Source organism: Galleria mellonella, unplaced genomic scaffold (assembly GCF_026898425.1).
Source record: "Galleria mellonella isolate WM207_F2 unplaced genomic scaffold, CSIRO_AGI_GalMel_v1 utg63, whole genome shotgun sequence".
Taxonomy (NCBI): Eukaryota; Metazoa; Arthropoda; class Insecta; order Lepidoptera; family Pyralidae; genus Galleria; species Galleria mellonella.
This window is the reverse complement of record NW_026442130.1, coordinates 14,346,275-14,466,125: the sequence shown is the minus strand read 5'-3', so window position 1 is coordinate 14,466,125 and position 119,851 is coordinate 14,346,275. Positions and strand designations below refer to the sequence as shown.

The 119,851-nt window shown below is 37.0% G+C and overlaps 7 protein-coding genes across 7 annotated transcripts; 2 read left to right on the top strand and 5 right to left on the bottom strand.

Annotated features, from left to right (window-relative positions):
* Positions 1–6,136: 6,136 nt before the first annotated feature.
* Positions 6,137–36,645, bottom strand: LOC113519552 (nose resistant to fluoxetine protein 6-like). The gene is made up of 12 exons (XM_052899746.1): positions 36,487–36,645; positions 35,842–35,978; positions 33,808–34,156; positions 33,161–33,269; positions 32,604–32,691; positions 30,234–30,400; positions 29,693–29,878; positions 28,170–28,340; positions 24,462–24,606; positions 8,125–8,302; positions 7,364–7,506; positions 6,137–6,680 (listed from the first exon to the last, which is right to left on the bottom strand). Exons 1-12 carry the CDS (start codon positions 36,548–36,550, stop codon positions 6,432–6,434), a joined length of 1,986 nt encoding a protein of 661 aa, XP_052755706.1. The 5' UTR covers positions 36,551–36,645; the 3' UTR covers positions 6,137–6,431.
* Positions 36,646–40,105: 3,460 nt separating this feature from the next.
* LOC113519551 (nose resistant to fluoxetine protein 6-like) lies at positions 40,106–56,901 on the bottom strand. The gene is made up of 13 exons (XM_031909872.2): positions 56,709–56,901; positions 54,548–54,687; positions 53,142–53,466; positions 51,630–51,741; positions 50,091–50,175; positions 49,313–49,479; positions 47,300–47,378; positions 46,590–46,693; positions 45,448–45,621; positions 44,996–45,146; positions 42,727–42,913; positions 41,292–41,434; positions 40,106–40,710 (listed from the first exon to the last, which is right to left on the bottom strand). Exons 1-13 carry the CDS (start codon positions 56,776–56,778, stop codon positions 40,570–40,572), a joined length of 1,878 nt encoding a protein of 625 aa, XP_031765732.2. The 5' UTR covers positions 56,779–56,901; the 3' UTR covers positions 40,106–40,569.
* Positions 56,902–57,718: 817 nt separating this feature from the next.
* Positions 57,719–77,333, bottom strand: LOC113513093 (nose resistant to fluoxetine protein 6-like). The gene is made up of 12 exons (XM_026897072.3): positions 77,177–77,333; positions 70,988–71,127; positions 70,018–70,357; positions 68,442–68,556; positions 67,839–67,926; positions 66,510–66,676; positions 65,147–65,332; positions 64,125–64,298; positions 60,471–60,621; positions 59,939–60,125; positions 59,044–59,186; positions 57,719–57,980 (listed from the first exon to the last, which is right to left on the bottom strand). Exons 1-12 carry the CDS (start codon positions 77,244–77,246, stop codon positions 57,759–57,761), a joined length of 1,983 nt encoding a protein of 660 aa, XP_026752873.3. The 5' UTR covers positions 77,247–77,333; the 3' UTR covers positions 57,719–57,758.
* An 810-nt stretch (positions 77,334–78,143) lies between these two features.
* On the bottom strand, positions 78,144–100,168 carry LOC113515759 (nose resistant to fluoxetine protein 6-like). Its single transcript, XM_026900037.3, has 12 exons — positions 99,774–100,168; positions 95,480–95,619; positions 86,159–86,486; positions 85,418–85,532; positions 85,240–85,327; positions 83,163–83,329; positions 81,853–82,038; positions 81,393–81,566; positions 80,376–80,526; positions 79,099–79,285; positions 78,732–78,874; positions 78,144–78,315 (listed from the first exon to the last, which is right to left on the bottom strand). The coding sequence occupies exons 1-12, from the start codon at positions 99,841–99,843 to the stop codon at positions 78,163–78,165; spliced, it is 1,902 nt and encodes a 633-aa protein (XP_026755838.2). The 5' UTR covers positions 99,844–100,168; the 3' UTR covers positions 78,144–78,162.
* On the top strand, positions 89,608–90,990 carry LOC128201790 (fructose-bisphosphate aldolase-like). The gene is given in 2 exon segments (XM_052899745.1): positions 89,608–90,402; positions 90,405–90,990. Coding segments are annotated over 2 exon segments (1,101 nt in total). The 5' UTR covers positions 89,608–89,676; the 3' UTR covers positions 90,780–90,990.
* Positions 100,169–101,598: 1,430 nt separating the features above from the next.
* LOC113515788 (uncharacterized) lies at positions 101,599–105,608 on the bottom strand. Its single transcript, XM_026900075.3, has 3 exons — positions 104,757–105,608; positions 103,828–104,058; positions 101,599–103,578 (listed from the first exon to the last, which is right to left on the bottom strand). Exons 1-3 carry the CDS (start codon positions 105,591–105,593, stop codon positions 103,390–103,392), a joined length of 1,257 nt encoding a protein of 418 aa, XP_026755876.3. The 5' UTR covers positions 105,594–105,608; the 3' UTR covers positions 101,599–103,389.
* Positions 105,609–112,054: 6,446 nt separating this feature from the next.
* Positions 112,055–113,111, top strand: LOC113515779 (D-erythronate dehydrogenase-like). The gene has a single exon (XM_026900063.3). The coding sequence runs from the start codon at positions 112,100–112,102 to the stop codon at positions 113,057–113,059; it is 960 nt and encodes a 319-aa protein (XP_026755864.1). The 5' UTR covers positions 112,055–112,099; the 3' UTR covers positions 113,060–113,111.
* The last annotated feature ends 6,740 nt before the right edge of the window (positions 113,112–119,851 follow it).

Here is a 119,851-nt window from a genome sequence, read left to right as displayed (position 1 = left end):
ACATATCGTTTGATTTATACACAGTTTTGTACATCGAATGTGTAACATTATTTACACATTCGATTTGTTAGTATTTTTTGTTTAAAAATTGTTACTAACAACATATCGAATATTGATTTTCTGCTCAATTCTCAAATCTTTCCTCTAGAAAAGGTGCAAACAATCTCTTTCCTTAGACTAACGTCGGTTATCGCTCATATGAGATGGAAGGAGACGGCGCATGTCGCCATCTCATTCTATCTCATGAACTTGTATTAATAGATTCGTTTGTATTTTTGGCTTGTTTCCTCCATTACGTTTGTCCCTTAAAAATCTTATATTATGCCTAATTAGGCGTATGCATATTTTAATATGTATTAAAACGATGTATAATATAAATTTAATTCATTATATTTATAGTAATTGCTTTATTTCGATATTATTATTATTATTACATGTTATTTCGATTAATTGTATATTTTAGATTTGTCGTTTATTCGTCGTTAACTATAGTGTAACAATGTATAAATATTTGTTTTTTTTTATAATATAAACGATTCCAATGTCTGTCCGAGTACAATTGTTGTGCATTTCTTGTGTTTGTTTTGTTTTTGTTATTATATACAGTGTGTGCTGAATGTGGAAATATATATATATATATATATATATATATATATATATATATATATATATATATATGACTGTATTCATACAAATATACAGTTGATATTTAAAATTTATTTAATACTCGACGTAGTAATCTATTTTCTCTTCAATAGTTAATAGTTTGCTTTTTTTTTGGTACGGAGTGAGTCTTGTAAAAATAATTATCAAAATCGGCTTCACACTTGGCGAAGATATCGCTTAACGTACATATACAAAAATACAATCGAGAACCTCCTTTTTTGATGTTGGTTGAACATTATATTTAAACGAATAAAATATAAATAAAATTGGAAAATATTTTATTTATATTAGCAACAAGAGGCGTTTGTATGAATGTAGCCGTACACATGTAAAACTATTAAATTATTTAGAGTCGCAACATACTCAATCACCCATACATGTCACACACTATTGTGTAAAAATGTATAAAAAAACTTAAATATGCAAGTATATTGTTGGGAGTCTGGACGGTAGCTAGCGCGGCGCATTTTATAGTCTGTAGTGCCTTCCTGTTTGTCATCGCCTCTTTCTTGTATTAGCGTATGATAAGGCGATTGGAAAAAGACGCAGTTATATAGCTTCAAATCCACTGCTCATGATCTATCTTTTTGAATGTTCTGCAAACAAGTGACTGTTCTGCAAACCAATGTACCCAAATATAGTATAATAAGAAATTAATGTGAACTATTGCATATGGTTTAACGTAAATTGTACGCGAAACGTAGATTCCTTTCGGTAAATAAAATGTTCAATAAAATATGACAAAAAAAAAAAAAAATTGAATAAAATTCATAATTTTCTACCACTTTGGTAGTATTTAGTTGCGTAGTGTGGCAACACCACTTGCTTACGTACGCACGGGCCCTACGCGCCGCCTCCGGTACAATAATTACATTAGCACACTCTTGTCGAGATATTTAAAAAAAGAACTAAGTATTTATTAAACATGCAAGTGCCTCTGTGGCATAAATTTTTTTTTATGAATATCTCCACAAGTAGTTAGTTTATAGGTAATAATTATGTAATTATAAACTAAAACATGTAACTATAATTTAAATACCAGTGTGTTTATGGGTATATCCTAAAAGTTGTTATCTCTTTCCTAGGCGCTGTTGTTTGTGGCTCGACGTGCCGCGCGGACACCTTTACGATTGTTCGGTTTTTATTTCGACCGCTCGTTCTTGATATTTGAGAATATATTTTGCTTAAATAGAATTATGTAGTAAGGTACTTATACGACTTAATATATAAACGTAGCTATAACGAATCTAAAATGTTTAATATTATTTAAAACGTTTATTGTGTTGTTGGAATTTATAGATATGTCTATTTTCGCTAAGTGTTCTCAGTCAATTGATATTCACGTATTTATCGATAGTTTCTTATTAGATAGATATTCTTATATCCGATAGAGTCCGCGCGGTGCGTTCGACCAGTGTCTGTTATCAAGTATACAATATAATGTACTTTCAGTGATAGCGGAATAAAATAAACTTTAACTCTTGACGTTGACGTGTATATGTATATTTAAAGCTAATACCTAAATAACGGAATGAGCAAATTTGATATAATACAGGTAAGCTAAGTCGGTAGTGACGGTGCGCGGGATTGTATTGGTTCACTGGTTAGTCGTAATTTGAGCGTTTCGAAGCTTTAAATATGCTAAAATATAGCTGTTAGTATGAAAATTTCCATACGTTATCATAATCGCTCATAACAATCGGTTAACTAATAAGTAGGAGCCGTCAAGAGCTGTTTCGTTCAGTATTACTCGAGACCGCGCGCCTTAGCTTGTAGTATAGTGGAATTATCATTAATCGCTTAAGTGGAAGGGGTCTTAGGGGTACGTAGGGGTGACCAGGTATAGGCGTTTCGGTTATTGGACCATAGTCCACAAAACAATATGGTTCTATGTTTGTAGCACGAATGTAAGGGAAGTATGTTATGGTAATAGGCAATCCCAAAAGAAATATCACTCAACGTAGCAATTTATCACATCTGTTGAAAGTATATCCATTGTTGTTGTAACCATAGATTTAAAGGCATACATGTTTTGCAGTGTCGCTCATTATGGTCGTATGTTATGATTAGCCGATTTTATTCACCGCTTTTTTCATATGTGCAACGAAATATTTTAGTGATTACATTTCAAGTGTCAAGATTGTTCACGCCGTGTTTGTGTCCGTTCACGGTCCGGGCCTATTGTACATGATTGTGCTATGCTATTATTAGTATGGAGTCGTAACTTATGAAATTTGTTAAAATGTAATAATAAGTAGTGAAGGATTAGCACTAGGAGGTTTAAGTTCCCCTAATAATAATGAGCACGATCATTGTGTAATAGACTAACCCCTTATAGCTTGTTTTAGTTGTTGAATCGTTTTGTCTCTTTTTTTTACGCTAAATTTCCAATTTGAAAGAAAGCGACAAAACAGCACAATAGTTAAAATAGGTTTGTAGGTTTTTATGAATAAGGGGGTAATGGTTTTCAAATGTACCATTATGTTTTAATAGAATTTTAACAAAATTATAAAATTTTGGCACAATTACAAATCAAAAATATCATTAGTTCCTTTGTTATTTGTATATAATTTTTTTTTAATTATACTGGTTCAGTAAGTATATTATACGAAGCTGAATTCTTGTGAGTTTCTACTTATAAATTTGTCTCAAAGTATCTCAGTGATGCTGAGATACACAGCAAATATGTAGTTAAAGTTTTGAAATCGGCCCTAAATTTACTGTGTAGAGTAAAAGTAAAATAATTTGGCACAACTGTTATTTATAGTTTAGCAAATGAATTATTATCTGTTTATATATGGTGGCGCTGTCATTGAGGCATGGGAGTGTGGTATTGTAGTCTGGATAAATATATTAGTAGCTAGAGAAATTCGACCCATTCAATTTAATTTTTGGAAAATTGCAGAATGCTGTTCGGTTCCACTTATAATTAATCGTTTGAATAAATTAACAAAAAAAAAAAAAAAAACGAGCAAAATATTATATTTGCTCTCAAACATTTGAAGATATAGAATGGCAACTTATCGACGTCTATAAGATATTAGCCGGTACAACATAGACGCTAAACAATATCGAAGTACAATATATACATCATATCGCATGCGTTCCGTTTTGCGCAGGTGCACGGGACGCAAGGATAGTTCCCGTATACAATAACTAGATATCATTATAATCAAAGTTCTTGTGATCTAGTGACGTGTATAGATATCTCTATTTATACATAACGGTTTTTGGGGACTTTTTCCACATTAGAACATTCTTTTTTTTTTCCACACTTTTTTTTTATGACATTTTTTTTTTTTATAATGGCAACTATGTACCTAATCTGTGGTATTAATGTATATTAAAGTTTTATAGATTTTTTTTTATCTACTTCTTCGAGTGTAGTGATTTGTGAAAAAGGCCCTTCGAACTCATAAATTATGCATATTGACGCGATTCTTAAATGTTAGCTTAAAACGTTATTCACATATCGCAAGTTTGATTGTCGCGTTTTCGCTTCTGTAAAGTTTACGTTTTTGTAAGCTGACTTAACGACTGCATTTTTTACAGATAGTTACATTTATACTTATATATTTTTAAGCGTAAGTTACACAGATGACGGAGCGGGAACGTTCTAGGTCGGAGGTGTTGCATAGGCGGGGCGAAGTGCAGTGTTAGCGAGGCGGAATGTACTTGGATCGGTTAGAATTCCTTATCGGTTAACAAGCCGGAGCAACAACGAAACGGCAGAGTTAATTTAGACTGTATAATAATTTTACGCTTATTAATATAAGTACACTAGCGACATTCGTGAGTGTACTAAATTTAAGTGATAGGTAACGTTGTGATTATCATCATAAGTTTTTCTTTCGTTCGGGCTAATATTACAATACCTCGCAGCTGCACACTGGTCTTGTCACGACAGACAAACCCTGTGTTAGATTTGACCAGTCGTCAGCCCGCCAAAAGCGCTGTTTAATATTTCATACTAATTCAGACAAGTCCCCCGGCCTTGAACGCTCCCGATCTGTATTCTGTGTAGGTTACGTTTCAAATCGTTATATACCTATATAATTACGCGAATACATACTGTTTAATGCACTTCGTTCTAGTTAAAAAAGTTAGACAAATTCTACTAGGTACTTATATGGTAAAAATTAAATTAAATGTTTATATAAATAAAACAAGTTGTGTATGTTTGTAATAATACCTATAGCGTGTACGACCAAATAATTTTATTATTGAATGTGGGTACTCCGAGATTAATGTTAATTTGTAACCGGCTATACCAATTACGACCTAATTTATATATATGTAAACAATTTCTTTCGATGGCTGTGTTTTGTTGCGACTTTTCTTTTTGTACAGTCCCAGTAGTTTTCTATTTTGTGCACTAGTCACACTGGCTATTTTTCGGGCGGCAAAATGGCTAGAAGCCAAAATGGTCTTGGGCTCACTTTATCTTTGAAGCATGTCTTGCGTCCTGCTAGATCAGTAAAAATTATTTTAAGGGTTCTACTCACCTATCGAATAAAAAATAATAATATTTTTAACGCATCCACAGACTATTAAAATTTGAACTAAGAAGAAACTTGATTAATTATATAAACTTAATAAGTCAATACTTTAATAAACGTATGTAGGTATAGTTTTTAATGTAAAGCGTTATATTACAAAACAACTTGTTTTTTTTTTGTTTAAGTCTATTAGTAGGGATTCAAATACAAGTAAATTATTGAGTTCAGTGCCCATGAAACTTGGAGGGGTGAGTGGGACTGCTAGGTATTAAGACAATTAAAAGCGAGATTTTGAGGGTTCAGTGTGTCCGAGATCGTCGAAAACTAGCCAGAAATGTGCATATGTGACTGTATTTATGTATATATTTTTTTTTGTTATGCTAAGAGGGAGCCAGTCGGGTACCATCGTTCGTGCATTCGTCATTACCTGCTGACATGTATTCATTGTAATGAAACTATGATATTATATTAATATGAAAACAAATTCCTGAGATAATAAAAGGGAAAATATTATAAAGCTGTATTTTATTTGCGCCTGAATATTTAGAAGCACCTAGATCCTGATCTGTCTCTGAACTTTATAATGGTTTCCATTGATTGATTTTTTAAAACTTGAAATTATCGAAGCTGATATTTTTTGACAAATCCCTAATTTCAGTTCGTCTTCATTGGTTCATGTTTTTGCTTCTATAAAAAATCATTCTAATGGATGATAATGAAATGGTAACCCCGCCTGCGTTAACGGTATACGCTGGCGAGGCACCAGTAAAGAATGATAGATGAGAATGAAAATACAGGTCAGTTAGCCCGTCGTGATGAATACACCTGGAAACTAGCATAACGCTTTCCAAGAGGGGGAGGGGGGGGGGGCATGTAAAAGTTGACCTGACTTACTAGTAATCCCTCCCCCCTCCAAGAATATAAGTCTGCGATGGTAGATATTGAACGAATGATAAAATGATAAAAAATACTGCAATATTAATTCTAGATTTAATATAAAATAATGAGCATGAGAGGCGATTGTTAAGTAAGTATATCATATAGAGTGATTCAAAATTTCATACTATAATACATAATAGATACATTATTTATACATTTTAGATGTCTCCAATTGGATTGTAGTTTATATTCCACGTCAAATATTTACTTTTGCATAGTTATGTGTATTGGTTATACATATTTACAGTTATCCACGAGGTACATTCATATTTCCCACTTCTCTCCTTTTCTCCCCAGCACCAATGTTACCATACAATTGGTGTATTCTTATTTCTTTTTATTTTCCTCTTGCGTGGTCTTAGCATCATTTCCTATTGGTTGTTTTTCGTTTTCCTCACCTTTTTTCTTGTACACTTGTGTTATGTACGATTTCCCGTGTTCAGGTATGCATTTGTCATCCCGCTTGGCGGGGGTCAGGACGAGTTTCAATATAGGATCCATTGGCGCCTCCACCATCAAATAGAATGGGATAGAAATTAAATAAGCCACTGTCAGTACGCCAAATTGCATTAACATCTGTAAATAATTGCTAAAATTAATTTGTGACATATTGGCCACGATTAAGTTCGCATGAATCAAGACGAATGCGTGTATATATATAATAATATATAAGTATATATCATGAGTAGGGATATGTATTTACATTATTACATGTATCACATCTCTATATTTCAGAAATAATATAATTTCATCGTGCCACCAAATTGTTTATAATTACTCCTCTCCATCCAAATGTTGCCTGGACGAGATCGCTCTTAGCGATAAGGTCGCCCATTGTTTTCTCATTGTGATTATTTCTTGTAATTATTTATGTTTATAATATGTTTACTGTTGTAATCCTTTAGAGGAATCAATAAAGAGTATCTATCTATGAATGTATGAATACCAGATTTCATTCAAATTCATTCAGCTATGGCTCATTCGTGTTTCTACCGTGAAGCAGTTATGTTTGCAAGGCTGTGTTTCGGTTTGAAGGGTGGATATGGCAGTGAATTTACAGGGTACAGAGGAATAACATCTGAGTCCTCAGGAATAGCAACGCATGGGAGGTATCATGGGCAAAACAGTATACTCTGTTATGTCCATGGTACTGCTCATGTCTATAGGCGACGGTTACCACTTTCTATCAGGTGGGCCGTTAGCTTGTTTGCCATTTTAAGTTGCATAAAAAAAATGTAAGCAATGTTGCTTCTACTTACCGCAGAAAAGTAGTTTAATTCCACCAGAACTGATTTTGAGCCAATTATGTAGTGTACAACGTTCATATGTAGCAAATAAACAGAGTACGTGAGCCGCCCGGACACCGCCCACCCGTCCCACTCGAACATGCTCGTGAGGAAGTCTGTGAATAGATAGATTGGCGTTAATTTACTGGGTACACAGGAATAACATCTGAGTCCTCAGGAATGGCAACGCATGGGGGGTATCATGAGCGAAACAGTATACTCTGTTATGTCCAAGCTTAAGTCAAGGCAAACCAGCTGACGACCCACCTGATGGAAAGTGGTAACTGTCGCTTATAGACATGAGCACTACCATGGACATAACAGAGTATACTGTTTCGCCCATGATACCCCCATGCGTTGTCATTCCTGAGGACTCAGGTGTTATTCTTCTATACTCTGTAAATTCACGCTATATCCCACCCTTCAAACCGAAACACAGCCATTTCCAGGTTTTCAGGGGGAATCACGTGGAGGTCGACCGGATAGGGTGTATTGCTAGTAATGGGGCTATTTGACCCCATTACTAACAATCCCTTTCCCCTCCGGACATACCCTTTTGGTTATTGGTTTTTTGTATTAATTATGTGTTCAAAACAATTATAATAAAAAATAAATCAAAAGATCACATTTCTGAAGTCGGTTGCAAAGTGTATTTGTTCGTTGTAAAATTGGTAGTTCATAGGAGAAAGAGCAGTGTACAACGAAAAATTGAAATAACTATATTGGGTACTCACTATCCAATTTCATGGTGAACCCTAATATAAGGTAGACAGCCGCGCCGCCGATGACAATGCGGTGGGTACCCTGGTACACCATCCTCACCAGGAGTGTAGGTGAGCTGTAGAAAACGCTTCCGAGTAAGGCCAACCCGATAATCATCGGGATGCAAGCCCAGTATATATACTTGTAGATCTATAACAATACAGGAGATACATGATAATATACGTATATATGTTGCAGGCAGAACTCTTAACCAGTTACAAGTACTATTGACTAGCAAAATCAGTCAAAACTACTTTTTTTTTATGGGTGAAAATGGTATTGTAACCCCGCCTGCGCTAACGGGATACGCTGGCGGAGCACCAGTGAAGGGTGATAGATGAGAATGAAAACAGGCCAGTTAGCCCATCATGATAATTTCCAGGGAGAACCGCGAGGAGGTCGACCTGGTTGGGTATATTGCTAGCAATGGGATTCTCAGTCTCCATTACTAACAATCTCTTTCCCCCCCCGTCAAAAGTACTTTTGACTGAACAGGTTGGTCAAAAGTGGTTTTGACTTGAAATTATTGGTTATTAGTACTTTTGACTGCAAATTTGCGGTTAGATTAAGTTAAGTACATTTAACTGTAATTTTAGTCAAAAGTATTATTTATATATTTATAAAAGACACACCAACAATATGCTCACAATAATTAAGTAGACAATATACAATGTTATTAGTAAGTAAAAGAGAAAAACTACTATTAAATAATGCTTAAATCTAAGTTTAGTGCGTGCGTGCGTGCGTGCGTGCGTGCGTGCGTGCGTGCGTGCGTGCGTGCACAGTCAGGATCAGGGTTTCATGAAATTCTCAGTTTCCTCATAATTTAATGAAAGTAAATAATTTTTTACAAGTCTATTAGCCTGTGATGAAGTATTATTCTTTATTTGGCAACATTTAAGTATTTTATTGTATATGTAAGAATGAAGAAAACGTGGTAAGCGACTTGCAAATGTGGTTTTAATACAAGGAACACGAATTCTATAAATTCTTTTTGTTAATACTTTTGGGTGGTCAAGATGACAAAGTGAATTTTTATGACACGATTTAAAAACTTGTAGAATGTATAGCTGACGAACAGTTAGCACATCACATTAGAAATCTCTAAAATTATCAGTGTTTCTCTACAATATTATGCATGTATTATACATATAAACCTGCCTCTTTAATCAGTCGATCTATTAAAAACCCGCTTCAAAATCCGTTGCGTAGTTTTAACGATTTAAGCATACATAGGGATGGACAGACAGCGACAGCGACTTTGTTTTATACTGTCTGGGGGACACGATGGCGAAAAAAAAACGGCCGCGCGGAAAATTTTTTAATAGATGGCGATACTAGTCGCGATTTACTATTAATGCTTCCGTAAGTTTCAGAAAACAAACAAAATCATTTATAAAATATGTATACTTTTATTTTGTGGGCATAAGAACTCCGTTGCGCCTTAGGGTACCAGGGCGTAACTCCGCTTCCCCCCCCCTCCCTACTAGGGCCGGGGTGCAGCCTTGAGGGAGGCACACCCCACTAAGTTCCCTAGGAGGTATGCGCACGTACCCGTGTGCCTCCTGAGACGGTAGGATGGGAAGGGCATTCCCCATCCTAAACACGAGAGGTGGCCTGCCCTACAACATCTACAGGGCGGGCCGTCGCGTCGGGCTCCGGTCGTCTTCAACTCGGGAACCCGGGGACCCGACATATGCGCCTCGAGGTACGTCGTGAGGTTTTAGTGGGTAAAAATCCCACACACCCCCCCTGCCTTCCCTCCGGCAGTTGGGAAGGTCTTTGGAAGATTTCCTCACGTTAAAAAAAAAAAAAAAAAAAAAAAAAAAAAAAAAAAAAAAAAAAAAAGGGTACCAGGGCGTACTGAAGCCTTTATCCCTCTACAATGGACCTCTGGGAGGATGGATCGTTTTTGTACTATACTCGTGGGAACAACATGAACAAAAAAGAAACTACAAAGAAAACTACGTACGTTCTCTAAAGAATGCGAAATTGAAACGACAAGAGATGATTTCTAATGAAAGCGAGCGTCCATAAGCGGCAACGCTTAGGAAAAATACGTTTAGCAATAGCAATAGCAATAAACATAGAGAAAACGAATCGTTAGAACAATGCACAAATAGGCAAGATATCGCTAGAATACATACATACACAAAAGAGAAGATAAAATGAATTACAAGAAGAACAATTACACGCGTGAAATCTCTAATTAACAATACTGAAAAGTTAAAGAAAAGATATCATTTTTTAAAAACAAGCTTTTATTACCTATCTGTTAATAAAATGAACGGAATGTTAATTTTCACATAAAAATAAAAACCGACTACAGTCATGTTTCAACTTGTTCGTCCAGCCGACTATAGTTGTTGAATATAGACATAAATAGGTTTTTTATAAATCTAGTCATCACATATTAAGTTCATGTCCAAAAGCCTAAAGTTGCGATGTTTTGTATTTTAGATCAATTTAATTTTAGTTGCTAAATAATGTTTAAAAGCATTGTCTTATGATGTAGTCTAATTTGTTCTCACTCTGCAATAATTATATCATTCAATAACGTATTGTGTTGTGTGTTCATCTATTCGCATTTGTTTCAGCTTTCTATAACTGGATTACACATTGAAAAATTATTAATACCCCAACATAAGTGATGATGAGCGGCAAGATAATACTCTGTTGAAAAGCAAGAAAATACTTCACTGAAGCGGGCTATAGAGCATTTCTTCGAAAAGACGAAGAAAAAAAAAGAATTCAGTTCTCAATTCGTCGGTTGGTCAATCGTAGCAGAGTTGAACGTCTTACAAGACGTTCCACTCTGAATCTGATCGATAGACCGATAGTCAGAGTGTCTGTGTGTCTGAGTGTCTAGTGTCTGAGTGTCTAGTGTCCGAGTGTCTAGTGTCTGGGTGTCTGAGTGTCTAGTGTCTGAGTGTCTAGTGTCCGAGTGTCTAGTGTCCGAGTGTCTAGTGTCTGGGTGTCTGAGTGTCTAGTGTCCGAGTGTCTAGTGTCCGAGTGTCTAGTGTCCGAGTGTCTAGTGTCCGAGTGTCTAGTGTCTGGGTGTCTGAGTGTCTAGTGTCTGAGTGTCTAGTGTCCGAGTGTCTAGTGTCCGAGTGTCTAGTGTCTGGGTGTCTGAGTGTCTAGTGTCCGAGTGTCTAGTGTCCGAGTGTCTAGTGTCCGAGTGTCTAGTGTCCGAGTGTCTAGTGTCGGAGTGTCTAGTGTCCGAGTGTCTAGTGTCCGAGTGTCTAGTGTCCGAGTGTCTAGTGTCTGGGTGTCTAGTGTCTGTGTGTCTGAGTGTCTAGTGTCTGAGTGTCTAGTGTCCGAGTGTCTAGTGTCTGGGTGTCTGAGTGTCTAGTGTCTGAGTGTCTAGTGTCCGAGTGTCTAGTGTCTGGGTGTCTGAGTGTCTAGTGTCTGAGTGTCTAGTGTCTGAGTGTCTAGTGTCCGAGTGTCTAGTGTCCGAGTGTCTAGTGTCCGAGTGTCTAGTGTCTGGGTGTCTGAGTGTCTAGTGTCCGAGTGTCTAGTGTCCGAGTGTCTAGTGTCGGAGTGTCTAGTGTCTGAGTGTCTAGTGTCCGAGTGTGTAGTGTCCGAGTGTCTAGTGTCCGAGTGTCTAGTGTCCGAGTGTCTAGTGTCTACTGTGTGAGTGTCTAGTGTCCGAGTGTCTAGTGTCTGGGTGTCTGAGTGTCCGAGTGTCTAGTGTCGGAGTGTCTAGTGTCCGAGTGTCTAGTGTCCGAGTGTCTAGTGTCTGGGTGTCTAAGTGTCTAGTGTCTGAGTGTCTAGTGTCTGAGTGTCTAGTGTCCGAGTGTCAAGTGTCCGAGTGTCTAGTGTCTGTGTGTCTGAGTGTCTAGTGTCCGAGTGTCTAGTGTCGGAGAGTCTAGTGTCGGAGTGTCTAGTGTCTGAGTGTCTAGTGTCAGAGTGTCTAGTGTCAGAGTGTCTAGTGTCCGAGTGTCTAGTGTCGGAGTGTCTAGTGTCTGAGTGTCTAGTGTCAGAGTGTCTAGTGTCCGAGTGTCTAGTGTCCGAGTGTCTAGTGTCGGAGTGTTTTGTGTCGGAGTGTCTTGTGTCGGAGTGTCTAGTGTCCGAGTGTCTAGTGTCGGAGAGTCTAGTGTCGGAGTGTCTAGTGTCTGAGTGTCTGGTGTCTGAGTGTCTAGTGTCCGAGTGTCTAGTGTCGGAGTGTCTAGTGTCCGAGTGTCTAGTGTCGGAGTGTCTAGTGTCCGAGTGTCTAGTGTCGGAGAGTCTAGTGTCGGAGTGTCTAGTGTCTGAGTGTCTAGTGTCCGAGTGTCTAGTGTCTGTGTGTCTGAGTGTCTAGTGTCTGAGTGTCTAGTGTCTGAGTGTCTAGTGTCCGAGTGTCTAGTGTCTGAGTGTCGAGTGTCCGAGTCTAGTGTCCGAGTGTCTAGTGTCTGGGTGTCTGAGTGTCTGAGTGTCTAGTGTCTGAGTGCCTAGTGTCTGGGTGTCTGAGTGTGTAGTGTCTGAGTGTCTAGTGTCTGGGTGTCTGAGTGTCTAGTGTCTAGTGTCTGAGTGTCTGAGTCTCTAGTGTCTACTGTGTGAGTGTCTGATTGTCTAGTGTCTGAGTGTCTAGTGTCCGAGTGTCTAGTGTCGGAGTGTCTAGTGTCCGAGTGTCTAGTGTCCGAGTGTCTAGTGTCGGAGTGTCTAGTGTCTGAGTGTCTAGTGTCCGAGTGTCTAGTGTCAGAGTGTCTAGTGTCCGAGTGTCTAGTGTCCGAGTGTCTAGTGTCGGAGTGTTTTGTGTCGGAGTGTCTTGTGTCGGAGTGTCTAGTGTCCGAGTGTCTAGTGTCGGAGAGTCTAGTGTCGGAGTGTCTAGTGTCTGAGTGTCTGGTGTCTGAGTGTCTAGTGTCCGAGTGTCTAGTGTCGGAGTGTCTAGTGTCCGAGTGTCTAGTGTCGGAGTGTCTAGTGTCCGAGTGTCTAGTGTCGGAGAGTCTAGTGTCGGAGTGTCTAGTGTCTGAGTGTCTAGTGTCCGAGTGTCTAGTGTCTGTGTGTCTGAGTGTCTAGTCTCTGAGTGTCTAGTGTCTGAGTGTCTAGTGTCTGAGTGTCTAGTGTCCGAGTGTCTAGTGTCGGAGTGTCTAGTGTCCGAGTGTCTAGTGTCCGAGTGTCTAGTGTCTGGGTGTCTGAGTGTCTGAGTGTCTAGTGTCTGAGTGCCTAGTGTCTGGGTGTCTGAGTGTGTAGTGTCTGAGTGTCTAGTGTCTGAGTGTCTAGTGTCTGGGTGTCTGAGTGTCTAGTGTCTAGTGTCTGAGTGTCTGAGTCTCTAGTGTCTACTGTGTGAGTGTCTGATTGTCTAGTGTCTGAGTGTCTAGTGTCCGAGTGTCTAGTGTCGGAGTGTCTAGTGTCGGAGTGTCTAGTGTCCGAGTGTCTAGTGTCGGAGTGTCTAGTGTCTGAGTGTCTAGTGTCCGAGTGTCTAGTATCCGAGTGTCTAGTGTCTGAGAGTCTAGTGTCTGAGTGTCTAGTGCCTGAGTGTCTAGTGTCCGAGTGTCCAGTGTCGGAGTGTCTAGTGTCTGGGTGTCTGAGTGTCTAGTGTCTGAGTGTCTAGTGTCTGAGTGTCTAGTGTCTGAGTGTCTAGTGTCCGAGTGTCTAGTGTCCGAGTGTCTAGTGTCTGAGTGTCTAGTGTCTGAGTGTCTAGTGTCTGAGTGTCTAGTGTCTGAGTGTCTAGTGTCCGAGTGTCCAGTGTCTGGGTGTCTGATGTCTAGTGTCTGAGTGTCTAGTGTCTGAGTGTCTAGTGTCTGAGTGTCTAGTGTCTGAGTGTCTAGTGTCCGAGTGTCCAGTGTCGGAGTGTCTAGTGTCTGGGTGTCTGAGTGTCTAGTGTCTGAGTGTCTAGTGTCCGAGTGTCTAGTGTCCGAGTGTCTAGTGTCCGAGTGTCTAGTGTCCGAGTGTCTAGTGTCCGAGTGTCTAGTGTCTGGGTGTCTAAGAATCTAGTGTCAGAGTGTCTAGTGTCCGAGTGTCTAGTGTCTGTGTGTCTGAGTGTCTAGTGTCCGAGTGTCTAGTGTCTGGGTGTCTAAGTGTCTAGTGTCTGAGTGTCTAGTGTCAGAGTGTCTAGTCTCCGAGTGTCTAGTGTCCGAGTGTCTAGTGTCGGAGTATTTTGTGTCGGAGTGTCTAGTCTCGGAGTGTCTAGTGTCCGAGTGTCTAGTGTCGGAGTGTCTAGTGTCTGAGTGTCTAGTGTCCGAGTGTCTAGTGTCTGTGAGTCTGAGTGTCTAGTGTCTGTGTGTCTGAGTGTCTAGTGTGTGAGTGTCTAGTATCCGAGTGTCTAGTGTCCGAGTGTCTAGTGTCCGAGTGTCTAGTGTCTGGGTGTCTAAGTGTCAGAGTGTCTAGTGTCTGAGTGTCTAGTGTCCGAGTGTCTAGTGTCTGAGTGTCTAGTGTCAGAGTGTCTAGTGTCTGAGTGTCTAGTGCCCGAGTGTCTAGTGTCTGTGTGTCTGAGTGTCTAGTGTCTGAGTGTGTGAGTGTCTAGTGTCAGAGTGTCTAGTGTCCGAGTGTCTAGTGTTTGGGTGTCTGAGTGTCTAGTGTCTGAGTGTCAGACAGTGAGACACTCAGATACCCAGACACTAGACACTCCGACACTGGACACTCGGACACTAGACACTCGGACACTAGACACTCAGACACTAGACACTCAGACACACAGACACTAGACACTCGGACACTAGACACTCGGACACTAGAGACACAGACACTAGACACTAGACACTCAGACACCCAGACACTAGACACTCGGACACTAGACACTCAGACACACAGACACTAGACACTCGGACACTAGACACTCTGACACTAGACACTCACAAAGTAGACACTAGACACTCAGATACTAGACACTCAGACACTAGACACTCAGACACTAGACACTCAGACACCCAGACACTAGACACTCGGACACTAGACACTCAGACACCCAGACACTAGACACTCGGACACTAGACACTCGGACACTAGACACTCAGACACTAGACACTCAGACACTAGACACTCAGACACCCAGACACTAGACACTCGGACACTAGACACTCTGACACTAGAAACTCACACAGTAGACACTAGACACTCAGACACTAGACATTCCGACACTAGACACTCAGACACTAGAAACTCAGACACTAGACACTCAGACACCCAGACACTAGACACTCGGACACTAGACACTCGAACACTAGACACTCAGACACTAGACACTCAGACACCCAGACACTAGACACTCGGACACTAGACACTCAGACACTAGACACTCAGACACACAGACACTAGACACTCGGACACTAGACACTCGGACACTAGACACTCAGACACTAGACACTCACACAGTAGACACTAGACACTCAGACACTAGACATTCCGACACTAGACACTCAGACACTAGACACTCAGACACCCAGACACTAGACACTCGGACACTAGACACTCTGACACTAGACACTCACAAAGTAGACACTCAGACACTAGACACTCAGACACTAGACACTCAGACACCCAGACACTAGACACTCGGACACTAGACACTCAGACACCCAGACACTAGACGCTCGGACACTAGACACTCGGACACTAGACACTCCGACACAAGACACTCCGACACAAAACACTCCGACACTAGACACTCGGACACTAGACACTCAGACACTAGACACTCAGACACCCAGACACTAGACACTCGGACACTAGACACTCGAACACTAGACACTCGGACACTAGACACTCAGACACACAGACACTAGACACTCGGACACTAGACACTCTGACACTAGACACTCACACAGTAGACACTAGACACTCAGACACTAGACATTCCGACACTAGACACTCAGACACTAGACACTCAGACACTAGACACTCAGACACCCAGACACTAGACACTCGGACACTAGACACTCGAACACTAGACACTCAGACACTAGACACTCAGACACCCAGACACTAGACACTCGGACACTAGACACTCGGACACTAGACACTCAGACACTAGACACTCAGACACACAGACACTAGACACTCGGGCACTAGACACTCGGACACTAGACACTCAGACACTAGACACTCAGACACCCAGACACTAGACACTCGGACACTAGACACTCGGACACTAGACACTCTGACACTAGACACTCACACAGTAGACACTAGACACTCAGATACTAGACACTAGACACTCGGACACTAGACACTAGACACTCGGACACTAGACACTCTGACACTAGACACTCACACAGTAGACACTAGACACTCAGACACTAGACACTCGGACACTAGACACTCTGACACTAGACACTCACACAGTAGACACTAGACACTCAGATACTAGACACTCAGACACTAGACACTCAGACACTAGACACTCAGACACCCAGATACTAGACACTCGGACACTAGACACTCAGACACCCAGACACTAGACACTCGGACACTAGACACTCGGACACTAGACACTCGGACACTAGACACTCCGACACAAGACACTCCGACACAAAACACTCCGACACTAGACACTCGGACAGTAGACACTCAGACACTAGACACTCAGACACCCAGACACTAGACACTCGGACACTAGACACTCGAACACTAGACACTCAGACACTAGACACTCAGACACCCAGACACTAGACACTCGGACACTAGACACTCGGACACTAGACACTCAGACACTAGACACTTAGACACACAGACACTAGACACTCGGACACTAGACACTCGGACACTAGACACTCAGACACTAGACACTCAGACACTAGACACTCAGACACTCAGATACCCAGACACTAGACACTCGGACACTAGACACTCAGACACACAGACACTAGACACTCAGACACTAGACACTCGGACACTAGACACTCAGACACTAGACACTCAGACACTAGACACTCAGACACCCAGACACTAGACACTCGGACACTAGACACTCAGACACTCAGACACTAGACACTCGGACACTAGACACTCGGACACTAGACACTAGACACTCAGACACTAGACACTCAGACACCCAGACACTAGACACTCGGACACTAGACACTCGGACATTAGACACTCCGACACAAGACACTCAGACACTAGACACTCAGACACCCAGACACTAGACACTCGGACACTAGACACTCGAACACTAGACACTCTGACACTAGACACTCAGACACTAGACACTCGGACACTAGACACTCAGACACTAGACACTCTGACACTTAGACACCCAGACACTAGACACTCGGACACTAGACACTCGGACACTAGATACTCTGACACTAGACACTCTGACACTAGACTCTCCGACACAAGACACTCGGACACTAGATACTCCGACACTAGACACTCGGACACTAGACACTCAGACACTAGACACTCCGACACAAGACACTCCGAAACAAAACACTCCGACACTAGACACTCGGACACTAGACACTCGGACACTAGACACTCAGACACTAGACACTCAGACACCCAGACACTAGACACTCGGACACTAGATACTCAGACACTAGACACTCAGACACTAGACACTCAGACACCCAGACACTAGACACTCGGACACTAGACACTCGGACACTAGACACTCAGACACACAGACACTAGACACTCGGACACTAGACACTCAGACACTAGACACTCAGACACACAGACACTAGACACTCGGACACTAGACACTCGGACACTAGACACTCAGACACTAGACACTCAGACACCCAGACACTAGACACTCGGACACTAGACACTCAGACACCCAGACACTAGACACTCGGACACTAGACACTCAGACACTCAGACACTAGACACTCGGACACTAGACACTCGGACACTAGACACTAGACACTCAGACACTAGACACTCAGACACCCAGACACTAGACACTCGGACACTAGACACTCGGACATTAGACACTCCGACACAAGACACTCAGACACTAGACACTCAGACACCCAGACACTAGACACTCAGACACCCAGACACTAGACACTCGGACACTAGACACTCGAACACTAGACACTCTGACACTAGACACTCAGACACTAGACACTCGGACACTAGACACTCAGACACTAGACACTCTGACACTTAGACACCCAGACACTAGACACTCGGACACTAGACACTCGGACACTAGATACTCTGACACTAGACACTCGGACACTAGACACTCTGACACTAGACACTCAGACACTAGACACTCAGACACTAGACACTCAGACACTAGACACTCAGACACTAGGCACTCAGACACTAGACACTCAGACACCCAGACACTAGACACTCAGACACACAGACACTAGACACTCGGACACTAGACACTCAGACACTAGACACTCACAAAGTAGACACTCAGACACTAGACACTCAGACACTAGACACTCAGACACCCAGACACTAGACACTCGGACACTAGACACTCACACAGTAGACACTAGACACTCGGACACTAGATACTCTGACACTAGACACTCGGACACTAGACACTCTGACACTAGACACTCAGACACTAGACACTCAGACACTAGACACTCAGACACTAGACACTCAGACACTAGGCACTCAGACACTAGACACTCAGACACCCAGACACTAGACACTCAGACACACAGACACTAGACACTCGGACACTAGACACTCAGACACTAGACACTCACAAAGTAGACACTCAGACACTAGACACTCAGACACTAGACACTCAGACACCCAGACACTAGACACTCGGACACTAGACACTCACACAGTAGACACTAGTATTCCGACACTAGACACTCAGACACTATACACTCAGACACCCAGACACTAGACACTCGGACACTAGACACTCGGATACTAGACACTCAGACACTAGACTCTCAGACACTAGACACTCAGACACTAGACACTCAGACACTAGACACTAGACACCCAGACACTAGACACTCGGACACTAGACACTCGGACACTAGACACTCAGACACTAGACACTCAGACACTAGACACTCAGACACCCAGACACTAAACACTCGGACACTAGACACTCAGACACTAGACACTCAGACACTCAGACACTCAGACACCCAGACACTAGACACTCGGACACTAGACACTCGGACACTAGACACTCGGACACTAGACACTCAGACACTAGACACTCAGACACCCAGACACTAGACACTCGGACACTAGACACTCGGACACTAGACACTCAGACACTAGACACTCAGACACACAGACACTAGACACTCGGACACTAGACACTCAGACACTAGACACTCAGACAATCAGACACCCAGACACTAGACACTGGGACACTAGTGTTCGAGTGTCTAGACACTCGGACACTAGACACTCGGACACTAGACACTCAGACACTAGACACTCGGACACTCAGACACCCAGACACCCAGACACTAGACACTCGGACACTAGACACTCGGACACTAGACACTCGGACACTAGACACTCTGACACTAGACACTCAGACACTAGACACTCAGACACTAGACACTCAGACACTAGACACTCAGACACTAGACACTCAGACACTAGGCACTCAGACACTAGACACTCAGACACCCAGACACTAGACACTCAGACACACAGACACTAGACACTCGGACACTAGACACTCAGACACTAGACACTCAGACACTAGACACTTAGACACTAGACACTCAGACACCCAGACACTAGACACTCGGACACTAGACACTCACACAGTAGACACTAGATACTCAGACACTAGACATTCCGACACTAGACACTCAGACACTATACACTCAGACACCCAGACACTAGACACTCGGACACTAGACACTCGGATACTAGACACTCAGACACTAGACTCTCAGACACTAGACACTCAGACACTAGACACTCAGACACTAGACACTAGACACCCAGACACTAGACACTCGGACACTAGACACTCAGACACTAGACACTCAGACACTAGACACTCAGACACCCAGACACTAGACACTCGGACACTAGACACTCGGACACTAGACACTCAGACACTAGACACTCAGACACTAGACACTCAGACACCCAGACACTAGACACTCGGACACTAGACACTCAGACACTAGACACTCAGACACCCAGACACTAGACACTCAGACACTAGACACTCAGACACTCAGACACCCAGACACTAGACACTCGGACACTAGACATTCGGACACTAGACACTCGGACACTAGACACTCAGACACTAGACACTCAGACACCCAGACACTAGACACTCGGACACTAGACACTCGGACACTAGACACTCAGACACTAGACACTCAGACACACAGACACTAGACACTCGGACACTAGACACTCGGACACTAGACACTCAGACACTCAGACACCCAGACACTAGACACTCGGACACTAGACATTCGGACACTAGACACTCGGACACTAGACACTCAGACACTAGACACTCAGACACCCAGACACTAGACACTCGGACACTAGACACTCGGACACTAGACACTCAGACACTAGACACTCAGACACACAGACACACAGACACTAGACACTCGGACACTAGACACTCAGACACTAGACACTCAGACACACAGACACTCTGACTATCGGTCTATCGATCAGATTCAGAGTGGAACGTCTTGTAAGACGTTCAACTCTGCTACGATTGACCAACCGACGAATTGAGAACTGAATTCTTTTTTTTCTTCGGCTTTTCGAAGAAATGCTCAATAGCCCGCTTCAGTGAAGTATTTTCTTGCTTTTCAACAGAGTAGTAGTAACTTGCCGCTCGTCATCACTTATGTTGGGGTAATAATAATTTTTCAATGTGTAATCCAGTTATAGAAAGCTGAAACAAATGCGAATAGATGAACACACAACACAATACGTTATTGAATGATATAATTATTGCAGAGTGAGAACAAATTAGACTACATCATAGGACAATGCTTTTAAACATTATTTAGCAACTAAAATTAAATTGATCTAAAATACAAAACATCGCAACTTTAGGCTTTTGGACATGAACTTAATATGTGATGACTAGATTTATAAAAAACCTATTTATGTCTATATTCAACAACTCACCTCCATTATTCTTCAGTGTTAACGTAACACACGTATTCTAATTCTTGTGATACATTTAAAATGGTGAAACGTCTTCTATAGAGTCGGCTGGACGAACAAGTTGAAACATGAATGTAGTCGGTTTTTATTTTTATGTGAAAATTAACATTTCTTATTAACATATCCCTTTTTTGGACTGATATTAGTCATTACAAATTCCAACGATTCTGGTAGAAAAAAATCTCTGTAACGTCGCGTTCTTATTTATAAATATTGGATGCCATTTTTTTGTGTTTTAGAGATAAAGTGGTTTTAAGAACACCGTCTGCAAACATCTGCAAGATGCAAACGAGTCTTATGAAGTACCCACACATAGTGACAGTAGGTTAAGGTTCGGCTGGGATGGCCAAAGGCCACCCCCAAGCCGTAACATGATGCACATATAAAAGTTAAAGATTAACTTAACCAACTAGGAACGAGTCTTGTCAAATGAGGTTTTATTGAGAGGCCGCCACCGAGTAAGCCAGAATCCGCGCAAACTAACTACTTTTGTGTAGAGATTGACGTAACAGGATATATTGCTAGCAATGGAGGCGCTAGTCCTCATTACCAATAATTCCTACCCCTATAGCTAACTCTATTAAGTTTAGAATCAACTGTAGGTGCATAGCGATCGTGCACAGGTGCTAATAGAATTACATTAATTTTTGGGGCAGGTTAATTTGTTTGAAAGCTGATTTTTATTTCATTTTATTTTATTTTATTGGCACATAAAACAGATCATAACCATAAAAAACTTAAGTAATAATAACATTTGCGATTCGGCTAGGTTATAATCCAATTACATTATGTGCACAGCTCGAGTAATTCAATAAAAGCAAACACATAATATAAAAAGAAATACTTAAAATGTTATATAAATATATAAAAGATAAAACTATATATAATAAAAAACATATTTCCAATCGTATTCTACAAAATAGAAAACAAGTTCTTCCTAAATATCAAATATTTTGTACCGAATATGTCGATGGATTTGTGGTCGAGCAGTAAGTCGTTATAAAGACGACGCATCCTTACCACAGGATTGTAATATGAAGTGTTATTTTTGTAGACTTGCAATGTAAACAATTTATGAGTAGGATTACGTGCTTTATACCTCGTATTAAAATTTAAATTAAGCAGTAGAGATGGAGAATCTATGACGTTATGAATAATTTTGTACAGATATAGTATGTCACTACGCTGACGACGCCTCTCTAAAGATGTAACATGAAAGTGTTCAAACTTTGTTTTCATAAGAGCTCAATTTGCGAAGCAAGCCCATTCGAAACGCGAGTATATTAAGGCATTTTCGCTGAACAGTCTCAATGCGATCACAATGTACTTTATAAAATGGAGACCAGATAACCGAGCCATACTCTAGAATGCTTCTCACCAGTGATTGTTACAGAGAAAGAAAACTGCTAGGATTTTTAAAGTTTTTAGTTAATCTAGTAATAAATCCCAGTAGTTGGTTGCTTCTGTTTATAATACATTCATAGTGTGGTTTAAAAGAAAGTTGGTCGTCAAAAATAATACCCAGATCATTAGCGATATTTCTGCGTTCTAGTATTTGTCCATTAATAGTGTAATTATAAATTAATTTCTGTGATCTGCGAGTGAAAGACAACACAAAACATTTACGTACATTTAGATTCATTAAATTATTAATGCACCACTTAGAACTACTTATTTATATTAAGTTTATGTATGGTTTTAGTTAATATGATTATTGCAAATTTGCCCAAAAAATATTTGCAGTTAAGATATTTTTGTGCATCGACCACTTTAATAAAAGTATACAAGGAATGAGATCGTGATACTATACCAGAAACTTAATAAAACTCCTGATATTTCAAACCATCAGGTATTTATTATTAACATTTATTAATACAATTGGGACTGTGATAAAAATGGGAAAATTTAATAATTAAGGTGTAAAGTTTTAGTGTTAAAAATATATAATTATGTACGATATGGAATTATTTTGTCGTAGACGAAGAAGCTTAATTATCATTAAAGGTTACACTGACCTTAGAAAGTGTTATATTCCTTTTTAAAGTTATTTTTTTTAACTTTTCAGTTCATTTTATTAACAAATAGGTAATAAAAGCTTGTTTTTTAAAAGAAGGGTATTTTCTCTTTAACTTTTCAGTATTGTTACTAACATTTATTTTTCATACCCCTCAATGATAAGGATGATCCCTAATTTTTTATTATTTTTTGACATATTTTTTTATTTTTATTATATTATGATTTAGCATTGAAAAATACATACAACTTCAAATTGTAAATAAGTACTTATCTATATACATAATAAAAAAAACCTAACACATTCGGAGAGTTACGTAAAGTAAATCGTATACGATTCATGTAAAGCGAGCTATTTAAACTCCTACGCAGTCTCGTGCAATACTTACCTACTGCAATATATATGTATAAACGCAAGACGAGACCGCCGAAATGATTCAAATAGATAGGTAATTATTATTTATATGTATAGGTAGAACATTCCACAACATTAGCAAACGCCACAGAGATTTACGCCATCTATAAGTTGCTTACGCAATTAGTAGTCATTAGTAAATTAATTTATTAGCTTAAGCTGGCGAGCGGCTAAGAAAGTAGCGGCATCTAGCGCACATATGAACAACTAAAAATTAAGCCGAAGAATAAACCGACTTTTCACTTGTTTATTCACGATGATGTATCTATCTGTACTAGTATAGTATTATACTCGTATTATCTGTGACTATGTTGTGTTGGGTACTAGTGTTTTTTTTTTTACAACACAGGGGGCAAATGAGGATGCGGCTCACCTGATGGCAAGTGACTACCGCCACCCATGATCAACCACAACACTAACAGGCGTTGCAGTTGTGCTGTCGGCCTTTTAAAAAGGAATATGCTCTTTTCTTGAAGGTTAAGATATCGTATCAGTTCGGAAATACTGCTGCTGGAAGTCGATTCCAAAGAGTGGTTGTCCATGAACTTCCTTAACTATTTATGGTCAGACGAGCAAATGTGGTTTTCAAAATTTTGAAGAAAAATAGACGCTTGCAGATGTCACTTGGAATGCTCACTTTATTATATCAACTGAACTGAACAACTGAACATAGGTTTCCCCTTATTAGGCTGTTTTGCCAGTAGTTGCCACGCTTGGCAGGCGGACTGGCAACTGCAGTTAGGCTTTGGTGTTTTTAAGAGGGACGCTGCTGCCCGTCCTTCGACAATTAAGTTCTCTTAGGCGTCTCTTACAACACTATTGCCAGGAATATAGAATACTCACTTTGCTGCCCGCAAATGTGGTGCCTTTCTTCCGATACTCGTAGAGCCTGTAGCCGGCGTACATTCCGAAGACGTAGCAGATGATATTGTTGTGGCCAATCACGTACACCAGCCGGAAGTCGTCCGTGTTTATTGTACGTGCAAATCTAAAATAAAATGCAGTCGAGTCACGAGAGCGTAGGAACTTTGTTTTTAGTGAGATCATGAGCGATGGTGACGACATTTCATAGGTAAAGGAATTGCTAGTAATGGGGTCTAATAGCTCCATTGCGGGGGGAGAAGTACTGTTAGTAATGGGAACGTTAATCCCTGTTGCTAGCAATATATCCTATCAGGTCGACCTCCACGCACGCCTCCACATCCTGGAAACCATCGTGATTAATTATTGTCAAATTCGACACGATGGGCCAACTGAGCTGACTTCATCCTCACCTATCATCCCTCACTGGTGGTGTACAGATAGCGCGGGCGGGGTTACCATTTCATTATCATCTATTAAAAAAAATAGCAATGTCAAAAAGATTGGAAAGAATATTTTAACGAAATTTCAAAAGAAAAAGGCATTTGGTACAAAACTATTCAGGCTGAACCTCCACATATTCCTTGGTTTTGTGGAATTAAAATCAATAGGTACAATATTAAATTAGCTGTTCGTATACGATCTGGTCATTATCCATCAAAAAAATTTGCACATATGATGGGGAAGTCCTTGTCACCCCATGGTCAAACTTGTAACACCATCGATGATGTGCATCATATTCTATTAGAGTGTCGTATTAACACGAAGGAAAGAGAAGAATTCATGCGCCACTTTAACTTAAATAAATTGAATGTTGGTCTTATTCAAACTATGTTAGCTGAACTTAAACCAGAAATTTTTGAACATCTGTGTAAATTATTGAAGCCCATTAATTCTTCTCTTTCCACGTCTAGGGAAGGTAGATAAAGTTTTGTTGGAGAAATCAGTTCAGGGTACAATAGGACTGATATACCTGAAGAAGGTAAAAGCCCTTAAAATATTAAAAAAAAAAAAAAAGCCCCATTGCTAGGAATATACCCTATTAAGTCGACCTCCACCTAATTCCCTCTGGAAACCACCGTGGTTAATTCTTGTTGAATGCGTCACACCTTATATACGAGGTTTGTCCGGAAAGTACGTATAAAAGTTTTTTAAAAATTTTATTTTACAATTATTCAGGTAAATCAATTTTATCCCCTTCAAAGTACTCCCCCTGTGACATAATGCACTTGTGCCAACGCCGTTTCCACTGTGAGAAGGCTCCTTGAAAGTCCTCTGGTTGTAGGTTTCTCAGCTGCCCCGTCGTAGCTTTTTTTATCTCATTTATGTCCCCCAAATGCCGCCCCCGAAGTACCAATTTGGTTTTTGGGAACAAGAAGAAGTCACACGGGGCCAAATCCGGCGAATAGGGGGGGTGTTCGGTCACCGTAATGGAATTTTTACTCAAAAACTCACGGAACGATCTTGGCGCAAATTTTTTTCATTTGAAGTTCGTTTCTTAGAATTTCGTGGACCACGGTTTTGCCCAAATTAAGCTCTTCAGCCACCTGTCTGACCGTTAAACGACGGTCCCCATTAACACAAGTTCGAATTCTTTCCACGTTTTCGTCGGAATGTGAAGTGGAAGGACGTCCTGAACGTGGGTCATCTTGAACGCTTTCTCGGCCCTCTCTGAATCTTTTTAGCCACTTGTGGACGGTTGGTTCCTTCACAGCATCATCCCCATAAACTGTTCTGAGATCGGCAAAAATTTCACGGCCATTCTTGCCGAGTTTCGAGAGAAACTTGATTACGACGCGCTGCTCTTCAACGGAAGCGGGCTCCATGCCGACGGGGTTTCGTTAAGAGGTAACTTCACAGATGGCGTGACAAGCCAGTTCGCACCGCACGGCGGTCAGACCAGAACTGAAGCATTGTTAGGGACATAAGGAAGGGGTCCTGCGCTTACCTGGCCTCCCCACTCCTCTTTCTCGCATTCCAGAACACTTTTATACGAACTTTCCGGACAGACCTCGTATTTTTTATTCAATCACTTTATAAAACGTTTTTATGCAACTTAGAATGGTGAACAGGCTGCCGGCCCACCTGGTGGAAAGTGGTAACCGTCGCCTATAGACATGAATAGTACTATGGACATAAAAGAGTATACTGTTTCGTCCATGATACCCCCATGCGTTGAATATACAATATACATTTAAAAACATTACAATATACTAAATGTACTTAATATGGATTCCATACAAAAGTAAACTGAAAAATAGTAACTAAAAAACGTCCAGAACAAAAGAAGCTATCGCTGAAATACAGAAGAAAAAGTAAGTAGTACGTAAGTAGTAAGTAAGTACCCAGACTGCTAAATATATATTCATAAATATTTATATTATTATGTAGTTAGTGACAGGCTGAGATTTTTACTTTGTTGAATAAGTGACCTCTACGAAACTAGTCAATGTTATACAAAATAACAATTGAAACAACGTGACGTAACTAGTATGTACGCAAGTATAATTATATATGTAAAATTTCACTATCGCATTAAATTTACTTCATTACAATGATATTTATAGTAATAGGAAAGGAGAACAGCTCAAAAAACCTGTACTGGACGCAGACTTAAAGAAAAAAGTAAAAAAAAAGAAAAGAGAAAAAAAACTGCTTTTAAAGTCTTAGATATAAAACTAATAAAGGTAAAAAAAATTGTCGCTTTGAAAGATAGCAAAAGAAAATATTAAAAAAAGAAAAAACATTACATAATTAATATTTAAAATTGAAAAGGCCGGCCGCACACCTGCCATGTCTCTGGTGTTGCGAGTGATCATGGGTAACGGTAGTCACTTACCATCAGATGAATTGCATACTCATTTGCCCACTGAGATATAAAAAAAGCAATGCTCTATTAGGGAAAACCTCATGCAGTTTCTCTTGGAACCTACAAAATTTTTAATCAATTCTCGACAATAGGTCAAGTGACCCGATTCCATTCTCCATTAGAACTCACAGAATCGCATGGAAGTCTACCTGATAGCGTATATTGCTTTCAAACGACGTCAACATCTCTATTAGAAATAATCTCTTCCCCCTAGTAAAGAGATGTCAGTTTTTTTGATGGATGATATTGAAATAGTAACCTCATTTGCGCTATCGGAATACACTGGCGGGGCACCAGTGAGAGCTGATAATTGAGGATGAAAGCAGGTCAGTTAACTTTTTTTTATATATATTTTTTTTATACAACTTAGAATGGCAAACAAGCTGACGGCTCATCTGATGGAAAGTGGAAACCGTCGCCTATAGACATGAGCAGTACCATGGACATAACAGAGTATACTGTTTCGCCCATGATACTCTCCATGCGTTGCCATTTCTGAGGACTCAGGTGTTATTCCTCTGTACCCTGTAAATTCACGCCATATCCCACCCTTCATACCGAAACACAGCCATGCAAACACAACTGCTTCACGGTTGAAACACGAATGGGACAGAGGTACCCAAGCAATCGACTTTTGTAGAAAGTCTCCCTCTGGTATCGGTCCACCTATCGTGAAGAACTTCACGAGAATTAACCACGATGGTTTCCAGGGGGATTCGCGTGCAGGTCGACTTGATAGGGTACATTGCTAGCAATGGAGCTGTTAGACTCCATTACTAACAATCCCTTTCCCCCCAAGAGATGTCAGTTATGGTACTTACTCAGGCGTGAACACCATAAATGCATGCGTGTCATAGTACCAGACGTGCAGTGCTGGCAACACGATGCCGAGGATTGTTAGCGCAGCCAGCACTAGATTCCGCTTTCGGCCCTTGGTCATTATGTGTACTGCTAATCCAATGTAGAACATTTGAGTATCAGCTGCCGAATACCTAAAAGGTAATAATTTTATGGGTGATAATGGAATGGTAATCCCACCCGCGCTATCGGTATACACCGGCGGGGCACCGATGAAGAATGATAGGTGAGGATGAAGCAGGTCAGTTAGCCTATCATGACGAATTCAACAAGAATTGTTCACGATGGTTTTTGAAGCAACAATTGAAGCCGTTTTCCTTGTGGAGTACAACCTTTAATTTTTATAATTAAGGGGACTCGTTTAGTGAAGGACTAGCCCCCTTATTAATAAAGATTTATTTAATATAAAATTGACTTTTTTTGTCTTAATTATATTACAATTACTAAGTTGACAGCGAGTCGAGGCTCAGTGACATAACTATACTTACATCGATTTATTTATTTATTTATTCATTAAAAACAATTACAACATTATAACAGCAAAAGTCAAATCAATGTTATAAACCTAGTGTGCTAACATACAACGTTATAATAAATGTATTTAACCCGGACTCTAGATATTTGTGAGCCGCTTCCAATATCTTTGGCTGGCTACTACTAAATATATCAATGATGTTTATAATATTATTTAATAACCGTACTGCGTGACGACTATCAAAACGTTTATTACATCTAGACAGAAAAAACCTCAAAACAATGATAGGGACAATAACGGGTCATTGTCCATTAAACAAACATCTATACACAATAGGAGCCACAGACAGCGCTCTATGTCGAGGCTGTTTCAACGCCGAAGAAACGGCTGCTCACGTAATCCTGGAATGTGAGGCTGTGGCCCATCAACGTTTAGAAATCGAAGGAACGGTGAGGTCGCTCCGTGAGGCCTGTGAAGAACCCAGGAAGCTTCTGCGCTTCTGGACGGAGCTAGGTTGGCTGCACTAGCCACGACTCATGCGCACAATGGCCTAAGTGAGAGGCTAAGCGCGGAAAATGGAGTCCTTTTCACATCACATCACATCAACCGTACTGCGTGAGTTAAGGCAGCGTGCTGAAGTAGGAGTGAGTTCAAATTTGTCCGACAATGTCACGAAATTTGGCATACTAAACATATTATTTAGGATGTAAAAGGAAATATTACATATGAAAGACTTAGTTATATATTCTTTATTGCATTTGTAAGTTACATCTAATATAATGCATTTATAAATGTTGTGAACAAGGGTGGACTTGTCTCTGACAGAGATCTCTTCCAGTCGACCCAATACAGCGAGGATGTATGTCGTTAGCGGGCAGCTAATGTTATTAAAAGTGTATTTATTGTCTATTAATGGTTTAACTCCACAACTAATCATAAAATTTGGAATACAAATACTATTTGGGATGGAGAAAGAGAAAGTAGCTGATAAGACAATTTTTTCAACATTACCAAGTGTGCACGGCACATAATACGTTGCTGGCGACATAGTTGTTGATGTAGAGCAGATGCGTCCACCAGTACTGGCGGCACTGCTCCGTGACGGACACCACCTGCTTGGTCCACAGCGGGCCGGAGCCCAGGTGCCGGAGCCAGGTGGCCGTGAACGCGAGCATCACTGCGAACGCTGGTGTCAGTCTGGAATAGTACAAAGGTAGTGCCTAAGTAGGCGCAGGTATATTTAAGGGACAGGCCGGATGGGACGCGCCCTAGAATTATTTGATGGTTACCTTAGGACGCGAGTGGAGGTTTCTGTTATACCCAAAAGTATATCAGAGAGTACTTATGTGACTTTTTTAGTGTGGCACCCTCTGGACAATAATTTTAATACACCATTTTAAATATGTTTAATGAAAAAAGGGATCTCCAATTTGAATTATTGTTCAAAGATGGATATAGAGGTGTTAAATTCAATGAATATTATTTATCATTCCAAATTATATAATATATAATTTGTTAATACCAGTAGTAGGTGTATAAAAGTGATCAGTACCTCCAAAATCTGTGGAGACCTATCAGAGGCACCATCTTCCAAGTGATCGGTCGTGTCTCTGAACCTGCTTCCATATTGTAAGCCAGCAGTAACCCCGACATCACGAAGAACATTTGCACCGAGTGCATACCATGCCATAGGATTCTAAAATGTGGAGTCGAGAATGACTGCAAGGAAATACACAATTAGAGAAGACAGACATAGAAAAATGTTTTTAGCAGCAGTTTTTAATACACAAAGTTATTTAAAAAATACGATTGTGCTGCTAAAAAATGATTTAAAAAGTTAAAAAAAAAAATAGCGAATAGAGTTGATTTCGAGGCGCAATTTGTCTTAGATTGTATAGATAGAGCGTCTCCATACAAATGCTTCGAGAAAAGCGGGATAACATTTTCATACAATTTTGCGTGATAAATAACTATAAGTGATTACTTTATAACTTATATATTTATTTTGTCTTATAAATTCTGCACTTTTTTTAATGCCTAAAAACTCATTTCATTTATTAAATAACGAAATATGGATACCTCAAGATACATTGTGTGCGTAAGTATATAGAACATTAATAAAAAAAAAATGTCGGCTAATTTGACAAAAAGATGACAGGTTTTTAAAGCTCGATGCTCTATCTACATAATCTAAATTCTTAAGATAATGTTTTTATTTGATAGTTAAATAAAATAACTGGTTTATGCTCTAAATTGGTATGGTATGAACTAAATTATATATCCTTAGACTATTTCGAAAATGAAAAAAGTGTTGTCCTCCTCTCTCGTACTCGCTGTGCCCAACAGGGTCCATAATTGAAAAAGTTATATACTAATTATATTATGGAATGCAATAAGAAATAAATAAATAAATTAAATTTATAATAGTTTTGGCTTAAATCTATTAAACATTTGATTGTTATTGGGCCTTATTTGGGACTCTCGGTACATTGTCAAATAATACTATAGCTACGGTGAAATTATGAGTGATAGATGCGAGGCCTAGCGTTGGCAGTGTGGCCCCGGTATAGAAAAAGCTACCACTTCCTTTCCTGTGGGTGTCGTAAGAGGCGACTAAAGGAACTTAATAGTAGAGAGTTGGGCATAGCGTCCCTCTTAAAATATCTCTAAAAGCCTTACTATAATTGCCAACCAGCCTGCCAAAAATGGCAAAACTCCCTTTTCGGGAAGGCTTAGAATGGCTATAGAATAATGACTTTAGCATAAAATTTTCGCTGCGATAACAAACTAGTGATCGATGTAGTGATATCATGACATGGTTCCATAGAATCGACCTCAATGTCCTTCGGGATGATGTAAGGATTCCAAAGAGTCCTCATACAGTCTAATCTGTTCATTTAAACGTTGCAGTGGATTAAAGTAACTTACACATATACATTAACTCTGAAATCACACTTCTTTTTAGGATAGTCATGTGTGTGTGTGTGCGTGCGTGTGTGCGTGTGTGTGTGTGTGTGCGTGTGTGTGTGTGTGTATGTATTTTTTTAACATTTATGTCCTTAAAAACTTTGCCAAGAGCTAAGAGACGAATAACAAATTATGAATACATCGTCATCGTGTCAAACGTGTGACAATCGTCTCGTTTTAACATATTTACAGATTTCCCATAAATTAACGTGGAAACATACTCACGAAAGTCAAGGTCATCTCAATGAAATCATTACAAGTATGTTTAACTACAGAGAATAATATACATATTAATATTAAATAAAAAGAAATGTTTAGAAATAAGTGAGAGAAAAAATTTGCCATGTAGTTCCGGCCTAGATTGGGTCTCACTTTCATAAGGGGCGACTAAGGGAATTTATTAGTTGAGGGATAAGCAACAGCGTCCCTCTTAAAATATCTTCTCATTAAGCCTAACTGCGTTTGTCAACTCGTCTACCAAGCGTAGCAACTGCTGCCTACAACTACTTCGTTAAAGGGAGGCCTATGTTCAGCAGATGATAATTAGGAATAAAGTAAAAATATTTTCCTATTAAAGTTAACGAAGCAGTACGAATGCAGTATACCACAAATATATATACGATTTAAAATGCAAATTGGTGTGCGTATGCGTGTGCGTGTGCGTGTGCGTGTGCGTATGCGTGTGCGTGTGCGTGTGCGTGTGCGCGTGCGCGATCTCGTGAGCGTGCGCGTACGCGTGTGCGTGTGGGCGTGTGTGTGTGGGCGTGCGCGTGTGCGTGAGGGCGTGTGCGTGTGCGTGCGTGCGTGCGTGCGTGCGTGTGTGTGTGTGTGTGTGTGTGTGTGTGTGTGTGTGCGTATGCGTGTGTGCATGTGTGTTTAAAATGTAAAAATGTCCACCTGTGCGAAGCCGGGACGGGCTGCTAGTTAATAATAAGCTAATGAATCCACAACTCACCCGTTCGTGATCATGTGTGTTGTAAAGGGATCCCAATGTGAAAATGCACATAACATGAGCCAATATAACCAAAAACGATGTTATAGTTCTGAAAAATAAAAATAAATAACATCTGAGTCCTCAGGAATGGCAACGTACGGGGGGTATCATGGGCGAAACAGTATACTCTGTTATGTCCATGGTACTGCTTATGTCTATAGGCGACGGTTACCACTTTCTATCAGGTGGACTGTCAGCTTGTTTGCCATTCTAAGTTGTATAAAAAAAAATCTATGAAGTCAATTGGTGCTCTTTTTGTCTATAGGCGACGGCTATCACTTCCTATCAAATGAATTGGTCACTTGTAAACGATTTTAAATTTCATAAAAAAGAGGAAGAGGAAGACCGAGAATTAACTACATGGGACAGATAAAGGAAACACTAGGCGTCATGTCGTATAGGGAGATAAAGGATATGGCCTGGGATAGAGCTGGCTGGAGGAAGATGCATGAATTAGTTGCACCGACAAGAGGAAACTCTTAAATGAAAAGAGAAAAAAGAGCCAAAGTAAAACGTACCTCATTGCATTGATTCCTTTAAAAATGCTAACTTTGGGATCTTTGCTCGGCGGTGACCTCAAATAGTTCCAGTTGCGTATTATTGAAAAGCAGAGAAATACCCTTGTACCTGTAATCATTATGTTCTAAATCAAACCTTGTATATGTTCTTAATAATAAAATGTATATATAAAAAACATTTTGACTTGAAGTTTAATACACAAAGCGTCTTTTGTCAGTGTTTATCGGTACTGTGACCTCATCATCTTTTGATTTGCGTGACTTGGCTATGCGTGATATCCTTACAGCTTTAATTTTCTTATTTTTTCAAGTTCCGTACTTTTAAAGGAAAAAAACGGAAAAAAGGATCACTTTATTGTCTGTCCGTCCGTTCATCCGTCCCTCCGTCTGTCTGTCAAGGCCCTTTTTCTTAAGAACGCGTGAAGTTGAAATTAATATCATATGCTTAGGTCTACAAAACAAAATTTTTTATACTTTTGTACGGAACCCTCGTTGCGCGATTTCGAATCGCACTTGACCGGATTTTTTATATTAGCGTAATTAAACAGACGGAAACAATATTATTCCCTATCGACGTCATCATCAGAACTTGATTTTTAGGTTTCTATCATCAATCTAATGTACCTAAGGTTTACAATCATACACACCTTTGCTCAAATTCGTCTTCGCCTCATCATCAAGCACGCTGTCGTAGATAGTAGCGGCTACGTTGACCAGTACAATGGTGATGAATAAGCCCAAAGCAAGCCAGTCTACCAAATCGATCTGCCTCTGGTCAGATTTCCTATCACAATTGTACACCAAAGACACCCTCGCCTGCAGTCCATACTCGTTCCAGATGCTTGCGTTTCTACAAGCTTCTATGACAGACTTCACATCCTCAGCGTCATCTAAGTTTTTATCACCGATGTATTCCTTGCAAGTTCTGGTGACACATATTCCTTCTTCTAAGTACGAATGGTTGTAATGTCTGATATGGGTAGATTCTGAATACTCCTGGGGAAATAAATGTCATCATTATTTTTCATATAAGCCACTACTGAATATAGGCCTCCCCTTATTAGGGTGTTTTGGCAGTAGTTGCCACGTTTGGCAGGCGGGTTGGCAACCTAACGGCTAAGCAATAAATACATAGTGGGACTCCATAAGAAATTCATTAATTTATCATAAAAATCTAGTCGTATTTGTGCGTTGTAATTTTCTATGAAACCTAGCAAAGATTTCGGAATAAAAATGTCATTTTTTAAATGTTTAACATAAGCGTATTTAAATAAAGTGTTGGCTTGGTATTTAAATAGGTATGTTTTATAGTTTTTTTTAAATAGACAAAGATGGAATGACGCACGCGCTGATTCTGACGGTATACAATAGAGGGGTCAGTAGAGGATGAAATGACGAAATTATGCCAGGTTGATGGGTACATCGTGGCGATTTAACCGCAATGGTTTCCAGGGGACCTGGAGGTTTTACCAGAGGGAGACTTTGTACAAAAGTCGTTTGCTTGGGTACCTCTGTCCCATTCGTGTTTCAACCTTGAAGCAGTTGTGTTTGCATGGCTGTGTTTCGGTTTGAAGGGTGGGATATGGCAGTGAATTTACAGGGTACAGAGGAATAACACCTGGAATGGCAACGCATGGGGAGTATCATGGGCGAAACAGTATACTCTGTTATGTCCACGGTACTGCGCATGTCTATAGGCGACGGTTACCACTTTCCATCAGGTGGGCCGTCAGCTTGTTTGCCATTCTAAGTAGTATAAAAAAAAGGTTCATCTGGCAGGGCATATTGCTAGCAATGGGTTCCAGTATTCCCATTACGGGCAATCCCTTCTCCTCATTTTAGTGGTGAAGCCTGTTCTTCTAGTGGTAAAAGATTCAAACCGGCAAAATAGGTATAAATATTTGTATTCGTTTAGTATGGATGGGGGAGAAGTATTAGAGGATATTCGGTAGTTCTCTGACTTTTTAAATTAGTACTACCCCTCCCTTTTTGCTGTGATAAGACTTGTTGAGACGTATTAAGACCATCTCGACCTCTAACGTGAGACTTACTCTAGAGATTTTAAATTACTAAATTTATTTTTATTTCTCTACCTCGTCCACGTGACCGGGATATGTTTATTGACCGGGATAAAGTCTATATCCTTGTTCATCCCATACAGCACGTGAGTACAAAATTTCACAGTATTTGGTTAAGCTGTTACGGTGCTATAACGTAACAAACAAACAAACTCACTTTCACATTATTAATATTAGTAAGGATAATGATAAACTTCATTTCACCAAATACTTACCTATGTCTTTTATGCACCATACTCGTATTTATTTTCTGTGAAACAAGAGGCGATTAAAATGTTCACGTCATGAACGATTTTACTGAGATGATGGTAAGACGATGATTTGGTAATATTTTTTTAAACCAATTCCTCCCCCTCATTTTAAGTCTAATGAATAAGAGTGGCGACCTCGTACGGGCAAACGCAGTATAGAACGACCCCCCCCTAGATGGAGTGACTACTTCAAATGCGTTGCCAGTGGATGTAAGTGGCTCAGGATCGTTCCTTATGGCGGTGTATGGGGGAGGCCTATGTCCAGCAGTGGACGCATAATGGCTCGGCCATGCTGATGATGATGTAAAAAAATTATGAATGTTCCATATAGAATTATGGATATAGTACATACTTTGATAAATTTCATTAGCGTATTTTCCGGTTCCGCGAACAGGTCCATCTTTATTTGGCAGTACACTCCATTCTGTACCATACACTTCTGGTACTCGTCGAGTCTGAAGAGAGGCGGCATTCTGTCATATTCCTCGTCTGAAGATCAGATATAAAGATGGTAAATTACAATAAAGGAGACATTAGAGACGTAGAAAAAAAGTGGGCCAAACTTAAGTAGAATTGGGCGGGTCATATAGCTGTATGAGTCCTGATAGGTGGGCAAAAATCTCCACTCCATTTTTTTTCTACAACTTAGAATGGAAAACAAGCTGACGGCCCACCTGATGGAAAGTGGTAACCGTCGCCTATACACATGAGCAGTACCATGGACATAACAGAGTATACTGTTTCGCCCATGATACCCCCCATGCGTTGCCATTCCTGAGGACTCAGGTGTTATTCCTCTGTACCCAGTGAATTCACGCCATATCCCACCCTTCAAAACGAAACACGGCCATGCGAACACAACTGCTTCACGGTTGAAACACGAATGGGACAGAGGTGCCCAAGCAATCGACATTTGTACAGAGTCTCCCTCTGGTTAAAATTAATAAAGATAAATAAATTTCACAAGATACGTTCAAATAGTTATTTCAAAACCTACCGGTTATTTCAAAACTAAAACATGTTTTATTTAAAAACACCAATATGATTGCAAGCCAAATCATTTTGTGAATCGATTGCAACAGTACGGTACCACAGTCACACGCCGCGCACAAACTAATATGTTTAAAAAAACATACGAAAATATATTTATTAAAATATGTATAACTCTGTATTGTATTCATATTTAGTAATAATGTAGACGCCTAAGCCCGCAGCTCTGTTTGTATGGGTGTTAATTGTAATGATTGGCTATATCATTGTCAATTAACGTCATTAAGTATTAATTTTTAACCGACTACAGAAGGGGGGAAAGGGATTGTTAGTAATGGAGACTGAGAATCCCATTGCTAGCAATATACCCAATTAGGTCGGCTTCCTTGCGGTCCCCCCTGGAAACTATCATGGTTAATTCCTGATGAATTCATCATGATGGGCTAACTGGCCTGTTTTCATTCTCATCTATCACCCTTCACTGGTGCTCCGCCGGTGTATACCGATAGTGCAGGCGGGGTTACCATACCATTTTCACACTTAAAAAAAACCGACCACAAAAGGGGGGAGAAGGGATTATTAGTAATGGGGATTAGTAGCCCTATTGCTAGCAATATACTATATCAGATCGACCTCCTCGTGGTTCCCCCTGGAAAACATCGTGATTGATTTATTATTAGATTTATCACAGTGGACTAACTGACCTGCTTTCATCTTTACCTATCTTCTCCCACTGGTGCCCCGTCAGTGTATACCGATAGTGTAGGCGGGGTTACCATTCCATTATCATGCATTAAAAAAATCAACTTCAAAATGAGGAGGTTCTTAATTCCATTGTATGTTTTTATATATTTGTTAAAAACTGCGTTTGCCAATCAGCCTGCTAAGCGTGGCATCTATTGGCAAAACTTCCCTTATGGGGAAGGCTTATGTCCAGCAGTGGACAGTTAATGGCTGAAATAATAATAAAAAAAAATGTTTTGTGACTTGTGATATTGAAAATAGAATCAAAGAATATATTTCAAAAGAAAGAAATTGCTGTTTAGCGATAAGACCGCCTACCGTTGCATATTTATCTCACATTTGTATAATTTTGTTAATATTATTCATTTTGTTTGTGCACATATTGTTAATCTTTATAACTAGTATAACTTGTAATTTATAAACTCAATAAACGAATATTATTATTATTTCAAACTAAGAAAAACACAGTACCTAACATGTACCAACATGGTGTGTAAACATTGGTATTTGGTTGTACGCAATTTACAAAAAATAAAAATGAATATTCGTGTACAGTTGTGAGGAATCTACATTTTACAGTTAACAAAACTAACATGTGAATGTTGGGTCTGGGACAAAGTTTTTTTTTTTAAATAGATATTATTTATCTCAGAAAATATTCCCAAGGAGAAATTACGTCAGCACAGGCGGCCGGTCGTTAAACTAGACAAATTATTAGAACTATTGAGGACAGAAGGAGAAAAATGTTGGGACACTTGATACGACACGACGAACTTATGAACATTACAATAGAAGGTAAGATAGAAGGAAGGAGGGGGAGAGGGAGACCGAGACATAGTTACATCAGGCAGATCAAGGAAGGAGTTCGTGTCGTGTCGTATCAAGAGGTGAAGAGACTCGCTGAAAATCGTAGTGAGTGGCAAGAGCTCCACCGACAAGAGCACAGCTCTTAAATAGGATAGACAGATAGGATATAAAAATATTTTACACCGAAACTAAAATTTATATAATTGTGTAAGGGTAAGATGATTATTATAGCTTAGATATTTAGCTTAGAAATCAACTGGAAATAATTCAATATTCTGAACTCAAATGGATTACAAATTTTGAACTAAATGACAGTACATATAAGCTTCTTTTTTATGCAACTTAGCAACGCAATGGCAACGCATGCGTTGCCACTCCATGCCACCCTTCAACTGCTTCACGGTAGAAACACGAATGAGATAGAGGTGCCCAAGCAACTTTTGTACAAAGTCTACCTCTGGTGAATTATATATATATATATATAGAAATAACTTTTGATATGGCTGACATATAAAGTTGCATGTAAACATATATCTTTATATGTCAGCCGAGCACTTAATATACCACTATGACTAAATCACATTTCTGAATTACACGATACATGCTTGCATGCCTAGTGTGTGATTCGTAGAGTTAGTCATCGATGTAAAAATGTTTTGGCAAATAAATATTATTTTCATTATAAATAATTTAAAAGAAATATAATTATCATATTTCTTTAATAATATATAATAAGTTCGATGTCTTGATAATAGGAATAAAAATAAAGATTTACATGTCAATAAATATTTTTATTACTTAAAACCTGTTGTTCTACATAATACTTATAAATGAAAAAAAAAAATAACGATAATTAAATATTATTATATAATTAATATAATATTACAGTTTTCGTAAAAAAAACGCATTAAATAATAGGTAATTAATCGTATACTTTAAAAAAAAAATATAGCCCAAAGTATAAGCAAGCTGAAGTGGCAACGGACTGGCAACATAGTTCGAAGAACTGATAACCGATTGGGAAGAAATGTTCTTGAGTGACGACTCCGTACGGGCTAACACAGTGTAGGACGACTCCTCACTAGATGGAGTGACGATCTTAAATGCATTGCAGGGATACAGGTGGCTAAGTACCGTTCTTTGGGGGGAAAAGGATTATTAGCAATGGAGTTTGACAGCCCCATTGCTAGCAATGCACCTTATTAGGTCGACCTCCACGTGGTTCCCCCTGGAAACCATCGTGAATATTTCTTGTTGAATTCGTTACGATAGGCTAATTGACTTGCTTCATCCTCACCTATCATCCTTCACTGGTGCCCCGCCGGTGTATACCGATAGTGCGGGTGGGGTTACCATTCCATTATCATCCATTTAAAAAAAGTATCGTTCTTTATGACAGTCTATGATTGAGGCCTATGTTCAGCAGTGGACAGATGATGACTGAAATGGTGGTGATGATAATATTATGTATAAAAATATGCTTTGTGTACGTATAAATAATATCACAAATTAATTAAATGAAATCTCACAACGTTTCATTTATATAATTAATAATTACTTATTAATTAGTGACTTAATAAAATCTAAAGAGGTATTACCACTATATTTTTTTTTTTCAACTTAGAATGGCAAACAAGTTTTTTTTTATACAACTTAGAATGGCGAACAAGCTGACGGCCCACCTGATGGAAAGTGGTAACCGTCGCCTATAGACAAGAGTACCATGGACATAACAGACTATACTGCTTCGCCCATGATACCCTCCATGCGTTGCCATTCCTGAGGACTCCGATGTTATTCCCTGTACCCTGTAAATTCACGCCATATCCCACCCTTCAAACCGAAACAGCACTGCAAACACAACTGCTTCATGGTAGAAACACGAATGGGACAGAGGTACCTAAGCAATCGACTTTTGTACAAAGTCTCCCTTTGGTGTGGGCTGACGGCCCACCTGATGGACAGTGGTAACCGTCGCCTATAGACATGAGCAGTTTCAATATCCATATTGTTAGAAACACTCAAATTTATAGGTAAAAAAAAAATCACTGCACTTGTACACATAAGGTTAGCTCAACAATACACTACAATTATTCCTGAATTTAAAAAGTAATTACTTTTGCCAAAATTTTATATTTGATCCTTCATATCGGTATTGAGGACAGAAGGGAAAAAACGTTGGGACACTTAATACGACACGACGAACTTATGAACATTATAATAGAAGGTAAGATAGAAGGAACGAGGAGAAGAGAGAGACCGAGGCATAGTTACATCAGGCAGATCAAGGTAGGAGTTGGTGTCGTGTCGTATCAAGAGGTGAAGGGGCTCGCTGGAAATCGTAGTGAGTGGCAAGAGCTCCACCGACAAGAGCGCAGCTCTTTAATAGAATAGATAGATAGATAGATCGGTATTTCAATATTATCGGTAAATAACGCTTATTTAGAATAGAAAGATATTTATTTGATTCAGTTGCGCTGCTTGACGCTCTTGCACGATTATAAATTTTTATGAATTTTGTTATAAATTTCTTTTTTTTTCAGGCCGCTTTTGCAGCAACCTTGTTCTTATTCGAAGAGGTATAATGGTTGATGACACGTGTTATCGGTCGTTCCACCAACAGCCAGAATGGTACTGCTGCGATTAACGTAATACACTGGATCATAAATGAATTGTTTATCTGGAAATAAAAATAAGCGTATTTTTTAAATAAATTTTTTTTTTATAACACTAAGGTGGCAAACAAGCTTACGGCCCACCTGATGGTAAGCGGTTACCGTAGCCTATGAACGCCTGTAATACCAGAGGTATTACGCGCGCGTTGACGACCCTGAAGAAACCTCTTTACCCTCCTTTTGAAGAACCCTATGCTGTAGTCTCTTGGGAGAACCTCGGCAGGGAGGTCATTTTAAAACCTGAGTGTACTACATACATTATTACACATTATTATAGTTTTAATAGCACCTACATACCTGAGTGTTTATTGCCGACATTTCGACGTGGACTGCATCACGTCGTGCTTACGACATAATTCAATTCACGTCGAAACGTCGGAAATAAAGAAGTAGGTATGCAGGTACCGATAGTGTATTTAAAATATATATAAAAAATGTGAAGGTTTCAAATTCCAAATCCTACCCTTCAAACCGAAACAGCCATGAAAACACAACTGTTTCACGGTAGAAACACGAATGAGACAAGAGGTACCCAAGCAATCGACTTTTGTACAAAGTGTCCCTCTGGTGTGCTCAAGATACCAACCATTTGTGAGAAGCTGACGTATGTGAGTTCGGTCTTCAGTCCCCCGAGCCACCTGATGGGTAGCATGTGGATCAGGTAGGCGCAGTACGACAATCGCGCCACCGGATTCCAGCCGGACCATTCGAACATACCTCGGTATATATCTGCAAAAAGTCGAATTGAAAAATTACTTAGGAGATTGTAAAAAAGTTGGTTATTTGGATAACTCTGGCCTATTTGTGTAGCCGTCAAGAAGTTATGTTTGCATGGCTGTGTTTTGGTTTGAAGCGATAGTGACAATACAAGGTACGAAGGCATAATACCTTAGTCCGGGGGGAAAGGGATTGTTAGTGATGGAGACTGAGAATCCCTCTGCTAGCAATATACCTAACTAAGTCGACCTACTCGCGGTTTCCCCTGGAAACTATCATGGTTAATTCCTGATGAATTCATCATGATGGGCTAACTGGCCTATTTTCATTCTCATCTATCACCCTTCACTGGTGCTCCGTCAGCGTATCCCGTTAGCGCAAGCGGGGTTACCATACCATTTTCACTAATAAAAAAAAAAAAAACCTTAGTCCTCGGGAATGGCAATGCAGGAATGACATGAGGTGTTACGGGGTAACTGTGATGTACATGACATTCATGTTCAGTGTAACTATAATCAGGAGTAACTATATTTATTATTCATGTATATATAGTTACTTCACACCGAAAAAACTTATTTTTTAATGGATGATAATGGAATGGTAGCCCCGCCTGCGTTAACGGTATACTCGGACGGGACACCAGTGTGGGATGGTAGGTGAGAATGAAAAGGCAGGTCAGTTAGTTCATCATGATGAATACACCTTGAATTCATCATGATAGTTTCCAGGAGAGAGGCCACGTGGAGATCGACCGAAATCGATTTAACGCAAATGAACATAACTTTGAATAAAATACTGTTAAACAATGGCTAAATATAAAAATTAAAATTAAAATGAGTGCACTTTAATTACAAAAAAGTCACTGTGTGGTCCGGCATAGAATAGGCTATCCCTTTCTTTCCCGGGAGTGTTTTTTTTTAATGGATGATAATGGAATGGTAGCCCCACCCGTGCTATCGGTATACACCGGCGGGGCACCAGTGAAGGATGATAGGTGAGGATGAAATAGGTCAGTTAGCCCATCGTGACGAATTCAACAAGAATTGTTCACGATGGTTTCCAGGAGGAACCACGTGGAGGTCGACCTAATAAGGCATATTGCTAGCAATGGGGCTGTCAAAATCCATTGCTAACAATCCCTTTCCCCCCTCCCGGGAGTGTTGTAAGACGTAACTAAGGGAGGGAAGATGGGCAACAGTGTGATAGAGAATTAGTGTCTTGTATTGTATACTCCATTCTTCTGACAGAGAAAGAGAGAGAGAGAGGGAGAGAGAGAGAGAAAGTAAAAGTAAATAAGAAATTACTCTCTAATTTGAATATCATTCCAATGAGTAGTAAAACCACGGCTATACTAAACAGCGGCTTCATCACGGCAGCGTATGCTGTCCTCACGAGGATTGACGCCGTTGGCCTGTCCTGGTAGAACAGAGTAGCCAGCAGGATGATGACGATGTCCAGAGGTATTAACATCCAATAAATAATGCGGTATTTCTGGAATCAAGAATTAAAGAATAGTAATAATGAGTGCTGTGTGGTCCCTGCATAGAATGGGCCACCTCTTCTTTTCCCATGGGTGTCGTAAGAGCCGACTATGGGAGGGCGAGAGATGGGCAACAGCGTCCTTCTTAAAACATCTCTAAAGCCTAATTGTGGTTGCCAACTAGCCTGTAAAGCGTGGCAACTATTGGCAGAACTCCCCAAGCATGGGGTTCTTCAAAAGGGGGTAAAAAGGTTTCTTCAGGGTCGGCAAAGCGCGCGTAATACCTCTGGTATTGCAGGCGTTCATAGGCTACGGTAACCGCTTACCATCAGGTGGGCCGTATGCTTGTTTGCCACCTCAGTGGTATAAAAAAAACCCCAAGCCTTTTACTTTCCACTGTTGAACAAAAGCCGGGAAGGCTGTTAAAGTCAGTTTTTTATGGTTTGCGATACAGTATTTAAGGCATCCTGTCCTCGCTGTAGGATACGGGTGACGGAATACCTATAGAAGATTAACATGGTGTATTCACTATTAATTTAGGCGCAATATTTGAGGAGCATAAGAAAGGTAAATGAACGGCCGGATACTGCAACAAATGAGTATGTATTCGGTCTCTGAACCGGCGATCTTTGCCGTCTACCGATCCTCAATTCTAGGGACGACTGATCGCCGGTCATAAGAGATGACGCAGGGCTATGAAGGTACATCAATTATGTAGTTGCATTACATTGTGTAAAAATGATTGAAAGAGACTTGTAGATAGCGGCAGAAGAGTACAGCGGTTAGGGAATGCGAAGAAGGAGGAGAATGTTCGACTACCGGGCACGCGACCGCCCCGGGCATTGTTGCGGCCGCGCGTTATTCATTAAATTAATATCTCATTACATTGAATGAATAATAATGAATGTTTTTTTTTTTTAAATCGGTTGGAAAGTATATATTTCGGTTTTTTGATGATAATTAAGAGTTTTTCCAGTTTACGTCAAATATTTTTCGACAATATGTATATTATTTGAAATACATGTACTTTGTTCCGTTGTCTTTATTAAAAGAAATTGTTTAGACAGATTAAGGTGAATGCCCCTAATTTCAGTCTGCGCTAAAGATCAGACGTCTTGAACTAAAATACGAATATCAATTTTTTTATATCACTGAGGTGGCAAACAAGCATACGGCTCATTTGATGGTAAGCAGTTGCCGTGGCCTATGAACGCCAACAATACCAGGGGCATTACGCGCGTTGCAGGCCTTGAAGATAACTCTTTATCCCTTTTTTGAAGAATTTTATGCTGTCGTCTCTTGGAAAAACCTCGACAGGCAGCTCACTTCATAATCTGAGCGTTCGTTGGAGGGAACATCGAAAAATTTTGTTACCTTTTGGAAAGGGAGGAAGGAATTTAAAATTTTATTTATTGAGTTATATCACTCATGCATTGCCGTTCTTGAGGACTATGCTGTGATACCTTCGAATCCTGTAATTTTACTGCCATATTCCACCCTTCAAACTGGAACACATGTATTCACAGCTGCTTGTGGACAGAAACGCTTGTGGGACAGAGGTAATCTATAATATAAACGACTTTTGTCTATAATGTCTCTCTATGGCAACTTGGTTTTCATGAGGTTTTCAACACGGTTCTGGCAGGATCTCGTGGAGGTCCACTTGACAGAATATATTGCTAGTAATGGGTTCTCTAAATTTAATATTTTACATTTTCTCTTTCTTCCCTACAAAAAGAGCAAGTAAGTTGAGATGTATTTTCACTTTGCATGAATAGAATGGATGGCTGACTTTACGTATAAAAAAAGACAGCATTAGATGCAAAATGGCTGTACTTAGGGGCAATGGGTGATGTTTCAGAAAAATAAAAATAAAAACTTCTAAATTGCTATTGTTTTGGGAATTCATAATATTATAATTTGAAAACAAGAGGAATTATTACAATTAACATTAATAATAAATAAACAATTAATAAATTAATTTACTTTATTTAATTTATAAACGAACTTAAATATAGTAAATGCTGTAAGAGGCTGAACTTAGGGAAGTTTACCCTATATCAAACAAATATTTTTTTATAAAATTAGGTTACCTTGTATTTGTTTATGTCAAATCCATGCCTCTGCCAATAGTATATGTAATACCCTGTCAACATGCCCATCGCGAAGCTTGCCATATTCGTGTGCCCTCGTTTATACACGTTGTTGAAAGTTGGGTCCGATTTGAAGACAGTCGTTAGCACCCTGCAAAGGATAATATTTTTTTTCATGGGTGATAATGGAATGGTAATCCAGCCTGCGCTATCGGTATACGCTGGTGAGCTACAATAGATGACGATGAAAGCAGGTCAGTTAGCCCATTGTAAAGAATTCCAGCAGAATTAACCACGATAGTTTCCTGGGGGAACCGCTTGGAGGGCGACCTGATAGGGTGTATTGCTAGCAATCGGACTGCTAGCTAATCTATTACTGACAATCCCTTTCCACCCGATGAAAATAATTAGTTCCTATAAAAAATTTGCGTGAAATATTTAGTCTTACTCACTCGGGGGACACTAGGAGGGTTCCGTTCAAGTCTTGTAAGTAAGTGTGGAGAGGCGGAAGCATAAGTCCCATAAAGAGCATCATGTACATTGCCAACTTCTTATTTCTATCGCTTTTGATCATAATGAAGACTATCATTCCTAGGATGTGTAGCTGCATATCAGCCGCTAAATACCTGCAGAGCAAATTAAATAATGATAAGCAATCGGTATTGTTTACAAAGTTGGTGTTTTAGGTGGTGAAGAGTCGGAAGATGTAATGGAGGCGCGGACCTGCTATGGACAACGGGAATTAGTAGATTTTTGGTCTTTGTTTATGTCTTTTTTTTATGCAACTTAGAATGGCAAACAAGCTGACGGCCCACCTGATGGAAAGTGGTAACCGTCGTCTATAGACATGAGCAGTACCATGGATATAACAGAGTATACTGTTTCGCCTATGATACCCTCCATGCGTTGCTATTCCTGAGGACTCAGGTGTTATTCCTCTGTACCCAGTAAATTCACGCCATATCCCACCCTTCAAACCGAAACACAGCCATGCAAACACAACTGCTTCACGGTTGAAACACGAATGGGACAGAGGTGCCCAAGCAATCGACTTTTTTTACAAAGTCTCCCTCTCTCTCTCGTCTCTGAAGACGTTAGTTGTGATCACTTTTAACTAGGAATATAATCAGTGTTTTACTACAGTATAAAGAAAGAAAGAAAGAAAGAAAACATTCATTGCCAACAACAAAAAGAGTTACTACAATTATCAATAGAAAAAATAACTTTAAATTTGTTATTGCAACGTGGCCGCCACTCAGCATGTGCTGCAGCAATTTAATTGCTACAGCGCTGATATCCTGTGATAGCCATGCGTGACGTCAAGAAAGTTATAAAAAGTTTAGCTTTTGGTTTAATATAGTTTTATTGGTAATCATTTTCTAGAGTTTTCTTCATTATTACATCAGCTGTTAACCATAAGAGGGTTTTGTTAATAATTGTCATGCTTGGCAGGCGGGATGGCAATCTCAGTTAGTCTTTAGTTAAGTTTTAAGACGAGAGACCTTAAATTTCCCTTAATCGCCTCTTATCAAAGTTCTAGAGTTTTAGTAACGTAGATGCTTAGGAAAGAAGCTACTGCGGAGTCGTTCCATACCATGTTTGCGGCATACACTCGGAGTGGTCGATGTAATTGTTGATCATCAGGATGTGGTACCACCAATCTTGCTGGCAGGCATTCACTTCTGTTTCAACTACTTTCTGGAAAATAAGAAGAAACACCCCAAATGTACCACGCTGAAGAGATAATGGAAGAAATCCTTTAGTTAGTAGTTTAATTACCAGATCTTTATTTTATGGAAATTTAATCGTTTTTATTATACTGTTAAAGCATTAACAATATGCCATGAATATTATTCACTCCTGCGTATAATGAAGCGGTTTCAGCGGTAAAACCAATGGACGACTGCTAAGTTATTAATAGATAATCACACACAACATCAACCAGTCACAAGAGTCGCTCATCACGACGTCGCGATAACGCCAATCATAACGCAGGAGAAATTTATATGACCTTTCAGGTTTTCAAAATTGTAACTTACTCGCAAAACAAAACTTCAACGCATTACATCAAATTTATATTACATCAACGCTTCAAATTATTATCTATTTTTATTTAACCTAGTTAAATCGCTTCAAATACTAGGTGTATTTATTCATCATCATCATCATCATATCATCCGTTCATCATCAAAACGCAAACGCACATCATTAACAATACTGCCTATATCCAGAATTTCTTTATACAAGAGTACATATGTGTAAACATTTAAAATAATATTTAGAGCACCTTCATTCATTGCTTACCTTCCATAGTGGTCCAGAGCCCACGTACCTCAGCCAGGTCGCCGTAAAAGCTAAAACGATTGCGTATGGTGGTGTAATCCTGTATAAAACAAAAGACTTTATTTAATCAACTAGGCGAATTTACAAGGTACAGAGGAATAACACCTGAGTCCGGGGGAAAGGGATTGTTAGTAATGGAGACTGAGAAATCCATTACTAGCAATATACCCAACCAGGTCGACCTCCTCGCGGTTCCCCCTGGAAACTATCTTGGTTAATTCCTGTTGAATTCATCATGATGGGCTAACTAACCTGTTTTCATTCTCATCTATCACCGTTCACTGGTGCTCCATCAGCGTATCTCGTTAGCGCAAGCGGGGTTACCACACCATTTTCACCCATCAAAAAAAACACCTAAGTCCTCAGGAATGGCAACGCATGGGGAGTATCATGGGCGAAACAGTATACTCTGTCATGTCCATGGTACTGCTCATGTCTATAGGCAACGGTTACCACTTTCCATCAGGTGGACCGTCAGCTTGTTTGCCATTCTAAGTTGCATAAAAAAGGCAATCTTTACAGTTTCCGAATATGCTTACCTAGGAAAGTATTAGTACTAGAATAAACATTGTAAGAAAGATAAAAAAATATAAAAAATATTTGATAAACGAATATGAAGCAGTACAAAGTGATATATGTAATAATTTATTTATTTATTACATCTACTCGGTGAGCCTTACAGTAAAGGAATATTACATAAAAATATTAAACAAAAAATAATACACAAAAAAAAATAAACAAAAATACTCAATTGAAACAAAAAACGTCTGAACACATATATTCTGTGGTCACTCGACGAAACTCCAGCAAGTTGGAGGCAAATACATCCAATTGCGGATACTGGCTTAAAATATCATTGAGCAGTTTCAATGCAAGATATATATATATATATATATATATATATATATATATATATATATATATATATATATATATATATATATATATATATATAATGAAATAAAACCATACTTTAACCAGTTGACCTTGAATATTCCATTGGCATCTGACGAAACTCCAGCATGTTGGAGGCAAACACGTCTAGTTGTGAATACTGGCTCATAACAACATTGAATGGGGGTAAATCGATTGTTAGTAATGCGGACTTAGTACTAGTTCCATTGCCAGCAATATATTCTGTCAGGTCCACCTACACGAGGTGTCCTCTAGAAACTATCGTGCTGAGTTCCAGGTGTATTCATCATGATGGGCTAACTGACCTGCTTTTCCATTCTCATCTATCACTGGTGCCTCGCCAGCGTATACCATTAGCACAGGTGAGGCTGCCATTCTATTATCATCCATTAAAAAAGTCATTAAGCAGTCACAATGGAAGAACTCTGAACTCTCTCAGGTTTTTTTTTGATGGGTGAAATGGTATGGTAACCCCGCCTGCACTAACGGGATACGCTGGCGGAGCATCAGTGAAGGGTGATAGATGAGAATGAAAACAGGCATCAGGAATTAACCATGATAGTTTCCAGGGGGAACAGTGAGGAGGTCGACCTGATTGTGTATATTGCTAGCAATGGGATTCTCTGTCTCCATTACTAACAATCCCTTCTCCCCCTACTCTCTCAGGTTAATTCTATTACATATTCCCATTGCTGTTAGGATTACATTGGATTACTGCAAATCAGTTATAGTTAAGATTTTTGTCAAGGGTATAATCAATGAAAAGTGGTAACTGTTACCTACATTCATGAATAGCACCATGGACATAACAGAGTATATTGTGGTGTCTATGGATGCTCTCATGCAGTCATTTCTGAGATATAAGGCATCTTGTTCATGATGGCAGGGTACAGACACTGTAATTTCACTAACGTATGACTCTATGTCGTAATGAAAATGCTTGATGCCAGAAACATGAATAAGACAGCAGTAGGCGTCCATATAGACTATCTTGCTCTGATAAAGGTGAGATATAAAATCAAGAAAAAATATTAAAAGAGTATATACTTAAATTCTTACCGCAGCCACCTCAGTATCACGCCTCTTGGTAAGCACATCCAGGTGAGCTCGTTGTGTTCGGAGTAGCTGAGCAAGTTGTACACGAGCAGGAGGCCGGATATGGCGAAGAAGATCTGGATGATCAGGCCGCCGTTGAAGAATATGTGGTAGCCAAGGTTGTCGTACATCTATTGTGAAAAGTTTAGTTGGAACAATGATGTGTGGACATGGAGGAAGCTGAGTTTCTATGAAAATTTTTAACATATTTGTTACTAGCGGCTTGTCCCGGCTTCGCACGGGTGGACGTTTTTACCTTTTAAAAAGCAGCCATTAAGGCTGCACACGCGACGAAAGCTTAAAAATGGAGTAACTTTTCCCGTTTTCTCAACATTTCCTTTCACTGCTCTTCTCCTATTGATCGTAGCGTGATGAAAATTATACTATAACCTGGCCAGGAGTATGAAGAATAATTGTACCAAGTTTTGTTAAAATCCGTCGAGTAGTTTTTGTTTCTATTACAAACATATAGACAGTCAGACAAAAATTTTACTGATTGCATTTTTGGCATCAGTATCGATCACTAATCACCGCCTGATAGGTATTTTGGAAATATATTCCATGTACAGAATTGACCTCTCTACAGATTTATTATAAGTATAGATAGATTAGGCCAGTATATTGATGTTGTAACTAAAATATATACATATTGTTATATAATAATTCATCCCTATTGCGTACCATGCCGCAGGTAAAAGCTAGTTAAACAAAAATAATGACAGCAATTTAAAAAGTGTCTTACCTGTTCATAGTGGTGGACGTTTTCGAGGGATACAACCGTTGGCAGGATCACATGTGCCATGATCACGAACATCATGAATATTGATCTGCAGACAAAGTGTGCGGTGATTATATTTGTTAACGACGTTTACAATCAGTGGACAGTTGGTCGTTTTGACATAGAACGTTCTGGTCTTGACCGGAATCGATATTTGAATATTTTAACTTTTTTTTTTATACAACTTAGAATAGCAAACAAGCTGACGGCCCATCTGATGGAAAGTGGTAACCGTCGCCTATAGACATGAGCAGTACCATGGACAGAACAGAGTATACTGTTTTTTTTTTTTTTTTTTTTTTTTTTTATACCACTTAGAATGGCAAACAAGCTGACGGCCCACCTGATGGAAAGTGGTAACCGTCGCCTATAGACATGAGCAGTACCATGGACATAACAGAGTATACTGTTTCGCCCATGATACCCCCCATGCGTTGCCATTCCTGAGGACTCAGGTGTTATTCCTCTGTACCCAGTAAATTCACGACATATCCCACCCTTCAAACCGAAACACAGCCATGCAAACACAACTGCTTCACGGTAGAAACACGAATGGGACAGAGGTACCCAAGCAATCGACTTTTGTACAAAGTCTCCCTCTGGTAAAGTACTCCGGTTAACTTGTGATACATCAGTTGGACAATGCTTGACTGTAGATAACCGGTTAAGAATCTCTTGTAATGAGAGTAACCTCACCTGTGCTATTGGTATACATTAGCGGGGCACCAGTGATATGTGGTGATGAGAGCAGATTAATAGCTCATTGTGAGGAATTACGTTAGAATTAATCATGATGGCTTCTAGGGGAAACTATCACAATTATCACGTTATGATATTTGTGATAGTCATTTTTTTTATTATTTTTATTACTTTTATTGTAAACTTAACTTTTATTTGAAAAATAGCTCGTTATGCCCGATCTTTTCAGTGGAAATTGCATTCCGAACTGTGCGGTAGATTAATAAAAAAATTAATATTAAAAAATACTTGTAATTCAGTTTACTTGAATTAAAAATATTTTTATTTATTTAATAGCTGACTCGGCAAACGTTGTTTTACCATATACGTACATTATTTCTAGAACTATACATGAAAATATATCGTACTACAATTATTATATTCGATTGTCATCTTGCAACCATATTGCGGCATATAAAAATTGCGATTAAACGACAGGGGTTGATCGTAAAAGCGTGAAAATTTTAATTTGTATGTAATTTTTCAATGCTAAATCATAATAAAATAAATTGTCAAACAAATAAAAAAAAATTTAGGGGTGGGTCACCCTTATCGTTGAGGGGTATGAAAAATAGATGTCGGCTGATTCTTAGACCTACCAGATATGCACACAAAATTTCATAAAAATCCGTAAAGCCGTTTCGGAGGAGTTTGGTAACAAACACCGTGACACGAAAATATATTAGATTTATTTGAGGAGCAGGCGATTGGTGTGTTTATGTGCTACTTATTATTTATTATTATTTATATTATTTCAATAATTACCTCCAACCGTTTAAGCCTCTCAATCTAGCCGCGAACTGGTTCTTGTAAGAAGTTGGAGTCACTAGTTGTTTCCAGTTGTCAGGCACGGAGAAGGATAGAAGAAATTTGTTCTCTGTGAACATTGAAATATTTTTTTTTTATACAACTTAGAATGGCAAACAAGCTGACGGTCCACCTGATGGAAAGTGGTAACCGTCGCCTATAGACATGAGCAGTACCATGAACATAACAAGGTACACTGTTTCGCCCATGATACCCCCATGCGTTGCCATTCCTGAGGACTTAGGTGTTATTTCTCTGTACCGAGTAAATTCACGCCATATCCTATCCTTCAAACCGAAACACAGCCCTGCAAACACAACTGCTTTACAGTTGAAACACGAATGGGACAGAGGTACCCAAGCAAACGACTTATAAATTCATAGCAATTTTTACATAAGAGGCAAATTGATGCTAAGTGTTGGTAAGATATAGTAACAGTTATGCTAAATAATCATCATGATGATAAGTAAATAGCGTAAACAGGGTATGAATTTTTATTGCATACTAGTTTTTTACCCGCGGCTTCGTCTGCGTGACCGGGATATGCTCACTGACCGGAATAAGAAGTAACTCTGTTCCTGTTCCCCATCCCATATCGTCATAGTCGTAGAATACTGACGGTACTGACAAAGATTACATATATAGATCCGTCAGTATTCTACGACTGTGACGATGTAGTGTATACCAAATTTCATAATGACTCGTTAAGCCGTTAAGTCGCTATAAATTGTTGTTAAATTAATTGTTCTAATTATTGATAAGGGTTTTTGATGGGTGAAAATGGTACGGTAACCCCGCCTGCGCTAACGTGATACGCTGGCGGGGCACCAGTGAAGGGTGATAGATGAGAATGAAAACAGGCCAGTCAGCCCATCATGATGAATTCATCAGGAATTAACCATGATAGTTTCCAGGGGGAACAGCGAGGAGGTCGACCTGGTTTGGGTATATTGCTAGCAATGGTATTCTCAGTCTCCACTACTAACAATCCCTTTTCCTCCTTACTGTTAAGGGTACAAACAAAAAGGTAACAAATAAATAAAAATAAGCGACGCTTAAAAAAAAAGTGTATATTATAATTTTATCTATGGTATAACATATATGTAATGTAATCTGTGCCACAAGATCGCTGCGTTACGTTGGAAAGTGTTTCGACCGGTTCTGAGAGTTTTCATTTTTACTTGTCTAATCTTGACCTCCATTCTCCTAATTAACATTAGATTATTTGATTAAATAATCGACTGCAAGAAACAGAAACCCTTACGAGGTCAAAGTAGTAGAGTAATATTTAATTTCAAATAAGTTATTGTATTTTTTTTTATGCAAATTAGAATGGTAAACAAGCAGACGGCCCACTTGATGAGGTATCTATATATCCAGGTATATATATATATATATATATAAAATATGAAATTATTATTAAATTAAATAAATAAATAAGTAAAATAAAAATGTAGAATCCAACAGTACCTGGAATCTTTTTAGAAACATATAGAGCACCATACAGGGTTCCAGTAGCATTGAGTACGATTAACGATGTAATAACAAATGCTACAAGTAACTCTCCATTGCTGATCACCACGCTCTCTCCTTGTCTGTCGCATAGAATAACGTCGGAGTCGGATATTTTGCTTTTTAATCTGTACTCCGACCACAGAGTATCGTTGAAGCATCTCTCGACACTTGCAGTGAGGTCTGCGTCGTCAGAATAAAATGTGTTGCAGGTGTCTGTTACACAGACGTAATAGCGGAGTCTGGTGTGGTTGAAGTGCTTTGCAGTATGCGCTGAATATTCCTGAAAAGAATAATAAAATATTACTTTTTATTGTTTACTATACATAAACATAATGACAGGAACAATTAATTTTAAATGTAATGTAATCACCAGAGGGAGACTTTGTACAAAAGTCGTTTGCTTTGGCACTTCTGTCCTATTTGGGTTTCTATCGTTATGTTTCGGTTTGAAGAGTGGGATATGGCAGTGAATTTACAGGGTATAGAGGATAACACATGAGTCCTCAGAAATGGCAACGCATGGGGGTTATCATGGGCGAAACAGTATACTCGTACTTTGTTATGTCCATGGTACTGCTCATGTCTATAAGAGACGGTTACCGATTTCCAGCAGGTGGGCCCTGTTTGTTGCCATTCTAAGTTGCATAAAAAAATACAAAGGTGAGCTTATCTTTAATAAGAGATTTTTTCCAGCAAACATTTTTATGTCAAATTAATTGATATTTAAAAATAACATACGAGTATTTATAAAATAAGTATATACAAAGAATAATTCAAACTACATATTAATTACACAAAATACATAAATCCTTCCATATAAATATTGGAATAAATGATACATTAAAAAATACAAACATACACACACACATACATATATATATATATATATATATATATATATATATATATATATATATATATATATATATATATACCACCACCACTCCATTATCATCCATTAAAAAAAAACCCCACCCGCGCTGTCGGTATACACCGGCGGGGCACCAGTGAATGATGACAGACGAGGATGAAGCAGGTCAGTTAGCCTATCGTGACGAATTCCACTAGAATTAACCACTATGGTTTCCAGGGGGAACCACGTGGAGGTCGACCTAATAGGGCATATTGCATATAGCAATGGAGCTGTCAAACTCCATTGGTAACAAATTCTTTCCTCCCGAAATAATGATTATGTACCTAGTTATCAAAAGAGCATGAGCAACCACGAGGTTTACTACACTACTAATTTTAACTTTTCATTTTTGGGGGAAAGGGATTCTTAGTAATGGGGTCTAATTGGCCCATTACCATTACCGTTGCCATTCCATTAAAAAAAACCTTTCTTCTAATATAAAAAATACCTGAATCATAGTCAGCAATTCGCTGGGCTCGTCAGATACCAGCGTCATGTCCACTGAGCAGTACAATCCACTTGGATGTTGAAGACATGAGTTGTATGGATCCATGCGGAAAATTGGAGGCATACGTTTGTATTCTTCCTCTGTAACATACATATTTTTTTATACCAAGAATTTTTTATACAACTTAGAATGGCAAACAAGCTGACGGCCCACCTGATGGAAAGTGGTAACCCTCGCCTATAGACATGACCAGTACCATGGACATAACAGAGTATAATGTTTTGCCATTTCTGAGGACTCAGGTGTTATTTCTCTGTACCCAGTAAATTCACTGCTATATCCCACCCTTCAAACCGAAACACAGCTACGCAAACACAACTGCTTTACGGTTGTAACATGAATGGGACAGAGGTACCTAAGCAAACGACTTTTGCATAAAGTCTCCTTCTAGTAAGGGGAGCTGAAGAATGGGCAATTTCTGTCTATTTTTATAAAAGAGGTTGTTAACTCTCTTTATGGCCATTTATTGTTGCTATATACGTATATCAGAATTAAATAATAGCGAATATAATGAACACACAATGTATTTTATCATATGGGGGGAAAGGGATTGTTAGCAATGGAGTTTGACAGCCCCATTGCTAGCAATGCACCTTATTAGGTCGACCTCCACGTGGTTCCCCCTGGAAACCATCGTGAACAATTTATGTTGAATTCGTCACGATGGGCTAACTGACCTGCTTCATCCTCACCTATCATCCCTCACTGGTGCCCCGATATATGTGTGTACCGATAGCGCGGGTAGGGTTACCCTTCCATTATCATTCATTAAAAAAAAAAAATATTTTATCTATATTTCTTTATTTTTAACTTTTTTTCAATAGAATTTCGCGGCACACTTTTGGCCACAACAGAATATCAGTGTTTTACTCTTTTTAGGGCAAAGCAGTAAACTGAGTTGTGACCATTTTGTGTTACAGTGGCACACGCATGAAGGGAATTTTTTTTTTACAAATTTTATGCATTTTTTTTCTATTTTTTGTACATATATCTTTTTTTTTTATCTTTTTTCACTATGCATTTATGTCTATTGTTTATGTGCTGTAAGTAATGTAAATAAATTATCTATCTATTTACATATCTATCTATATCATGCTATGGTGGTAATAGACAACTTGTTTACGTGCTTTGTTCAGACATTGACCGTCGAGTTTAGGTGAAGGTTTCACAATAAACATACACAGTTACATAAAATGATAGCATGTCGGCGTCTAAACGAAATATGAAGTTAGGAGCCTTGGAAGTGTAGTATTGCGACAAAGTTGTGGTTTTTTATATTAGCTCGTTACCATCGGACGGGCTGTATGCTGATTTGCTATCTTTGTGGTACAAAAAACAGTTCGACATGCATAATAAATGTCTGCAGAAGCAAAATCAGGTATCATGAATAATGGTGAATTAGGTTCACCAAACTAATAGGTGATCAAGTCATTATCACTGCTTGACTTCGTTATGTTGGCTTGTTTTATTCTTCTCATGTACTAAAATAATTAGTTTTCCGAAACAATGAACTAATTTTCTGTGTGACATCATCATCATCATCATCATATCAGCGTTTAACTGTCCACTGCTGAACATAAGCCTCCCCCTTGGGGGAAGGAGTGGTTTGCCAGTAGTTGTTACGCTTGGCAGGCGGGTTGGCAACTGCAGTTAGGCTTTGGTGATGTTTTAGAAGGGATATTAAGGTACTATTTTTAGCTTCTTACGACACTTCATTCAAAAGTTCGATAACCGATGGGAAAGAAAGATTCTTGAGTGACGACCCCGTACAGGAAAACGCTTTTAGCGATAAGTTCGCCCATTGTTTTCTCATTGTGATTATTTCTTTTAATTCTTTATATTTATAATAAGTTTACTATTGTAATCTTTTGGAGGAAACAATAAAGAGTATCTAAAAATTGTGCTGTGATATCAAATTTGAAGTTCAGAGATTGATTTTGAAAAAAACGACATTTCTAAATTGACCCCAATGTAATTATCTGAAGGTGGAACAATTTTTAAAACCAATTAATATATTTTTATTTGTGTTTATTCTATATGCACAGAAAAATTCACCTCTTTAGATTAATAATTATAAAGTATTTTTTATATAGGTACTTACCATTTAGCCTGTAAATAACACCGGAAGTCCCATGGAAAACACATAAAAACAATAGTACAAGTACGCCCATTTTGTGTTGTTATATTTAAAATTACAAATAAAATAATACTGAAGCACATTTAATTAAATTATTTAATTAAATCCATATCTTACTGCTCATTATTATAAAATAATAATTAGAATTCTAATTAAATTATTATATTATTTAAATGAAAAGTGTAAATGTTTCCACGCGTATTTCTTAGAAGGTCAGTTTTCTTTTATATTAAATTAAAACGCGTTTGACCACCGCGGGTCATTTTCACTTATGACACGGCTCAACTAATAAAGCACTATTTTATATGATACGATTTAGTAGGCATAAGTTAATGTTGAACGATAAAGACATTAAACAACTCATACGTCTATATTTGCAAAAACGTGGTAGACAGAACTTGATGATTCATAGTATGTCTTACTTTAGATTTGCAGTAGAGACATAAAAAAATTACAATTTCAAAGTTGTAAACAAGTCTATTTAAATAAAGATGATTTGAACTTGATATGATGTCTACTAAGAATATATTATAACAGAGAGAGACTGCACAAAAGTCGTTTGCTTGTTGTATCTCTGTCTGTTTCGCCCATGATACCCCCCATGCGTTGTCATTCCTGAGGACTCAGGTGTTATTCCTCTGTACCCTGTAAATTCGCGCCATATCCCACCCTTCAAACCGAAACACAGCCATGCAAAAACAACTGTTTCACGGTAGCAACACGAATGGGACAGAGGTACTCAAGCAATCGACTTTTGTACAAAGTCTCCCTCTGGTAAAATAGTCTCTATTTTAAATTACTCTGCATGTATAGGTTAATAACCTAGTCATTTGTTTTGTTTAAGGGCCGTCAGTTTTGTCTGTAGAATGTCTTAGTGGCCAGTGAGAAAACTGGTCATAGAGGCCACATCAGAAGCGTTTCTATAGAGATTACAGCATGGGATTGTTTAAAAAGAGCGTATAGACAGAAATGAAACATGTTTTTTGTATAAATAAAACTCTATTTTCCAGTATTTTAAGCTTGACCGTTCTGTTCTTGAGACGGTGGTGTTAGTACTGGTGATGACGATGGCGGTGATGACAAGGTCAGTGATGTCTGGGCGGGTGATGACCGAGGCCGTGGACGTTGCGGTTCTAGTAGGGCCTTCGTGACAGCATTCAGTGGCGCCTCCACCGTGATCCAAAGTAATGCAGCGGTCACAAACGAAACAAATACTGTCGCGAACAATAAAGTGGCCTGGAATTAGAAACAAAAACTTATAAAAAAATGAATAAAATGTTTCTGATGTCTGAGTTTTTGATTAATCTTTAGGAGATGAAAACTGAATGGCAGGCTCATCTGCTCTGTTGGTATATGCTGACAGGGTACCAGTGAGAGATGACGAACCCCACTTGGTTGAAGTAAAGTCAAGTTGGCCCATCGTGATTAATTCACTAAAACCCATTAATGAAAGAATACTCGTAATGTGTTTGAATTATATAAAAACACATGTTTGATTTGGTAATGCTTTAATTTGCTGACCCGCCTGCAAGGGGGGGAAGGGATTGTTAGTAATGGAGCTGAGAATCTCATTGCTAGCAATATACCCAACCAGGTCGAGCTCCTCGCGGTTCCCCCTGGAAACTATCATGGTTAATTCCTGATGAATTCATCATGATGGGCTAACTGGCCTGTTTTCATTCTCATCTATCACCCTTCAATGGTGCTCCGCCTTGGGGGGAAAGGAATTGTTAGTAATGGAGATTGAGAATCCCATTGCTAGCAATATACCCAACCAGGTCGACCTCCTCGCGGTTCCTCCTGGAAACTATCATGGTTAATTCCTAATGAATTCATCATGATGGGCTAACTGGCCTGTTTTCATTTTCATCGATCACCCTTCACCGGTGCTCCGCCAGCGTATCCCGTTAGCGCAGGCGGGGTTACCATACCATTTTCACCCATAAAAAAAAAATGGTGCTCCGCCAGCGTATCCCGTTAGCGCAGGCGGGGTTACCATACCATTTTCACCCATAAAAAAAAAAATGGTGCTCCGCCAGCGTATCCCGTTAGCGTGGGCGGGTTTTTTTTTTTTTGCTGGGTGAAAATGGTATGGTAACCCTGCGCAGCATAACTCTGTCAGTTGTAAACTGATTTGGAAAATACTTTTGATACTGAACGAATATACTTATAGATTGATCTCATAGAAGTTTTATCAAAATTGGTACAGTAGTTTAGTTTTTAAGTCAAAATAAATGGAATTGCTAGAATTGAAATCGTCTCTTTTTGTGGAATCCAATTTTGGTATATGTATACTCACGATGTTGAATCCGGACATGTAATAAGGCGTGGTCTGGAATCCAAGGTACGCTCTCTGGAATAACGTGTGAACGAAGAAAGAAATATAGGATACCCTGCCGCACCATGTGAAGCCGCGCCACTCCACGATGCCGCGGTACACAGCTGGTGGAAATAAATGGCTATGATTGGTATGTTTTTTCATAAAAAATATTTATTATCTGGTCGAGGGATGGGCAAAGAGCGTCCCTCTTAAGACATCACCAAAGCCTTATTATTCTAGTTGCCAATTCGTCTGTCAAGCATGGCAAAAATGTTTAGCAGTAGCCATGGCTTGATACGATTATTTATTATTTATTTTACAGATTTTTTTTTCATATACGGGCTACCTAGTCACTGTAGTGCGTCACACATGTTTGCACGAGAGCGTACGGATGATTTTTACGCAATACGGCGCAAACGAATTGTTTCGCTGTTGGGTAGGGTGCGTGTTAGCTTGAAAAGTGTCCTGAAGACAATTGCTGATAAAATGGACTATCCCCATGTCCCATCCTAAAATATTGGGTGGGACAGGTTGTCAATGCAAGAGCGTCATGACCGCTCATTTACTAACATAGGTTAAGTCAATTTATAACTAACAAAATGGGCCTTATGTTGTCTAATTAAATAAATATAATTTTATACATTTTGCCTGCCCATACAAAATTTATTACAGTAAAAAATGCAATAACCTTCGGATAGAAGACATAGAGAAAAAGACAAAGGGTAGGTCGCGCACTATTATTTAGATACTAATGTATACAAACACACACACACACACACACACACACACACACACACACACACACATCTTTTATAAGAATAGCGCGATTAAAAAAAACAAACTTTTGTTTTATAATATTAGATTCGACATTTACATTCAACTTTAAGTATGCAGCCAATAATGAAGGAAGCCATGAATATTTGGAAGATGAACTTGTAGAAGGTGGCGTACAGCACTCGAACAGCGGTCGACGGCTGGCTGCCGTCCACGTAAAAGATCGCCCCGGACAGTATCACCATCACGCACAGTGGGAAAGTCATCCAGATGTACCAGCGGAAACTCTGGGGAGGATTTTTTAATAACTTAATATCATGTTAGGTTAGGCTCACAACTCAGGTTACATGTTTATTTCTATAACTAATAACGCAACATTTAAAATATTTGTAGTCTAGTGTTATTTAATTCATTATAATTGTTACTTCAGTTTCTCGCACTGTACAACTATGTTAAAGTGAATGCTGTGAATACCTATAATAGGCGTGTGCATTAATATTGTATTGTATTTAATGTTTGTTATACCTATATGTTATAATGTAATAACTTCCATTTTTGTCATTGTATTATTTAAATTTGTATATTATAAACTAAAAATCAAATCTGTCCTCTTTATAATACATAGTATATACCTTATAGCTTTTTATGTTTTTCTTTTCGGTTTGCAAGTAGTATGTGAAGAAGCCTGCAGCCAGGCCGAGGGTGTACGTGGACATGTTGGTGTGACCACGTGTATATATTAACCGGAAGGTATCGTCGTGCGAGTACATAGTACGGTATGCTCTGGAAAAGTAGAAGATATAAATGAATGAATGATAACTTTATTTGCTTGAATATATATAAGCCATTACTATAATAAATGTGTTTAAAAAGAAGCTCTAATAATGCAATCCGTCTTTTTTGAGCGGCGGCCATATTGAATTTAGCGTAAAAACGCGGGTAAAAGCTATTGATTACTAGCTTTTACCCGCGATTTCGGCCGCGTGACCGAGATATGTTTACTGACTGGGGTAAAAAGTAGCCTATATCTTTCTCTATCCCATATAGCATGTGTTAACCAAATTTTATACTGACTAGTTAAGCCGTTAAGGAATGTAAGAAACAAACAAACAAGCCCACTTTTACATTTATAATATTAGTAATCCTTACTAACAATTTTAATAGGGTTGAAAAAGAAATAGCTAGTCCGCCATCTTGTGACGGCGGCCATTTTGAAAACCTTCAACAATTATATAGATAGGATGTCTCCATACAAATACTTCGAGAAAAGCGAGTCAACTTATTATACATTTTGCATGATAAATATTTATGAGTGACTCCTTTATATCTTCTATATTTATATTGTCAAATGATTTCTGCATCTTTTTAATGCGTAAATACTCATTTTATTTATTAAATAACACGTAAAGATTTATTCATTTATTCATTTATTCATTTATTTATTGCCATTACATGTTGTAACAAAATTGGTCTTAATTTACTAAAAGTATAGAATCAAACATGAACCCTGAAAGGGCACAGCAACCACATTAATAAATCTTATATAAACTACATAATTAAATTTTTACATTATATATATGTATCGTCGATTAGTATAAAAAATAAAAAATCATCATTAAATTAAAACAAACAGGCACAAACACAACTAACTTTTTTCCTTGAAAAATTCCTGTAGCGCATAATAACTCTTTGCGATTAAATATTTTTTTAGAGCTATTTTAAACTTTTTAGAATCATCCTCACCTTTTAAGTTAATTGGTATTTTATTGTAAATTTTTATTGACATTGCGTAAGGGCCAGAATGGAATAACTGTAGCTTCGAGAATGGTCTTGCTAATCTACATTGCGGTCGCAATGCCTGAGGGCGGGTATATTGTGGAAATAGGTGCATATTACATTTAACAAAATGACACGCTTCTAATATGTACATTGACGGTAAAGTTAAAATTTTATATTTAATAAAGTATGGTTTGCAAGTTTCCCTGTTATCTATGTTAGCAATTATTCTGAGACATCGTTTTTGCAATTTAAAAAGATCAATCACGTTTGTACTATTACCCCACATCAATATGCCGTACTGGAGCAAAGAGTGGGCATATGCATAATAGGCGCACATGGCTGTCTTGGTATCAGAAGATATCTTTAGTTGGTGTAGTGCATAAGTGAATCTAGACAGCTTGGTAGCCACACTCTGCACATGCGCTTTCCAATTAATATTCGAATCTACATTTACACCTAATAGTGAATATTTCTCTACGCAATCTATTTTAATATTATTGAAAGAGTAGTTAATTTGCAGCGGGTTCTTTTGGAATGGACTGAAAACCATTAATTTAGTTTTATTAAAATTTACTTTTAAATTATGTGAGTGTAACCAGCTCACTATTTTTAACATCCTACCATCCAGTGTACTTTGTAGGTTTAGGTTATTTTTACAGAAAACAACAACAGAAACGTCATCTGCAAACAATGTGCAGGGGCTGTCCATCACTTCAGGCAAATCATTTATGAATATTAAAAATAATATACATCCGAGGACGCTTCCTTGAGGTATTGAATTTATTAATTTTGAATGTTGAGATCTTACTGTTTTTATTTTTCCAGTTTGATTATTTACATGGTCTATTTGTACATATTGGGATCGATTTGTGAGATAAGAGGTAAACCATTTATAAGCGGGACCTCTTACTCCTATGTTGTATAATTTTTTCAATAACGTTTTGTATTGGACGCAGTCATAAGCCTTACTCATATCGAGCAAAATGCCTACGGCATATTCTTTGTTGTTTATGATATTAATTATTTCGTTAATATACTTGAAGACTGCTAATGAAGTTGACCGATTTTTCCTAAAACCATACTGATGCTCGCTGAAGATATTGTATTTTTCGCAAAATGAATATAGACGGTCACACATTGCAGTTTCAAATATTTTTGAAAACGTTGGTAACAAAGAAATGGGACGATAATTATTTATATCTAATTTTTCACCTTTTTTATAAATTGGTTTGATTAGGGAGATTTTCAGAGGGTCTGGGACTATACCTTCTGTAAATGACTGGTTAATAAGTAAGGTTAAAATAGGCGTCAATTCTTCAGCACATTTTTTAATTAAGACAGGTGGAAACTCATCGTAGCCATAGCTACGATTATTTTTTAGTTTTTTTATAATAGTTTGAATTTCTTTTAAGTCCACCGGTTTGAGATACATAGAGTTTTCGATGGTGCTACTCATACATTTATTTAATTGTAATGGCTGACTTTGGTTTACATTATCATTTCCAATAGAAGCAAAAAACTGATTAAATGAGTTTGCTATTTTTGTGGGATTGTCTGTGATATTATTTTCAATTTTTAATTTTATATTTTTTTTAATATTTCGAATACTTTTATTTGTATTTTCCTTAACTATAGACCACATTGTTTTAATTTTATTTTCAGATTTCTTTATTCTTTGAATATTTTGAAACTTTTTTGATAATTTAACTGATTTTTTCAAAATTTTTTCATATTGTTTGTAATTTTGATTTAAAATAGGACTATCAATTTTACAAATAAATTTTTTTAACAAACGTTTATTTTTACATGATGTTTTTATTCCTTTCGTTAACCAAGATTTATTTTTCTTATTTTTAATTGCTATTGTAATTTTAGGTATACATTTATTTAATATTTCCTGTAATGTTTCTATAAATATACTATAATTTTGATGTATATTTTTATTTATATCGATTATTTTGTTCCATTTAACATTACTTAGTTCAAATTTAAATTTTTGTATATTTTTTTCATTGAATATCCTTTTATCTAAGTACCAACATTTTTTTATTTTATTTTTATCTGTCGGTATAGTCATTAATATACCTTTATGATCTGAGAAACCATATTCATGAATTTTTAACTGGAAATTACTTTTATGGAAATTTGCAAACATTTGATACATTTTATACATAAGTATGTAGAACACTGATAAAAAACGGATCTGCTAATTTGTCAATTAGCTGACAAAAAGTTGACCCGTTTTTGAGGCTCGATGCTCTATCTATATAATCTAAGTACCTACATTATGTATAGTCAATAGAACTAAAGGAGTTTCTAAAATATTAGCTAAATGCAACGCATGCATTGGCGTCACGTTGTATTCTGCGATGTTACATACATAGGTGTTGTTCATGATTATTGGCGAAGTTCCCCACTTCATCAGGCGGGCCACCAGCTTGTTTGCCATTATAAGTTGCTTAAAAGAAGCCAAAAATTAATGTAAAGAGTTAATATGTATGTCTTACTCGGGTGTTTGCAGTACCACAGCGTTCAAGTCTTGATAATATGTATGCGCGGCCACTACTGCGAATGAGGCCACCATCAGCATGAATAGTGCTATTTTCCTAGACCTTGGAGTCCTCGCCATCACACAGAACAGCAGGCCCACGCAGAACATCTGTGTGTCCGATGCCAGGTACCTGATGGCAAGTTTAATTTTTATTTATTTAGGCTTTGTTTTGTGTGAGATCATAACTATATTGGAAAGTATATTTTTAATGATTCATTCGTGTTTCTACCGTGAAGCAGTTATGTTTGCATGGCTGTGTTTCGGTTTGAAGGGGGGGTATAGCAGTGAATTTACAGGGTACAGAGGAATAACACCTGAGTCCTCAGGAAATGCAACGCATGGGAGATATCATGGACGGAACAGTAATCTCTTATGTCCATGGTACTGTCACTGTGTACTCATGTCTATAGGCGACTGTTACCACTTTCCATCAGGTGGACTGTTAACTTGTTTGCCATTCTAAGTTGCATAAAAAAATGAAAGAAAGTTATTCTAGTCTATAACTCTGCTACTATCATTATTACATCAAACATCACTGTTTCCTGTAGTAACAGAGTCAAAATACAATGTATCATTGTTCCTTTTCATCCTCAGGATGTTGAATAACTTGATGCCTCCAGGGTTGCCAGATGTGAATCTTAATTTTTATCTGAAGTCCAATATTTCATTATATTAAGAGTTTCCTCTTGTCGGTGCAACTATTTCATGCATCTTCTTCCAGCCAGTTTTATGCCAGGCCATATCTTTACCTCCCTATACGACATGACACCTAGTGTTTCCTTTATCTGTCCCATGTAGTTATTCCTCGGTCTTCCTCTTCCACTTTTGCCCTCTATTTTCCTTTCTACTTTGCTCTTTAAAAAATCGTCATGTCGTATAAGATGGCCCAGCATTTTGCCTCTTCTAATGTATGGAAATTTTTTTTTTCTAATTTAGTTAGCTGTAATTTTTTTTAAAGTTATCAAGGCGGTTACTCACCAGGTCTGTGGAGAGCACAGTGCGTCATCGTACACGTAGTTGTTGAAGTAGAACATATGCGCCCACCAGTACTTCCTGCAGGCCATTGACTCGCTGGTCACCATCAGCTGCCACAGTGGGCCTTCGCCCAGGTATCGCATAAACGTGGCAACTGTTCCCAGCATCAGGGCGTAGATTGGAGTCAGTCTGTTCATAATAACAAATTATATTACTTTAAATGTTTTTTTTAATGGATGAAAATGGATTGCTTACCCTGCCTGAGTTATTACGTTGGTCGAGTAGGTACCAGTATGAAGGGTGATACTTGGACTATCCTAATAAATTCATCAGCACTGGGACTAGCTGTATCCCGCGGCTTCACATGTGTGAATCAGTAAGTATTCTATGTAGTAAGTTAGCATATATATTCCGTGTAACAAATTACATTTAATTCGATTTAGTTTTTGCGTGATAAAGCAACAAACATCCATCGATACATTCTTACTAGGCATAAGTAATATTACCTATCCGATATCTATAAATTGGGTCCCGTCTGGACATTAAAGGCGGTAAAAAGGTTATCACCTATTTTAATATCGCCCATATCGGTCGGATATCTATTTTCTAAAGTTAATAATCTGTTATCCAATATTATGTTTTGGATAACAGACTTTTAACATATTCGTTATTGGACCGATATATACATAAGTAACTAGAATATATAGATATTCACTTAGCATTTATAATAGAAATGGGATTAGGTCCTCCTAATTTTTATGTATATCTCTGATCTCTTATAAAAATTGTACAAAAAGATGATACCTATGAGCATAGAAAAGAAAAAAAAATATTTTTACTGAAATAAATTTAAATTTAGAGCACACTAGAAGGAAAAATAGAGAGCAAAAGTGGGTGGGGAAGACCGAGAAAGAACTACATGGGACAGATAAAGGAAACACTAGGTGTTATGTCCACTATCATTGTAAAAACCACGACCACTCTGTCAAGAGTGTACGACTGAAGAGAGAGAGAGATGTCATGTCGTATAGGGAGGTCAAAGATATGGCCTGGGATAGAGCTGGCTGGAAGAGAATGCATGAATTAGTTGCACCGACAAGACGAAACTTTTGAATAAAAAGGAAAGAACACTGTACTGTACTTATACAATTGTATCGTTGTTGTTAATTGTCTTGCTTATTTCCTATATTGTATAATGCAAATAAAGTATACTCATTCATTTAAAGAAGTTTAACTTTAAGCATTTTTGAATAGTTACTTTTTATGAATCTACTGTCCATTTAAAATGTAATTTCAGTTAATGAAAACGGTCAAGACACTCAGCTGTTGTTTTTTTTTTTCAAAAACCATGTACCAGGTTTCTTACCTGAGATATCTTAGTAACACTCCTTTCGGGAAATGCATCCACGTAATAGTATGTTTCTCGCTATAGATTTGAAGGTTGTACGACAGTAGGAATGCGGACATCACGAAGAAGGATTGCGTCACTAATGTTCCATTGAATAGTATCTGCTTTAGGGGGTCTTCGTACGACTGTAAAAATATTGTAAACTTTTAGGATACTTGAAATGACAAATAAGCTGACGGCCTGCCTGATGGACAGTAATAACCGTCGCATCATCATTTCATCGTTGTCATTATTTTATTAATTCATTTATAGCCTGTTTTTTATACCACAAAGGTGACACAAAGCATACAGCCCGTCTGATGGTAAACGGTCACTACAGCCTGTGGACGCCTGCAACACTAGGGTCGTCACGTACACGTTACAGAAAAGCCGCTTCAACTTCTAATGAAAAGTGTTCAAAACATATGTATCAGTTTTTATTAATTATTATGTATATTAGTTCCAATTGGTTAGTTGATAATTTCATTCCAAACATAATATAGCTAAGAATAATAAAGATTAATAGTTTAAAATTGAAAGAACCTCGATAAAATCTGTCCTAATATAATTCTCAACTGATTGAGAGTTACACCATAGATATATGAGTAGATACAAGATTACTTATAAAATAAAATATATTATAGTAATACTAAAAGGCCTCTGTTAACCTCTGTATGCATATATATGGTGATACGAATCCTGTTTCCTAAAGGACAGGCTCATTCTAGTGTCAGAATCTAGGATAAATTCTGTGCTTATACAAGCATACTTTGTTAACCATTCTTTGCATAATGGTGGAAATTTCCATCTTAACATTGAACGCCCAAAAATTATATAAAAGAACAATTTCACTTTAAGTTGATCGTGTCCGGATACCTTTTTAATGCCCATTGCAGAAAAAAAAACCATAGCTATCAAATTTATTTTTTTAACCATTTTTCCTTTAATTTTGAACATGAATTATATCATCTTGATTTATTTCACCAATAAAAAAATCATGCAAAGAAGGGTTAAATAAATGTATCTTTATCTCTTATCAGCAATATGCACTATGCCAATTTTATATCCCTTTTCTTTTATATTAATATCCGCCCACTATGTACTTTTTATTATAACACATTGTGATTTGTTAGTCTTTGTCGGGTGCCCACGATACAGGCTCGCCTAGTGTGAAGCCCGCTGTATCTTGTGTTTGTAACTTTGTGTTTTTTGTCAAATAATAAATTTCTATTGCTATTTCTTATCTTTATTGATTCCTTAGTCTTATATTTTCTTATTCTAGGGGTGAATATCATGAATTTATCTTACCTTTTCGACAAAAAGCGGATTGGCTATGTAACAATGTGACATTGCTAGACTCGCATGTGAAAAGAATACGCAGACCATAGTCAATGCCCTAGAAACAAAGCATAGACAAGACAAATTAGAGATGTTACAATAAAGTCACTCGTGCTTTGGTACCTCTGTCCTGAATAACACCTGAGTCCTCAGGAATGGCAACGCATGGGGGGGTATCATGGGCTAAACAGTATACTCTGTTATGTCCATGGTACTGCTCATGTCTATAGGCGACGGTTACCACTTTCTATCAGGTGGGCCGTCAGCTTGTTTGCCATTCTAAGTTGTATAAAAAAAAAAACACTATCAGCTTTTAACTGTCCACTGCTGAACATAAGCCTCCCTCTTGGGGGGTTTTGCCAGTAGTTGCCACGCTTGACAAGCGGATTGACAACCGCAGTCAGGCTTTAGAGATGTTTTAAGAGGGACGCTGCTGCCCATCCCTCGGTCTCCCTTGGTCGACTCTTACGACGCCCACGGGAAAGGAAGCTCATTCTATGCCGGGACCACACGGCCATGTCTGTGTTCTTTACATGTACATATTTATCTCGAATGAGTGTGGCTGCGACTCACCTTAGTGCGTTAAACAGTTTGAGCCTATCAATGCGCGGATCCGTTCCTCTTTCGTTCGGAGCAATCAATTTGTTCCAATTTCGACGCACGGAAAATGCTAATAGATATGGATTCCCTGAAATAATATAGTTTTAATTTTTTATATTTATTTGTTTATTTATTTACTATTAACCTTTCTTTGCATAATGGTGGAAATTTCCATCATAACATTGAATGCCTAAAAATTATATAAAAGACCAAGTGCACTTTAAGTTGACCGTGTCTGGATACCTTTTTAATGTCTATTGTTGGAAAAAAAATACATAGGTGTCAAATTTATTTTTTTTACTATTTTTCCTTTAATTTTGAACATGAATTATATCACCGTGATTTATTAAACCAGTAAAAAAATCATGCAAAGAAGGGTTAATTTTATTACTTAATAAATATTATATGTATTAATATTATACACTTATAAAGTACAAAAGACGGTCTTATCGCTAAAGCGATCGAAGAAAAGAAAAGAAAAAAGGGCTATTGGACGCAATAAGTGTAACTAATAAAAAAAAGAAAGAAAAACGTTCATGTTAAAGCATATGCAAACAATCATATGCACACCTTAATTTAGGTACTTATAATTTTTTTTATATATATAATTGTATATATTACTTAAATAAATATATAAAATACATTACATACATTCAGACTTACTTACCATTTTAAGTTGCATAAAATAATATTTTTGTTTTATTTTAATTTCTAATGTAAGTAGTTTATTAATTTATTTTAACATTTATTATATAAGTAGATAGGTATTATATGTATTTATAGCGTATGTATTTATGTAATATTTTATTATATATTTTAATATTTTATTTAACTGTATATTTATTTATGTATTAACAATTATAGCACTTCCCGCTAACGAAATGCTTTCTTACTGTGCTGGGTTGACTGGAAGAGATCTATGTCAGAGATAAGTCCACCCTTGCTCACGACATTTATAAATGCATTATATTATATATAACTTACAAGTAAATTAATTATAAATATGATTAATATATATATATATATATATATATAAATCATATTTATAATTAATTTACACACAATAACAAGATAAATAGGTATTATATGTAGTATATTATTTTATACTAGCGGCCCGTCTCGGCGTCGCACGGGTGGACATTTTTACATTTTAAAAAGTGGCCATTAAGGCTGCACACGCGACGACAGCTTAAAAATGGAGTAACTTCTCCCGTTTTCCCTTCACTGCTCTGCTCCTATTGATCATAGCGTGATGAAAAGGATACTATAACCTGTCCAGGAGTATGAAGAATAATTGTATCCAATTTCGTTAAAATCCGTCAAGTAGTTTTTGTTTCTATAACGAACATCCAGGCAGACAGACAAAAATTTTACTGATTGCATTTTTGTCATCAGTATCGATCACTAATCACCTCCTGATAGTTATTTTGGAACTATTTCATGTACAGAATTGACCTCTCTACAGATTTATTATAAGTATAGATAGATTAATATTGTTATCTATTTTAAATATATAATATAATAAAATGTATTTGAAAGTGTATATTACCTTTGCCTTCATTATTGTTATTTTTAAGCCTAGAATCGTAATAACTGCCGATTACGTTCAACAATATTAAAATCAAATATGCCGTCGCCGTTATTGCGTCGGTGTAGTCTAATTTCTTCTTTTCACCAGCTTTTTCACAATACTGTATATTATTCAGTCTCGCTTGAATTTCATAATCATTCCATACACTATCATTAAGGCACGCTGTAAGCGTCGATTCTAGGTCCAATGTATTGTTTGTTGCATGTTTCTTTAAAAATTTCTTACACCTTCTCATGACACAAACCCCGCGATGTATTTGTGTGTGATTAAAATGTTTGAGAGTGTGCTCTGAATATTCCTGTAATTAAATTAACTTGAATAAAGGGAAAAATCTAGAATTTTCATGGTATAGTGAATACTAGATTATATAGTTATAGATAGAGCATCGAGCCTCAAAAATGGGTTACCTTTTTGTCAACTAATTGTCAAGTTAGTTGACTCGTTTTTTTTTATCAGTATTGTATATATTTACGCATAAAATGTATCTTGACGTATTATTTAATAAAGAAAATTAGTTAAAAAGATGCAAAAATTATAAGACAAAAATTATTAACCAGAGGGAGACTTTGTACAAAAGTCGATTGCTTGGATACCTCTGTCCCATTCGTGTTTCTACCGTGAAGCAGTTGTGTTTGCATGGCTGTGTTTCGGTATGAAGAGTGGGATATGGCGTGAATTTACAGGGTACAGAGGAATAACACCTTAACTTTAACAAAAACAATTTAATAAAATAAAATAAATATTTTCAGACTATTATTGCTGCTGCAAACACAGCTGCTTCACGGTAGAAACATGAATGGGACAGCGATATCCAAGCAATCGACTTTTGTACAAAGTCTTCCTAGGGAGAAACGATAATTTTATAACGAAAATAAAAAAATAGTATGTTTTTTCTGTCATCAGAAGAAGCTAGTATACAAGAAGTGACCTGCAGAATCCTCATGAGTTCGGACGGTTCATCGGAGAAGAGGTCGTAGTCGCCCACGCAGTACACGGCGTCTGGCTCCAGCATGCATGTCTCGAAGTCGTCCAGGTCGTACAGTGCGGGGAATGTGGCATATTCGCTCTCTATAGAAGAATAATAAAAAAAAATCAACATACATAATTAATAATAATAAATACCATATTGAGCCATAGCTCGAAGAACCGACAACCGATGGGGAAGAAAGGTTCTTGAGTGGCGACCACGTATGCGTGAACGCAGTGTAGGACGACCCTCCACTAAGTGATAGATAAAGCAGGTCAGTTAGCCCATCGTGATAAATTCACTAATGAATCAATCACGATGTTTACCAGGGGGAACCGCGAGGAGGTCGACCTGATAGGGTATATTGCTAGCAATAGTGTTTCTAATCCTCATTACTAAGAATTAGGGGTGCCATAAGTATTATACGAGGTCTGTCCGGAAAGTTCGTATAAAAGTGTTCTGGAATGCGAGAAAGAGGAGTGGGGAGGCCAGGTAAGCGCAGGACCCCTTCCTTATGTCCCTAACAATGCTTCAGTTCTGGTCTGACCGCCGTGCGGTGCGAACTGGCTTGTCACGCCATCTGTGAAGTTACCTCTTAACGAAACCCCGTCGGCATGGAGCCCGCTTCCGTTGAAGAGCAGCGCGTCGTAATCAAGTTTCTCTCGAAACTCGGCAAGAATGGCCGTGAAATTTTTGCCGATCTCAGAACAGTTTATGGGGATGATGCTGTGAAGGAACCAACCGTCCACAAGTGGCTAAAAAGATTCAGAGAGGGCCGAGAAAGCGTTCAAGATGACCCACGTTCGGGACGTCCTTCCACTTCACATTCCGACGAAAACGTGGAAAGAATTCGAACTTGTGTTAATGGGGACCGTCGTTTAACGGTCAGACAGGTGGCTGAAGAGCTTAATTTGGGCAAAACCGTGGTCCACGAAATTCTAAGAAACGAACTTCAAATGAAAAAAATTTGCGCCAAGATCGTTCCCAAGCTTTTGTCCCCGGATCAAAAATCACGAAGAGTTGCTTGCTGTGAGGACTGGTTGGAAGCCGAAGAGAATGGTGACTTTTTGAACCGAGTCATCACTGGAGATGAGTCTTGGTTCTACGAATTTGATGTCGAATTAAAATCCCAAAGCAAAGAGTGGAAGACATCCGGGGAACCACGAATAAAAAAATCAAGAAAATCCCGCTCAAATGTCAAGACAATGTTGATTGTTTTTTTCGATGTTCGGGGGATTGTCCATCAAGAATTCGTCCCTCCAGGCCAGACAGTTGATGGAAAATTCTACGTCGATGTGCTCAGACGCCTCAAAGCTCGTGTGGCACGAGTTCGTCCAGAATTGGCGCGAGAGGGGCGTTGGATTCTTCACCACGACAATGCCCCTGCCCACACCTCTCTTGTTGTCCGTGAGTTTTTGAGTAAAAATTCCATTACGGTGACCGAACACCCCCTATTCGCCGGATTTGGCCCCGTGTGACTTCTTCTTGTTCCCAAAAACCAAATTGGTACTTCGGGGGCGGCATTTGGGGGACATAAATGAGATAAAAAAAGCTACGACGGGGCAGCTGAGAAACCTACAACCAGAGGACTTTCAAGGAGCCTTCTCACAGTGGAAACGGCGTTGGCACAAGTGCATTATGTCACAGGGGGAGTACTTTGAAGGGGATAAAATTGATTTACCTGAATAATTGTAAAATAAAATTTTTAAAAAACTTTTATACGTACTTTCCGGACAAACCTCGTAGTGTATTCTGTGATATTCATACTGTTCGTCATGTCTATAGGCGACGGTTACCACTTTCCATCAGGTCGGCCGTAAGCTTGTTTGCCATTCTATTCATATCATAGATAAAACAATAGAGGGTCACCGCTAGAAGATAAATCGATTAGAGTGGTTATTATAAATTTTTGAAAATTTGTGTTGTTTACGTGACGTAACTACCAACTAAATGAACTTGTTTTGTCTTCTTCAACAGATTACAATAGTAAACTTATTATAAATATAAACAATTACAAGAAGTAATCACAATGAGAAAACAATGGGCGACCTTATCGCTAAAAGCGATCTCTTCCAGGCAACCTTTGGATGGAGAGGAGTAATTATAAACAGTTTGATCGGAGGCAAGATTAAATTCTATTATTTTTAAATATGGAAATGTGATGCATGTAAAAATTTATATATATATATATATATATATATATATATATATATATATATATATATATATATATATATATATATATCTATCTATCCATCCCTCGATCATTAAGTTTCCTTAGTTGCCTTGCCTTACGACATCTACAGGAAAAGGAAATAAAGGAATACAAGAGAATTTCCTTTTTTTGAAGGCGGTTGAAAATGATTTTATAAAATCTATTCAGAATTGGCAAAGACACTACATAACATAATTGAAAATATCGTGTTCTCGGGTTTTTTGGAGTCGTTTAAAAAACAGTAATCTCCTTGTAACGTTCGACTTGTTATTTTGCGCACTACTTGCGTAAGCATGATGACAACTGTCGTATGACAGCGACGACCTAGGTTCAAGGTAAGACTGTAAAAAAATGACGTTTAAAGAGTTTAAAGGTTTAATTTAACTGCGTGAAAGGACGCCTAGTTCATTTCATTAGAACTTGTTAGTCTAATGTAAGTACAAAATGTAGTATATACCTGAAATGTTACCCTAGTTTTTTTTTAATGCTGCGTTATCGGTGTACGCTGGCGGGGCACCAGTGAGGGATGATAGGTGACAATTAAAGCAGGTCAGTTAGCCCATCGTGACGAATTCCACTAGAATTAACCATGATGGTTTTTCAGGGGAAATCGCGTGGAGGTCGACCTGATAGGGTGTATTGCTGGCAATGGGTCAGTTAGACCCCATTACTAACAATCTCTTTTCCCCCATGTTACCCTAGTAATGGGGGGGGGGGGGATCTCTCACTAGAGCCCCATCAGTGAATATCGGTAGCGCAAGCTGGACTACCATTCCACTATCACGCATTAAAAAAAATCCGTTAATATTTTTATCCAATAAATTACTTCACACATCACACAACGCCATCTAGATCCAAACTAACCAGAGCTTATACAATGGGCACAAGTTTGTTAATACACACAACTATTGGAATAGCAAACAAGCTAACGGCCCACCTGATGGAAAATGGTAACCGTTGACTATAGACATGAGCAGTACCATGGACATAACAGAGTATACTGTTTCGCCCATGATACCCCCTATGCGTTGCCATTCCTGAGGACTCAGATGTTATTCCTCCGTACCCTGTAAACTCACGCCGTATCCCACATTTCAAACCGAAACACAGACATACAAACACAACTGCTTCACGGTTGAAACACGAATGGGACAGAGGGAGCCAAGCAATCGACCTTTGTACAAAGTCTCCCTCTGGTAATATAATATGTTAACAGTCTGTTAACCAGTATTAATTTCTGGATAACATACATTTAACATATTCGTTATTGGACCAGTATATACATATTGCAACTAAAATATACAGATATTGGTATATATTAACCACTCTTAGTTAGAGAAACATTATATATAGGAACATAATAACGTAATACAGGTGAGGTGTAAAACAAAAGATAACATGAATATACAAAACTGTCAGATATTCTTGTTGAAGGGTTAATAACGTTTGGCGTGAATTTACTGGGTACAGAGGAATAACATCTGAGTCCTCAGGAATGGCAACGCATGGGGGGTATCATGGGCGAAACAGTATACTCTGTTATGTCCATGGTACTGCTCATGTCTATAGGCGACAGTTACCACTTTCCATCAGGTGGGCCGTCAGCTTGTTTGCCATTCTAAGTTGTATAAAAAAAAAATAATAATAATTTTCGATTAAAAAGGGGTATGGGTATGAATAAATACCATAACTGCATGTGCCCATGCAGTTATGGTATTTATTCAAATCTATAATTATGGAGTAAAGTAACTGGTCATGTCTATAGGCGACCGTTACCGCTTTCCATTAGTTGGGTCGTCAGCTTGTTTGTCATTCTAAGTTGTATAAAAAAAGTAAGCTAGCGCCCTGCAGGTTGAGCTGCAACATATAGCGTCTTTACTACTTTGCTAAGCAAATTTTTAGAAGACTTTTTAAAGCAAATTAGAGTAGCAATCAAATTGTCCCTCTACTTAATAGAAAATGATGGAAGTATAAACAGGATCGTACCATAAAGTCCACTTTTGCATAATTTTGGTATAGAATCTTAAAAAGAATCTGACTAAATAAAGCACATCTGAAATTGCTAAGTTTTTTTCTTCTTTGGTGGATGAAAATGGAATGGTAACCCGCCTGCGCTAACGGGATACGCTGGCGGAGCACCAGTGAAGGGTGACAGATGAGAATGAAAACAGGCCAGTTAGCCCATCATGATGAATTCATCAGGAACTAACCATGATAGTTTCCAGGGGGAACCACGAGGAGATCGACCTGGTTGGGTATATTGCTAGCAATGGGATTTTATGGATGGGATTTAGTGTCCATTACTAACAATCCCTTTCCCCCCTAATTGCTGGGTTTAGTAACATTAAATTTCGCACAGGGATTTCTTATAGCACGTATGCAAACATTATAGTAAAAAGGGGCTCTCTACAAGTTTCACGAGAATGATAATGAATAAGTTTGGAGCGGACGAAGTTGTTAAAATAGCTAGATAGTATAGCATAAAATCTTTTGGTATAAACACTACTTGTTTTTAGAAAGAGCCACTCAAAGTAGGGCCGAATTAACGATGTCGGAGCCCCTAACCAATGTACGTCTCGCTCTAAAATAACGAAAAAAACATGTATTTTATTTTATTTAAATTAAAATGCGTTACGAAGTATACTAAAATATGGCGATAAAATATAAAAAAAGGCAATAATATTATCATTGATCGTTTGTCAGATACAAATCTTTAAATGTAATTTACATTTAAAGAAACGGTTTACCTGAACAATACATTTACTGAACAATACACCTGTATGTTATGTTTTTAATTAAATTTTGTTCAATTCTATTATTGGCGCGAAATAATTAAAATAAATAAACAAATAAGAAAAGAAGAGAAAAAAGAAACGTATTATAAAAATTTTTGGCGGTGCGCGGGCGCCTTATTCCAGAAGGGGCCCTTAGGCCATCACATACATTGTCTTATGTTCAAACCAGCCCTGAGGAGATGAATAACATATGAGAGGCTATTATAAACTTTACACTGTATTTTGTAACGTCAGTGGCACTGTTTTGTTCGACAGTTACCGAAGGAAATATTAGTAATGGGCACTTTGCTTTGCAATATACCCTATGAAGTAGATTTCCACGCAATCCTTCCTGAAAAACATGTGGTCAATTTCTGATTATTTCGTCATGATGGACCAATTAACTTGATTTCATCTTCATTTATAATCACTCAACGGTATCACCTTATCGTATGTTGATAGCGCATCATTATCATCATCACATCGTTATCTGTCCACTGTTGAACACAGACCTCCCCCATAATGAGGGGTTTGCCAGTAGTTGCCACTATTGGCAGGCGGGTTGGCAACAGCAGTTAGGCTTTGATGTTTTAAGAGAGATACCCATTCCTCGATTATTAAATCATTTAACTAAATTTCTGTAGTAGGTAGTATATTCATTTATTTTAACATCTATTGTATAAATAGGTAGGTATATTTATTTATAGTATATGTATTTATGTAATATTTTATTATGTATTTTAATATTTTATTTAACTGTATATTTGTTTATGTACTCTAAATATTAATAGTTGTAGCACTTAAGCTACCCGCTAACAACATGCTTTCTCACTGTATTGGGTTGACTGGAATAGATCTCTTTTGGAGATAAGTCCACCCTTGCTCACAATATTTATAAATGCATTAACAATGTAATTTACAAGTGCAGTAAATATATATAAATTCCTTTAGTCGTCTCTTACGACAGCTACGGGAATGCAATTGATAGCCCATTCTACGCCGGGACCACAAACGTTATTCCATTTCAAATCCATAAAAACACAACCATACAACTTCGAATGAACTATGAACTTGTTTGCCATTTTTAGCGACATAAAAAGGTAAGACTTTTTTATTATAATCAAGAGAATTCGAAGTAGTTTTGTCCACTACTCTACTCACCGTTTACACTATATATCACAGCTGAACAAGTCTTTAGGAAGAATAAAAAAAATATGACAAATGACACCATAACTACCACTAGCTTATGCTGGAGACGCGAGAGCAATGAGAAGGATGCTGCTTATAAACCTGACATGTTAAAACATAATAGATTCTTATGTAAAAAATTAATATTCATGTAAATTTTTTGAATGCGCATTCAATTGTGTTTCACCTTCAAACTCGTTTATTCTTATTGTTTATAATATTATTGGCAAAAAATAGATAATTTTTCATTTTTATGTAAGTTTATCGGTCACCTATCCTTTTCAGTCTTTATAACATGGGGCAAACGAGCATGCGGCTCACCTGATGGTAAGGGACTACCGCCGTCCAAGATCACCCACAACACCAGCGGCATTGCAGGTGTGCTGACGGACTTTTAAAAAGGAATATGTTTTTTTTCTTGAAGGTTATGTTGTCGTATCGGTTCGGAAATACTGCTGTTAGAAGTCGATTCCAAAAAGTGATTGTGCATGGAAGAAAGTTCCTTGAAAAATGCACGGTGGAGGACTGCCAGACATTCAGGTGGTTGGGATGGAACTGTAATTCTTGGCTATGAGGTTTACGAAGGCCTCTTCCCATAAGAGGTTGAGATTACACCTGTAGGTGAACATATGGTTTGTTATAGGATTTTGTTTCCCATATAACTGTATGTTTAGTGTGTGGTCCCGGCATAGAATGGGCCACCACTTTCAATCCCGTAGGTGTGGTAAGAGGCGACTAAGGGAACTTTGTCGAGGTATGGACAGCAGCGTCCCTCTTTAAACTTCACCAAAGTCTGCGGTTGCCAACCCGCCTGCCAAGCATGGCAACTACTGGCAAACACCCCATAGGAGAGGCTTATGTTCAGCAGTGGACAGTTAAAGGCTGTTATGATGATGATATGCAGAAACTTTTAATTTGTAAAAAAGAAAACAAAATTGGGTATGAAGTAACAAATTTATTTACAATCGTTCATTCTGTAGTGAGGGTGGTGGTCTCGATGGCTGTGGTTGTAGAAGAGTTTTAGTGACGCCAGAGACGGGGGCTTCTATTAGTATCCACAATATCGCCGCCGAAATAAATGAACCAGCGGTTGACGCTAGCAGCAGCATTGACTGGAATAGAATACGATCAGGAATGATATTTAATAATATTAAATGAACAGAATTGAAATTTACTAAATTTAACCGATATAAATTCAATTTAGTTAAATTAAATGAAATTGTACACTGCTGTATCCGCTGACATTGATGCTCCTTTCCACTTTGGGTTTGCTGGAAGAAAAATCTATCAGAGTTAAGCTCGCCTTTGTACTTTTGTTTACCTCTGTCATATTTTTATAACTAATGTGTACAATAAAGTATTAAATATAAATAAATATAAATATAATTGAAATTTCATTAATAGATTAAAAATTAAATTTAGTCAAATTAAATGAACAGAATTGAATTTTACTAAATTAAATGAACAAGAATTAAATTATAATTGTAAATAATGAAGTAACGTCAATCTGTCGACCCATTATACTCACAATGTTATATTCGGACATATAATAGGGAGTAGTCTGGAGTCCAAGGTACGCTCTCTGGATCAACGTGTGCGTGAAGAATGTAATGTATGACACCCTCCCACACCACGTGAAACCGCGCCATTCCACGATGCCGCGGTATACCGCTGCACAGGGCACAATAAGCAGTTTAAATAATCAATTGAATAATCAATCAATCAAATAATCAGGCATTCAATCAATCAACAAGTTAACCAATCAGGCAACCAATTAATCTCCTAGATATTCGACTATCTGGCCATGCAGTTTGTTGAATATCCGGTATCAGGCCAAATGATTATCAGTTTCATCTCTACTAAAGACATTAAACATATAACATTAAAGTACTTACTCTCAAATTTAAAGATGCATCCAATGATGAAAGCAACTACGAGAATTTGGAAGATTGGCTTGTAGATAGTTGCGTACAGCAACTTAACAGTTGTGGGTAGTGTGATGCCGTCTATATAGAATATTCCTCCTGATAATATAACTGCTACGCCCATTGGGAACAATAACCAGAACGCCCAGCGGTAGTTCTGTAAAATAATAATATCATAGTAAGGGACGATCAATGGTCCAACGCTTTTGGCTTTGTGTATTCAATATATCCTGTCAGATGGGCTTCTACGTGGTCCTCCCTTCGGAAACCATCATCATCATCGCCTTCCTACTCGTATCCCAATTTATTTGGGATTGGCGTAATATGTTTTTATCCATATTACAAAAAGATTTGGCTTATAGTTTTACGATCGAACGCTTGCCTGACGTCAACTCTTTTTGGGAATGGATTTATTGATGAATTCTGTCACCTACGATATAGAGGAAAGGATTGATGAAAAAAAAAAGGAAACATTGGAAATGCGTAAAGGAAGTTGGTAAATAAGAGGAATAAGGGACTTATGTGGGAAAGGAAAGGGAGAGATACTGCAGTTGCGGAAAGGACTGGGACTTTGTAGTGGCTCAGGAGGCCGGGTTCACATACCCGTATACTTTTATTCTAGAATCGGACAGATTTCTAGAGACGGACATCCCTGACGTTGTCCTCCTTGGAAACCATCGTAGATAATTCACAGTGAATTCGCCACGATGAGCCAACTTACCTGTGTTCATCTTCACCAATCATCAGTTACTTATACTGCTAATGCAGGCGGAGTTACCATTCCATTTTCACACCTCAATTTGGATTTATTTTTTGTTTTATAATACTTAGAATGACAATTACATTTTTTATGACAATTTGGACTCGGCATAGAATGAGCTACTCCCTCCATTCCCGTGGGTGTTGTAAAAGGCGATTAGGGAAAATTAGTCTAGGGATGGCCAGCAGCGTCCATTATTTAAATCATTACCAAAGTCTGACTGTACTTGTAAACCTGTCTGCTAAGTATGGCAATTATTGGTAAATCCTCTCTTATGGGGGAGGCCCATGTTCAGTAGAGGATAGTTAATGGCTGATAAAATATCAATAATAAAATAATAATTAAGCTTTGGTGGATGTCAATCGCAAACGCCATATTCGATCCCCCAAACTGAAATACAAACATGCAAACTGTTTTACGACAGAAACACAGGTGGTTTTGAAGCACACGACTTTTCAAGTCTCCTTGGTTATCTAAATAATATTACCTTATAATTTTTCAAGTCCTTCTTTTCAGTTTGTAAATAATATGTGAGGAATCCTCCAGCGAGGCCGAGAGTGTACGTGGACAGGTTGGTGTGGCCGCGGGAGTACAGCAGCCTGAAGGTGTCGTCGTACGCATATACGGTGCGGAAAGATCTGGAAAATATTTTCAAATAGGTATTGTTACTACTCGTACTTGGTGTAAGGTATCAAAAGTTTAAAGTAGCTTTCTATATAAAGATTTTCGATGTAGTTTACTGGACTACGGCTTTACGTGTGCAGTATAAAGCAAGTAGCAATCACGTTTGAATGATTCAAACATGGATTTTCAATTCAAAGGTTTGAATCTTGAGATCTCTTTGGGGAAATTTAGAATTAATATCTAGTTAGAATGCAAATTTTCTAATCACTATTTTCATAATTTTGGGATTGCGAAAAATGTACCTTTATATTTTTTATAATTTTGTTTGGAAAACAAACTGAAAGCCCATCTGATGGAAAGTGATAACCATCATCTATAGATATGACCAGCACCGTAGATGTCACAAAATACACTATGTACTGTCATGGTATCACTCACACGTTACCAAAATTGAGGACACATTATGTCTTCGTATTCTGCAATTTTACTGCCATAACCTGCTCTTCAAAATTGAAACACAACCATGACAGAGCAGTTACTTCATAACAAAAAATAGGAGTATTGCATTGTATTTTGTTAATTAGTTTATTTTAAATCTATTCCATCTATTTTATTCCCAGAATGTATTCCCAGAATGGGCCATCCTTTTCGTTCCCCGTGAGTTTCGTAAGACGCGACTAATGGTCGAAGACTGACTGAGAAGCAATGTCCTTCTTTAAACATCGCCAAAGCCTAATTGCGGTTGCCAACCCGCCTACCGAGCCTGGTAATTATTGGCAAAACCCTCGTTATGGGGACCCCTATGTTCAGCAGTGGACGGTTTATGGTCGATATAATGATATCTATTTATGTTTAAAGTGTAAGTGGCTTTATTACTTACTCAGGTTTTTGCAACACTACAGGATCCAAGTTCTGGAAGTAAGTATGCGCAGCGACCACCACGAGTGAGTACACGAAGAGGACTGTTAACATTATCTTACTGGACCGAGGGGTTCTGATCATTACGCACAATAGCAGACACAGGCAGAACATCTGGGTGTCTGAAGCCAGGTACCTGATAATATATTATTCCTCTTTAACGATTTTTAAAAATAGCATAGTAGAAGGAAAAGTAGTGGGTAAAAGAGGAAGTGAAAGACCATGGAATAACTACATGGGACAGATAAAGGAAACACTAGGTGTCATGTTGTATAAGGAGGGAGTATAGTCAAAGATATGGCCTGGGATAGAGCTAGCTAGAAGAATATGCATGAATTAGTTGCACCGACAAGAGGAAACGATTCAATGAAAAGAGAAAACTGTCAATTAAGTTTTATGGAAATACGCAATATAACTCTTACCAACTCTGTGGTGTACACCATGCATCATCATATATATAGTTGTTGATATACAGGACATGCGCCCACCAGTACTGCCGGCAGGCTGCCGACTCACTGGTCACCACTAACGGCCATAGTGGGCCATCGCCCATGTGGCGCATCAATGTTGCAATGGTTCCCATCATCAGGGCGTATATGGGCGTCAATCTGAAGATTAATATATTTTTAATAAGTGGTTTATAACCACTATATTTTATACATAATAGTATAAGGAGGTAATAGTTAGCTATGTAATTCGTCGGAAAAAAAGAAGCCCTTGCAGTTTATGAATGTCTACAATACCAAAAGCTTTAGATATGCGTTACCCAATTTCGTGACATGAAGATAAAAAAGGAATGTCTTTTTTTATACAACTTAGAATGGTAAACAAGCTGACGGCCCACCTGATAGAAAGTGGTAACCGTCGCCGATAGACATGAGCAGTGCAATGGACATAACAGAGTATACTGTTTCGCCCATGATACCCCCCATGCGTTGCCATTCCTGAGGACTCAGGTGTTATTCCTCTGTACCCAGTAAATTCACGCTGTCATACTGGGTTACTACTTGGGTCAATATATTATTGGCTGCTGTGATTGTAATATTTAAAGGATCTATATCTTTGGAAAATCAGAATTGAAAATCCATAAAGGCTTCTTGATGCATGCTGCAGAAGTGTATTTTCAACTTTTTTTTTAATTTTCTATTTTTTTTTATTACACAGGGGCAAATGAGCATGCGGCTCACTTGATGGTAAGTGATTACCGCCGCTCATGATCACTCGCAACACCAGAGGCATGACAAGTGTACTGTCGGCCTTTTAATAAAGAATATGCTCTTTTCTTGAAGGTTACGATGTCGTATCGGTACGGAAATACTGCTGCAGGAAGTTGATTCCAAAGAGTGGTTGTGAGTGGAAGAAAGTGTCTTAAAAAACGCACGGTGGAAGATCACCACTCATCCAGATGGCTGGAATGAAACTTAATTTGTGGCAGGTTATACTGTGTTATTTGTTACCTCATAATTCAGTCATTTATAAATCAATTTCCAAAATTCTTTTTTATCTTAAAGGACATACTTTTAAATTAATCCCATAGAAATTTTATCAAAACCGGACCAATAGTTTAGCTTTTTAAATTAAAATAACTGTTTTTGTCACTATTGAAGTCGATGCTTTTTGTGGAAGAAAATCTTAAATTCTTAGCGTAATTCTTATTCCTCTTTTGTTTTCCCTGAATAAATGTTTTTCTTTCTTTCTTTCCAATTGGTGTGTTAAATATAAGACGTCTTACCTGAGCCACCTCAGCAACACGCCTCTAGGAAATTGCTTCCATGTGACAACATGTTTCTCGCTGTACAGTTGCAAGTTGTAGGCCAGCAGGAACGCGGACATCACGAAGAACGAGTGCGTCACCAAACTTCCATTGTACAGCAATTGCTTCAAAGGATCATCATATGCCTGTAATTGTATAATAATTTTACAATCATTAATGTGACAGCAAATTTTTTCGCTTCCAATTTTTTCGGTTATTTTTCGTCATCATTCCGAGATACTGTGTTAAATTAAATAAGCACATGTTTACAGAAGCAAAGGAACAAGTACAAAGAAGCGCAAGATACCCTCAAAAACTAGTGACTAATACAAGACAATTCCTAAAACAAGCCGTTTATTAAGAAATTCCTATAAAAATTATGTCTATTCCTATAAAAATCTTTAGTAATATTTCTATGGATATTTATTTATTTATAGTATTACCAATATAAGATACAGCTAAACATTTCAATACAATACACTGGTAGATTAGATCTAACTGTTCTTACATTTATAGGCAACCACAGCATGCCTTGTGTTTGATAAACATTAAAATAGAATTAAATTATTAAATGGTTACTTAGCAAAAGCTTTTACTCTGTTGACAAATTTTTCAAAAAAGAAAAGATAAGTATCTAATATAGTTGTCGATGCATAAATTAATCAGTTCCTATCAAAATGGGACATTTGCATGCTATTCTGTAATGGCTAAATGGGCACGAAGCTTTATGTAATATAAAGCCACCGATACCTACCCTATTTAATGCAAATAAATTTATTATTATTATTATTATACATTTTTTTTTTGTTGGATGAAAATGGTATGGTAACCTCGCCTGCGCTAACGGGATATGCTGGCGGAGCACCAGTGAAGGGTGATCGATAAGAATGAAAACAGGCCAGTTAGCCCATCATGATGAATTCATCATGAAGAATCAATAAATTTTTTGTTTTTTGTTTTTTATTTAATTCTTTATTGTACACACCAGTTATAAGTATATGACATAGATAATCAAATGTAAAAAGGCGAGCTTAACTCTAATAGAGTTCTCTCCCAGCAAACCCAAAGTGTAAAAGGAGCATCAATGTCAACGGGTAGAGCGGTGTACAATATTGTGACAATTTTTAAGGAAACTACGTAGACAAAATTAAATAAAAAATAAAATAAATTTATTATATAACGTATGTATTTGAGTCTTGTATATCTCGCCAAGTTAATTTGCATATGTTGATCATAATGAACGATAGTAGGTTACAAATACAAAATACTTATTTCTTTCTACACTAACTACAAATTTGGTTGATTCTTGTTTTGTTTTATTCCTATTAAATTTTCTTACACGTAGATTAGGAATAATACCTGCGGAAATATTTTGTTGAAAAGCAAAAAAGTATAATGATCATTATCATTCTCATATCAGCCGTTAACTGACCATTGCTGGATATAGGACTCCCCCATAAACTCTTAGTAGCAAATAGCATTACACGCTCTTATATATTAATGACCCATGACTTCATTCTTGTGATCAGCGGGTCTAGCATGAAATGAAATTCCAAAATTTCGGACTCAATTTCGTGTTTTTGTTTATAACAAAATCGGACCAATAAATGGTGTTTAACATTTCGTTCGTCATACATCCCATCATAAAAGTAAAAAAGAACAACATTTTAACATTTTTAATATTTCCAAACGGTATGTATTATGTAATTTTAACATCAAATTTCGGTTTCGTTTGGCTCCGAAATTTTGGAAAACATTTCATGGTAGGCTCTCAGGATATGTTAATTGACTAAAGAAGGGGTGCGTCTTTTCCCGTGCCAGCAGCAGCGTTCCAACAGTTTCCAGCAGCGTCCATCTTAAAACATCTCCTAACTGCGGTTGCCAATCCTCCTGCATGACAATTACTGACAAACCCCCCAGGAGGAATCTTATATTCAGCAGTGGACAGTTAAAGGCTAGGCATGATACGATTTCACGTTTATAGCATTAGTAAGGATTACAAATACAAATTACAGGACAATATCTACAGGTTAGCCATTTGGAAAAACAATCTTACCTTTTCAACAAACATAGGGTTGGAGATGTAAGAATATGACATAATTAGTGTTGAATGTGAAAAGAAGATGCAAATCATCGTGAGTGTTCTAGAAACAGAAATAAAACAGGTCAGTTTACAAGTTATGCACGAGTATCATCACATAAATCATTGTCGACGTTATCAAATAGTACTAAACCTTAATCCATTGAAGAGTTTCAGTCGATCAAGCCTTGGGTCTACTCCTCTGGCGCTTGACGCTATTAATTTGTTCCAATTTTTACGTACAGAAAATGCTAATAAGTATGGATTTCCTGAAAATATATCAAAATACGAGAAGGAATTACTTCACAGTTATATTCATTCGATTGGGGAATGATCTGCCATTTGAAATAAGGGAATCGCTAAGTATAGGCATCTTTAAGCGTTGATTCAGGTTGCATCACTTATCACAATGCTGACGCATTTCAACAAACGCAGTGTAGGACGATCCCTCACTAGATGGAGTGACGACCTGAAATGCATTGCAGGGAGTCAGTGGATGCAGGTTGTTCAGGGCGGTTTTTATGGCAGTCTATGGGGTAGGCTTATGTCCAGCAGTGGACGGATAATGGCTGTAAAATCTCCCTTTTGGAGTCTTATGGTCTGCAGTGGATAGTACGGCTGACATCATCATTTATGTCGTTGTGTTTGTTTGTCATTCTAAGTTGCATAAAGAAATCTAATTTGATTTTTCTCTGGCCTATATTAATAAGCAGTCTTCATACAAGCGCAAAATATCTGGTGTTATTTTATACATACATATACAAGTTGCAAAACAATCCTTTTTTCTTTAGTAATCAGATAAAAAAAACAGTTGAATTGAGAGAAAGTGTGCGAGAGCATTAGATATTTTATTCTCGTCTTTTAGTCTCATTTCATTGTAAATAACTGCACAAACCTTTGTTTTCTTTTTTCCAGAACGTAGAATCGTAGCAGCTACCTATGATGTTCAACGCTATGAATACTAAATATACCACGATCATCACGGCATCACTGGCATCCATAGTTACTCTGTCATCAGCTCTTTTACAATATTGTATCTTATTGAGTTTGACCTGAAGTTCATAATCGTTCCAAATACTTTCATTGAGGCATGCCACAAGGGTCGATTCTAGGTCCTCTGTTTTACTCACTGTTTCCATAAACTTTTTACATGTTTTAGTCACACAAACACCTCGATGTATTTGTGTGTGATTGTAATGTTTCAGTTTGTATTCTGAGTATTCCTGCAACAATTTTTTTTTTTTATATGAATAAAAGTCAGTAATCTTATAGAGTAGACATTATAATCATTCCTTTATCCCATATTATGTGGGTTCGTAGTATTATGTTTTAAACGAGTATCGTATAATTAAATTCCATTTATATGTAGATCATACAACAACCTTGGCAATATAATAAATACACCTACTATACATGTATGTAGTACAGAGTTTTAGTGCGTCTTAATGTTTCCTATATATGTTTATAAACAAAATATTTTTAAGTAAATATGTCTATCACTACATTGAATCACTTTAAATATCCATAATAAAAGGTCTCCATAGGTTGGCGCTAGATGGCAGTGTGTAGCAACTAGTACTTATTTTATAAAGTTAAATAATTAATTAATACAATTTTATGGTAAATAATTGTAAAGAGGTATAGAGGGAGACTTTGTACAAAAGTCGAATGCTTGGGTGCCTCTGTTCCATTCGTGTTTCTACCGTGACAGTTGTGTTTGCATGGCTGTATTTCGGTTTGAAGGGTGGGATATGGCGTGAATTTACAGGGTACAGAGGAATAACACCTGAGTCCTCAGGAATGACAACGCATGGGGGGTATTACGGGCGAAACAGTATAGTCTGTTATGTCCATGGTACTGCTGATGTCTACAGGCGACGGTTACCACTTTCCATCAGGTAGGCCGTCAGGTTGTTTGTCATTCTAAGTTGTATAAAAAAAATTTATGAGTACCCACTCATAAATTTTTGTTTATAGGGAGGATAGTGTGAATTATTATTTATTCATTTTTGTTTATATCCATATAAATAAAAATAAATCACCAAATGTGTAGTTAAACGGCTGGACAAGTTCGTCATTTTTTTGTCCAAATATTCGTTGAAGTCTACGTAATTTTCTTATGAAAACATAAATTAGGGAAAATCCCAGAAAAACGTAATAATCTCCTTTTTATTTTGTAAACACAAATTGTCCCCCGTTGCCAAACGGCACAGCTAAACGGGTCAAGCAGTCGTTATCAAATTTGGCGTACTTGTTCGTCACATGAACGATGTCTCGGTAAAAGTTTATGATGTTAGCCCGTTCTCGAATATCCGTTATGATATTTTGTTATTCAATCACGTACAAACATGTGCTGGTTTAGTCAATATTTAGCATACAGATGGACCATAAATTAGTTGTACAGTTAAATATTTGTTTTGTATTATATTATCATTTTTACTGGATGATAATGGTATGGTAACCCCGCCTGCGCTAACGTTATACGCTGGCGGGGCACCAGTGAGAAATGACAGGTGAAAATGAAAAGGTTAGTTAGTCCATCATGATGGAATATAGCAAGATAGAGTCCAGGGGGGACCACAGGGAGGTCAACCTGGTTGAGTATTGCTAGCAATGGGTCCCTTAGTCTTCATTACTAACAATCCCTTCCACCCTTGTATTGTATGGTTAAAAGTGCTAGGTTCTCGCTGCCTATTCTCTAGAGGACTTATCCGATATTATAAGAGGAAAGATTTTACTTTTTTCTTTATGGATGAAGTAAAAAATACTTTTTTTTTCTAAAGAGGGTCGACGTCAGGCAGGCGGCCAGTCGTAAAACTATAAGCCAAATCTTTTTGTAATATGGATAACAACATATTACGCTGATCCCAAATAATAATTGGGATATTGCAGGTGCACTGTCGGCCATTTAAAAAAAATATTTTATATCATACTAGCGGCCCGTCGCGGCTTCGCACGGGTGGACATTTTTACAACATTTTAAAAAGTGGTTATTGTGACGTAACGATAATAGTTGGATATATATCGCTAAGTTTTTTGTAGTTATTGATATTTTCTTCAATATTGTAAAACATACTTTTGTTCTATCACCAATAGTTTCCGCAGAGCACGCGACGAAAGATATTTTATAGCAATTTTTTTTACACCTCGAGTTACGTTACTAAAGTTTTCGTAAGGACTCCTAATCTTTTCTAGAAATAAATATAGCCTATATTATTCAGGGTGAATGTAGCTTTCTAATGGTGAAAGAATTTTTGAAATCGGCAAAGTAGTTTTTGAGTTTATTAATTACAAACATACACACAAAAATACAAATCTTGCCCCTTTATAATATTAGTGTAGATGTAGATAGATAATAAATAAGCATACAGCCTGACCGATAATTGCCACAGCTTATGTTAACTACCGCAGTGGTTCAACTGCAATATTAATGGTAACACGTGTCTTTAGATGACCTTAGTCAGGGTCGAAACTGTTTCTTACAAAACTATCTGGAGCACAATAACATAAGGAAGTGTGCTTTTTGCAAAGGTTTTTAAGGAAAATCATGTTACAACACCTCATATGGTCATGCACTGTGTATGAAACACTGGCCACCGGCCAACTAATAAATCTTTAGATAGGGGCCAACTTGTTTTAAACGGATCTAGCCTACCTACGTTTGTTAGTCATAAGTGACGCTAAAAAAGGACGGCCTGAGCTCAAATATATTTTTGTGCATTCTCCAATTAATTGCGGTACCTGCGCACTTCGAAAAGAAAAGGTTTCTCAATTTAATTGCATTTTTTTAACGTTTGATACCTCATAACTCCGTCAATTGGGGGGAAAGGGATTATTAGTAATGGAGATTGAGAATCCCATTGCTAGCAATATACCCAACCAGGTCGACCTCCTCGCGGTTTTTCCTGGAAACTATCATGGTTAATTCCTCATGAATTCATCATGATGGGCTAACTGACCTGTTTTCATTCTCATTTATTACCCTTTACTGGTGCTCCGCCAGCGTATCCCGTTAGCGCAGGCGGGGTTACCATACCCTTTTCACACATCAAAAACAAAAACTCCGTCAATTGTAAACCGATTTGGAAAATTCTTTTTTTTTTTATCTAAAAGGATATATTTATATTGGTACCGTAGACATTTTATCAAAAGTTTTTAAAAAAACAGTTTTTAAATACAAACAACTGGTTTTACCACAAATGCAGTCGGTATTTTGGCCTTGAGCATTTGAGTATGGGGCCATTAACACTGAGAGCTCAAATGGCGAATTAAATAGGTATTTTCAGCAGTGTTCTTCGTTACCGCTTCGGGAACACGTGTAAAGCTATTCGCCATGCATAGCGAGGAGCATTGCTGAAGCTCAACAGTTCAACATTGTCAGTGTTTCAACTTCCTAGTAAAAATAATACCACAATGACCACCTATTTCCAGTACCCAGCCCCCGAGTTGCAGGAGGAGCTGAGGAAGATCGCCCAAGCGATCGTAGCCCCTGGCAAGGGCATCCTCGCCGCTGATGAGTCCACAGGAACTATGGGCAAACGTCTCCAAGACATCGGCGTTGAGAACACTGAGGAAAATCGCCGCAGATACCGCCAACTGCTCTTCAGCTCTGATCCGATCCTATCTGAGAATATCTCCGGTGTGATCCTGTTCCACGAGACCCTGTACCAGAAGGCCGATGATGGCACGCCCCTCGTGTTGCTGCTGGAGAAGCGCGGTATCATCCCTGGAATCAAAGTGGACAAGGGCGTCGTTCCACTATTTGGATCTGAGGACGAGTGCACCACACAGGGTCTTGACGATCTCGCGCAGCGTTGCGCTCAATACAAGAAAGATGGCTGCCACTTCGCAAAATGGCGGTGCGTGCTGAAGATCGGTCGCAACACACCGTCCTACCACGCCATCTTGGAGAACGCCAACGTCTTGGCCCGCTACGCTTCCATCTGCCAGAGCCAGCGCATCGTGCCAATCGTCGAACCCGAAGTCTTGCCCGATGGTGAACATGACCTTGACCGCGCCCAAAAGGTTACCGAGGTCGTCCTGGCAGCCGTGTACAAGGCGCTCAGCGACCACCACGTCTTCCTTGAGGGTACTCTGCTCAAACCCAACATGGTGACTGCCGGCCAGTCAGACATACACTCAAGAAGACATACACTCCGGTAGATGTCGCTCGCGCCACCGTCACCGCTCTGCTCAGGACAGTCCCCGCTGCCGTTCCTGGTGTCACATTCCTCTCCGGCGGCCAGTCCGAGGAAGAAGCGTCGGTGCACCTGAACGCCATCAACGCGATCGATCTGAAGAGGCCGTGGGCCCTCACCTTCAGCTACGGCCGCGCTCTCCAAGTGTCCGTGCTTCGCGCTTGGGCTGACAAACCTGAGAATGTTCTCGCTGGCCAGCAGGAACTGCTCAAGCGTGCCAAGGCAAATGGTCTAGCATCTATTGCCAAATACCAGGCCGGATCTATTCCCTCTTTAGCAGCTAGCAAGTCTAACTTTGTGAAAGCGCATGCTTATTAATAAACTTAATAATTCGATCTAAAACTCTGATCAGTAACACGCAAGGTAATAATAAATAAATGCTAACTTCTTTATAACAGACATTTCTTTGATCAAATCTTTGTGAGGATTTACTTGCGTTAACTCACATGAACTTGTTAAATTGCACTCAACAAAAATGCAGCTTCTTATTTAAAAAAAAAAGAAAGCTGTACATAAATTTCATCGTAGATTTTAGATTCATTTATATTTATTTTAGGTTCACGTTGTTTTTCAAAAGTTATAAAATTTAACACTTTTTAAAGCATTGTTACTTAATAAGGATGCTCTATTTTTCTTTATATCGATAATCTATAAAATAGTTCTAGTCACGTATTTTTTCTACTAATTTTATTTTTGCTTTTTAAATATAAATTTATTTTTTTACATTTATTAGAATATTAGTTATATGTTTTGTAACTCAAGTAAAAGTCACTAGTAAACAAATAATATTCGACTAGAACATTTTATATTATCTTTAATATGTTGTAATGCTACTTATATGCTAGTTAATCATCATCGCTCGCTAGGTGAGTTCTCGGCAGTTAAAGCGTTAAAGCGCTTCTAAAGCGCAGAATATATATGTAAGGTCAACAAGGGGGTTTACCATGTACGCTTAATACTTGACAGTTTTAAAGATTAATTTTATCTGTTCTGCAAATTAACACCAATAAGCGTAGACAAAACAGCTCCGTTTATAATCACGTGACCTTAAGCTGTTAAGTTTTTAGTAATTTAAGCCCTAAGGTCTATAAATATAGTACATATTTACGAATTTCAATTGTGTGTATTTATTATTTAAAAAAATTGTATAAGTTTAAATTACTGTATGATGAATTTATAGCATATAAAAATATGTATTTATTATATGTTTATAATTTATGTATATTTAAATATTTTAATTTATACATTTATATAATTTATATTTATTTTCGAAATTATATATAATTTGAAAATTTTCATAATTCACATTAAAATTTATAATATTAATACCTACATTTGAATTACAATAAAAAATAAATTATTAGTTACAATAATGTTTTAATCAAATAATAATCAGTCAATGTAATGCTCGTATTTATGATTTGTACCCGACCCAAAGGTCCCCATGACACTTGCGGCATGACACCGCGTTGAATTGTCAGAGACATCCTTTGAGTCAGATACGAACGCGCTTAAAAATATATCTTTTTTTTTTATACCACTGAGGTGGCAAACAAGCGTACGGCCCACCTGATGGTAAGTGGTTACCGTAGCCTATGAACACCTGCAATACCAGAGGTACGCGCGCGTTGCCGACCCTGAAGATACCTCTTTACCCCCCTTTTGAAGAACCCCATGCTGTAGTCTCTTGGGAAAACCCATATCTTTGAAATTATGAGTAACATTTTATAAAATTCTTATCGATTGCATCTTATATAATTAAATATTGTGTCCCACAAAGAAATCCGATTTCAATTGTGACAAAATCAGTTATTATGATCTAAAAATCTAAAAATTACTGGACCGATTTTGATAAAATTTCTATGGAACTAATCTGTAAGTGTATTCCTTCAAATAACAACATAATTTTCCAAATCGGTTTAGTACTGATGGAGTTTTTTTTTATCTTTTCTTATTTAGAGGCTTTTATCCTATAAGGATATGTCAGCCTCATTATACCCTAATTTTATAAAATACACTTACATACTTAAAACATTGATACATAAATAGATAATACATAATATCTTAGTAGTGTATTACTGACGAAGTTATGAGGTGAACAAAACAAAAATACATTCGAATTGAGACCCTTCATCTGTTTGAACTCTGTTTAAAAATCAAACATAATAAGTTTTTAATCAAAATAAAATATAAGATTACCCAATTAATTAATAAATAAATAAATATAACGAGAAACACAAATACTTTGTAATTATTTTTTGAACTTTTTTTAACTTAAATTACAGCTTAGAGTATGATAATGTTGTATGAAGACTCAATTACAATGTCAGAGGGTTAGTATTTCACAAATGACAGCATTGTTCTTATGGTAAATAAATGTAGTAATTACCTATAACAATTATGGAGGAATTATGGTATGGAAGGCCGTAAGTCAGACATCAATGTAAGACTGAGTATAATCCATAAGAGTTTCCTTGTTGACAACGGAACCAAATTCTTAATTTTTTTATATTTATTTATTGTAACAATAAATTAATATAAAAAAAAATTAATAATAAATCAACGATAAATTTGTCATGATGGTTTCCAGGGGAAACCGCGTGGAGGTCGACTTGGTAGGGTATATTGATAGCAACGGGGACTAACGTCCCCATTAGTAATAATCCCTTGCCTTTGCTTACCATGGGTTAAGAATAGAAATGAACTTGTCATCTAACAACTGGTGATCGTAATCAACTGTCCTGCGCTGTTAATTACTGCCGGTTAACATGTCCAAGTAATAACTCAACATGCATATTAACCTTTGCAGCAAACAACTAGATCCTGTAATTACCACGTAATTGGTATTTCCATAGAATTTTATAATAATCCGTGAAGCAGTTGTGTTTGCATGGCTGTGTTTCGGTTTGAAGTGTGGGATATGGCGTGAATTTACTGGGTACAGAGGAATAACACCTGAGTCCTCAGGAATGGCAATGCATGGGGGGTATCATGGGCGAAACAGTATACTCTGTTATGTCCATGGTACTGCTCATGTCTATAGGCGACGGTTACCACTTACCATCAGGTGGGCCGTCAGCTTGTTTGCCATTCTAAGTTGTATAAAAAAAAGTAGATATTTTTCTCGTTCAATATAAATTGTAAAAATTGTAAATTGTACTTTATGCAACTGTTACACTCGCTTGAGCAAAAATATTATTATTATAGTGCATTAATACTTTTCTTGGGTATCATGTACCCCCGTGGATGTCGTAAGAGGCGACTAAAGAAGGGCGAGGGATGGGCAGCAGCGTCCCTCTTAAAACATCTACAAAGCCTAACTACGATTGCCGGGGGGAAAGGGATTGTTAGTAATAGAGACTGAGAATCCCATTGCTAGCAATATACCCAACCAGGTCGACCTCCTCGCGGTTCTCCCTGGAAACTGTCATGGTTAATTCCTGATGAATTCATCATGATGGGCTAACTGGCCTGTTTTCATTCTCATCTATCACCCTTCACTGGTGCTCTGCCAGCGTATTCCGTTAGCGCAGGCGGGGTTACCATACCATTTTCACCCATCGAAAAAAAAAAACTACGATTGCCAATCTGTCTACAAAGCGTGACAATTATTTATTTATTTATTTAAAGGAACACCAACAGCATATTGCATTATAACATATATAACAAACATTAAATACAATACAATATTAATGCACACGCCTATTATAGGTGTTCACAGCATTCACTTTAACATAGTTGTACAGTGCGAGAAAATGGAGTAACAATTATAATGAATTAAATAACACTAGACTACAAATATTTTAAATGTTGCGTTATTAGTTATAGAAATATACATGTAACCTGAATTGTGAGCAATACCAATTACTGACAAAACCCTCCATGGGGGAGGCTTATGTTCAGCAGTGGACAGTTAAACGCTGATATAATGACGATGATGGTGATAAAGTAGGTTAGCGTATTCTCAATGTATGGGAGCGATTTTAAATTTCAGAATATCGTCATGGAAAAATAAACTTTTTCCATACATTTTTTATAGCATTTACGTAGATTACTCGAAACAAGTTTCGCCGTTTACTTGAGTACGTCATTCCATTCGTTTCTGTCGTGAAACGGTTGTCAGTGAATGAAATAACAAGATACATGTATTGCTCGTGTCTATAGGCGACGGGTACCACTTTCCATCAGGTGGGTCGTCAGCTTGTTTGCCATTCTAAGTTGCATAAAAAAAATACAGAGGTGTAACATCTTAGTCCTCAGGAAGAGCAGTATTCCATGGTTGTCACAGTGTAGATGGTGGTTACCAGCTTTATTTTTTTTAAATAACTTTGTTGACCAAAATAAAGTAAGGTACAAAAGGCGGACTTAATGCTAGTAGCATTCTCTACCAGTCAACCTCTGGGATGAACAGTGAATCACGAACGCGGTACTTTATTATAAGGATAGATATAGAAAATAACAACTAATAATATATATATATATATATATATTATTAGTTGTTATTTTCTATATATATATATATATATATATATATATATGTTCTCTAAAACATGAATTTATAAACCCTTCATAACAAAAATAAAATGTATGTGTCTGTCTTGTCGTACTTTGAATGAAATTTCCACTAAATGTCCTCAAATTTATATCTTCAACTCACGTCTGAATGCCTTCAAAAATATTTTACAATCAGCTATCACGTTTCTTTGACATGTCCATATTTTTATATATTTTTATTATTTGCATGTACTTCACTGTTATTTACCACATTCATATGCTTTCTTTATATAATTTATAATTTAACATTGTTTGTCGACTGCTTTAACCGTGCTGTGTGTACACATGTCTGGGTCTCAATCTAGTTCAAACTATTATCTTTATATAAATGTTTATAATGTTATTGATTGTAACCTACTGTGTATACCTTTTAAATAAAATAAAAATATAAAATAAAAAAAGTCAAAAACAAAAAATCCCATGTCTTTCCTGTCATCAGAAAAAGCTAGTATATAAAAAGTTACCTGCAGAATCCTCATGAGTTCGGACGGTCCATCGGAGAAGAGGTCGTAGTCGCCCACGCAGTACACGGCGTCTGGCTCCAGCATGCATGTCTCGAAGTCGTCCAGGTCGTACAGTGCGGGGAATTTGGCATATTCGCTCTCTGAAGCAAATAAAATGTTTTTTTTTATACAACTTAGAATGACAAAGAAGCTGACGGCCCACCTGATGGAAAGTGGTAACCGTCGCCTATAGACACGAGCAGTACCATGGACATAACAGAGTATACTGTTTCGCCCATGATACCCCGCATGCGTTGCCATTCCTGAGGACTCAGGTGTTATTCCTCTGTAACCAGTAAATTCGCGCTTTATTACAACTGATATATGAAACATAATGTATATTTTTTTGAGTGATAATAGAATGGTAACACCACCTGTGATATCGGTATACGCTGGCGAGGCATCATTGAGGTCATAGGTGCGTATGAAAGCTGGTCAGTTAGCCCATCGTGACGAATTCCATAAGAATTGACCACGATGGTTTCTAGGGGGGAACCGCTTGGAGGTTAACCTGTTTCTTTAATGGATGGTAATAAAATGGTAGCCATGCCTGCGCTATACAGTATACGGTATACGCTGGTAGGGTACCAGTGGGGTATAAGTGAAAATGAAGAGGCTGGTCAGTTAGCTTATCGTGAAAATGCAACTGATATTCAGCATGATGGTTTTTTTTTATACCACTGAGGTGGCAAACAAGCATACGGCCCACCTGATGGTAAGTGGTTAGCGTAGCCTATGAACACCTGCAATACCAGAGGTATTACGCGTGTGTTGCTGACCCTGAAGAAACCTCTTTACCCCCCTTTTGAAGAACCCCATGCTGTAGTCCCTTGGGAAAACCTCGGCAGGGAGCTCATTCCACAACCTGAGTGTTCGTGTGAGGAAACATCTCTGAAACCGCGCAGTACGCGACCATTGAGGCTGTAGGACATGAGGATGAACTCCCTGTTGATAGCGAGCCGTACGATGGTAGAAAGTGGTTGTGGGCATCATATTGAAAAATTCCTCTTCCAGAGAGATCCGCGTGGACGTCGACCAGTTAGGCTATATTGCTAGCAATGAAGTTATCAGTCTCCATTACAAATAATCCCTTTTCTATCACATAATGAGGGGAAATCAGAGGGAAATTTTATATGGTGTCGTTTACTATAGGCCTTATATTCTTTTCTCTTTTTTTTTCTTTTTTTTACCTGTCTTTTCATTCTCACCTATCATGCCACACTGGTGTCCCGCCAGCGTATACCGTTAGCACAGGCGGGGTTACCATTAACTAAGAACAAAACTGCTATCATTTTCATCTATCATCCCTCATTGTTACCCCTCCTAGGTACATCTATAGCGCAGTCAGTGTTGCCATTCTAATATCATACATTAAAAAACAATATCTTGTGAGAACGTTTGACGGATGCTGCAAGCTTAAATAAACGGATAAACACAACGATTTCCTGTCGATCCCAACTAAGGTGTATTTAGTCTCATGTGCAAATATGGTGTGGCCTTGTTTCATAACAATAAAGATTTATTTGATCCTCGCAAATACATTAGTTAATGGTATAAAACAAAATAAGACACTAATCGAGGCCTTAGTGACACAGTGGGAATGTGTAACGAGTTTCCGCTATTGGACCTCTGGTTTCTTGCACTACTGCTTCTCTTCGTATTACTTATTCTGTGTCCAATGAAATGTACTATAAAATAAGTATTTGCGAACTTGAACTCTAGTTCATGAACGTTTATTTATAATATGTAATGCATTTGATTTAATTGTACGTAAAATTGCACTTTTACGCGACTATCGTAAAAAGGAGGGTAATGTTATCAGAGGGAGATTTTGAACAAAAGTCGTTTGCTTGGGTATCTCTGTCACATTCGTGTTTCTATCGCAAAGCAGTTGTGTTTGCATGGTTGTGTTTCGGTTTGAAGGGTGTGATATGGCGTGAATTTACTGGGTACGGTCGTGGGCGAAACAGTATACTCTGTTATGTCTATGGTACTGCTCATGTCTATAGGCGACGGTTACCACTTTCCATCAGGTGGGCCGTCAGCTTGTTTGCCATTCTAAGTTGTATAAAAAAAAAACGTAGTCTCATGGGAAAATCTCGGCAGGGAGCTCATTCCATAACCTGAATGTTCGTGGGAGAAAACATCTTTAAAACCGCGTTGTACGCGACCATTTAGGCTGTAGGGTATGAGGGTGAACTCCCTGTCGATGTTCATGATAGAAAGTGGCCATTGGCATCATTTATGACGACCTTATGAATATAGATAACAAGTAAAGGAAACTACATAGAATGGTGGGCGACACATTAACCTAGCACGTGCAGTGTTAAATTACGCTCTTATTTATAAAAAAACGTCAAATGTCTTAACCTATTTTGGCTATTAAAATGTTTTATCTCTTTCATTTATGCCACATTCATAATTTGAGAGAAAGTGACAAAAAAGTTTAATGGCTAAAACAGGTTTATAGTAGATTGTAGTTTTTATCAATAAAGGTTTTTTTTAATTAATGATAATGGTATGGTAACTCTGGCTGCGCTATGGGTATACACTGGCGGGACACCAGTGAAGGAATGATAAGTGAAAATGAAAGAGCAGGTCAGTTAGACCATCGTGATAAATACACCTGGAATTTAGCACGACGGTTTACGGGGAGGACCACGTAGAGGCCGAGCTGACGGGGTACATTGTTAGCAATAGGACTGGTAGTTCGCATTGCTAACAATCCCTCCCCTCCTTAACAAAGGGGTTACTTTATTAATAAATATCTTATCGGCCAATCTATTTTCTTACTGCAACGCATTAATTGACATAAATGTTAGGTACTTTATAGATAGATAGACACTCATATTTGCACGGCTGTGTTTCGGTTTGAAGGGTGGGATATGGCTGTGAATTTATAGGGTACAGAGGAAAAACACTTGAGTCCTCAGGAATGGCAACCCTGTTATGTCCATGGTACTACTGCTTATGTCTATAGGCGACATATGCATATAAGTTTCATAAAAAAAAAAGTCTTTGGGTTTCTGTCTACGATGACACATGTTTGTCCTTTCGTCAATCATATAAATGCTCGCTCACAGCGGTCAATTTCATATGTAGCATGTCCTGGAAACCATCGTGCTGAATTCCAAGTGTATTCATCATGATGGGCTAACTGACCTGCATTTTTATTTTCACGTATCACCCCTCATTGGTGCCCCACCAGCGTATACCGTTAGCGCAGGCGGGGTTACCATTCCATTATCATACATCAGAAAAATAATACTGATAGGGTATATTGCTAGCAACGGGGCAGTTAGTACCTATTTTTAACAATCCCTTTCTCCACTGAGTGTTAGTGTTTCGTGGCTGTATATTTGAAGGGATTTGTTATCGAAGCAACGATTTGTTTTAGATTGTTCAAAGCGACCTATCGTACTGTATATAGGCCTTTTAAGTTTGGTAACCTTAACATTAGGCATCTATTTGTTAAATACTAAACAATATACTATTAACGCATCGTTTATTGTATTGAAAATATAAAATTCTCGACTATATGACGTTGAAGTGAGAGTTTAATTTTAAACGGCACCAAAACTATGTGGATACCGCTTTTTAATCACCACGGTATCCAAGGCCATTATGTTACTAAAATGCTTACTATGTACTTGGACACCCAGTTTTATTAAGCACATTTTATTCCTCGAAAAATTGGCAATTTTAATAATGACAAAATGTATAAAGATTCGGATTAACTAGGAAATTTATCATATTAGTTGCACAATTGTAATTAATTTTAAGATCTAGCTATCACTAATATTTGGTAAGTACAATTTATTCATTTATTCATTCAAGGAATTATCAAAATTGGTGAAATTATAGTGCAACTAACGTCTATGTAAAAAATGCAAGCGAATTACTTCATATAATTATACGTCTAAAACTAAATATGCATAAATTAAAATGAGCATTTTAGATAGATAGATAGATAGATGACCTTTATTGCCATTATTAAGAAAATAAAAAATTAAAACAACAAAAAGAAAAAAAGAACAATTAATGTTGCTGGTTGCTGGAGCCGCCTCAGCTGTTGCTATATATGTACAGCTCCAGCGAGATGTACCTATATAGCGCTGAATTTACTAACAATGTGTAATTAAATCTAGGTAAATAACATTTTACATACTGCAGCGTACTACACACAATATACTATATGTTATTAATTAATATAGTAGGTAGATTAAAAGTTGAGCATTAAAATATATAAACTTACCATTTATGCTATAAATCACAGCCGAAGAACATTTCAGAAAAAATAATAATAGTATAATATGCGACTCCATTTTTACCGCCAATATTAAAAAAAAAATTAATACGTAGGAACTATTTATGAATTAAAAAATAAATTTTAACTAATTGAGCATGTGTATTGTTTATTAGATATAATATATTGTTAAGTACAACACTTTTTCTTTTCTTTTTTTTTTGTTTAATGTAAAATTATTAAATTTATCACAAAACTAATTTAGTTAAGCACTGGCCACAAAATGTTTTAAAAAAATTTTCTTATATTTTTTAAAATAAGAACGCAATTTTTTTTTGGCAAAGAGACAACGGACGTGTGGTTTTTGTGTGTCACCGAGCACAGTGATGGATCAACTTGAGATGTATGAAACGTTATCCTTATTTGAACTACTTATGACTTGCACTGACCTTAGGTTAGCTATTGTGACGTCGTCTGTGCCCAACTAACAATGCCATAATGTGTATAAATGCGATTATGAGAGTTGCAGGAAATTTTTAGAAGGCGAGTAAGAATAATAATAATAAAAAAAAGTTATATTCTTTAAAGAAATCGGTGGGTATACATAAAAAAAAATATACAATTGAACATAGAACCTCCTTCTTAAAAAATACGGCTCTTAATCTTAACCTAATTGTATAGGACTGACATATCTTTTCTAAAATAAAAGTAAATCCAATTCTGTGAAATTGGCGAACAAAAAAAAAATATAGTCGATAAGTTAAATTTACAGTGGTACCCTGCACTTTGGTTGTTTTGTTAAGAGAGCGACTGGCTGTAAACCAGCGCTGTGCAGCTGTTCACATTGCGCTGGGACACTCACAGCATCAGCTGAGCCGGTTCCTTTTGCCGGGTGTGGGATACTTTTTGTATATGTCATTTATATTTTATATTGTAATTGTATGGCAATAAATGTGTCTATTCTATTCTATTCTTAAAAAAATATTATCATATTTATAATTGGAACATTCTAAATAACAAATTGTTAGGTTATATGATTATATTTTATACAAATACATATTGTTATTTACTAATACTATAAATAGATAGTCAATTGATTGTTGTTGACGTTGTTATAATTCAATTATTAAATGTTAGTATATTTATTTAATAAATACAATACAATATTTTATAGTACAATGTTAATAAAATATTGTCACGTAAATGCTAATTAGATTATTGGAATGTCAATTGTTTTAATTTTGAATTTAAGTATTGTAATTGATTCGATCATGTATCCGTTACATATTTTTTTGTATTTATAATTTTTGGAGAGGGCAGTAATGAATAGACTGGCTGTCATTCATTCCCGCTTTAATTTTTGCCGAGGGAACACGTATTAAACACACGTATTCAAGATTAAAAATATCTTTTATTTCTGATAATAGCCGGTAAATAATCTTCCAGCTATTTGAACTGAAATTATTTTTATTTTTAATAGACTATAGAGCCCCGTGATATCAGTTTTGTTTTAATTCCGATAGTATCTATCTATAATAAATATAGACTTATTGTAGACTTATTCTAATAAACTAATTTTATATTAGTTGGCATCCAGGACCTTTCTATATATACAAGTGAAATCGAAATTTGAAGGTAGGATATGACAACGAACATCCCTCACTGGTGCCCCGCCTGCGTATACCGTCAGCACAGGCGGGGTGACCATTCCAATGGGGCTATTAGTTACTAACAATCCCTTTTGCCCCCTATAATTATAGGTTAGGATCTTATATATTTTGGAACTTTCACAAGTTGTTAACAAAGGAAAACAGTAAAATAATTCATTTGTAAATATTTTGTTTATTTATTCCAATAAATACATGTATGATTACACTATAGAGATCGTAAGATAACTAATTACAATATTTACATCCATCTATCCAAAGGTTGCCTGCAAGAGATCGCTCTTAGCGATAAGGTTGCCCATTGTTTTCTATTGTGATTATTTCTTGTAATTATTTATATTTATAATAAGTTTACTATTGTAATATTTTGGAGGAAACAATAAAGAGTATCTATCTATCTATTTACAATATTTGACCAGAGGGGGACTTTGTACAAATACCAGAGGGAGACTTTGTACAAAAGTCGATTGCTTGGGTACCTCTGTTCCATTCGTGTTTCAACCGTGAAGCAGTTGTGTTTGCACGGCTGTGTTTCGGTTTGAAGGGTGGGATATGGCGTGAATTTACTGGGTACAGAGGAATAACACCTGAGTCCTCAGGAATGGCAACGTATGGAGAGGTATCATGGGCGAAACAGTACACTCTGTTATGTCCATGGTACTGCTCATGTCTATAGGCGACGGTTACCACTTTCCATCAGGTGGGCCGTCAGCTTGTTTGCCATTCTAAGTTGTATAAAAAAAAACAATACATCTAATCTTAAGAACGTACATAACGTAGTATGACAACATGACCTTTGTCTGTGGATTATCAAAAACAATTGAATATATTTCAATATTTCTCATTAATTACTTAAAAAGTGTTCTGTGAACTGTACAGTTAATCATGTAATAATATTCCTATTAAAATGTCATTAAGAATTTGTATTTTGATTGCAAAAAATGTATTTAAAAAATTTGCAAGCAAAATATGAAGTAGGTGCAGAGTTTTTAATGATACATTTATATGCAATGTATTCTATTATTAACATATTTATTCTTTAGCAAATTGCTTTTTAAATGATCTTTAAAAAAACATTGGAAAATGTACAGTTGTTTCGGAAAATAGATAAATGCAATGTTGCCAAACTTAGGTAAACAAAAGTTATGAATGCTTTTAATATATAAAAATTTCGTGCGACCTTATATGTTTACGATAATATCCGAAACAGCATTACAGGTTAAGCGGTTTAGCCGTAACCAATTTTTTTATGTAACTTAAAATGGCAAACAAGCTGACGGTCCACCAGATGGAAAGTGGTAACCGTCGCCTATAGATATGAGCAGTACCATGCACATAACAGAGTATACTGTTTCGCACATGATACCCTCCATGCGTTGCCATTCCTGAGTACTCAGGTGTTATTCCTCTGTACCCTGTAAATTCACTGCCATATCGCACCCTTTAAACCGAAACACAGCCATGCAAACATAACTGCTTCACGGTTGAAACACGAATAGGACAGAGGTTCTCAAGCAAACGACTTTTATACAAAGGCTTCCTCTGGTTGTAATGTTCGAACCTACTTGTATATTAAAAAATGATATATTATTGATAAAGAGATTTCTTCAGGGTCGGCAACGTCCCTTACTGCCTCTGGTATTGCTGGCGTTCATAGGCTAGGGTAACCGCTTACCATCAGGTAGGTCGTATGCTTGTTTGCTACCTCAGTGGTATAAAAACATAACTGTTAACTGCAATTTGAAAGATAGGACAGTTATTTAATTTGTAAATACAAATTTATAAAACAACAATTGCTGCTACATCTCATAATAATATAGTTGAAATCCCCATACTTTTTAAATTGAAACCCATCACCTCCGTTATTATTAACTTTGCCATCACCCCATGCTTTTAACAAACCTGTATTATAGAACAATAAAGTTTTAATGTCATTAAAGTCCAATTTACAAATGTAACTAAAGTATGCCCCATCTAATGTAGTCGTTGACAATTCCATTCCATCTCTCGCGATACCTAGGCGTGCAGTTCAGCCTCACGAAGCTGTGGATGTCGCTGACTTCCTCTCCCATTTCGGGCGCATCTTCAGCCTCCACAGTGATCAGTGGGAGAACACACATGCTTGTGAACAGTCCGAATGTTGAAAACTGTAATGTTTATCACGTAATATTAAAGATGCCGGTATTGTTTTTTTCATAATTTACAAACAAAGTACAGCTTTATTTAATTATGTCACTTCTCATGTCTATACGCGACAGTTACCATTTTCCATCAGACTGGCCGTCAGTTTGTTTGCTATTCTAAGTAAATAGTAAATTCTAAGGATCATAATTAATCATATAACAGCACAGAGAAATCAAACAATATGTTAGTTAAGGTATTGAAACTGTTAGTACCTCTTTTAGATCAGACTCGAAGTCTTTCTTGGAATAGACCTTATCGGGATCTACGTGTAGTTGGCTCAATGCACGACGTAGCTCCTTGTAGTAATGTTCTATGAGCTGGTCGTAGTACTGTCTCCTGAACGCCTCGTCGGAACCCGTGAAGATGAAAAACAGCAAATCTAGTACGGGACTACTCATATGGATAGTTTGATAGTCGACAGGTATAACGACTAATGAACCGTCCTGTGGAAAAAAAAAATGAATAACTGATAAATCATCAAGTAAGGAATCATCAAGAAGTAAGAGTATAAAAGGCATAATGAATGCATAATATCGCCAGACATTGTTCAGATTTATTTTTAGAATAAATGTTAATGTTATTTAGATTAATTTTTTTTATTGTTTCTAATTTTGTAGTCTCATCGTGTTACCAGCAAAAAAATGTTTAAATTGTTGTATTACCTTAATACGTTTTTAAGGCGAAATCTTATGTTAATAAAATATCATATGATTTATCGAGGACATTTAATAAAACGTTACCAATTATCTTTTGAATAACTTTTAACTCAAGAGAAATACATGGACAAAAAAGCGAAGGTAAGTCTAATAAAAAACAGAGAAAAATATAATTTTTAATAATCCTTTTAACTAAACAAAATTGCAAAATTTCATATAAACTGCTTTACTTGTGAAAATTTACGCGGAGTTACCAATGTCGATCTACAATTTTTAAACAAATCTCATTAAAGTCAACTTTAATACAAAAATGGTTAATGTAACTTAAAACATTTTCCTATATTACCTACTTTTATCGTTTTCTTGGGAACTTTATTTAAAAATAATCTCTTATTACAATTGCTTTTATGCCAATATGAGTCATACGACCTCGTTGCTTCTAAACATATACCATTCGTTATGATTTAGTATAAAAATGTAATTACCTCGTTCACTTTGTGCATAAGGTTACTAACTCTGAAGTCTCCATGTATTATAAACTGTCGACGCAAGTGATTAGTATAGAAAGATTGATATTTTTCAAAAATAGCAATGTTATTTATATAATTTTTAACTTTCTCTTTATTTTTATCGTTCGTTGCATTTATAGCATTTTCTATTATAACAGGATAAGATTCTTTAATATTACTAATAAAGTAAAATGCTGGGCCTTTATTATTTAATAAATTATTAAATGTGCTAGAACGATTACCTCTATGAGGTATAGACAATGCATGAAATTTAGCTAGTGTTTCTACTGATTTGCTAGCATACTCCCAGTCTATTGATTCGAATCTGTCACGCGTAGTATAACCCTTTGATTGTAAATTTTCCAACACCAAAGTCTCTCGCGCAATATTTAGGTCGCAATTATAATGTTGAGGTATAAACAGTTTATTTTCAAGTGGTATTTTGTTTTCCTCTTCTATTGCTTTATATGTTTTTGCAAGTTCTGTATACATGAAACGCTCCGTTTCATAACCATAGTAGTGTAGTTCTGAACAAATTTTCTCGCTGAACGTATTAAATTTCACAAATAACTCCAGGTTTTCCTTGTCCGCTTCTGATACAGTGATTAAAAACAACTTTGACGTGTAATTGGCACCGTCTGTAGATATCGGTTTCACTGTTACATTAAAATTCAAATATTTTTGATCTTTAGCAATTACGTCGATAATTTTACGCAAAATCCCCTCTTGTTCCGCCATGATTACTATAGTACTATGAACGGAGATCTTAATATAATTTCTTTTAAATGAACAAAATAAAATAGTTATGTGCATTAAACAATCCGTTGATAAAACTTACAAGGTTGATGATGATAATAAAATTAAGTAAATATTTAAATTATTATAAAACTCTAGATAATAATCACGTCATAAAATCTTCGCTCGAAAACACCAAATACATGTAGACGTCTAAAAGCCTAAAAACGATCCAGTGTATAACGTCTCATTTTACTGAGCTCTTATATTTAATTTACCAGATTTTTGCTCGCTACTTTCTATGCGTGATTTTTAAAAGTAGAAAACCAATGGAACAGATTATTTCTAGATTTTTTTTATACAACTTAGTATGGCAAACAAGCTAACGGCCCACCTAATGGAAAGTGGTAACCGTCGCCTATAGATATGAGCAGTGCCATGGACATAACAGAATATACTGTTTCGCCCATGATACCCCTATGCGTTGCCATTCCTGAGGACTCAGGTGTTATTCCTCTGTACCCTGTAAATTTACGCGATATCCCATCCTTCAAACCGAAACACAGCCATGCAAATACAACTGCTTCACGGTAGAAACACGAATGGGACAGAGGTACCCAAGCAATAGACTTTTGTACAAAGTCTCCCTCTGGTAAGATGGCAATCGGTATCAAGATAAAATATACAGCAGATTTTTAACTTAGATTTTCAAGAATACGGTAATAAAAAAATGGCTATCCAAAAATACTTATATCTAAGTTTATTTCAAAAAATATTTCTTTCTTACAGTTGTATTCAGTATTCGCAGTTATGTTTCTAGTCACAGATGGGAAACTCCAACCAATACAAAAAATCCAGATCACGCAGACCACTAGTAGAAAATATTTTTAGAATAACATTAATATTTAGAAATACGATCTCATACTCGAAGAGTTTGTTACAATTTGGAGGCGTTATTTAGCGGTATTACATTCGTGCTCTGTTTAATTTATTATTGATGTATCTAATTGATGTTATTGATCGAAGTACCATAAGAGTAAAAAAGGCGCAATCACCAGACACCGCTAAGATTTGTTTGTAGAATAAATGTGAATGTTATTTACAGTAATCTTATTTATTTTATTGTTACTAATTTTCTCATCGTGACGCCAGCAAAAAATATTTCAAGTTTGTACTTTTATCGTAATATACTTTTTAGACGAAATGTATCGAATATATATCTATAATAAATATATATTTTTAGACGATATTTATCTAGGGTATCGAACCCTTGAGTCTTAGGAGTGCGTGTTCTACCGCCTGTACAATGGATTGTGCTCAAAGGAATTGTTCAATATGATGCCCACAGCTACTTTCTACCATCGTACGGCTCGCCATCGGCAGGGGGTTCATCCTCATGTCCTACAGCCTCAATGGTTGCGTACTACGCGGTTTCAGAGATGTTTCCTCCCACGAACACTCAGGTAGTGGAATGAGCTTCCTGTCGAGGTTTTCCTAAGAGACTACAGCATGGGGTTCTTCAAAAGTGGGGTAAAGAGGTTTCTTCAGGGTCGGCAACGCGCGAGTAATACTTCTGGTATTGCAGGTGTTCATAGGCTACGGTAACTACTTACCATCACGTGGGCCGTATGCTTGTTTGCCACCTCAGTGGTATAAAATATATATATATATATATATATATATATATATATATATATATATATATATATATATATAACGTAAACTTAATTTCATACAAGTTTAAGAGCATATCGTTAAATTTTTTTTTTTTTTTTTTTTTTTTTTTTCTTGTGAGAGTCTGGAGTCTGAACTAGGTCGAAACCTGTACTACAGATCTCCAGGCTCTCTCCGGAGTTTTACAATATATTACTGAATAGAATAGAATAGAATAGAATAGAAATCATTTATTCAAATAAACTTACATTGAAGCACTTTTGAAAAGTCATTACATTTTTTTTAATTTACCGCTCGTTCGGAAAGCTGTCTCATCACAAGAAGAACGAGCAAGAAACTTGCGTGATGCTCTTTTAAATAATTTTATTATTATTTTACATTTTTAAGTTTAATTGTGTGAATACAAACCACCAATTAGCACTAATTCAATTAAATACTCAAAAAGAGAAAAAAAAATTGAATACATAACCAACTGGTTAAACAATTAATAAGAGGAAATCAGTCATAGTGATTAGAGCAGACCAGTCCCTACAAGCAGCACCCGTTCACGAGTATGACGGATGAGCCAGCCATCACTGCGCTCGACCATATTTTAGGGAGCCCAATGACCCGGCCCACCACGCCGCCACAAGTCTGGACATTTTAGTGAGCATGACTACTCAAAACACTAGACCACGTCAAAGCTACTCACAATTGCCATCTGATAGTTATAGTATTCACATCACATCTATTACTACATTAATACAAGTGTGTGTGTGTGTGTGTGTGTGTGTGTGTGTGTGTGTGTGTGTGTGTGTGTGTGTGTGTGTGTGTGTGTGTGTGTGTGTGTGTGTGTGTGTGTGTGTGTGTGTGTGTGTGTGTGTGTGTGTGTGTGTGTGTGTGTGTGTGTGTGTGTGTGTGTGTGTGTGTGTGTGTGTGTGTGTGTGTGTGTGTGTGTGTGTGTGTGTGTGTGTGCGATTAGTATTTATAGTTTTGTAGTTTTAGATTTAGTTTTATTTTGGAATTGACAACAAATTTTCAGTTTGGTCATACGACAATGTTAGTAGCCAATTAGTTATCTCTTTCTTACATTTAATTTTATTTTTAGAATAGATTGACAGCTTCTTGTTCACCCTATTGTACATATACGGACCCAAGAAACAAAAGAATCTTTGTGCAAAGGAAGTTCTAAATTTACGTGTGTGCTTGCAGATAGAGTATGTTTTACGTTTTATTAATGATTGTGAGTTATACTCTATTTGGTTGTGTTGCTTAAGGACGATAGTAAGTATAAAGAGTTGGCGAATTGTCAAAACTTCGCATGATTCGTACAATTGTTTTGTAGGATATAATATTGGTCGAAAACTTGAAACTTTTAGAACGGCCCTCTGTGCTACTTCAAGTGGCTTCAGAATAGTTTTTGGAGATCCTCCCCATATCGATATACCATAAGTACACAAAGATTGGCATAGTGTTAGGTAAATTGTTCTTATTAGTTTCTTATCAACAGCGTGACGGAGTCTTTTAAAAACCACTATAAGTTTGCGTACACGACTGGTAAGATATGTTATGTGGTGTTTAAAGGTAAGTGTACAATCAATTACAGTTCCCAAATATTTTAATTGTGTGGTTTTTTCTAACAAAGGACAATCGCACCGACAGTTCCTCATTGTCACGCAGTTGTGATTGTGTACTTTGAGATTGAAATTTACCGTGTCTATGTTTCGGGCAGAGAAACAGATATATTTTGTTTTCTTAACATTTAATGACAATAAATTAAATGTTAAGAATTCCCACACTTTATTTAAACCATTTTGGGCCACATCATAAACCTCACTCCAGGTGTTTGCTGTAAAACCGAGTGCCGTATCGTCTGCATAACAAATTAATTTCCCATTTGTGAGTTTGGTTGAACACAGATCGTTGATATAGATGAGAAAAAGTGTAGGACCTAAAATACTTCCCTGCGGAATCCCATGGGTTACCGGTAACTCAGAACTACTGTATACATCTACATTAACTGTTTGAGTCCTTTCCGCAAGATAGCTTTTAAAAAGCTGTAGTTGTAGACCTCTAATACCAATAGTTTCAAGTTTATTTATTAAATGCGATACTGGTATTGTATCGAATGCTTTATCTAGATCTAAAAATACAGCTAAACATTTTTTACCTTCATCAATGTTATTTGCGATAAAATCAGTCAAAGAATGCACTGCATCGGAGGCAGATTTCCCACGTCGAAAACCGAATTGGTTTTCAGACAGTATGTGATTTTTTTCAAGGTAACTAGTTAATCGCTTATTTATTAGTTTTTCCAGCACCTTCGAAATTGCCGGCAACAATGATATAGGCCTATAGTTACCAATGTTTACTTTGTCACCGTCTTTGTAGATTGGAATAACTACCGATTTTTTTAAACATGTTGGAAATATTCCTTTGTCAAAGCATCTATTAAAGATAAATGTTAGAAGTGGCACCAGAAACTCTCTCATTTCCTTTAGCATTTTGTTAGATATTTTATCCCAGCCGACTGAGCATTCCGTTTTCAATCCCATAATAATATGTTCGACTTCCTTCTCATCTATTTCCAAGAGAAACAAGGAGCCTACAATATTTTGTTTCTGATTCTCACTGTAACAAAAATTAGGTTTATTTGTGTTTATGCTTTCCGATATTCTTTTCCCAATGTTTATAAAATATTTATTTATTATATTTACAGATTCTTGTGGATTTGAAGCTACTGTTAGTAATTCTTTAGGATGGTTTTTAACTTTATTTGATATGTTACCAATATTTTTTATTGCGTCCCATATTTTTTTATTATTTTTACCCGCTTTTGTAATAAGTTCTTTATCATAAGCCTTTTTTATTTCTTTTAGTAAATTATTGCAATAGTTTCTGTATCTAGTATACGTGAGTTTTAGTATTTCATTATTTTTATCTTGTTTTGCTTTAATGTGTAACTTGTCCCTATTTTTTATACAGCGGAGGAGACCAGGTGTGATCCAGGGTTTAATAAACCTTTTACGTCTAGTTACCGAAACAGTTATTGTATTATTTTCTACAGCTTTAAGCAGTTCTTGAGATAAGTAATTCATCGAAAATTCGGGATCATCAGAACTATATATAGGATTTAAATCTAAATTAAAAATATCAGACTTCAGTTTCTCGTTGTCTATTTTCTTATATGAGGAGCTTTCAGGGTATCTTATAATTCGATTTTGTAGAAAAGTTATCACCGCCTTGTGATCAGTTACTGTCGAGTTTGGGACCAGGGTTAGTGTCGGTGTTTGTGATTTTATTAGTACGTGATCTATACAATTACCACTTATATCTCTAGTTGGTATGTCATGTGCAGGGAGTAGACCGTGAAAAGCAGCTAAGTTTAAATAGTTTTCCGAATTCCGATCAATTTTTTCTAAATTAATGGGTATGTTTATATCGCCTATGATCACAATATTTTGGCAATTAGATAACTGCTTTAGCAGTGCGTCAAGCGATGCAAGAAAAGACGTAATATCCTTATATGAGGGCGATCTATAAATGCTAATGATGACAATATCAGGGTTTAATTTTATGATAAGGCAATTAGAATCAGTTAGTATAGGTTCGTCTACAGAGATATTTAAATTATTTTTAGCATATATCACGATTCCATCATTTTGTTTGTGGTTATTTTTGGTTGAAAAGCAGTTATAGTCTTCCAGAGTAGGTAGTGTTGTTGAACATGATAACCAGCATTCCGTGAGTACCAGTAGATCAATACGAAGCTTTATTCTTTCTAATAGTACTTCGTAGTCATGAAAGTTATGATTTATGCTACGTATATTTTGTGTCATGATAGATAAACCAATGTTCAAATCTTTTGTGTAAGAGCTTACCGATTCTACATCACATGATTTTGACTTAAATAAATTCATGTTTTCTAATTCTTTAGCGATATCTATTGAATTGAATTTTAATAATAATATTTAGAATATGACTTATTATACGTGGTGTATCTAAATTTTTAGATATACTTATTTTATTTATTTTAATATTTTTATCCACTAACAAAAAAATATATTTCAGTAAGTTCTCCTTAACACGTATTATAATAAAGCTATTTCCATATTGTGATTTCTTTTTGCAATAGTAGTATATGTATTTCATATGTAGTAGTGAACTGAAACGTGTTAGTAACTTTTTTAAACTTAATACGGCTGTAAGGCCCAAATTAATTTGTAGGGAGAATTGTCTATTCCGTAGGTATTGTATATATATTGTGTTTATGTTCGTATATAACTTGTAAGAAAAAGATAACGTTGGACCACAAAAATACAATGTAATCACCATTTGGTGTAAATAAAGTTCATTTTTTAGTTTAGTAGTTATAATGTACGGGTCTAGGTTATTTTTACATATTTTATACTCGTAAATAAGTTCTTTGTGTAGTGAAAAATGATTGATATGTGTATTTAATTTAACAATATTAATCGTTAATTTTACATATTTGGAGTAAAAACTTAATGTATAATAAAAGTGAATGTAAAAAGTGAATGTAATAACTATCGTGCATCAATCTGGAGTCGATGCTGAGAGGCCATTTTCTAAATCTAACCTTCTCTTCGCGCAGGCGGAGTTACTATTCCATCTTTACCCATTAAAAATATAGCCCTTTAGCTATATTGTTACAAATGCTATTTAAAACATTAATAAAAAGAAACTTTAAATTCAACCGAAAATAAAATAATCTCTTACTTAATATTGCATAAGTGTAGGTATGCTACATTAAAACATTACATTGTTATGTAATACGATAACAAAAGAAACTTTATCGGCTTATTTGTTTTTAATATAATATCAAAGTTTCAGATGACATTTGACATATTGTCGTTGTAATTTGAGACATACCATCACAGAATTGAACAGTCTGTTAGTTGCTCAACGACATGAAGGTCACGGTGACAGGCGCTGCAGGATTTGTCGGATCCCGCTTAGCTGATGCTTTGCTGAGACCCGACTCTCCTTTGCCTGTGACAGAACTAGTATTGGTGGACACGATCCTCCCAGCACAACGTACAGATTCACGAGTCCGTTTACTTGCTCTCGACTTGAGAGCGCCGACAGCTGCAAACCAACTTATCACTGCTGATTGCGATGTATTTTTCCACCTCGCTGCTATCGTTAGTGGACAATCCGAAGCTGATTTCGATCTTGGATTGGCCGTGAACTTCGATGCGACCAGGGCACTACTGGAAGCCGCCAGAAGAAATGCACCTTCATTGAGATTTGTCTTCGCTAGTACATCCGGCGTTTTTGGAGGCGAACTCCCAGATGTAATTAACGATAGAACAGCGACTATGCCCCAGACATCCTACGGAACTGCCAAAGCAATGTGTGAGTTGTTGATAAACGACTATTCAAGAAGGAAATTTTTAGACGGCCGTTTTGTCAGATTGCCTACTGTTAGTATTCGTGCCGGTACTGCTAATGCGGCTATGACATCTTATGCGAGTGGTATTTTGAGGGAACCATTGAACGGAAAGGAGGCTGTATGTCCAGTACGGAGAGATCAGAAAATTTGGATTACCAGTCCTGCTATTGTTGTGCGTAATATTATTCATGCTGCGACAATTTCGGCCGATGTTTTGGGAGACTGGCGTGGAATAAATTTGCCAGGTTTCGCCGTATCTGTAGATGAACAGTTAAGGGCTCTTAAGGAAGTAGCTGGTGAGAAAGCTGTGGCTCTGGTGCGCTTTGAAAGAGACGAGAGGATCTGTCATATGGTTGAGTCATTGCCGATAAAGTTTGATAATTCCCGTGCTCTAAGCCTTGGCTTTGTAGTTGATACCAATTTTGCTGACGTCCTCAAAGCGTACATACGTAACGAGTTGAACAAATCTAATTGAGTATTTGTAATCTAACTTTATATTTGTTGTTAAATAAATTCTTTTATTTGTGTGAGAGATATTTTATTATCTTCCTGCCCTTATCTAAATTACTTGTTTGAGGTCTGCTTAATATATTTTCCTTTTCCATTCTTGACTATATTATCTTTAACACAGTCTATCTATGTTTTTAAGTCTTCCTTTGCCCTTATAGCCATATATATATATATATATATATATATATATATATATATATATATATATATATATATATATATTTTCTATTTAAGATCTTTTTTCAAATCTGCTATCACGTATCCGTATATATTAAATGGGCCACCTCTTTCTTTCCCATATCGTAAAAAGCGACTAAAGGAATTTAAGGGGTAGGTAGCAACATCTCCCTTAAAACATCACCAGAGAGAGACTTTGTACAAAAGTCGATTGCTTGGGTACCTTTGTCCCATTCGTGTTTACTTGTCAACTTAGAATGGCAAACAAGTTGACGGCCCACCTGATGGAAAGTGGTAACCGTCGCCTATAGACATGAGCAGTACCACGGACATAACAGAGTATACTGTTTCGCCTATGATACCCCCCTTGCGTTGTCATCCCTGAGGACTCAGGTGTTATTCCTCTGTACCCAGTAAATTCACGCCATATCCCACCCTTCAAACCGAAACACAGCCATGCAAAGAACTGCTTCACGGTAGAATCACGAATGGGACAGAGGTGTCCAAGCAAACGACTTTTGTACAATGTCTCTGTGGTAAATTTCTGGTGTCATAGCGCTTTTCTCTTCAACAGTATAATAGTTGCGTATGCTTTAATAGTTATAAGATAGAACTCTACAGAATATAGAAGAAGTATACTGGACCAAGCAAGAAGTTTTTTTTTATACCACTGAGGTGACAAACAAGCATATGGCTCACCTGATGGTAAGTGGTTTTCGTAGCCTATGAACGCCTGCAATACCAGAGGTATTACGCGCGCGTTGTCGACCCTGAAGAAACCTCTTTACCCCCCCTTTTGAAAAACCCCATGCTGTAGTGTCTTGGTAAAGTTAGTGACAGGGAACTTTATTACTACGTCTAAATCAAATGATAATAATACCGACTATAACACTACTTCCGCTAATGGTTTATACAACCACAATGTAATTAAAAAGGCATATATTCATTTTAATATACATAGTTTAATGAATCAATACTTTATAGCACACGGCATTTCATGTATAGACTTGTTAATGACAAAAAAATTAATAATTGCCACTTACCAAAAAGTATTCTGTATATAACAAAAAAAAAAAGAAAATGAAAATTTTACATTGCCAGAACAAAAAAAATATATAAACAATTTATTTTAATATTAAAATTTTATGTTCTGTATTGAACACACAACATACAAGAATATATTAAATACATATATAATACTAATAACAATTACGATATGAATAGAAATACACCAATATTTAAATAATTAATAATATTAATACAGAAAATCTATCACCTATCGTGATACAATTTCAATGAGAAAGCAAATAATTTAGATATATTTTTTCAAAAACTAAATAATATATTGGAAGTAATTTGTAAAAAAAGTCGTAAAAACATAATTATTGCAGGTGACTTTAACATTGATGTATTGAAAAAGAACGATCTCACCTTAGAATTTGAATGTCTACTTTCAACTTATAATCTCAAATTAGAAATTCGCCAACCCACGAGATTAAAAAGTCAAACATGTATTGATAATTTTGCTCACAATTTAGGAAATAAGTGTAGATCAGAAATTATAGATTTTGCACTATCTGATCATACATCTCAGTTATTAAAATGTCGAATAAAAAGAACATTTACGAGTATCAAATATTGGCGCATTAAACGACGTGACTTTAGCAAGGATAACATAACAAAATTTATAGATTGTTTAAAATCCTACAATTTTTCTGACATTTATGATACTAATGACGCAAATGAAGCCTTTAATATTTTTTTGACCATTTTAAACTTTTTTATGACTTATGCTTTCCAAATAAACTTATTACTAAGAAACCGTTTAAAAAGCCACAGTGGATTTCGCGTGGAATTAAAGCTTGCTGTAGAAAGAAAAGGAAACTTCTATGGGATTATAGATTTAATCCAAACGATACAAGCAAAGACGCCTTACAAAAATATTCTAGAAAACTTAAAAAAATTATTAACCTAACTCAACGTTCACAAAATAGTCATAAGATAAATATGTCATCGAATAAAACTAAAGCGACTTGGCAAATAATAAATAAAAACAAACAAAGTATAGCTAGGAGTTCCATGCATTTAGTAAAAAAAGAAGGCAAAATTATTTGTGACCCACAGGCCATATGTAATGCTTTTAATAACTTTATTATCGACAAAGTTACACCTATACTGAACTCAGGAAATCAGGTTACGAGTACTATAAAAACAAGTAAAAATTCAATATTTATGGCGCCTAGTTTACCCCATGATATATTAAAAATTATAACACACTTAAAAAACACTAGCAGTGTTGGCAATGACGACATATCTACAAAAGTTGTAAAAGCTGCTTCAACATACATAGCCTCACATCTTAGCTATATTATCAATCTCAGTATAAGTTCAGATACTTTTCCTAAAATTTTAAAAACTACAATTGTAAGACCAATATTTAAAAAAGGGGATAAATATTCAATGGAATGTTATAGACCAATTGCATTGCCTACAACATTTTCAAAAATTTTTGAAAAATACATATATTTACAAATATACGAGTACTTTGAAAAACAAAATCTATTCACATCAGATCAGAAAGGATTTAGACGCAACAAAGACATTAACTTAACAATTTATGATTTCTTGTACACTGTTTTGACAAATATGGATAAAAGTACACCGGTTTGCTCCATTTACTGTGATATGACTCAAGCTTTTGATTACGTAGACCATAATATTTTACTTCAAAAATTATATGTATATGGAATCAGGGGTAATGTTTTAAATTTACTAAAGTCCAGTCTAGTACCTTACTGACAGGAAACAATGTACTCAAATAAATAAAATAAATAATAGAACCAAACTTGAAGAAAATTATATTTCTGACCAGAGAACTGTCTTGTATGGTGTTCCCCAGGGTAGTGTTATGGGTCCATTGTTGTTTATTATATATATAAATGATCTACCCAAAATAACAAAGCAACCTATGTCACTTTTTGCTGATGACAGTACAGTAACAATAGAATGCCAAAGTATTGATGAGTATGAAAATGATGTAAACCAAGCTTTGAAGAATATAGTTAAATGGTTGAATAATAATAATCTAAAAATAAATATTAATAAAACACATATAATGCATTTCAGTCAAAGGACTTCTTTAAGTACTATTGGTGCTTGTTACCTTAATAGTGATATTAAAATTGTAGAGAATACCAAATTCCTAGGTATAATAATAGACAATAAATTAAACTGGAAAGATCATATAGATGAATTATCCAAGAAATTGAGTTCTTCGGCTTATGCTTTAAATAAATTGTCTCCTACAGTAAATGAATCAGCGCTCATTACAGCGTATCATGGTATTACTGCTTCAAATTTACGGTATGGCATAATATTTTGGGGAAATTCAACGAAGAAAGAATTTGTATTTAAAGCTCAAAAAAGGTGCATAAGAGCCATGTTTAATCTTAAAAATACTGATAGTTGTATGCCGTATTTCAAACAATATAATATATTGACAGTACCTTCATTGTACATATTTGAAGTGTGTGTATTTGTTAAAACTAATAAGAATTTATTTCCACGACTTTCAGAAATTGTTAAACGCAATCGACGTGATAATGATAAGTTATATCTAAAAAAATCTAGTACAAAACTTATGCACGATAGTATATTATGTATGGCACCAAAAATCTATAATAAAATACCAAAATCTATAAAGGATACACCAACTAATGTATTTAAGTATAAATTAAAAAAATTCTTAATTGATAAATGTTATTACAATGTATGTGAATTCTTTAATGATAAAATCTGACAAAACGAATATTTATTTATAGTTATTAACTTCATTGTGACATCGTTCTTTTAATTTTGACTGACAATTACTATTTATTTAAATGTATTTGAAAATTGTAATGTGATGACGATTAATGGTATAAAATGGACTTGATGTATAATGTGAACTATCTGTGTAACCACATATGTTTGTATGCCGTACAGGCTAAACATGTCGAACGTTATTATATTGTCAACATCTGCATGTATTTATACGCATGTTTTACAAATAAATAAATCTTGAATCTTGAATCTTGAATCTTGAAATGATTGGATAATATTGTAACAGATCCTTAGACTATTTCTAAAGTGAAAAAAGTGTTGTCCTCCTCTCTCGTTCTCGCTGTGCCCAACAGGGTCCATAATTGTGTTTGAAATGTTATCTACTAATCACATTACGAAACGAAATGCAATAAAAAATATAATGAATATATCCCGGACACGCAAATGAAGTCTCAGGTAAAAGCAAGCAATTTATAATTTTACTCTTAAAAAAACACAAAGACAATATTCGTAACAAAAATAATAAAGAATTAGTACGAGAGCAAACCTTATCCATTGCAAAAAGAAATACAGAAATCGGTTCAGAATTGGTGATTTGGCAGTCACTTTAAATTTTACTACACATAGCGCCTGTGAAAAGTGTTATAGCAATGTGTAATTCTTGTCAAAATATTATTGTTTCTTGCATTGTCTTTAAACAATAATATTTCAATCAAAATAATAACTTGGAATGGTAAATAATTTTACCGTCTATCAGATAAAAAATAGTACGCCAAGTGATATGTCGTACTAGGGACATGAAAGAAAACACCATAATATCCACCATAATATACAGGCGTTGCCATTCCTGACCACTAAGGTATAATCTGCATTTTTACTCTCATCTGGAAAATAATATATAAATCATAAGGCGGTAGAAACTTGGCTGTATGGTGGAAAAGAGATACAGATATAAATTATAATAAATATAGTCTCTCTCTGAGGTACAATACAATGCAGTTGAAGTTTTATGACAATAAGTAAAACAATGGTATATATAACAATGTTAACAAACTTATATATATGTTTGGTATATATATATATATATATGTATGTATATTTTTTTTTTTTTTTTTTTTTTTTATAAAACTTAGAATGGCAAACAAGCTGACGGCCCACCTGATGGAAAGTGGTAACCGTCGCCTATAGACATGAGCAGTACCATGGACATAACAGAGTATACTGTTTCGCCCATGATACCCCCATGCGTTGCCATTCCTGAGGACTCAGGTGTTATTCCTCTGTACCCAGTAAATTCACGCCATATCCCACCCTTCAAACCGAAACACAGCCATGCAAACACAACTGCTTCACGGTTGAAACACGAATGGGACAGAGGTACCCAAGCAATCGACTTTTGTACAAAGTCTTCCTCTGGTATATATATATATATATATATATATATATATATATATATATATATATATATATATATATATATATATATATATATATATATATATATATATATATATATATATATATATATATATATATATATACATGTATATGCTTTTTCTTTGTTTAATTAACAGTTTTATTTATTCTACTGGAATACTAACGCCTCTGCCTTGAGTAGGTGGGCGTTGACAGCCACGACACAGTTATTTTAACTAATGTGGCGGTTATCGTACACTACCCTACTTTTGTAATTCATTTTTATGGTTCCAACAAATACATTTTTAATTATTTTTTTAATGATATCTATGGGTGATAATCAATCGCGAAGGAGCGCCTCATCGACATTCCACTATCATTGTTAAAACCACGACCACTCTGTCAAGAGTGTACGAGTGAAGAGAGATGGATGATAAGGATTTATAGTAATAGAGTCTAACAGTATAGCAATATATCTCAACAGGTCGACTTCCACGCGGTTTCCTGGAGACCATCATGGTTAATTCTTGTTAAATTCCCTCACGAGGAGCCAAGTGACCTGCTTTCATCTTCACCTGGTGCCACGCCAGCATATACTGATAGTACAGGCGGGGTTATCATTTATTGTAATGAAAATCATAATAATTTAAGTATAAACTCTTTTAATTTACTAGAATAAGTAAAAAAAAAAAACATATAAAATAAATATATCGCGCGGCCACACAAGTAACGGATCGAACCGAAGGAAAAAGTAACAGTAAGAAACGACTAGATGGCGCTACATGGTTCACTTTCAACACCATTGCATTTTCACCCATAAAGAAATAAGATCTATAGTCTATTTCAATTGAATTTATTAAAAATGTAAACAAACGAATACGACGCGACCATAAGACAGTCTGCTCAGCTGTTTATATATTAAATTTCATAGCGTTATAAGGCAATAAATAAACAAACAAACCCACTTTCACATATATAGTATTCCTAAGTATAGTATTGATATTTTTTGTTTTAAATAAGACTGTGTTTGGAAAAGGCTGCAAACTGTTCTAACCAATACTGTGATTACAGATTATACTGTGACGCCTGGTGCCCTTACAAAAAACCGGTTACTATTTACCGGCCCTTACGCCCACGGTGCCCTTGGTGCATTACAAAATACCGGTTTACATTTATCTTTTGTACTAAGTTATTAAACCACTAATATACTCATACGCAACTAAAATACACAGTTATTAAAAGTCAAGGTTTTAAATGATTTTCCCGTAATCTATGGTTAAAATTTACTGTATCATTAAAGTGATGATTCTTGCATGTGTTGCAGTCAAAACTCTTAACCAGC

Coding starts and splice junctions, on each gene's coding strand:
- LOC113519552 (XM_052899746.1), bottom strand. CDS start 36,550: ATGATTTGGCTTGCAATCATATTGGTGTTTTTAAATAAAACATGTTTT. Junction 32,692..33,160: donor AAAGGAATCAATGCAATGAG/GTACGTTTTACT, acceptor TTTATTTTTCAG/AACTATAACATCGTTTTTGG. Junction 24,607..28,169: donor TTTATGGTGTTCACGCCTGA/GTAAGTACCATA, acceptor ATTTTATTTTAG/ATTTGCACGTACAATAAACA.
- LOC113513093 (XM_026897072.3), bottom strand. CDS start 77,246: ATGGTGTCATTTGTCATATTTTTTTTATTCTTCCTAAAGACTTGTTCA. Junction 70,358..70,987: donor AACTCATGAGGATTCTGCAG/GTCACTTCTTGT, acceptor ATTTAATTACAG/GAATATTCAGAGCACACTCT. Junction 67,927..68,441: donor AAACTGTTTAACGCACTAAG/GTGAGTCGCAGC, acceptor CTTTGTTTCTAG/GGCATTGACTATGGTCTGCG.
- LOC113519551 (XM_031909872.2), bottom strand. CDS start 56,778: ATGGGCGTACTTGTACTATTGTTTTTATGTGTTTTCCATGGGACTTCC. Junction 53,467..54,547: donor AATTGCTGACTATGATTCAG/GTATTTTTTATA, acceptor TATTCTTTTCAG/GAATATTCAGCGCATACTGC. Junction 42,914..44,995: donor TTGACATAAACAAATACAAG/GTAACCTAATTT, acceptor TCTTGATTCCAG/AAATACCGCATTATTTATTG.
- LOC113515779 (XM_026900063.3), top strand. CDS start 112,100: ATGAAGGTCACGGTGACAGGCGCTGCAGGATTTGTCGGATCCCGCTTA.
- LOC113515759 (XM_026900037.3), bottom strand. CDS start 99,843: ATGGAGTCGCATATTATACTATTATTATTTTTTCTGAAATGTTCTTCG. Junction 85,328..85,417: donor AAACTCTTCAATGGATTAAG/GTTTAGTACTAT, acceptor TTCTGTTTCTAG/AACACTCACGATGATTTGCA. Junction 80,527..81,392: donor GTAGTGTTGCAAAAACCTGA/GTAAGTAATAAA, acceptor AATATTTTCCAG/ATCTTTCCGCACCGTATATG.
- LOC113515788 (XM_026900075.3), bottom strand. CDS start 105,593: ATGCACATAACTATTTTATTTTGTTCATTTAAAAGAAATTATATTAAG. Junction 104,059..104,756: donor TTATGCACAAAGTGAACGAG/GTAATTACATTT, acceptor TTTTTTCCACAG/GACGGTTCATTAGTCGTTAT. Junction 103,579..103,827: donor TCGAGTCTGATCTAAAAGAG/GTACTAACAGTT, acceptor TAAACATTACAG/TTTTCAACATTCGGACTGTT.